Source organism: Odontesthes bonariensis, chromosome 17 (genome assembly GCF_027942865.1).
Source record: "Odontesthes bonariensis isolate fOdoBon6 chromosome 17, fOdoBon6.hap1, whole genome shotgun sequence".
Taxonomy (NCBI): Eukaryota; Metazoa; Chordata; class Actinopteri; order Atheriniformes; family Atherinopsidae; genus Odontesthes; species Odontesthes bonariensis.
In genome coordinates, this window is record NC_134522.1 from 36,475,079 (window position 1) to 36,619,257 (window position 144,179).

At 47.1% G+C, this 144,179-nt stretch overlaps 5 protein-coding genes across 5 annotated transcripts; 4 read left to right on the plus strand and 1 right to left on the minus strand.

The window, feature by feature from the left end:
* The first annotated feature begins 17,843 nt into the window (after positions 1–17,843).
* On the plus strand, positions 17,844–35,335 carry srp54 (signal recognition particle 54). The gene is made up of 17 exons (XM_075448517.1): positions 17,844–17,951; positions 24,677–24,766; positions 24,941–25,037; positions 27,444–27,535; positions 27,633–27,717; positions 27,805–27,909; positions 28,389–28,455; positions 28,541–28,598; positions 28,673–28,823; positions 29,001–29,149; positions 29,227–29,327; positions 32,715–32,801; positions 32,874–32,947; positions 33,390–33,498; positions 33,747–33,917; positions 34,045–34,140; positions 34,832–35,335. Exons 3-17 carry the CDS (start codon positions 24,960–24,962, stop codon positions 34,921–34,923), a joined length of 1,515 nt encoding a protein of 504 aa, XP_075304632.1. The 5' UTR covers positions 17,844–17,951; positions 24,677–24,766; positions 24,941–24,959; the 3' UTR covers positions 34,924–35,335.
* Positions 35,336–37,117: 1,782 nt separating this feature from the next.
* On the plus strand, positions 37,118–101,503 carry sec23a (Sec23 homolog A, coat complex II component). Its single transcript, XM_075448522.1, has 20 exons — positions 37,118–37,194; positions 38,073–38,345; positions 53,414–53,471; positions 70,513–70,599; positions 70,679–70,915; positions 72,168–72,244; positions 72,323–72,467; positions 72,560–72,718; positions 73,299–73,414; positions 75,957–76,080; positions 76,154–76,234; positions 80,279–80,368; positions 91,127–91,233; positions 93,385–93,538; positions 93,621–93,698; positions 93,798–93,959; positions 97,956–98,042; positions 98,389–98,544; positions 100,123–100,188; positions 100,273–101,503. Exons 2-20 carry the CDS (start codon positions 38,125–38,127, stop codon positions 100,360–100,362), a joined length of 2,295 nt encoding a protein of 764 aa, XP_075304637.1. The 5' UTR covers positions 37,118–37,194; positions 38,073–38,124; the 3' UTR covers positions 100,363–101,503.
* Positions 85,473–89,067, minus strand: LOC142366594 (beta-2 adrenergic receptor). Its single transcript, XM_075448539.1, has 3 exons — positions 88,371–89,067; positions 86,000–86,153; positions 85,473–85,506 (listed from the first exon to the last, which is right to left on the minus strand). Exons 1-3 carry the CDS (start codon positions 89,065–89,067, stop codon positions 85,473–85,475), a joined length of 885 nt encoding a protein of 294 aa, XP_075304654.1.
* Positions 101,504–107,242: 5,739 nt separating the features above from the next.
* On the plus strand, positions 107,243–113,981 carry clec14a (C-type lectin domain containing 14A). Its single transcript, XM_075447623.1, has 2 exons — positions 107,243–107,555; positions 112,110–113,981. Exon 2 carries the CDS (start codon positions 112,147–112,149, stop codon positions 113,308–113,310), a length of 1,164 nt encoding a protein of 387 aa, XP_075303738.1. The 5' UTR covers positions 107,243–107,555; positions 112,110–112,146; the 3' UTR covers positions 113,311–113,981.
* Positions 113,982–129,005: 15,024 nt separating this feature from the next.
* Positions 129,006–135,393, plus strand: foxa1 (forkhead box A1). The gene is made up of 2 exons (XM_075447696.1): positions 129,006–129,304; positions 131,406–135,393. Exons 1-2 carry the CDS (start codon positions 129,239–129,241, stop codon positions 132,573–132,575), a joined length of 1,236 nt encoding a protein of 411 aa, XP_075303811.1. The 5' UTR covers positions 129,006–129,238; the 3' UTR covers positions 132,576–135,393.
* Positions 135,394–144,179: the final 8,786 nt, after the last annotated feature.

A 144,179-nucleotide genomic window follows, 5' to 3' on the forward strand; every position in this document is an offset into this window, starting at 1 on the left:
CTGTAGTATAAATCATAATCTGTTGAGGGTGTATCCCACCTGTCACCCAGTGACAGCCCCCCGCAACTCAGAACTGGATTAAGCAGGTTTAAAAAATGGATAAATCGTTATTGTACATATGTTATTTTTACAGGTAGATAACAAATGACAAAAAATAGAAATCAATTGACAAACATTTAGAGAGCTGAAATGAAGCGGACATCTGATGACATGGTGACTTCATTGAGTTGTTTCTGTAGCTTAGCAACAGCTCAGCTGATGATGTCACACACAGCGTCAGCAGGTAACTCAGGTGAACTCTCTCATCAGACAACATGGACAGAAGCTCTCAGCCAGCAGTTCAACATCTGGGGTGCAGAGACGCTCCTTCTCAGTGACATGTCCAGGATTACAGCATCTGTTGTTAACCAGCTCTGTGATCCTCCTTTCCTGTTAGCGCTCTGTCTGCAGTCTCTGTCTGCCTGGATAGTCTTAAAGCTGAGCAGAGAGCTGTTAGAGCTGTTCCTGCAGCCAGGTCCAGGATTACAGCATCTGTTGTTAACCAGCTCTGTGATCCCTCCCTTAAAAACTGCCATCCTGATATTATCTGCATCCTCATCAGGGCTTCAAGCGTATCCTTTTGATCTGCTACTGAGTTCACCCTTCCAATGATGATCAAGGAAACAAACATCCTAGATTTCAACTCCTCTGGATTTGGGGTCCTTTTCCTGGCATTTCTTGGGTTTAACTTGGTCAGCTGCTCCCACATGTAAACTACTGTCCCAGTGAAATGGTTGCACAGCAACTGCAAAAGATTCAAGATTCTTTGTCATTGAACAAAATCCATACAATGAAACTTCGGAGCACTTTAGAACGGGTCTCAATTCATAAAAAGTTGGACAGTTATTAAGTGTCTGTCAGCCCTTACACACACCTGTTTTGTACCTGCTACTTTGTGTGAGTACTGGATAAAAAATATTCTTATTGCATTCTTATTGCCTCAGATTCAGAAAAGACTTTAACCTACAGACAGAGGAGCAAATATTTTAGTGGACTAACTGTATTTCATTGTTAATATTAAGTGAAGTATACATAATCTGGATTATCTGAGGTGGGGGCTGTCCCAGGTGTCACTGGGCGAGAGGCAGGGCACACCCTGGAGGGGTCACCAGTCCATCACAGGGCCACACAGAGACAAACCAGACAACCATCCATCCTCACTCCTATTGAGTTTAGAATCCTGGATTAACCTAATAAGCATGTTTTTGGACGGTGGGAGGAAGCCGGAGAGAACATTCCCCAGAAAGGAGCCTCTTGCTGTGAGGCCAACCACCACACCGCTGTGCAACCCTGGTTCATCCCATAATATCAATTTTTATCATCTGAAATTACACATTTCATTTCATAACAAAACAATCACAAAGGCAATTTTATTTCCCGAAAAGGTTTTATCTTTTATTTAGCAGTGCAAACACCAGGACTGTGAAGCTGACAGAAAATATATTTTACAAAGAATCATTCTTGAATAACTATAGAAAGTAAAGGACTGTGATACTTTTTCTCCACAGAATGCTTCACCACAGCACTATAATACGTGGCTCATAATGCTTCTGGGTCTTGTTGTATTTTGTGGTATTTTCTCCAAAGTTGATTTCGACATGTACCTGTGACCCGTCTGCTGATGGTGGGAACTGAAGCCCAGCTCTGTATGCGCTGCTGCTGCCACTCTGCACATCAGGAAGAAACCCGAGCTCCAGCAGGAGTAGATTATCTTATTAAAGCCCTGTGTGCTGACTGGCTACTACCGCGCTTTTACAACTGTGGTGACACCAGTGTTTAAATTGGCTTTTGTAAAGTGGGGGAGCCCTTCACTCGCAGTGGTCAATGTCGCGAAACATTTCTACTATGTGAATACACTGCTACTAACACACCGTTAATTCACATTATGTGTTCTTTATTAGTTATTTATCTCATATGCTCATATCACAACAATAACATAACTTTAAAGGTGCACCGTGTAATATTTTTAGCAGTTTCTTTCCAGAATTCATGCTGCCCTTTCACAATTTTTACCTTTTTCACAAATACTTACCACCACCACCAGGGCTGTAGTGGTCAAATTAGAGGTGGGTAAACTATGAATTTTTTGATCAGACAGACCGTGACGCGACGCAACGCAATGTGACGCGACACAGCACAAAGCAACGCAAGGTGTCGCGAATCTGTATGGCTGTCCTGGCCATATTCCATGACGTTGTAAGTTAAAGTCATATTAAATCAATGGCAGTCAACAAATGTGTTTGTAGTTTATTAAATTTCAAATTTCAACAGTAAAGAAAAGTATGTGTAGAGTAAGAACTATCTACAGTAGATATGGTGTGTGTGTGTGTGTGTGTGTGTGTGTGTGTGTGTTAGTATGCATGGTTTTTATAGTAGTGCCCAGAGGGCCTCCTTGTCCGCTACGTCAGGTTCTGCCTTGCAGGGGCGTGTTCTGGGGTCCATGGCTCCCCTGTGCTTCACCAGCCAGGACTTCATTTCCAGGACACCAAATTTATTTTGGATTACAGTGAACCCTCGTTTTTCGCGGGGGTTACGTTCCAAAAAGAACCCGTGATAGGCGAAATCCGTGAAGTAGAAACCTTTTTTTTTTTTTACAATTATTATACAATGAAATAATGCATTGAAACCAAAGAACAAAGCCTTTTTACAGGCCCAAGCATTTGTTTAACAAATAAAAGTACTGTATAAACGTTTTTTTTTTTTTTTTTACAAATAACTACTGTAGCCTACTGTAAAATAATCATTTTCATCATCAATACGAACTGAAGGCTTCAAATTGCGGAGATCAGCACTGCCCCACCGCGACCCGAGTCATTGGATTAGAACGGGAGAAAATGAAAAATGATTATGAAAAAGAATACAAAGTACAGTAGGACAAATAGTGACTCACGTGTATTTCACTGCTCTTCTGACTGAGCCGCTGCATCCTGACTCCGCTCTGTAGCGTTTTTTTCTTCTAAAGCCCGCGGTGCAGGTGTGTTTTTTCGAGAGAAGAACATAGTTATCGGTAGTTGTTGTCGCTCTTTTTTTCTTCTGGGCAAAAAGATTGTTATATACCGACATGCCACCATCGATTATGTTTGAGAACTGTAATGAACGTGTACGTGTACATATTAAACCACAACGTTATTGACACACAGGTAGAGAAGAAGCGGAGAGACTGTTTAGCCAATCAGAATGCAGAACACAATGCACGATGCAAATCCGTGAAGCAGCGAGACCGTGAAAGGTGAACCGCGTTATAGCGAGGGTTCACTGTATTCCAACGGCAGATCACAAGGCGCAGGGAACTTTGACGTGCGTAATTGCCATTAGGAGCTGCGTAAACGCTATTTAGAGGTGGGTAAACGCTATTTAGAGGTGGGTAAACGCTATTTCCTAAATTCCAGAGGTGCGTAAACGGCGTTTACGTGCGTTTACCCTCCACTACAGCCCTGACCACCACCATCAGATTCTAAGTATTTATTATGACTGGGAAAATTGCACTTTTCATACATGAAAAAAATTAATCTTCTCCATGTCTACCATTTTGAATTTCTACAAATAGACATTTTTAGCAGTTGGGCCTGCACTTACTCCTTTGCTGCTCCTGACAGTGGTAATGTTAAATGCATACAATATGATGGTTACCAATTCTAAACACAGGTTTTAGGAATTTATAATCCAATGTATTAAATATGGCTGGGTTTTGTTTTTTTTTGCCAAAATGACCTCAACATACCCCACTGAAAAAGTCCCTCAGTGTCCGCTTCATTGTCAGAGTTAAGGCTGAGTTATACTTCTTTTAACTGCCCTTGCGCTTGCGTCTTGCGCTTGTGTTAATGGCTCGAGACGTTTATGCTTCATTTAGCTTTGCCGGCAGTTGCGTGTGCTGCGTGGCGATTTACCGCCAGGACAGTAGGTGGAGTAGCGGGTTTTTTCAATGACAAGCCTACTACGATGAAAGGAAATTCACCGCCAGGACCTCTTCGGCAAGTCTCTCTTCGACTGGATTCATGCTTCTTCTTCTTGTAAATAGCTGGTATTTTGTCAGATTTTCAACACCTTGGGGGTCTAAACGACTACTTTCTCGCCTGAAAATGTTTCAAATGTTGCTAAAGTTATATATTTACAGAGTTTAGAGCTTAAGGGAAATCAGCTTTTCAGGCTGGTTGATTTCGGCTCGGGCAGGAGTGAAGTGCACTGTGTGTAAACGCTCTGCATACTGTCAGATCGATGAGTATGCCGTTTTCAAGTAGTAGGCGGTTTCGACCACAGCCAGTGGCTTGCGCTTGCGTCTTGCGTAAAGTTTAGAAAATTGAGGTGACACACGCAAGCACGCAAGGGGGGGCTTGCAACCGCGCAAGGGCTTGCGTTGCGTCTTGCGTTGCGTCTTGCGTTACCGACTATAAACCAGGCTTTACAGTGTCTGAACAGAAAAAAATACCAATGTATGTGGGGGTGGTCCACTATGCACTGGCTCACAAACTGGAATGTAGTTAAAATCAACATGAGCTACAGTATAGAATGAAAAAGAATTGAGCTACCTAAAGACATTGTGGCACTGAATCCATCTGATGTTATTAACAAGCGAAGCAAAAAAAACCATCTTTCAAAAGCCTACCCTACCAACACTGCCATTTACCCCTTTACCATGTGTGCTGAAGTAGGCTACCACTCATCCTTTCCAGTAGAATAACTCATTTGTAACGAATAACGAAGTTTAGCGACCTCATAACTTTGGCCAAACTCATAGGATTGGGAGTCTGGCACGCTATCCAGGCTGGTGGTTGTCTCACTAGCAAGAGAGAAGTTTGCTAGTTTCCTTACGCAAAGCTACGTTGCAGCAGGCATTCGTTCAATCAGTCAGCCAACTCTTTTTTCAAACATTCTGATGTGATATTTAACTAGCACGAACAGCACAGACAGCTACCAACTGCAAACTCGTTTCACTCAGAATGACACGACTTGATGAGAAAATCTCGGACGTGCATGTTGCACTGCCTGCCTGGCTGGATTGAATAATGCTAACTGTGATGTCATGGCTCTGCGCATGTGCACAGTGCTGTAATTCACCTAAACTTGCTTTTATTTTCAGCGTAATTATTGACTAACCTTCCCGACAATTGTAATATTTTTTAGAAGACTTGAAAAATGAATTTAATCACATTAAAAAAATATATATATTTTTTTAACTTCGTCTTGTGTTAGGGTCGGCACCGACCCGGTTTTAGGTTTTAAATGCATAAAATAACCATATAAATTTGTTTATTGCATCAAAGCTTTATGACTTTGTCAGGAACCTCTATTTCAACAAAATAAAACAAAAAAAATTGTTTTCACTAAATTATAAAATGCTCCAGTTGAAATTAAGACCTTTGTGTTGTTAGGGTCGGTTTCGACCCAGTTATAAAAATAAGATTATAAAGCAATAATTAGAGCCAAAACTGAAATCACAAGTTCACTGTCAGCCAACACACTGCTTTTCATTTTGTGTTTGTACTAAAGTTCTATTGCTGAAAAAAGAGACTTTTTTTGCCTTTTTCTTGAAGTAAATATGGGTCGAAACTGACCCGTAACACCATAGATGTTACTATATTTAATAATATTAAAATGAAAAAAAAAAATAAAACTAATTTATTTAAGAGATGTGTTCTAAATCCCCTCAGTAATAGTCAGGTGACATAAAAACCTTTTATTTATTGATTCTCTTGAGGTTCATTTGACTTTTTTTTATTTTATTGAAATCGAGGAGTATACTGACAAAAACAAGGCCCAGGGGCCCACACCAAAAATATTAAAACCAATATTTTTATGGATAAAGAAGCCTAATAAGGTAACCAAGAGATGAGAAAACAAATTGGATGATAGATGATTGTTTTTAGTGTATTTTACAACTAAATTAAAACACGGGTCAAAACCGACCCGTTAACATAAGAGATGGTAACAGGGAACCAACACAAGACGAAGGTTAAATATGAACACTGGAACAGGCAGAGCGGAGCTCCGTTTGCCGGTCCGTCCGAAGTGAGCAGGTGGAGCTGCGCTCCGGAGCGCTCCGCCCCAATTTAAACCCTGGGTGACACTAAAGTAACTTTCCATCAGCCGAGTCCTTTATTTCCACTTTGGAGACTCTGAACACAGCAAACATTTGAATGAAATCCCTGTGGAACCCTGGGTCATGTACACACTGGAGATGCATTAACTGTGCCACTCTGCCCGATCTATCAGGGTTTTTTTTCATGGGGGCACAGAACAAAACAAAAAGAGGGCCATATTTAATTGTTTGATATATGAAGTGAATTTATTTGGAGCTCAAACTAAATGAATTGAACATTTAACGAATAAAACATACAAATTAATCTCAAACAAAATATTTCACATACTGTACATCTGCACAATAAACCTTTAAACAAATTTTTGTATGCAAGATATTTTTCTTTTCATGTATGAATGCATTTATTTTGTTTGTTATACAGCAAAAAAAACTGCTGTACAGTCACGCTTTCTGTCCTGTAGAATCTCATCCTCATGGCAACTGTATCCGATGGCTTTTGAATCACACCACTCTTTATTCTTCTCTCCAAGTGTGTTGAACTGCAGTTCATCAATGTTGGCATCATAAAGATGACCAAATTCAAATAAAGTGGTGTCCTTCCATCACTCTTCAGCTCACAGTTGGACTTGAAGTCAATGACAGGATAAGAAAACCTTTCTTTATCACGATCTGGCTCCCTCTGACCAGCAGAGAGTATGTGGTCCTCACGGAGTCTGGAGCCTGTCTTCCTTTGTCGCTTTGCCACCGATTGTGAGGGAGCATCACATTGCTCACAAATGTTCAGGACTTCATCCCACAAGTTATTTAAAAAAAGACTCCTGTCTCAAATCTGTCAAAGTTTGAACTAAACCTTCCACTGAATCAGCAGCTCTTGAGCAGCATCATCTTCCACATACTGCAGCATCATCATTGATGACAGATGACGCGGAAACCCTGTGAAAACCTTAACCCTGTAGGGACTGGATGGAGCGCATATTAAAACAATGAAGCATTGTAGTGAACAACAGTAACACGCGACAATGTGCCAAACACTCACCATACAAAACTGAATGTATTGCTCAACTCTGTCTCTTTACCTCTTTTCGCTTGAGTCAACTTGCATTCTTCTTTCTCCTTTTTTACTCTTCTGCTTCTGAAACCCGTCGGATAACCAGCTCCAGCCATAGATATATAAAGTTGACATATGTCATATAAAGTTGAAATATTATTTCAACCTGGAGAGACTCACACGGAGAGATAGGGAGACAATTGCAAGGTTTATTGTCAATATTTCTTTGGCGCTCGGGCCCCGGCGGAGGACATGCAAGCTGAACCGCTGTGAGCTTGCAAGTCCGGCATAGGGAGATAGATGCTGAATATCTTCCCCCCCAAAAACTGAGCCGGGGCCGAGCTGATGAGGGACTGGCTGCAAGGTGAGGAAGGAGCCTGTGAGAAGGGTTGCCCACCCTCCAAAAAAGAAGAGAGCCCGCCTGGGCTGCCTGAGGAGAGAGAACGGGAGAGTGAGCCCGCCTGGGCTGCAGCAGATTGAGCCCGCCTGGGCTGCAGCAGATTGAGCCCGCCTGGGCTGCAGCAGATTGAGCCCGCCTGGGCTGCCTGAGGAGAGAGAGAATGTGAGAGTGAGCCTGCCTGGCTGCCGTGGATTGAGCCCGCCTGGGCTGCCTGCGGAGAGAGAGAACGGGAGAGTGAGCCCGCCAGGCTGCTGTGGATAGAACCCGTCTGGGCTGCCTGCGGAGAGAGAGAGAGAAAGGGAGAGTGAGCCCACCTGGGCTCCCTGCGGGAGAGAGAGAACGTGAGAGTGAGCCCGCCTGGCTGCCGTGGATTGAGCCCACCTGGGCTGCCTGCGAAGAGAGAGAACGGGAGAGTGAGCCCGCCTGGCTGCAATGGATTAAGCCCGCCTGGGCTGCCTGCAGAGAGAGAGAGAGAGAGAAAGGGAGAGTGAGCCTGCCTGGGCTGCCTGCGGACAGAGAGAAAGAGAGAGTGAGCCCTCCTGGGCTGCAGGGGAGTGAGCCCGCCTGGGCTGCAGCAGGAACAGTGAGAGAACGGGGAGAGTGAGCTCACTTGATTTGCCATAGAGATCGAAAGCCCCCTTTTTCTGCCAAAGAGATAGTGCTGCCAGAGAGAGAGAGAAGCGACAATTAGAGCTGAAGGACTCCACCACCAGTAGTTGCGAGAGCTTACCTATAAGCTGAGCGAGCGCTGAGCAGCGAGCACGGATTGAAGGTCTGGACGGATGTAGGAGGAGTAGGCTGCCGAAGACCAGCGACCGAGCTGTTGGAGAGATGCCTCAGGAACACCCTGGACGGCTGCGGAGGTAGCTGCCCCAATCCGAAACTAATGTCCGGAGTATTGGAGAGGGGAAAGGCCAGCTAGAGCCAGGGATTTCCTAAGGAAGCTGAAGAACCATGCTGCAGTCATGGAGGAGCCGTCGGGAGTGAGAAACGAGGGGCCAATGAAGGGGCGGAGCTTATGGCGTTTGTCAGCAAATTAAATCATGGCTAGGAAGTGACAAAACGGGCCGCCGAGACAGGCTATGGAGATGTCGGCAGGGCCTTTGCCCTTGGAATGTTTGAGGTGGAGGTCAAAATGATCGGGAACAAAACCAAGTCGTCGGGCATCAGATCTACTGACGGGTTGAAGACGCCCTGAGATGTGAACTCGCCTACCCGAAGGAGTCCGTAGAAAGCCAAGAGAAAACGCTTGACAGGAGTGCTTTAAGGTACGAAGAAAAGGGGGACGACCTCTGGGTTAAAAGAAGGCTCTTAAGAAAAGTGATGGATTTTCTGCCATCGAGCTGGGGAGGAGAGTGCTTAGCCATGCCCTTCAGGAGGGGCTTAATGGCATGGTTAGAGAACAGACTCGGGCATGAGCCCAGATGATAGAGTTTTGCATGGAAGTTAAAGCCAGCTTGGAGGGATCGAATATAACGGAGCTTGAAACGTCGCTGGTCAAAGCAATGCAGGAGAGCCTAAATAAACTATTAAATGTAAAACGTGTTTTCGTCCTTTACAAAAGGGGAAAATTCAAAGCAAAGGTTAGCAACCCTGCAACCATTGACATGGATGCAAAACACGAGCCGCTGAAAGACAAAGTAGAGCCAGCAGATCAGCTGCTACACGAAAGCACCCATTTACTTATTCAAGTATTAACAGCTCCGAGTGGCTAAAATCTTTTAAAAACAATATTTCATTGATCCGGGACGAAAGTAGCTGTGTGAGGTGCGCCCAGACACAATGAGAGATGACTGCTGTCACACTGCCTTGGGAGCGGCTGATTGAGAATACGGTGGCGTCGGTTTAAAAACAACTAATAACAAAATCTATCATGCGGCACGATACTCTGCAAATGTCCCGCAGATCAGTGTGGCCTTGTGCAAGAGGCAGAAGCGTCACAACATTCGAGCAGCTGCCAGCAGTAAAGATTAAAGCCCTGTCTAACGGGGCAGCAGCAGGGCGTGAGGCAGTGCCAAGGAGCATAGCTGAGCAGAGCAGGGCACTGCAGAGCACTGCAGAGCAGGGCACACAGCGCAGAACCGGGCACAGCAGAGCAGGGCACGGGAGAACAGAGCAGGGCCGGCTACAGCAGGGCACTGCAGGGTACAGCAGGGCACTGCAGAGCAGAACCGGGCACAGCAGAGCAGGGCACGGGAGAACAGAGCAGGGCCGGCTACAGCAGGGCACTGCAGAGCAGAACCGGGCACAGCAGAGCAGGGCACGGGAGAACAGAGCAGAGCCGGGCACAGCAGAGCAGAACCGGGCAGAGCAGGGTAGAGCAGAGCACAGCAGGGCAGGGCATAGCAGAGCATAGCATGGCAGGGCTCAGCAGAGCAGGGCTCAGCATAGCAGAGCACAGCAGGGCTCAGCAGAGCAGAGAACAGCAGGGTACAGCAAAGCACGGGAGAGCACAGCAGGGTACAGCAGAGCACAGCAGAGCAGGGCACAGCAGAGCAGGGCACAGCAGAGCATAGCAGGGCAGAGCATAGCAGTGCACTGGAGACCAAAGCAGAGCAGAGCACAGCAGAGCAGGGCAGGTATGTGAGCGCAGTCACTCGCTGTGATGGCTATTGCTGTGGTTATGTCCAGCTGTAACAGTTTATGCTGCTCCAGAACACGGCAGCTTTAATGCTGCATTGCAGCAGCCGTCGCTTTGCATCGAGCTGTTGCATGTCATGAACACTAAAACAAATGTGCTGCAGCCATGATCCTAACAACGCCAACAGCAGCCCCAGTGACAGCCATTTCATCTCAAGGCTGCACTCACAATCGCAGCTAGCTGTTTGAGGAGCTCCTCTATACATTTGAATGCAGTGGTGTAGCTGTGTACATCTCGCCACGCTGAAGGACTCTTTATGTGGTCTGCAACATATCCGCATACCAAACGTATTGTGTCACAGCACAGCCCTGACTTCCCTTGTGGGAAATGCAATGTGAAGACCGTTTAAGGTAATGAGAACATTTCCTCCAATTGTAAAGTTCTGCCTTCCAGACAGCAAGAGAAAAATACGCCTGCATTTCTCACTTAATACACACACGACTGTTTTCACATCAGTCAACATCATAGTCAGTTCCATCGTTATCGATATTCCGGTCATCTTTTCTCTTCCTGGTCTGATTTAGTCAATATCATTACAAGTTAATACTCTATCATAGTTGAGCTGCAACACTTATGAAACATGGTGTCACCAACATCTTTACATGCTGATCATGTGTTAACAACGCCTTACCCAACAGTTTGGTCAGTTCTTGGCTGCAACATCATTTCGTTAGACTAAGAAATAAATGGTCCTTGTTAGCAAGACATCATTTTTTGAGATCATTCAAAGAGGCACCACTGAGGATGCTGTGATGTACCCAGGCTCCGCCCTCGCAGTGACGCAACACCTTTGGCTCTGCTACACTTACTCAGGCAAACTGCTCATTCAGGTGGATTGAGCAGCAACTTTGAGCAGCGGCAACGGCCCAGGGTAGAGGCGTGTTCAAGGTAGTGACGTGGTTGAACTGCCACTCAACCCATGGATTGTACACGGAAGCGCTTCATTCAATATCAAGATGGAGCAGCGTCAAGCTTTTGACACTGCTGTAGATGCTGTAATGAAAGTGTTCGACGGGAGATTCAAGTTAAAAAATCGAGCAAAGAACAGCCCTTGAATCATTTCTTGACAGGAAAGACGTTTTCGCCTTGCTCCCTACTGGCTTTGGTAAGAGTTTAATCTACCAGTTAGCCCCGCTGGTAGCTAAATCATACGTCAGAGGAAAGAGTGGTGTGATTGGCTTAAGCTTAGGCACAGCCTTTTCTGGCCACAACCAGTAGCAACCCGAGGGAGGCGGGTTGACCAGGCCATTTCGAATCGTATTCGTTATGGTCTTGGTCAGACCAGAATCTCGAAGAGATTTGAAAGTCTATGTTAATCAGGCTAGCTGTGATGGTGGTAACAGAGCTGAACTTTGACTTAAGTGCAAACATCTGTTGATTATACTGCTAGCGGCTAGCTGCTGCGGCAGGCAGGAGGTGTATGGAGAGAGCTGCGATGGATTGTTGCAATATATCCATGGAGGAGATTAGAGCTGCCGTGAGCTGCTGGGCGTCCAGGGGAGGCAGAGCTGAAGACAGATCGGGAAGCGAGGAGGGGGGGGGGAGGGCAGAAGTCGAAGCCAGCGGAGAACCAACCGGGCGGAATAATCCGAGCGGCTCGCGGCTGAGGTGGGCCCCGAAGCTGGAGCGGAGGAACCGCAGGGCGGGGACGGCCTCGGCTTCGCTTAGCCGGAGGCGGGGATCGCTTCTTGGACCTTACCAGCTGTGGGTGGGGAAGGAGTGGATGAATCGCCGGTTTGGAGAAGCTCTGCCAAAGAAGCGAGCTGATCGGAGCCGAGGCCATCGGCTGGGCGGATGCTCTTGGACCGGAGAACAGATGCTGAAGAGCCGGCAGCAGAGAGAGGAGCGAGCTGGGCGCTCCGACGAAAGGGAGCGGGTAAAGCAGGTTTGGAAATGCCAGAATGATGGATCGGAGGCCTCTGAGCGGCGTCAGAATCCGAGTCAGACATGATAATCCTGTGGGGTTGACCAACAAGCGAGAGCTAATGCATGCAGCTTGCCGATGAACCGGTAAAGCCCCAGGCAGGAGCGCCTTATATGTGGATCTGGATGGTTGATGAGCGAATGCCAACACCTGGAGGTTGATGAGCGATTGCCAACACCTGTTGAGTCTGCCATGTTGAATTTGCGGCTAGCCTTCATATGTCATATAAAGTTGACATATTATGTCATATAAAGTAGACATAGATATATAAAGTTGACATAGATATATAAAGTTGACATATTATATCTCATATAAATTGACATATATATAAAGTTGACATATTATATCTCATATAAAGTTGACATATTATGTCATATAAAGTAGACATAGATTTATAAAGTTGACATAGATATATAAAGTTGACATATTATGTCATATAAAGTTGACATAGATATATAAAGTAGACATATTATATCTCATATAAAGTTGACATATTATGTCATATAAAGTTGACATAGATATATAATATCCGGGACGGTGATGAGTCTGCATACAGACGGGAGGTTGAACGGCTGGTCTGCTGGTGTGGTCAGAACAATCTGGAGCTGAACACGCTAAAAACAGTGGAGATGACTGGATTTTAGGAGAAGTCCCCCCACTCTGCCACCCATCACCATCACCAACAACGCAGTGTCTGCTGTGAAATCCTTCAGGTTTCTGGGCTCCACAATCTCTCAGGACCTGAAGTGGGAACGAACACAGTCACCATCATCAAAAAGGCACAGCAGAGGTTGTACTTCCTGCGGCAGCTCAGGAAGCTCAACCTACCCAAGGAGCTGCTGATCCAGTTTTACACCGCCATTGTTCAGTCTGTTCTCTGTTCATCCATCACCGTTTGGTTCGGATCAACCACCAAACAGGAAAAGAACAGACTGCAACGGACAATAAGGTCTGCAGAGAAGATTATTGGTGTCAGCCTGCCCTCCATCCAGGACCTGTACCTGTCCAGAGTCAGGAAACGGGCAGGTAACATCTCTGCAGACCCATCACACCCTGAACACAAACTGTTTAAACTCCTCCCTTCTGCAAGGCGCTACAGAACTCTGTACTCCAAAACAACAAGACACAGGAACAGTTTCTTCCCTCAGGCTGTCTCAGCGTTAAACAGCTAAAACCGGACTTCAGTGTATCATCCTTGCACCATGCACCAATTTGCACTTCTGATTTAATCTTGTTCTATGTCTATTTTTTGTCTATTTTTGCACTTGTTGCACTAAAGAGAGCGAGGTGTAACCAGAGTCAAATTCCTCGTGTGTGTCCACATACATATAAAGTTGACATATTATGTCATGTAAAGTTGACATAGATATATAAAATAGACATAGATATATAAAGTAGATATAGATATATAAAGTAGACATATTATATGTCATATAAAGTTGACATAGATATATAAAGTAGACATAGATATATAAAGTAGATATATTATATGTCCATGGCTCCAGCCAAAAGGGTGAGCGTGCTGCGCTCTAAAGAGTCCGCGTGGAACTCTGCGGTGTGACAGGTCTCCGGTTTCCGTGCTGGCGCGTATCGCCATAAGAAATTATTTAATTTTTACCTCTTCAGCCCACGGGCCATAACGGGGGCTAGGTCCGGGTCTACAGGGGCCCTACTCTCACTGCTGCGTGTGCAGCGCGCCATGCACGGACACGGCGCGTGCGTTCTGCTGCGCCTGTTGCACATCAACTACGTCAGGCACTTTTCCAACGTAAGCCTGTGTAGAACCCAGCATGACAACTTACTTCAGCTTGTATTTGAATGAAAGCGATAACTATACTGTGTCCCGTTAGTGTTATTGTTACACTATCCCTGACAGCTGGTTAAAACTGCGGCACGTGCCCCAGTGAAACAGGTGAAAAACGGCTGCTACAAACATATTTGCTCCGGTTTAATAGCAAACCTGTCTATAATGGCATCAAAACTGTTCGACAACCTGATGGGACAGAGGATTTCCGGAACTAAAGTTGTCATATAAGCACTCTAGAGCACATGTGCTCTAGAATGTCGTTGATGTTGCTTTATCTGATCATTTCTGTGTTTTCTTCGACCTGTCTGTTATACCCAAACCAGCAGCTGGGTCTGCAGTTGTTCGGGGAAGACTCATAAATGACAGAACAGGGACACAGTTTATGGAAATGATTAGGTTTGAGAACACCCCGTGTTCTGATGCTGATGATCTGTTGAACTCTTACACATCAAGTCTCTTAAATGTTTTGTATACCATTGCTCCTGTCAAGGTTAGAATGGTTAAAAGTAGGCAAAGGGCGCCATGGAGGAAAGAAGAGTCGGTCAGGGCACAGAAAAGGGAGTGCCGGAGAGCCGAGTCAAAGCTCCAGGTTCATTATGAGACTTACAAAGAAAAGCTATGTGTGTTCAACCAGACTTTGCGTAGAACAAGGGAGAGTTATTTTTCTGAAATCATCAAAAACTGCAGTAACAACTCTCGTGTCTTGTTTGCTACAGTAAACAGATTAACAAACCCTCCAGTTTCACTGCCTTTAGAACTCATTTCTACATCCAAGTGTAATGAGTTTGCAACATTCTTTAATGACAAAGTTCAAGGCATTAAAAATGCAATAATTTCCACAACACAAATAACTACTCTGCAGCCAGCTAGACACCTAGAGCTGACACATTTCACACCTGTTACTGACAAAACAGTCGAAGAGATCATCTGCAGTCTGAGTTCATCAACGTGCTGCCTTGATGAGTTGCCCACTAGATTCCTAAAGTCTGTGCTGTTCAGTTTGTTACCACAACTCGCTCATCTAGTCAACATCTCACTCCAGACTGGAACATTTCCAAAGGCCTTAAAAACTGCTGTCATTAAGCCTCTTCTAAAGAAGAGCAATCTTGATGCCACAGTACTGAAAAACTACCGGCCCATATCAAACCTGCCATTCTTAGGCAAAGTCCTAGAAAAAGTTGTATACCAACAGTTTAGTGACTTTCTCCTGTCTAACAATGCTTTTGATACTTTCCAATCAGGCTTTAGGCCCCACCACAGCACTGAGACAGCTCTGATCAAGGTGACAAATGACATCCGCCTGAACACAGATGCAAGTAGAGTCACAGTCTTAGTTCTGCTGGACCTGAGTGCTGCCTTTGACACAGTTGACCATGCGACCTTATTACAGAGGTTAGAAGACTGGGTGGGAATCTCTGGTCGTGCTTTAAATCTGGATGACAGGAAATATTTTGTTGAAATTGGTAACTGTGTCTCAGACCAAATGGCTATGACCTGTGGGGTTCCCCAGGGGTCAATCCTGGGACCCCCATTGTTCAATCTGTACATGCTTCCATTAGGCCAGCTAATACGCAGCTATAATGTGTCCTACCACAATTATGCAGATGACACTCAGATCTACGTGTCACTGACGGCAGGAGAACACGGGCCTGTAGATACACTGTGTCGCTGCATCGAACAGATCAGTGTGTGGATGCAAAACAATTTCCTCCAGCTAAACTCAGACAAAACTGAAATCATTGTCTGTGGCCCACAGAAACAAAGAGAAAGTGTTATCAGTCACCTTGAGACTCTCTCTCTAAAACCTAACTATCAAGTTAGAAATCTCTGGGTAATATTGGACTCAGACCTGAACTTTAACAGCCACATTAAATCAGTAACATCAGCAGCTTTTTACCATCTAAAAAACATTGCCAGAATCAAAGGAATAGTGTCTAAACCAGACTTAGAGAGACTGATCCATGCGTTTATCTCCAGCAGGTTAGACTACTGTAACGGCCTGCTCACTGGGCTCTAAACGGGCTGTAAGACAGCTGCAGTACATCCAGAACGCTGCTGCTCGAGTCCTGACTAGAACCAGGAAATACCACCATATTAGTCCAGTGCTCAGGTCTCTGCACTGGCTTCCTGTCGCTCAGAGAATAGACTTTAAAACAGCTCTGTTTGTGTACAAGTCTCTTCATGGTCAAGCGCCAAAGTACATCTCTGACATGTTAGAGCCATATGAACCAACTCGGTCTCTGAGAACCTCAGGGAGGGGTCTCCTGCCTCAGGGAGGGGTCTACTGCTGGTGCCCAGAGTCAGGACTAAACAAGGTGAGGCTGCGTTTCAGTTTATGCTGCTAAAGTCTGGAACAGTCTTCCAGAAGATGTGAGACAGGCCTCAACTCTGACAATGTTTAAATCCAGGCTGAAAACAGTTCTGTTTAGCTGTGCATATGACACCTGAAAGTGTTTTATCTGCACTCTTCGCTTTTAAATCAATTAATTAATGATTATTTTTTATGTTTTTTTTAATGATTTTATTGCCTTCTTGTGATTTTATGTAGCTGTAAAGCACTTTGAATTACCGTGTGTACGAATTGTGCTCTATAAATAAAATTGCCTTGCCTACTACACTTCCCGCTCCCATCTCTGAGCTTTAGCTTGAGTAAGAGGCAGAGAACCATTTTTACAAATATATGAACCATTCATAAGAACTTTTATGGGACTTAGCTGATGATGGGGAATGCATTTCATTTCCACAAAGAAACCTGAGTCCCGTTAACCCAGTTTGCCCTCAGGTAGCTGGCCTCGGTCAGCTGGCTGCAGGTACTTTCTCCCACAGTTTGACATGCGGCTCATTTATGGTACTCCGTGATTAAACAAATCTGATTGGTCAGTCAAACTGAACGTCACTACTAGTTGTTCAGTTTGAATATGTGTCGCAAATGTTCTGTAGGACACACACAGAACTGGCTTGTGTTTACACACTTTGAATTTTAACCTTGTTTTTTAATTTTTATTTTTTTTTATTTAAACATGTCACATTGACAGAACAATGACATACTCAAAAGTAAACAGTTCTTTTTGTTTTAACTTCACATATTCACACCTCATATATTACAAATAGAAAGAAAATAAATTATTGTGGTGTGGGCTATATCTTATAGAAAAATAAACATTGAAAGTTCTTAGATGCACAAGATAAAAAAAAGGGATAATAAATAATAAAAAAAGGAGAAAAGAAAAGGTAAGTCCATTCTAAACAGTGGGGATTATATGTTTCAGACATTTTTTTAACAAGATGGATTTATCATTTTTTAATGCAAGCCATGAAGGTGGGGATTTGGCATATCGACACTTGTGAATATAATATTTAGTGATGATGATGAGGTTATTTACCAAGAACTCTGTTTTTTTTTTTTTTAATCTTTGAGGATTACACCTACTTGGATGTTTTGAAAATACCAGAAATCAGTGTTTATGGAACTGGACGATAATAAGTAATGTAGAGATTTCCACAAATTTTGGACAGTCTCACATTCATAAAATAGGTGTTCTGTTATTTCCAGATTTGTTTTGCAATTATAACAGTTTTCTACAACAAATTTAAATCTTCTTTTTAAAAATTAATTTGAGGGATAAATGTTGTTTATATTTTTTAAATGAACTTCTTTACATTTTGGGGTAACTGGAAATTTTAAGTATTTTGTCCGAATAGTTGAAGAATTTGAACCTTGTGTGCAGAAGTTTCTCTTATTTAGCTCCACACTCCAATCCACAAGGGGGCGTCCTATTGGCTAACCTAATGTTAAGAAGAAGAGCTGTCATTGGATCGGAGACTGGGATTTAGTGGGAACTCATTTGTGATTGGTCGTTATGGTTAATTTACGTTCGGGGATTGGTTGTTGGGGTTCACTTGACTGGGCCTGGAGCTACAGCGGATACAATTTAGCACCAAGTGTAGAGTTTTTGTTTGTGTCCGGTTTGGAGTACGCCCTGTTTCCGGTTGAGTCCAGATTAGATGACGTTTCTCTGGCGGAGCTGAGGTTGTGTAGAAGTCTCCTACTCTCGGTAAGATTACACGGTTTATCTCGGACTGTCCGCCACCGACATTTCCCTCCAAGCCTCCGTAAAGCGGCTCTTTCTGTGGGGTCGAGCCGTTGAGAGCCTCCGTGTGAGGACTCCAGCTCGCTGTGTGTCAGTCCGAGCAGCTAGCTGCTAACTGTTAGCGCTGCCAACAGCTGGCGTGTTGATGAAGCAGGAGTCCGGTAAACGGACAAAAAGACAACCTATTACCGGTGCTGTGCCAAAAAGTGACCGTCTGCCATTAACCGATCAAACGGCTGCGGGAGCGCGCACAGCTGGTTGAAGCCGTTTCGCTGTGTTTCCCTCGGTGTCTGGTCTGCTGTTCCTCCCAGCAACACACCGACATAACAAGCACACACACGTGACACACGCCTGTGTTGTTGTGAAACGCTTTAAACTTTAAATCAGGCTGAAAGTAGAACGCTGGTGGCAGTGATCATGTAGTAGAAACACTACTTTTTAGATTCTGCTGCATCTTTGACAGCATTAGGCTAACAATGGTTTCATTCTTAATAAACGATTCTGAGCAGTAGTTCCATAATTCACATTATGGAAATGAGTTTATTTAATAACTCACCAACACACAACAAACACTTCATGCTTCCTTAATAAATCCGTCCAAACACAAGGCTTTAATGGGCCGTGCGCGCTCCCGCAGCAGTTTAATCAGCATAACTGTGACCAGTTGTGTGTGGATGTCATCAGATAGACTGAGATTTGATGGTTTTTCAGTTTTTTGTAGTTTCATTACGTGGAAGTCGAACAGAAATGTGCTTTTTGTAATCTGCCCTGATGAAAAGTGTCCACAAGTGGCCTCCGGAGGCTTGGACGTATCACCCGGGTTGTAGGGACAGAAGACCACCGGTACTTCCCGGATCCAGAACACGAGCCACAGCTTATTGACTGGCTGTGAGGGAGGCAGCGAGCGGTCCCCCGGTTTGGGACAGTAGCACAGGGAAGCAGGACATATGGCACAGTATGTGAGCTCAGTATCAAAGAGTCCAGGGTCACTGCAGGTGGTTCACACATCTGTGCTCTCAGGTGGCATAGGGGCCGCCAGTCAAGTCAAAATCTCAGTGGTGGATTCCATCCCCTCCACCCTTTAAGAATACAGAGGAATGGATAAGTCTCCCTCTTGGCCTTACTCCATTTTAGTGCTGCACATGGAGTACGGGGTCTCTCTTCTTTTAGGTTAGGAGAGCAGTGGTCATCTAGCCCCCCAAATGACTACTCCATGATTCTGAAAGGTAGAGCCCCATCTCAGGCCACCTGTCAGAATGCTATGCAGAAGTCTGTGTACGGTTATGAGTGGAATGATCCAGGTAACACTCTCTGGTGTGTTCCCAGTGGACAGACTGGAGCTGCAGGTAGTATGTGAGTACGTGTAAGTTCAGGATGTATAGAGACATTTAAAGGCAAAGCACCGAACATTTGAGCATTGATACACGTGGAAGCAACCTGACCCATGTTCTGTGCTCTTTGTTCCTTGATGTTTTCATCAAACCTCCTTCAGCCTAACTAAGCTTTTCATGGTTGAGTGGTTTCTGACTCTGACTGTTACCAACGACTTTCCATGAAAAGTTTCTCCTCACATGGCTTACAGAGACAAACAGCCACACATTTACACACTTAAGCCCAATTCGCACGGGATAAGTATTACCTATGGATCACTGGTAATTCGCAACTACCCCCGCACCTCTGTAATTTTTTGTGGCGCATTCGGACGGGACAAGCAAAAGTCTGTAATTTACTGAAATCACAGACATCATGAGCGGATATTCCGTAATTGTCGTAACTTCCTGTTTTGCCCCGTTGTACCTGGTTGTGCACATAGGTTGAACACACAGGTGTGCGTTCAGACGGGACTTAAATTACCACAGGATGTCTGTGTTTCGCTGAAATACAGTAGGTAATTCGCGGCGGAATTATTACCCCACAAATCACGGACATGGCGCATTCGCACAGGACTAAGAACTCAGACATTCTCCGCAATTATTCCGAATTACGGGGGGTCCATAAATCAAAATCAAATCAAATTTATTTGTATAGCACATTTCATGTACAAACAGTTCAAAGTGCTTTACATAAAATAAAAGCATTGCAGCAGGGAGTGCAAGAAGCATTAAAAATACATAAAAGAATATAAAGAGAAACAAATAAAATAATTTAAATGAATTTAAAATCAGGCAACAGTCTAGATAAGTTAAAAGATATCATACAGATTTCATGCATAGACACATGAGAAAAGAAATGTTTTTAAGCTGGATTTAAAAATGTCTACATTCGGTGAAAGTTTAATCTCCACTGGCAGTTTGTTCCACTTGTTTGCAGCATAACAGCTAAATGCTGCTTCTCCATGTTTAGTCTGGACTCTGGACTGGACCAGCTGACCTGAGTCCTTGGATCTAAGAGCTCTGCTGGCTTTATATTCTCTGAACATATCACAGATGTATTTTGGGCCTAAACCGTTCTGGGATTTGTAAACCATCAGCAGGCTGTTAAAATCTATTCTATGACTGACTAGAAGCCAGAGTAAAGATTTTAAAACTGCTGTGATGTGTTCAGATCTCTTAGTCCGGGTTAAAACTCTAGCAGCAGCGTTCTGGATGAGCTGCAGATGTTTAATGCTCTTTTTGGAAAGTCCAGTTAAAAGAGCATTACAGTAATCGAGTCTACTGGAGATGAATGCATGGATGAGTTTCTCCTGGTCTTTTTGGGAGAGGAAACCTTTAATTCTGTTGATGTTTCTGAGGTGGTAAAAAGCTGCCTTGGTGACAGCTTTGATGTGGCTGCTGAAAGTCAGATCTGAGTCGATCAACACTCCGAGGTTACCAACTTGGTCAGTGATTTTAAGGTCCCGAGTCTCAAGATATTTACCAACGCTGACCCTCTTCTCTTTGCTCCAAAACAGAATGATCTCAGTTTTGTCTTCATTTAATTGTAGAAAATTCTCTCTCATCCAGGTGTTTACTTCCTCCAGACACTGACACAGAACGTCAGCTGGGCTGCAGTCGTCTGGTGACAGAGACACATAAAGTTGTGTATCGTCTGCATAACTGTGATAATTGATGTTAAAGTTCTGCAATATCTGACCCAAAGGGAGCATACACAAGTTAAACAGAAGAGGTCCAAGAATTGACCCCTGGGGGACTCCACAAGTCATGGCCACTCGCTCAGATTCATAGCTGCCAATAGTAACAAAATAACTCCGGCCTTCTAAGTAGGACCTGAACCAGTTAAGGACCGCTCCAGAAAGTCCAACCCAGTTTTCCAGCCTGTGCAACAGGATTCTGTGATCTACAGCATCAAACGCAGCGCTGAGGTCCAACAGAACCAGGACTGAAACGTTACCAGAATCAGTATTCAACCTGATGTCGTTTAACACTTTGACCAGAGCTGTTTCAGTGCTGTGATGACGTCTGAAGCCTGATTGAAACTTATCAAGACTTCCACTTTCATTCAGAAAGTCGTTGAGCTGGTTAAATACAACTTTCTCAATAATCTTAGATATAAAAGAGAGATTAGAGACAGGTCTGTAGTTGTTCATCATAGAGGCGTCTAGAGTTCTCTTCTTTAGGAGTGGCTTAATGGCAGCTGTCTTTAGTGACTTGGGAAAAATGCCTGATGCCAGTGAGCTGTTAACTACTCGTAGGAGATCACTTTCTACTGAGGTAAAAACAGTTTTTAAAAAGTCGGATGGTATTATGTCCAGAGAACAAGTTGTTGATTTCAGATGCCGAACTGTTTCTTCTAGGATTTTTAAATCAACATTATTAAATTGTGACATAACGTCAGAGTTATTTCTAGGTTTTAGACACAGATTAGTTTTCTTGTTTGTCTGTGTTGCGTTAATGTTTTGTCTAATTGTTTTGATTTTTTTTGGCTAAAAAAGTGGGCAAATTCATTGCATTTCTCTGTAGAGAGGAGGTCTGGGTTTGACTGTTTAGGAGGATTTGTGAGTTTTTCAACCATAGCAAACAGAGTTCGAGAATTGTTGACATTCTTATTAATCATTTCAGATAAATGCAGCTGTCTGGCCTTGCACAGCTCATTGTTATAACTACGCAGGCTTTCTTTGTACAGCTCATAGTAAATCTGAAGCTTTGTTTTCCTCCATTTACGTTCAGCTTTCCTGCATTCTCTTTTCAGGTTTTTGACCGTAGTGGTGTTTCTCCATGGGGTTTTCTGTTTGATCAAGGTGCTCTTGATTCTTATCGGTGCAACAGCTTCCATTACATTAAAAATTTTCAAGTTAAAATGATCCAGCATTCCTTCAACCGACTCTGCGCTCATTGTTGGTAACATAGCTATGGTCCCTAAACTGAGCACTTGTTTTCTCATTGATGTACCTCTTCTGAGAAGCTGGTTGTTTGAACATTCTGAGTAATATGTAAATCAAATAAAATACAAAAATGGTCAGACAAGGCCAAATCAGTAAGAACAACAGAAGAAACATCAACACCTTTAGAAATGGTAATAGGTAATACTTATCCCGTGCGAATTGGGCTTTAGGGTCAATTTAAAATCCACAGCTACCCCAGCCCTGCACTTTGTGTGCATGTGCAGACAGCTGCAGTGTGTCTGACGTGACATGAAATGTGCCCTCACATTGGGCCTCATGCAAGAAAATTTTCGTATTTTTATTCTAAATTTCTCTCACTTTTTTCGTAAGGTCTCGTACGAACACGCCACGTCAGACTCAACAAACGCTCTTAACTTTGGAAAAAGTGTGTAAACGACCTGCGTAAATGATGAATCCCACCTGTGCGTATCTAAGTGCACGTGCACGAGGATAGTAGATTTGCATACTCCACGCCCAAAATGATACCATATAAGGCTGTGCTTCCTCTCTGCTGTGCCAGGAAGTGTTGAGTCATGAGAACGGCATCAAGGTGCAGAAAGAACAACTTTAGGGGCTCTGAGACTGAAGTTCTGCTTTCAGAGATCCAGAAAGGAAAATCTGTCATTTTTAGCAGTGTCAGCAGTGGAATTACGGGACCTGCTAAAGCCAAGAAATGGGAAGTTATTAGGAGTGCTGTTAATACCATGTCAGCGAAATAAAAAAATAAATGGTTTGATATGAAAATGGCTTAAAAAAAAAGTCTCGCCATGGCCAGGCGCTCGATGACTGCAACTAAAGCCGTGCAATCAGTTGTTGCCTCACCACGATGGCTCTTTGATGGGGTGGTCCATGAGGGGGGTCTTCTGGCACCACACCTTCTGGTCTGCCTGGGCTGGTTCAGGTGGAGACCCTCGTTCATGGCAATATTGCGCCATGAACGAGGTATCGAGACACCCCCACCTGGCCTTCAGCTCAGTGCGCTCCACAACAGGGGCACGGGTGTTTTGATGCGTTTATGTCTCGTGCTCCAATTATGTTTGGCAGTCCAGCCACGGCATGAAAGTCCCTCTTAATTTGTACTTGTTGGACAGCGGTGTATGGGAATCTGATGTACCACGGGTGATAAGCTGATGAGAGCTTTGATGACCAAGGGGAGCGCACGACTCACAGAGGACTGGGACACCCCCGATCTGTCTCCAATCTCCCTCTGAAAGGTTCCAGTGGCCAAAAATCCAAGGGTGGTGAGGACCTGGACGTGTGGTGGAACTGGGTTTGATCGGCGTGTTTCTCTCTGGAGTCGTGGCTCTAGGAAGCTGCATATTTGTAGCAGCACAGTCCTTGGGAATCTTAATCGCGATGTCAGCCATTCGTCTGTCTCCACACGGTCTCTTCCAAGAGCCTGACGCACTAAGGCATCCAAAAGTAGCAAGACAGCCGCTGCGCTTCCCGTTACAGATTCAAATGAACCTTCAATAGTGCACAATTTAAGTCAAACAGAATAATGTCAGCATAATTATGAGGTATAATGTATATTTATTTATGTTTTCTTCAAAGTAATTAAATATACAATCCATTAGTCAAACAAACTTGATTGGAATAACAGCGGACTATTTTACGAAACTCCTACGACAGGTCTGGATCACTGTAAATTCTGTTCGTACCTGAAAGAAAACGTAAAATACGAAAAGATTGGTGAATGCGCAAATTCTCTGAAATCACTCGTACGCACGACTTTAGAACAAATCTGTGCGTACGAACGGTTCTTGCATGAGGCCCAATGTGTTTAAAGCCAGTCACCTTGGCTGCTCTGCCCACCTCAGAGGTGGGAGGGGGGGCTAAGGAGCAAATGTGTGTGCATATAGGCTATGCTACATGAATAAATTGGACTCACTTTCCCGAGTCTCAACAGATTTTTATCTGCAGCAGCATCCAGGACTGCTCCATGACCTCATCACACTGAGGCTTTCTTTGTGTTTTCTGATAGACGAACAGCAGAAATTATGTCATGTGCGGCTAACGTTGAACTGATCAGCAGATACTGATATCATTAAAATGATGTCTAATATAAATAGTATGTACAGTGTGTGAAAATGAAACTTGTTATTGGTCTTTATGTTTTAGTTCTTTTTATTGTCAGTATTTAACCCAAATGGAACCCAACCCTCTGATCTTCAGACTGGAGGCTGTGCTGCCTCTGCTGGCTCCCCCTGACCAAGCCGGGGGGGCGGAGCCACGTCTCAGTGTGTGTTTCCCGGTGGTGGGGTGTTCCATACACACAGATGTGGATTCTGCCCCCCACTCTGAGTGAAATGAACTCCAGTGGACCGCCCTGGACCCACAGCTGATCATTTTTCTCCTCTCCATGCAGGAAGTGTGTGGTTGCAGCCTACATCAGTCATCTAATTCTCTGAGCGTGCCCAGCTGGGGGGCTTCCCTCCACTCACCACCCTTACAGACAGTAAGTGGGACATTTTTCTCCCATACACACAGGTTCTGTGCTGAAGCAGCAGCATGACCTGAGGTCAGGAACAGCCAATGGGCAGTCAAACGGGATGTGTGCTGAAACTGGCTCAGTTAACTAACTGATGCTTGTTAGTTTCCCTTTAATTACTCTTTTCTTTTCCCCTTTAAGAGTACTTCAGGCTGCCATCATGGTGCTCGCGGACTTGGGGAGGAAGATCACCTCGGCACTGAGGTCACTCAGCAATGCCACTATCATCAATGAAGAGGTAACACATACACAGGGCTGACCTCAAACCACTACCAAAGCCCACTGAGGAGCCTCCTAGGGTCTCCTCTCCTATACAGTGAACCCTCGTTTTTTGCGGGGGTTACGTTCCAAAAAGAACCCGTGATAGGCTAAATCCGTGAAGTAGTAACCTTTATTTTTTTTACAATTATTATACAATGAAATACTCCATAATACATTGAAACCAAAGAACAAAACCTTTTTACAGGCCCAAGCATTTGTTTAACAAATAAAACTACTGTATAAACGTTTTTTTTTTTTTTTTTTTTTACAAATAACTACTGTACTGTAAAATAATCATTTTAATCATCAATACGAACTGAAGGCTTCAAATTGCGGAGATCAGCACCGCCCCACCGCGACCCGAGTCATTGGATTAGAACGGGAGAAAAGGAAAAATGATTTTGAAAAAAAATACAAAGTACAGTGGGACAAATAGTGACTCACGTGTATTTCACTGCTCTTCTGACTGAGCCGCTGCATCCTGACTCCGCTCTGTAGCGTTTTTTTCTTCTAAAGCCCGCGGTGCAGGTGTGTTTTTTCGAGAGAAGAACATAGTTATCGGTAGTTGTTGTCGCTCTTTTTTTCTTCTGGGCAAAAAGATTGTTATATACCGACATGCCACCATCGATTATGTTTGAGAACTGTAATGAACGTCTACGTGTACATATTAAACCACAACATTATTGACACACAGGTAGAGAAGAAGCGGAGAGACTGTTTAGCCAATCAGAATGCAGAACACAATGCACGATGCAAATCCGTGAAGCAGCGAGACCGTGAAAGGTGAACCGCGTTATAGCGAGGGTTCACTGTATAACATATAGGTCCACCACAGGAGTGACTCACTGATTTCACATGCAAGTAGTCATCTGATAACATCAGGCCGCAGAGAGCTGCACCTTCACTGGACATGCATCATATTCATACCAAAAGGCATCAATTTTATTCATATAGCTCCAAATGACAACAAATGTCATCTAAAGGCACTTCAAAGACACGATCCGATTCAAGCCAATTAGAATGCAATTCAATGTACAGTCATGATCCACTCCAAGGAAGGTAGTAGAGGGGGCAACAAAGACCGTATGTTTTTATTAAACATTACTGCAGCTGCTAAAAGATGCTAATTCAACCTGTCCCTTTGCCACTCGCAGAGTGTTTACTGTCTCTGCCCTCAGGGGACAACTTAAAGGGGAACTCCGGGGCATTTGAAGCGCATTTCCATTGCTAGAGGTTGTCAAATACTGATAGTAGGACACAGACAGGTGCAAATCTGCGCTCCCTGTGTGGAGATAGCGCTGTTTGCGCAGCCTGTCATGCGAGGCTAATACGTGGTGGCTAGGGGCAAGCGCTAACCCTTCCACGTAAAACAACAACTTGCACACTGCAGAAACGTCACACCACTTTAGAAACCATCCGACAATAAAGTCACAAGCCTTACCATCAAAACCATATGCATGGTTCTCACATTACTGGCATGGGGACGTTACAAAACAACTTTATAAACAGCATGTCACTCACCGGCTGGTTGTAGGCTCGCGCATGTGAAAGCCCAAAAGAGTCGATGGACGATAATCCCATATACAAAACAATTATCTTCTCTAGAAAAACTGCGTTCAAGTATTTAAAACATTACAACAATATTACTGGGCATGTGTTGTTGTAATGTTTTAAATACTTGAACGCAGTTTTTCTAGAGAATATAATTGTTTTGTATATGTGATTATCGTCCATCGACTCTTTTGGGCTTTCACATGCGCGAGCGTACAACTAACCGGTGAGTTACATGCTGTTTATAAAGTTGTTTTGTAACGTCCCCATGCCAGTAATGTGAGAACCATGCATATGGTTTTGATGGTAAGGCTTGTGACTTTATTGTCGGATGGTTTCTAAAGTGGTGTGACGTTTCTGCAGTGTGCAAGTTGTTGTTTTACGTGGAAGGGTTAGCTCTTGCCCCTTAGCCACCACGTATTAGCCTCGCATGACAGGCTGCGCAAACAGCGCGATCTCCAAACAGGGAGCGCAGATTTGCACCTGTCTGTGTCCTACTATCAGTATTTGACAACCTCTAGCAATGGAAATGCGCTTCAAATGCCCCGGAGTTCCCCTTTAACAGGAGAGGACTTGCATGTTTTCTGCTGACACTCTTACACAGTTTGTCTGATAAGTTACATGCTAAGCTGGCTGCTGTTCATAAAACAAAGTTGCTAAGTGGGCAACAATGAGGGGAGGTTGTATGCAACTCAGATGGACAGAAAGGTGGGGAGGAGACACAGGATGTCAGCACAGGTCATGGGGGGCAGATGGGAGGAGGGCACCTTTGACACCGGCTGTACCTGCTGAAATGTTTCTCTGGTTTTACTCACACTCGGTGTGTTTTCAGGTGCTAAATGCCATGCTGAAGGAGGTGTGCGCTGCTCTGCTGGAGGCTGACGTCAACATCAAACTGGTCAAACAGCTGAGAGAGAATGTCAAGTGAGTTCAAGCCCGTCCTGATCCCTGGATGTGAAGCCGGTCCATGTGTGTTCAGCCCAGCAGCTGGTGGACATTCTGATGGTTTTTGTCCCCGCAGATCTGCCATAGACCTCGAGGAGATGGCTTCAGGTCTGAACAAGAGGAGGATGATCCAACACGCCGTCTTCAAGGAGCTGGTCAAAGTGAGCTGAGCGAGATGCTGCTGGGAATGTGCATGATGTCAGTGAGCTGTGTGGGTGTGAGGCTCATATGTAGGACTTGTGTTTCAGCTGGTGGACCCAGGTGTGAAGGCCTGGACTCCCACCAAAGGGAAGAACAACGTCATCATGTTTGTTGGTCTGCAGGGCAGCGGCAAAACTACAACCTGCTCCAAGGTGACCTCACACGCCTGAGATAGGAGTCCACAGTTCATTTGATCTGTTTGTGGAATGATTCTTCTACTTTATAGAACTCTGTTGCCCTCAGAATACACACTGTCAGCATGAGGGGAGCCTTTTGTAACGGAACTGTGTGGTGGGTGGTTAAAGACATTAGTTCAGCACCCAGACCCCACCATGTGTGGACAAAAAGTGGTTAGCCTCTGAACAGCTAAACCAAACACACAGGAAGGCCGTGGTCTATTGAATGTGTATCTAACATGAGTTAGGCTTGTCTGCCACCTGCTGTCTGGCTCAGACGTCCCCTCAGAGTCTTTGAGCTGTGAATGGAACCTGTAGAAAAGCCCTCCATGACAGTTATCATTCCCTTCAGAGCTCCCTGAACCATCATAAAGCGGGCCTTCTGCTGCCCTCAGCACACAGAGGCTGGCTGTTTGTTTGCTCTCCCTTTGAAAGCTGTGTTGCTGTTCTTGCAGTTGGCCTATTATTACCAGAGAAAAGGCTGGAAGACGTGCCTGATCTGTGCAGACACCTTCAGAGCAGGTACACAACACTGCAGCTGCTTATTATTTCTACCAGAAACATTTAGTTTCTGTCAGAGTGAAACTGGTTCTGTCTTCTCCCTCAGGTGCCTTTGATCAGCTGAAACAAAACGCCACCAAAGCCAGGATCCCCTTCTACGGCAGGTGGGTGACTCCCCAGCTGTTGGCCTGATGTGCTCCTTCCTGACTACTAACCCTGTGTGTTGTGTTATGTGCAGCTACACAGAAATGGATCCTGTGGTGATTGCCTCTGAGGGCGTGGAGAAATTTAAAGCCGAGAACTTTGAGATTATCATCGTGGACACGAGTGGACGACACAAGCAGGAAGACTCGCTGTTTGAGGAGATGCTGCAAGTGTCCAACGCTGTGGTTAGTACCTGAAAGCACCGCCCTGACCCTGTGCATGGAACCTGAACTGATGGAAAGCAAATAAAGTGTTCCAACTAATGATGGGGGAGGTTGTATCAGACCTACACGATGCATTCAGGTACCTGTTCCTGGTGTGTTTGAGCTCCTCCAGATGTTTTCCTTCTCCTCTCTCCCTAGCAACCGGACAACATTGTATATGTGATGGATGCCTCCATTGGTCAGGCCTGTGAGTCCCAGGCTAAAGCCTTTAAAGACAAAGTGGACGTGGCGTCAGTGATTGTCACCAAACTGGATGGTCATGCTAAAGGAGGAGGAGCTCTGAGCGCGTAAGACCACCCCCTCTGCAGCAGGATCCCACCATAAAGCTGTTTGTTTACCCTGTTCTTGTGCTGTTTCCTGTCAGTGTGGCAGCCACCAGGAGTCCCATCATCTTCATCGGAACAGGCGAACACATCGATGACTTTGAGCCCTTTAAGACTCAGCCTTTCATCAGCAAACTGCTCGGTAATAACCTCCTGTTTGTGCTATCATATATATGTGTGTGTGTGTGTGTGTGTGTGTGTGTGTGTGTGTGTGTATATATGTATATATATATATATACACACAGGTCCTTCTCAAAAAAATAGAATATTGTGATAAATTTAATTATTTTCCATAATGTAATGATAAAAATTGAACTTTCATATATTTTAGATTCATTGCACACCAACTGAAATATTTCAGGTCTTTTATTGTTTTAATACTGATGATTTTGGCATACAGCTCATGAAAACTCAAAATCCCCATCTCAAAAAATTAGCATATTTCATCCGACCAATAAAAGAAAAGTGTTTTTAATACAAAAAAAGTCAACCTTCAAATAATTGTGTTCAGTTATGCACTCAATACTTGGTCGGGAATCCTTTTGCAGAAATGACTGCTTCAATGCGGCGTGGCATGGAGGCAATCAGCCTGTGGCACTGCTGAGGTGTTATGGAGGCCCAGGATGCTTCGATAGCGGCCTTAAGCTCATCCACAGTGTTGGGTCTGGTGTGTCTCAACTTCCTCTTCACAATATTCCACAGATTCTCTATGGGGCTCAGGTCAGGAGAGTTGGCAGGCCAATTGAGCACAGTAATACCATGGTCAGTAAACCATTTACCAGTGGTTTTGGCACTGTGAGCAGGTGCCAGGTCGTGCTGAAAAAGGAAATCTTCATCTCCATAAAGCTTTTCAGCAGATGGAAGCATGAAGTGCTCCAAAATCTCCTGATAGCTAGCTGCATTGATCCTGCCCTTGATAAAACACAGTGGACCAACACCAGCAGCTGACATGGCACCCCAGACCATCACTGACTGTGGGTACTTGACACTGGACTTCAGACATTTTGGCATTTCCTTCTCCCCAGTCTTCCTCCAGACTCTGGCACCTTGATTTCCGAATGACATGCAAAATTTGCTTTCATCCGACAAAAGTACTTTGGACCACTGAGCAGCAGTCCAGTGCTGCTTCTCTGTAGCCCAGGTCAGGCGCTTCTGCCGCTGTTTCTGCTTCAAAAGTGGCTTGACCTGGGGAATGCGGCACCTGTAGCCCATTTCCTGCACACGTCTGTGCACGATGGCTCTGGATGTTTCTACTCCAGACTCAGTCCACTGCTTCCGCAGGTCCCCCAAGGTCTGGAATCGGCCCTTCTCCACAATCCTCCTCAGGGTCCGGTCCCCTCTTCTGGTTGTGCAGCGTTTTCTGCCACACTTTTTCCTTCCCACAGACTTCCCACTGAGGTGCCTTGATACAGCACTCTGGGAACAGCCTATTCGCTCAGAAATTTCTTTCTGTCTTACCCTCTTGCTTGAGGGTGTCAATGATGGCTTTCTGGACAGCAGTCAGGTCGGCAGTCTTACCCATGATTGCGGTTTTGAGTAATAAACCAGGCTGGGAGTTTTTAAAAGCTTCAGGAATCTTTTGCAGGTGTTTAGAGTTAATTCGTTGATTCAGATGATTAGGTTAATAGCTTGTTTAGAGTACCTTTTCATGATATGCAAATTTTTTGAGATAGGAATTTTGAGTTTTCATGAGCGTATGCCACAATCATCAGTATTAAAACAATAAAAGACCTGAAATATTTCAGTTGGTGTGCAATGAATCTAAAATATATGAAAGTTCACTTTTTATCATTAAATTATGGAAAATAATGAACTTTATCACAATATGCTAATTTTTTTTAGAAGGACCTGTATATGCTGTGATATCTGGTGGACTCTGTTCCAGGCAGCAGCTCTTACATGCTCTGATCCTGATCTCTGAGCTGATGGAAAGGTAGGGCTTTCAGTTTGAGAACAGCTGATCAGAGTGGGTTCAGTCAACTCTGAGTGTGCTCACTGTGAGTTTCAGTACGTTCTGAAAGTACAAAAACACCCCAAAGTGTTGACCTTCTGCAGCCCAGTTCTGGTTAAAATCAATAATTTTGACATGCAATACTGCCAAGAAATGCAACAAAAGAGCCCATATAGAGTTCAGGGTTCCAGGCATGAACTCCTCCCAACATCAGCTGCTGCTTTGGTCCCAGTTCCACAGACTGTACACCAGCTGGCTGCCTGGCTCGGCCGCTGTGTGACCTTCACAGCGTCTGTGTGACCTTCACAGTCTCTGTGTGACCTTAACAGCCTCTGTGTGACCTTAACAGCCTCTGTGTGACCTTCACAACGTCTGTGTGACCTTCACAGCCTCTGTGTGACCTTCACAGCGTCTGTGTGACCTTCACAGCGTCTGTGTGACCTTCACAGCGTCTGTGTGACCTTCACAGTCTCTGTGTGACCTTAACAGCCTCTGTGTGACCTTCACAGCCTCTGTGTGACCTTCACAGCCTCTGTGGGACCTTAACAGCCTCTGTGTGACCTTCACAGCCTCTGTGGGACCTTCACAGCCTCTGTGGGACCTTCACAGCCTCTGTGGGACCTTCACAGCCTCTGTGGGACCTTCACAGCCTCTGTGTGACCTTCACAGCGTCTGTGTGACCTTAACAGCCTCTGTGTGACCTTCACAGCCTCTGTGTGACCTTCACAGCCTCTGTGTGACCTTCACAGCCTCTGTGTGACCTTAACAGCCTCTGTGTGACCTTAACAGCCTCTGTGTGACCTTAACAGCCTCTGTGTGACCTTCACAGCCTCTGTGGGACCTTCACAGCCTCTGTGTGACCTTAACAGCCTCTGTGTGACCTTCACAGCGTCTGTGTGACCTTCACAGCGTCTGTGTGACCTTCACAGCCGCTGTGTGACCTTAACAGCCTCTGTGTGACCTTCACAGCCTCTGTGTGACCTTCACAGCCTCTGTGTGACCTTCACAGCGTCTGTGTGACCTTCACAGCCTCTGTGGGACCTTCACAGCCTCTGTGTGACCTTCACAGCCTCTGTGTGACCTTCACAGCCTCTGTGTGACCTTAACAGCGTCTGTGTGACCTTAACAGCGTCTGTGTGACCTTCACAGCGTCTGTGTGACCTTCACAGCCTCTGTGTGACCTTAACAGTTTCTGTGGGACCTTCACAGCCTCTGTGTGACCTTCACACAGCGGCGGTGATGGGCAGAAGATGAGCCTACCTGATGGGAGAAGAGAGGAGGAAGCAGCAGCTGCTGCCAGTTCTCTCACAGTCTTCTGAAACCTCAGGACAGAAAAGGCCACTGGAGTTCTGTATGTCATAGACCGTCCAAAGTGTAGAAAGATGTAGAAGGATTCATCCACCGCTGTGTTTCACACAGGCACTGAGCTGACCTGCTGTATAAGAAGTGTCTCTGACAGCCTGTCAGTGACTGAAGGCTTTCACACATGAAGACATTCATGCAGCTCATGTCTGAAAGTTGTTAAACAGCTCGGTATGTGCAGTATTTCCTGTGTAACTTCAATCCTTTTGCTCTCAGGAATGGGGGACATCGAAGGATTGATTGACAGAGTGAACGAGCTGAAGCTGGACGACAACGAGGAGCTGATTGACAAACTGAAACACGGTAAGAAAGCCGAGAGGAAGGTGCAGAATGTGCAGCGGGCGTGACCTCTGACCTGTGACCTCTGACCTACAGGACAGTTCACCCTCAGAGACATGTACGAGCAGTTCCAGAACATCATGAAGATGGGACCCTTTGGACAGATCATGGTAAACACCGCGTGGCATGGCCTGCTGTTACAGAGCTGGACTGTGAAGGAAATATAATGAGTTTAGTTCACATTAACTTAGTTAAGGTCCTTTTCTTTTTGACATGAGATTAAAACATGGATATATCTTACTCTACAATATAACTGGTGATGATTGGAAGTGCAGCCTGGGCTGTCTGCTTCAGTAGGTGCATCTTTCGGGCTTTCACCCAGGCCCAGGAACCGGGCTGAAAGGTTTTCACCACAGGATGTTTGGCCACTGTGCTGACTGTGTGTCTGTGTTGTGTTCAGGGGCCACTGTGCTGACTGTGTGTCTGTGTTGTGTTCAGGGGCCACTGTGCTGACTGTGTGTCTGTGTTGTGTTCAGGGGCCACTGTGCTGACTGTGTGTCTGTGTTGTGTTCAGGGGCCACTGTGCTGACTGTGTGTCTGTGTTGTGTTCAGGGTATGATTCCAGGCTTCGGGACAGATTTTATGAGTAAAGGAAATGAACAGGAATCCATGGCCAGACTGAAGAAACTGATGACCATCATGGACAGCATGAACGACCAGGGTAAGACACTCACTCTGACTCTGACTCTCCGGATCTGGTTGTGTTGTAGGCCGCTTGGGGAGCTCTGAATTCAGTCCAGAAAGGGGTCCAAGTTGGGTCTGGATCACAGTTTAACACCAACTGTAGAGTAAAAGATTGGATCCTACACCATTAAACTAAGCTTTTCCTCCTGACTGGTGCAGAAGGAAAGGGTCAGGTGTGACCTCTATAGATCTCCATTAGTGTCTCTTACCGGTTTCACTCTACAGAACTGGACAGCAAAGATGGAGCGAAGCTGTTCAGTAAGCAGCCTAACAGGATTCAGAGGGTGGCCAGGGGCTCAGGGGTTGCCACCAGAGATGTTCAGGAACTGCTGACTCAGTACACCAAGTTTGCTCAAATGGTCAAGAAGATGGGAGGCATCAAAGGACTCTTTAAAGGTAACCGGAGTCAGTGAGCTATCCCTTTAAGCCTTCTGGGACTCAGAGACTCAGTGGGAAGGTCTGAGTCCAGCATGTGGAGCCTGTGCCTTGGTGCTGACATGTTTGTGGGGTTTGCTTCTTTCAGGAGGAGATATGTCAAAGAATGTCAACCCATCTCAAATGGCTAAACTGAACCAACAGATGGCCAAAATGATGGATCCTAGAGTCCTGCACCACATGGGTAAGACCAGCAACACATTAAACACCCTAACCACATGGCTTTAAGACCCCTCCATTACACAGCAGTCTACAGACCCTGTTAGACCTACACCGCTCCATTCATTGGTTAACTATGGAACATATCAGTCTAAATGACCCTGTTGGTGCTTTTCTGGAACATTTTGAGGTTGCACTCTGAGAAGGTGGGATATGCCAACATTCCTTATCACTTTCTACACTGTGTGAACTGCTGCAGTCACATCAGCAGAAAAACAGCCAAGCAATCTGGCAGCTTAAACTGTCCTCATCCCTGTTTTACCTCCAGTAATCAATAATTAATGAGAGAAAACAGCTTCACAGGAGCTTCAACTGTTGCTGTAGTTTAGTTCAACCTGACAGTGTTGGCTTCTTCCATCTGACGTCACTGTTGTACGCAGTGAGTGTTTCCTGTGGAGATATCTAATGATATCATATTGTTCTAATATATATCATATAAAAAAAAAAAATGTTGAGCTACTTGACTAATTTTGAATTTCCCCCACTGGGGGATGAATAAAGTATTTTCCTTTCTAAGCGTGAGGACCACCAACATGCACACTGTGTGATCTGTGACTGCACGCTGGTGCTTTAACAGGCGGATGGAGACATTGGTTTCACAGATGTGAAAGGGCTCATCAGCCGCTGTGACAGCATTGTTGTGTCTGTGTTTTCAGGGGGCATGGCGGGTCTTCAGTCAATGATGCGTCAGTTTCAGCAGGGAGCTGCTGGCAACATGAAAGGCATGATGGGATTTAACAACATGTGACTGCCCACCAACCAGCTGCCTTAATGAAAAGAAGAAGTGCCCCGCCTCCTGGCAGGTGGAGGAGGTGGGGCAACCTGCTCTCTGCTGCTTTGCACCAACAAACAAAATAAGATTTCTTCTGGTTAGAAAAACACCCGAGACAAATTGAGGATTTAAAGGAAGAGCCCAACTTTGTAGACCATTTGTTTTTGTCAGGGAAACTGCTGAAATAATCCCTGAAAGAAGGGAGGAAGATGAGCTGGTTGTTTTCAAGACTTATTCATTTTATTGTGTAAAAGATGTCTCAGTGTAAGATTTAAAGGTAGAGTCGGTCCTGATCTGGGAAGGTGATGCCGTGATGATGATGATAAAGACAAAGGGGATGGACAGTATTTTTGTCATGTAATAAACATTTTTATTGCTCCATTTTAAACCTCTTTATTTTTGTATATTGATTTAAGTTTTAAATTGAAATCTAAATCAAAGTAAATGAAGCTCTGGACATTAGGTTTAATATCATTGGCTGCCTTGCCTCATTTTCATAGACTCCATGGACAATGGGATTGAAATGTGTACACTGGTACTGCAGCTAAGTTATGATTCCCACGTGCACACTGAGCCCCACACATGCTGTAGCCATCATCAGATGGACGGGTACATGTGTGTGATGCAGAGACAGCACTGTGGAACACAGCGGATACTAAGACATGCTATGTGAGTGGCTGTAAAAGTGCTTTAAAGTGAAAAGAGCTATAAAAGTACAGTCCATTTACAGTGAATTGTGTTCAATAAATCCAGATGATCTGGTTTAACAAACAGAATGGAGTTCGCACACCCCTGATTACCCACGCAGGGCAAATGAGCCTGAGAGTTCTGGGTCAGTTCTGCAGGTGGAGCCTAAAACTGCACTCATGTACAAGCTCCAAAACTATTGTGATGATGACCAAAGCAGTCTGTCGGGGGCAACATGACCAGTGCAGGGAGCAATATGTCCAGTTTCCCAACAGATGCAGCTTCTGGTTCCAGCACAGGCCTGTGAGTGGGCCTGATTACTTGTTCAGGCAGTTATTAGGTGTGCTGTGCTATGCTGTAGGGTTAGACTGAAACTAAGTTTTAATGAGTCCTCAGAAGTTGTTCTTCATTTAAACTACATTCAAGACGAGTTTTTATGCTTCAACAAAGAGCTCAGCATGAAGAGGAATTTAAATGTACAGTTTACAGCTGGTAGGTGTGAACTGTGTGAAGAGATTATCATCAAACCCATTGACTAGGATTCTGATCCAGAACTAATCAACCTTCCCTATATGACAGAAAGACTGAGTTTGATTCATGAACAGTGAAAACACAGGGTTATTTCATCTGCCCTACAGTCATTGCTAACCACAGAATTCACCAACTCGTTGAGCAGAAATACAGTCTCAGTGAGAGTCACCACCTCTAAGGCCATGGGGTGCAGCCTGGACACAAGCACTGGACTGCAGTTTGCTGAGGACTGTGTAAAAAAGTGAACATATAAGGTAAAAGTCTAACTTTAAATAAGAAATGTGTTTTTCGGAGGCAAAGCTTTGCATTCCAGCAGAAGAATCTCATGCCATTTGAAATGTGGTGGAAATATCATGATTTGGGTGAGATATGGACCAGAATGCTATGCCACCATTAGGAGAAGGATGAAATCTGGATTATATCACTGAATTCTGAAAAAAGATTGCGCACAACTTGTTAAATGGTTAAAAAAGATTAAAGTTTTAGAGAAGCCAGTCAATGTTCTGACCTTAGTTCAAGGTTGAGATGCTGAGATGGATTTCTCATTGGAGTAAAATGGAGAAGCAGATAAGGTGGCACACCTTAGATGAACTGTGTGTTTCCCTGCTTCTCCAACCACCTCACACACGTGTTGTGTTCTGACTTGTCTCAGACTGGAAGGACCATGCCTAATTTAGCTTTCCAACCCTGTTGCATAATGATGAATAAAGATATAATCTTAAACTAGATTTTTTTTTAAATGTTTTTTTGTGTACAGAAAGTCACTTCAGTCCAGTATCTCGTGCGTGAGCATGGTCCCTGGATGTAAACATGCAGTTCACGCACACAGAGCGTGCCACAGATCCTCTAAATGCCCTGTCTCGTGCTTCTCCTGTCTCTGGGAGTTGCGTGGGAACGTGGCTACTGCTTCCCGCTCAGAGTGAGACCTCTTGTTTTCACGCGCTCTCCGTGTCTTGACGTGGCGTCGGCCGGCCGCCATATTGCTTTGCTACGTAGTCAGCTGAGAGGAGCTGCGGCGGCGGAGCAGCGGTAAGTCCCTGTTTTCCTCACCTGGACTCCGCCAGGCCCCCTTTCTGTGCCCCCTATCTGTGCCCCCTATCTGTGCCCCCTGTCTGTGCCCCCTGTAGCTGCCGTTCTCTAACCGTGTGGAGGCTACCTGAGCTCACGGTGGTAGAAACGGTCCTGTTTGTGTTTTAGCTTGTTTGGGTCCAGCTGTACCTGACGGTGTCACTCAGTCGGCTGACGGCAGCTTGTGTTACTGTCGCAGCCTCTGTGGTTCCTGCCTGCTCATGTCCTGCAGCTTCACGCGTTTGTAAATCGGTGAGAAGAAGGGAGAGTTTAGCTGTGACGGAGCCACGCAGGGACTCAGGCCTCCTACCGACCTGTGCTCTATAAAAACTTTGTTTTCACGCCTAGTTCCTGGGGGAGCCTTCTGGGAATGTTCTCCTGTTCTGCTCAACACTCCACCAAGTTTCTTACTTTGCTTTGTGTGCATGTGGTCCGCACGGAAGTGAAAGATCAGCGCTTCTGGTGGTCTTTCTGTGTCTCCAGCTTCAAACAACACACTTGATTAAATTGTAAAATGAAGCTCATCAGCAGGACAGCACAGCAGAGCATCACTGCCCTGCAGACTGATGTGAACATACTCTCACTTCCTGTTCCAGCTGATGACCTGCTGAGATAAAGCATGTCACACATCACTTTGTGTGCCGTGTCCAGTTGTTTTTATAAAAATTCAACGTGAACCTCATGGATATCAGCTCCTGTTAGTCTGTGTGTCAATATCATCTGAGCAGACATGTCGGTCCAAAACGGATGAACAAACTTAAAACTGAATTAAAGCTTTATCTTTCATGGGTGATCTGGTAGATACTCAGGTTTCAGGTCTGTCCCTGCTATCCCCCCAGCTTTTCTCTTAAAGTTTGACGCCTCTGCCTCGCCTTGCCTCGCTGTGCTGCCATGGCAACCTTCTCAGAGTATATCGCTCAGAATGAGGAGCGTGATGGCATTCGCTTCAGCTGGAACGTGTGGCCGTCCAGCCGGTTGGAGGCGACCCGGATGGTGGTGCCGGTGGCGTCTCTGTTCACACCCCTGAGGGAGAGAAGCGACCTCCCTCCTATTCAGTACGAACCGGTCCTCTGCAGCCGGGCAACCTGCCGCGCGGTCCTCAACCCACTGTGGTAGGTACCACCTGATGCCCACCTGTGTGTTCTGTTCTGACCCACCTGTGTGTTCTGACCCACCTGCCTGTTCTGACCCATCTGTGTGTTCTGACCCACCTGTGTGTTCTGACCCACGTGTCTGTTCTGACCCACCTGTCTGTTCTGACCCACCTGTCTGTTCTGACCCACCTGTGTGTTCTGACCCACCTGTCTGTTCTGTTCTGACCCACCTGTGTGATCTGACCCACCTGTCTGTTCTGACCCACCTGCCTGTTCTGACCCACCTGTGTGTTCTGACCCACCTGTCTGTTCTGACCCACCTGTGTGTGTGTTCTGACCCACCTGTCTGTTCTGACCCACCTGTGTGTCTGTTCTGACCCACCTACGTGTTCTGACCCACCTGCGTGTTCTGACCCACCTGTCTGTTCTGACCCACCTGCGTGTTCTGACCCACCTGCGTGTTCTGACCCACCTGTCTGTTCTGACCCACCTGTGTGTTCTGACCCACCTGCCTGTTCTGACCCACCTGTCTGATCTGACCCACCTGTCTGTTCTGACCCACCTGTCTGATCTGACCCACCTGTCTGATCTGACCCACCTGTCTGTTCTGACCCAACTGTCTGTTCTGACCCACCTGTCTGTTCTGACCCACCTGTCTGTTCTGACCCAACTGTGTGTTCTGACCCACCTGTCTGTTCTGACCCACCTGTGTGTGTGTTCTGACCCACCTGTCTGTTCTGACCCACCTGCTTGTTCTGACCCACCTGCGTGTTCTGACCCACCTGCGTGTTCTGACCCACCTGTCTGTTCTGACCCACCTGTGTCTTCTGACCCACCTGTCTGTTCTGACCCACCTGTGTGATCTGACCCACCTGTCTGTTCTGACCCACCTGCGTGTTCTGACCCACCTGTGTATTCTGACCCACCTGTGTATTCTGACCCACCTGTCTGTTCTGACCCACGTGTCTGTTCTGACCCACCTGCGTGTTCTGACCCACCTGTTTGTTCTGACCCACCTGCGTGTTCTGACCCACCTGTGTGATCTGACCCACCTGCGTGTTCTGACCCACCTGTGTGTTCTGACCCACCTGTCTGTTCTGACCCACCTGCGTGTTCTGACCCACCTGTGTGTTCTGACCCACCTGTCTGTTCTGACCCACCTGTGTGTTCTGACCCACGTGTCTGTTCTGACCCACCTGCGTGTTCTGACCCACCTGTTTGTTCTGACCCACCTGCGTGTTCTGACCCACCTGTCTGTTCTGACCCACCTGTCTGTTCTGACCCACCTGCGTGTTCTGACCCACCTGTGTGTTCTGACCCACGTGTCTGTTCTGACCCACCTGCGTGTTCTGACCCACCTGTCTGTTCTGACCCACCTGTTTGTTCTGACCCACCTGTGTGTTCTGACCCACCTGTCTTTTCTGACCCACCTGTGTGTTCTGACCCACCTGCGTGTTCTGACCCACCTGTCTGTTCTGACCCACCTGTCTGTTCTGACCCACCTGCGTGTTCTGACCCACCTGCGTGTTCTGACCCACCTGTTTGTTCTGACCCACCTGCGTGTTCTGACCCACCTGTGTGATCTGACCCACCTGCGTGTTCTGACCCACCTGTGTGATCTGACCCACCTGCGTGTTCTGACCCACCTGTCTGTTCTGACCCACCTGTGTGTGTGTTCTGACCCACCTGCGTGTTCTGACCCACCTGTCTGTTCTGACCCACCTGTCTGTTCTGACCCACCTGTGTGTGTGTTCTGACCCACCTGTGTGTTCTGACCCACCTGCGTGTTCTGACCCACCTGTCTGTTCTGACCCACCTGTGTGTGTGTTCTGACCCACCTGTGTCTTCTGACCCAACTGTGTGTTCTGACCCACCTGTCTGTTCTGACCCACCTGTGTCTTCTGACCCACCTGTGTGTGTGTTCTGACCCACCTGCTTGTTCTGACCCACCTGCGTGTTCTGACCCACCTGCGTGTTCTGACCCACCTGTCTGTTCTGACCCACCTGTGTCTTCTGACCCACCTGTCTGTTCTGACCCACCTGTGTGATCTGACCCACCTGTGTGATCTGACCCACCTGTCTGTTCTGACCCACCTGTCTGTTCTGACCCACCTGCGTGTTCTGACCCACCTGTCTGTTCTGACCCACCTGTGTGATCTGACCCACCTGTCTGTTCTGACCCACCTGCGTGTTCTGACCCACCTGCGTGTTCTGACCCACCTGTGTATTCTGACCCACCTGTCTGTTCTGACCCACCTGTGTGTGTGTTCTGACCCACCTGTCTGTTCTGACCCACCTGTCTCTTCTGACCCACCTGTGTGATCTGACCCACGTGTCTGTTCTGACCCACCTGCGTGTTCTGACCCACCTGTTTGTTCTGACCCACCTGCGTGTTCTGACCCACCTGTGTGATCTGACCCACCTGCGTGTTCTGACCCACCTGTCTGTTCTGACCCACCTGTCTGTTCTGACCCACCTGTGTGTTCTGACCCACCTGTTTGTTTTGACCCACCTGTGTGTCTGTTCTGACCCACCTGCGTGTTCTGACCCACCTGTGTGTTCTGACCCACCTGCGTGTTCTGACCCACCTGTCTGTTCTGACCTACCTGCGTGTTCTGACCCACCTGCGTGATCTGACCCACCTGTGTGATCTGACCCACCTGTGTGTTCTGACCCACCTGTCTGTTCTGACCCACCTGTGTGTTCTGACCCACCTGCGTGTTCTGACCCACCTGTGTGATCTGACCCACCTGTCTGTTCTGACCCACCTGTGTGTGTGTTCTGACCCACCTGCGTGTTCTGACCCACCTGTCTGATCTGACCCACCTTTGTGTTCTGACCCACCTGTCTGTTCTGACCCACCTGTGTGTGTGTTCTGACCCACCTGCGTGTTCTGACCCACCTGTCTGTTCTGACCCACCTGTGTGTGTGTTCTGACCCACCTGTCTGTTCTGACCCACCTGCGTGTTCTGACCCACCTGTCTGATCTGACCCACCTGTCTGTTCTGACCCACCTGTCTGTTCTGACCCACCTGTGTGTTCTGACCCACCTGCCTGTTCTGACCCACCTGTCTGATCTGACCCACCTGTCTGTTCTGACCCACCTGTCTGATCTGACCCACCTGTCTGATCTGACCCACCTGTCTGTTCTGACCCACCTGTCTGTTCTGACCCACCTGTCTGTTCTGACCCAACTGTGTGTTCTGACCCACCTGTCTGTTCTGACCCACCTGTGTGTGTGTTCTGACCCACCTGTCTGTTCTGACCCTCCTGCTTGTTCTGACCCACCTGCGTGTTCTGACCCACCTGCGTGTTCTGACCCACCTGTCTGTTCTGACCCACCTGTGTCTTCTGACCCACCTGTCTGTTCTGACCCACCTGTGTGATCTGACCCACCTGTCTGTTCTGACCCACCTGCGTGTTCTGACCCACCTGTGTATTCTGACCCACCTGTGTATTCTGACCCACCTGTCTGTTCTGACCCACCTGCGTGTTCTGACCCACCTGTTTGTTCTGACCCACCTGCGTGTTCTGACCCACCTGTGTGATCTGACCCACCTGCGTGTTCTGACCCACCTGTGTGTTCTGACCCACCTGTCTGTTCTGACCCACCTGCGTGTTCTGACCCACCTGTGTGTTCTGACCCACCTGTCTGTTCTGACCCACCTGTGTGTTCTGACCCACGTGTCTGTTCTGACCCACCTGCGTGTTCTGACCCACCTGTTTGTTCTGACCCACCTGCGTGTTCTGACCCACCTGTCTGTTCTGACCCACCTGTCTGTTCTGACCCACCTGCGTGTTCTGACCCACCTGTGTGTTCTGACCCACGTGTCTGTTCTGACCCACCTGCGTGTTCTGACCCACCTGTCTGTTCTGACCCACCTGTTTGTTCTGACCCACCTGTGTGTTCTGACCCACCTGTCTTTTCTGACCCACCTGTGTGTTCTGACCCACCTGCGTGTTCTGACCCACCTGTCTGTTCTGACCCACCTGTCTGTTCTGACCCACCTGTGTGTTCTGACCCACCTGTTTGTTCTGACCCACCTGCGTGTTCTGACCCACCTGCGTGTTCTGACCCACCTGCGTGATCTGACCCACCTGCGTGTTCTGACCCACCTGTGTGATCTGACCCACCTGCGTGTTCTGACCCACCTGTCTGTTCTGACCCACCTGTGTGTGTGTTCTGACCCACCTGCGTGTTCTGACCCACCTGTCTGTTCTGACCCACCTGTGTGTGTGTTCTGACCCACCTGTGTGTTCTGACCCACCTGCGTGTTCTGACCCACCTGTCTGTTCTGACCCACCTGTGTGTGTGTTCTGACCCACCTGTGTGTTCTGACCCACCTGTCTGATCTGACCCACCTGTCTGTTCTGACCCACCTGTGTCTTCTGACCCAACTGTGTGTTCTGACCCACCTGTCTGTTCTGACCCACCTGTGTCTTCTGACCCACCTGTGTGTGTGTTCTGACCCACCTGCTTGTTCTGACCCACCTGCGTGTTCTGACCCACCTGCGTGTTCTGACCCACCTGTCTGTTCTGACCCACCTGTGTCTTCTGACCCACCTGTCTGTTCTGACCCACCTGTGTGATCTGACCCACCTGTGTGATCTGACCCACCTGTCTGTTCTGACCCACCTGCGTGTTCTGACCCACCTGTGTCTTCTGACCCACCTTTGTGTTCTGACCCACCTGCGTGTTCTGACCCACCTGTCTGTTCTGACCCACCTGTGTGATCTGACCCACCTGTCTGTTCTGACCCACCTGCGTGTTCTGACCCACCTGCGTGTTCTGACCCACCTGTGTATTCTGACCCACCTGTCTGTTCTGACCCACCTGTGTGTGTGTTCTGACCCACCTGTCTGTTCTGACCCACCTGTCTCTTCTGACCCACCTGTGTGATCTGACCCACGTGTCTGTTCTGACCCACCTGCGTGTTCTGACCCACCTGTTTGTTCTGACCCACCTGCGTGTTCTGACCCACCTGTGTGATCTGACCCACCTGCGTGTTCTGACCCACCTGTCTGTTCTGACCCACCTGTCTGTTCTGACCCACCTGTGTGTTCTGACCCACGTGTCTGTTCTGACCCACCTGTTTGTTTTGACCCACCTGTGTGTCTGTTCTGACCCACCTGCGTGTTCTGACCCACCTGTGTGTTCTGACCCACCTGCGTGTTCTGACCCACCTGTCTGTTCTGACCTACCTGCGTGTTCTGACCCACCTGCGTGATCTGACCCACCTGTGTGATCTGACCCACCTGTGTGTTCTGACCCACCTGTCTGTTCTGACCCACCTGCGTGTTCTGACCCACCTGCGTGTTCTGACCCACCTGTGTGATCTGACCCACCTGTCTGTTCTGACCCACCTGTGTGTGTGTTCTGACCCACCTGCGTGTTCTGACCCACCTGTCTGATCTGACCCACCTTTGTGTTCTGACCCACCTGTCTGTTCTGACCCACCTGTGTGTGTGTTCTGACCCACCTGCGTGTTCTGACCCACCTGTCTGATCTGACCCACCTTTGTGTTCTGACCCACCTGTCTGTTCTGACCCACCTGTGTGTGTGTTCTGACCCACCTGCGTGTTCTGACCCACCTGTCTGATCTGACCCACCTTTGTGTTCTGACCCACCTGTCTGTTCTGACCCACCTGTGTGTGTGTTCTGACCCACCTGTGTGTTCTGACCCACCTGCGTGTTCTGACCCACCTGTCTGTTCTGACCCACCTGTGTGTGTGTTCTGACCCACCTGTCTGTTCTGACCCACCTGCGTGTTCTGACCCACCTGTCTGATCTGACCCACCTGTCTGTTCTGACCCACCTGTGTCTTCTGACCCAACTGTGTGTTCTGACCCACCTGTCTGTTCTGACCCACCTGTGTCTTCTGACCCACCTGTGTGTGTGTTCTGACCCACCTGTGTGTTCTGACCCACCTGCGTGTTCTGACCCACCTGCGTGTTCTGACCCACCTGTCTGTTCTGACCCACCTGTGTGATCTGACCCACCTGTGTGATCTGACCCACCTGTCTGTTCTGACCCATCTGCGTGTTCTGACCCACCTGCGTGTTCTGACCCACCTGTCTGTTCTGACCCACCTGTGTGTTCTGACCCACCTGCGTGTTCTGACCCACCTGTCTGATCTGACCCACCTTTGTGTTCTGACCCACCTGTCTGTTCTGACACACCTGTGTGTGTGTTCTGACCCACCTGTGTGTGTGTTCTGACCCACCTGTGTGTGTGTTCTGACCCACCTGTGTGTTCTGACCCACCTGCGTGTTCTGACCCACCTGTCTGTTTTGACCCACCTGTGTGTCTGTTCTGACCCACCTGCGTGTTCTGACCCACCTGCGTGATCTGACCCACCTGTCTGATCTGACCCACCTGTCTGTTCTGACCCAACTGTGTGTTCTGACCCACCTGTCTGTTCTGACCCACCTGTCTGTTCTGACCCACCTGTGTGTTCTGACCCACCTGTGTCTTCTGACCCACCTGTGTGTGTGTTCTGACCCACCTGTGTGTGTGTTCTGACCCACCTGTCTGTTCTGACCCACCTGTCTGATCTGACCCACCTGTCTGTTCTGACCCACCTGTCTGTTCTGACCCACCTGTGTCTTCTGACCCAACTGTGTGTTCTGACCCACCTGTCTGTTCTGACCCACCTGTGTCTTCTGACCCACCTGTGTGTGTGTTCTGACCCACCTGTGTGTTCTGACCCACCTGTCTGTTCTGACCCACCTGTGTGATCTGACCCACCTGTGTGATCTGACCCACCTGTCTGTTCTGACCCACCTGTCTGTTCTGACCCACCTGCGTGTTCTGACCCACCTGCGTGTTCTGACCCACCTGCGTGTTCTGACCCACCTGTGTATTCTGACCCACCTGTCTGTTCTGACCCACCTGTGTGTGTGTTCTGACCCACCTGTCTGTTCTGACCCACCTGTCTCTTCTGACCCACCTGTGTGATCTGACCCACCTGTCTGTTCTGACCCACCTGTGTGTTCTGACCCACGTGTCTGTTCTGACCCACCTGCGTGTTCTGACCCACCTGTTTGTTCTGACCCACCTGCGTGTTCTGACCCACCTGTGTGATCTGACCCACCTGCGTGTTCTGACCCACCTGTCTGTTCTGACCCACCTGTCTGTTCTGACCCACCTGTGTGTTCTGACCCACGTGTCTGTTCTGACCCACCTGTTTGTTCTGACCCACCTGTGTGTTCTGACCCACGTGTCTGTTCTGACCCACCTGTTTGTTCTGACCCACCTGTCTGTTCTGACCCACCTGTGTGTTCTGACCCACGTGTCTGTTCTGACCCACCTGTCTGTTCTGACCCACCTGTCTGTTTTGACCCACCTGTGTGTTCTGACCCACGTGTCTGTTCTGACCCACCTGTTTGTTCTGACCCACCTGCGTGTTCTGACCCACCTGTGTGATCTGACCCACCTGCGTGTTCTGACCCACCTGCGTGTTCTGACCCACCTGTCTGTTCTGACCCACCTGTCTTTTCTGACCCACCTGTCTTTTCTGACCCACCTGTATGTTCTGACCCACCTGTGTGTTCTGACCCACCTGTCTGTTCTGACCCACGTGTCTGTTCTGACCCACCTGCGTGTTCTGACCCACCTGTTTGTTCTGACCCACCTGCGTGTTCTGACCCACCTGTGTGTTCTGACCCACCTGTTTGTTCTGACCCACCTGCGTGTTCTGACCCACCTGGGTGTTCTGACCCACCTGTGTGATCTGACCCACCTGTGTGTTCTGACCCACCTGTCTGTTCTGACCCACCTGTGTGTGTGTTCTGACCCACCTGTGTGTTCTGACCCACCTGTCTGATCTGACCCACCTGTTTGTGTGTTCTAACCCACCTGTGTGTTCTGACCCACCTGTCTGTTCTGACCCACCTGTGTGTGTGTTCTAACCCACCTGTGTGTTCTGACCCACCTGTGTGTTCTGACCCACCTGCGTGTTCTGACCCACCTGTCTGTTCTGACCCACCTGTGTGTTCTGACCCACCTGTCTGTTTTGACCCACCTGTGTGTTCTGACCCACCTGTGTATTCTGACCCACCTGTCTGTTCTGACCCACCTGTGTGTTCTGACCCACCTGCGTGTTCTGTTCTTTTCTGACCCACCTGTCTGTTCTGACCCACCTGTCTGTTCTGACCCACGTGTCTGTTCTGACCCACCTGCGTGTTCTGACCCACCTGTTTGTTCTGACCCACCTGCGTGTTCTGACCCACCTGTTTGTTCTGACCCACCTGTCTGTTCTGACCCACCTGCGTGTTCTGACCCACCTGCGTGTTCTGACCCACCTGTGTGATCTGACCCACCTGCGTGTTCTGACCCACCTGTTTGTTCTGACCCACCTGCGTGTTCTGACCCACCTGTTTGTTCTGACCCACCTGTCTGTTCTGACCCACCTGCGTGTTCTGACCCACCTGTCTGTTCTGACCCACCTGCGTGTTCTGACCCACCTGTGTGTGTGTTCTGACCCACCTGCGTGTTCTGACCCACCTGTGTGATCTGACCCACCTGCGTGTTCTGACCCACCTGTGTGTTCTGACCCACCTGTGTGATCTGACCCACCTGCGTGTTCTGACCCACCTGTGTGTTCTGACCCACCTGTCTGTTTTGACCCACCTGTGTGTGTGTTCTGACCCACGTGTCTGTTCTGACCCACCTGCGTGTTCTGACCCACCTGTTTGTTCTGACCCACCTGCGTGTTCTGACCCACCTGTCTGTTCTGACCCGCCTGTCTGTTCTGACCCACCTGTGTGATCTGACCCACCTGCGTGTTCTGACCCACCTGTGTGTTCTGACCCACCTGCGTGTTCTGACCCACCTGTCTGTTTTGACCCACCTGTGTGTGTGTTCTGACCCACGTGTCTGTTCTGACCCACCTGCGTGTTCTGACCCACCTGTCTGTTCTGACCCACCTGCGTGTTCTGACCCACCTGTCTGATCTGACCCACCTGTGTGTTCTGACCCACCTGTGTGTTCTGACCCACGTGTCTGATCTGACCCACCTGTCTGTTCTGACCCACCTGTCTGTTCTGACCCACCTGTCTGTTCTGACCCACCTGTCTGTTCTGACCCACCTGTGTGTTCTGACCCACCTGCGTGTTCTGACCCACCTGTCTTTTCTGACCCACCTGTGTGTGTGTTCTGACCCACCTGTGTGTTCTGACCCACCTGTCTTTTCTGACCCACCTGTGTGTGTGTTCTGACCCACCTGTGTGTTCTGACCCACCTGTGTGTGTGTTCTGACCCACCTGTTTGTTCTGACCCACCTGCGTGTTCTGACCCACCTGTGTGTTCTGACCCACCTGTTTGTTCTGACCCACCTGCGTGTTCTGACCCACCTGCGTGTTCTGACCCACCTGCGTGTTCTGACCCACCTGTGTGTTCTGACCCACCTGTCTTTTCTGACCCACCTGTGTTTTCTGACCCACCTGTGTTTTCTGACCCACCTGTGTGTTCTGACCAACCTGCCTGTTCTGACCCACCTGCGTGTTCTGACCCACCTGCGTGTTCTGACCCACCTGTTTGTTCTGACCCACCTGCGTGTTCTGACCCACCTGTCTGTTCTGACCCACCTGCGTGTTCTGACCCGCCTGTCTGTTCTGACCCACCTGTGTGATCTGACCCACCTGCGTGTTCTGACCCACCTGCGTGTTCTGACCCACCTGTGTGTTCTGACCCACCTGCGTGTTCTGACCCACCTGCGTGTTCTGACCCACCTGTCTGTTTTGACCCACCTGTGTGTGTGTTCTGACCCACGTGTCTGTTCTGACCCACCTGCGTGTTCTGACCCACCTGTCTGTTCTGACCCACCTGCGTGTTCTGACCCACCTGTCTGATCTGACCCACCTGTGTGTTCTGACCCACCTGTGTGTTCTGACCCACGTGTCTGTTCTGACCCACCTGCGTGTTCTGACCCACCTGTCTGTTCTGACCCACCTGCGTGTTCTGACCCACCTGTCTGATCTGATCCACCTGTCTGTTCTGACCCACCTGTCTGTTCTGACCCACCTGTGTGTTCTGACCCACCTGCGTGTTCTGACCCACTTGTCTTTTCTGACCCACCTGTGTGTGTGTTCTGACCCACCTGTTTGTTCTGACCCACCTGTGTGTTCTGACCCACCTGTCTTTTCTGACCCACCTGTGTGTGTGTTCTGACCCACCTGTGTGTTCTGACCCACCTGTCTTTTCTGACCCACCTGTGTGTGTGTTCTGACCCACCTGTGTGTTCTGACCCACCTGTGTGTGTGTTCTGACCCACCTGTGTGTTCTGACCCACCTGTCTTTTCTGACCCCCCTGTGTGTGTGTTCTGACCCACCTGTCTTTTCTGACCCACCTGTGTGTGTGTTCTGACCCACCTGTCTTTTCTGACCCACCTGTGTGTGTGTTCTGACCCACCTGTGTGTGTGTTCTGACCCACCTGTTTGTTCTGACCCACCTGCGTGTTCTGACCCACCTGCGTGTTCTGACCCACCTGCGTGTTCTGACCCACCTGTCTTTTCTGACCCACCTGTGTTTTCTGACCCACCTGTGTTTTCTGACCCACCTGTGTGTTCTGACCAACCTGCCTGTTCTGACCCACCTGCGTGTTCTGACCCACCTGCGTGTTCTGACCCACCTGTTTGTTCTGACCCACCTGCGTGTTCTGACCCACCTGTCTGTTCTGACCCACCTGCGTGTTCTGACCCGCCTGTCTGTTCTGACCCACCTGTGTGATCTGACCCACCTGCGTGTTCTGACCCACCTGCGTGTTCTGACCCACCTGTGTGTTCTGACCCACCTGCGTGTTCTGACCCACCTGCGTGTTCTGACCCACCTGTCTGTTTTGACCCACCTGTGTGTGTGTTCTGACCCACGTGTCTGTTCTGACCCACCTGCGTGTTCTGACCCACCTGTCTGTTCTGACCCACCTGCGTGTTCTGACCCACCTGTCTGATCTGACCCACCTGTGTGTTCTGACCCACCTGTGTGTTCTGACCCACGTGTCTGTTCTGACCCACCTGCGTGTTCTGACCCACCTGTCTGTTCTGACCCACCTGCGTGTTCTGACCCACCTGTCTGATCTGATCCACCTGTCTGTTCTGACCCACCTGTCTGTTCTGACCCACCTGTGTGTTCTGACCCACCTGCGTGTTCTGACCCACTTGTCTTTTCTGACCCACCTGTGTGTGTGTTCTGACCCACCTGTTTGTTCTGACCCACCTGTGTGTTCTGACCCACCTGTCTTTTCTGACCCACCTGTGTGTGTGTTCTGACCCACCTGTGTGTTCTGACCCACCTGTCTTTTCTGACCCACCTGTGTGTGTGTTCTGACCCACCTGTGTGTTCTGACCCACCTGTGTGTGTGTTCTGACCCACCTGTGTGTTCTGACCCACCTGTCTTTTCTGACCCCCCTGTGTGTGTGTTCTGACCCACCTGTCTTTTCTGACCCACCTGTGTGTGTGTTCTGACCCACCTGTCTTTTCTGACCCACATGTGTGTGTGTTCTGACCCACCTGTGTGTGTGTTCTGACCCACCTGTTTGTTCTGACCCACCTGCGTGTTCTGACCCACCTGTGTGTTCTGACCCACCTGTTTGTTCTGACCCACCTGCGTGTTCTGACCCACCTGTGTGTTCTGACCCACCTGTGTGTTCTGACCCACCTGTCTTTTCTGACCCACCTGTGTTTTCTGACCCACCTGTGTTTTCTGACCCACCTGTGTGTTCTGACCAACCTGCCTGTTCTGACCCACCTGCGTGTTCTGACCCACCTGCGTGTTCTGACCCACCTGTCTGTTCTGACCCACATGTGTGTTCTGACCCACCTGTCTGTTCTGACCCACATGTGTGTTCTGACCCACCTGCCTTTTCTGACCCTCCTGTCTTTTCTGACCCACCTGTGTGTTCTGACCCACCTGTCTGTTTTGACCCACCTGTGTGTGTGTTCTGACCCACGTGTCTGTTCTGACCCACCAGTTTGTTTTGACTCACCTGTTTGTTCTGACCCACCTGTCTGTTCTGACCCACCTGTCTGTTCTGACCCACCTGTGTGTTCTGACCCACCTGTGTGTTCTGACCCACCTGTCTGTTCTGACCCACCTGTGTGTGTGTTCTGACCCACCTGCGTGTTCTGACCCACCTGTCTGTTCTGACCCACCTGTGTGTTCTGACCCACCTGTTTGTTCTGACCCACCTGCGTGTTCTGACCACCTGTTTGTTCTGACCCACCTGCGTGTTCTGACCCACCTGTGTGATCTGACCCACCTGTGTGATCTGACCCACCTGTCTGTTCTGACCCACCTGTGTTTATGTTCTGACCCACCTGCGTGTTCTGACCCACCTGTCTGTTTTGACCCACCTGTGTGTGTGTTCTGACCCACGTGTCTGTTCTGACCCACCTGTGTGTTCTGACCCACCTGCGTGTTCTGACCCACCTGTCTTTTCTGACCCACCTGTCTTTTCTGACCCACCTGTCTGTTCTGACCCACCTGTGTTTTCTGACCCACCTGTGTGTTCTGACCCACCTGTGTGTTCTGACCCACCTGTGTGTGTGTTCTGACCCACCTGTGTGATCTGACCCACCTGTCTGTTTTGACCCACCTGTGTGTTCTGACCCACCTGTGTGATCTGACCCACCTGTCTGTTTTGACCCACCTGTGTTTGTGTTCTGACCCACCTGCGTGTTCTGACCCACCTGTCTGTTCTGACCCACCTGTCTGTTCTGACCCACCTGTGTGTTCTGACCCACCTGTGTGTTCTGACCCACCTGCTTGTTCTCACCCACCTGCGTGTTCTCACCCACCTGTCTTTTCTGACCCACCTGTGTGTTCTGACCCACCTGTGTGTTCTGACCCACCTGTCTTTTTTGACCCACCTGTGTGTGTGTTCTGACCCACCTGCGTGTTCTGACCCACTTGTCTGTTTTGACCTACCTGTGTTTGTGTTCTGACCCACCTGTGTGTTCTGACCCACCTCTCTGTTCTGACCCACCTGTGTGTTCTGACCCACCTGTGTGTTCTGACCCACCTGTCTTTTTTGACCCACCTGTGTGTGTGTTCTGACCCACCTGCGTGTTCTGACCCACTTGTCTGTTTTGACCTACCTGTGTTTGTGTTCTGACCCACGTGTCTTTTCTGACCCACCTGTGTGTTCTGACCCACCTGCGTGTTCTGACCCACCTGTCTTTTCTGACCCACCTTTGTGTGTGTTCTGACCCACCTGTTTGTTCTGACCCACCTGTCTGTTCTGAACCACCTGTCTGTTCTGACCCACCTGTTTGTTCTGACCCACCTGTGTGTTCTGACCCACCTGTCTGTTCTGAACCACCTGCGTGTTCTGACCCACCTGTTTGTTCTGACCCACCTGCGTGTTCTGACCCACCTGCGTGTTCTGACCCACCTGTCTGTTCTGACCCACCTGTGTGTTCTGACCCACCTGTCTGTTTTGACCCATCTCTGTGTTCTGACCCACCTGTCTGTTCTGACCCACCTGCGTGTTCTGACCCACCTGCCTGTTCTGACCCACCTGTCTTTTCTGACCCACCTGTGTGTTCTGACCCACCTGTGTGTTCTGACCCACCTGTCTTTTTTGACCCACCTGTGTGTGTGTTCTGACCCACCTGCGTGTTCTGACCCACCTGTGTGATCTGACCCACCTGTTTGTTCTGACCCACCTGTCTGTTCTGACCCACCTGTCTGTTCTGACCCACCTGTCTGTTCTGACCCACCTGTGTGTTCTGACCCACGTGTCTGTTCTGACCCACCTGCGTGTTCTGACCCACCTGCGTGTTCTGACCCACCTGTTTGTTCTGACCCACCTGCGTGTTCTGACCCACCTGTGTGATCTGACCCACCTGCGTGTTCTGACCCACCTGCGTGTTCTGACCCACCTGTCTGTTCTGACCCACCTGTTTGTTCTGACCCACCTGTCTGTTCTGACCTACCTGCGTGTTCTGACCCACCTGCGTGTTCTGACCCACCTGTGTGATCTGACCCACCTGCGTGTTTTGACCCACCTGCATGTTCTGACCCACCTGTTTGTTCTGACCCACCTGCGTGTTCTGACCCACCTGTGTGATATGACCCACCTGCGTGTTCTGACCCACCTGTCTGTTCTGACCCACCTGTGTGTGTGTTCTGACCCACCTGCGTGTTCTGACCCACCTGTCTGATCTGACCCACCTTTGTGTTCTGACCCACCTGTCTTTTTTGACCCACCTGTGTGTGTGTTCTGACCCACCTGCGTGTTCTGACCCACCTGTCTGTTCTGACCCACCTGTCTGTTCTGACCCACCTGTCTGTTCTGACCCACCTGTTTGTTCTGACCCACCTGCGTGTTCTGACCCACCTGCGTGTTCTGACCCACCTGTCTGTTTTGACCCATCTCTGTGTTCTGACCCACCTCTCTGTTCTGACCCACCTGCGTTTTCTGACCCACCTGCCTGTTCTGACCCGCCTGTCTTTTCTGACCCACCTGTGTGTTCTGACCCACCTGTGTGTTCTGACCTACCTTTGTGTTCTGACCCACCTGTCTTTTTTGACCCACCTGTGTGTGTGTTCTGACCCACCTGCGTGTTCTGACCCACCTGTCTGTTTTGACCCACCTGTGTTTGTGTTCTGACCCACGTGTCTGTTCTGACCCATCTGCGTGTTCTGACCCACCTGTCTGTTCTGACCCACCTGTGTGATCTGACCCACCTGTCTGTTCTGACCCACCTGTCTGTTCTGACCCACCTGTGTGATCTGACCCACCTCTCTGTTCTGACCCACCTGCGTGTTCTTACCCACCTGTGTGTTCTCACCCACCTGTGTGTTCTGACCCACCTGCGTGTTCTGACCCACCTGTCTGTTCTGACCCACCTGCGTGTTCTGACCCACCTGTCTGTTCTGACCCACCTGTGTGTTCTGACCCACCTGTCTGTTCTGACCCACCTGTCTGTTCTGACCCACCTGTGTGATCTGACCCACCTCTCTGTTCTGACCCACCTGCGTGTTCTTACCCACCTGTGTGTTCTCACCCACCTGTGTGTTCTGACCCACCTGCGTGTTCTGACCCACCTGTCTGTTCTGACCCACCTGTCCATATGTTTCAGTCAGGTGGACTACAGAGCCAAGCTGTGGGCGTGTAACTTCTGCTACCAGAGGAACCAGGTGAGGGTCCTGCAGCTGTCATACGGACATATCTGACAGATGGACATGTCTGACAGACGGACATGTCTGCAGAGACGCTGACACAGAGCATGACAGATGGAAATAGCTGCAGAGACGCTGACACAGAGCGTGACAGATGGACATGTCTGCAGAGACGCTGACACAGACCGTGACAGATGGACATGTCTGACAGATGGACATATCTGACAGACGGACATGTCTGACAGATGGAAATGTCTGACAGACGGACATGTCTGACAGATGGACATGTCTGCAGAGACGCTGACACAGAGCGTGACAGATGGACATGTCTGACAGACGGACATGTCTGACAGACTGACATGTCTGACAGACGGACATGTCTGACAGATGGACATGTCTGCAGAGACGCTGACACAGCGTGACAGACGGACATGTCTGACAGACGGACGGACATGTCTGACAGATGGACATGTCTGACAGATGGACATGTCTGACAGACTGACATGTCTGACAGGCGGACATGTCTGCAGAGACGCTGACACAGAGCGTGACAGATGGACATGTCTGATTGACGGACATGTCTGACAGATGGACATGTCTGCAGAGACGCTGACACAGAGCGTGACAGATGGACATGTCTGACAGACGGACATGTCTGAAATACGGACGAACATGTCTGACAGACGGACATGTCTGACATACGGACGGACATGTCTGACAGACGGACATGTCTGACAGATGGACATTTCTAACAGACGGACATGTCTGACAGATGGACATGTCTGCAGAGACGCTGACACAGTGTGACAGACGGACATGTCTGACAGATGGACATGTCTGCAGAGACGCTGACAAAGAGCGTGACAGATGGACATGTCTGACAGACGGACATGTCTGACAGATGGACATGTCTGACAGATGGACATGTCTGCAGAGACGCTGACACAGTGTGACAGACGGACATGTCTGACAGATGGACATTTCTAACAGACGGACATGTCTGACAGATGGACATGTCTGCAGAGACGCTGACACAGTGTGACAGATGGACATGTCTGACAGACGGACATGTCTGACAGACGGACATGTCTGACAGACGGACATGTCTGATAGACGGACATGTGTGATAGATGGAAATGTCTGCAGAGACGCTGACACAGAGCGTGACAGATGGATATGTCTGACAGACGGACATGTCTGACAGATGGACATGTCTGCAGAGACGCTGACACAGAGCGTGACAGATGGACATGTCTGACAGACGGACATGTCTGACAGATGGACATGTCTTTAGAGACGCTGACACAGAGCGTGACAGACGCACATGTCTGACAGACGGACATGTCTGACAGATGGACATGTCTGCAGTGACGCTGACACAGTGTGACAGATGGACATGTCTGACAGATGGACATGTCTGATAGACGGACATGTCTGATAGATGGAAATGTCTGCAGAGACGCTGACACAGAGCGTGACAGATGGACATGTCTGACAGACGGACATGTCTGATAGACGGACATGTCTGATAGATGGAAATGTCTGCAGAGACGCTGACACAGAGCGTGACAGATGGACATGTCTGACAGACGGACATGTCTGACATACGGACGGACATGTCTGACAAATGGACATTTCTAACAGACGGACATGTCTGACATACGGACGGACATGTCTGACATACGGACGGACATGTCTGACATACGGACGGACATGTCTGACATACGGACGGACATGTCTGACAGACGGACATTTCTAACAGACGGACATGTCTGACAGATGGACATGTCTGCAGAGACCCTGACACAGAGCGTGACAGATGGACATGTCTGACAGACTAGACTGACATGTCTGACAGACGGACATGTCTGACAGATGGACATGTCTTTAGAGACGCTGACACAGAGCGTGACAGACGGACATGTCTGACAGATGGACATGTCTAACAGATGGACATGTCTGCAGAGACGCTGACACAAAGCGTGACAGACGGACATTTCTGACCGATGGACATGTCTTACAGATGAACATGTCTGACAGACGGACATGTCTGACAGACAGACATGTCTGCAGAGACGCTGACACAGAGCGTGACAGATGGACATGTCTGACAGACGGACGGACATGTGTGAAAGATGGACATATCTGACAGATGGACATGTCTGACAGACGGACATGTCTTACAGATGGACATATCTGACAGCTGGACATGTCTGCAGAGACTCTGACACAGAGCGTGACAGACGGACATGTCTGACAGATGGACATGTCTGCAGAGACGCTGACACAGAGCGTGACAGACGGACATGTCTGACAGATGGACATGTCTGACAGATGGACATGTCTGACAGATGGACATGTCTTTAGAGACGCTGACACAGAGCTTGACAGACGGACATGTCTCACAGATGGACATGTCTGACAGATGGACATGTCTGCAGAGACTCTGACACAGAGTCTGACAGACGGACATGTCTTCAGAGACGCTGACACAGAGCGTGACAGATGGACATATCTGACAGACGGACATGTCTGACAGATGGACATGTCTTTAGAGACGCTGACACAGAGCGTGACAGACGGACATGTATGACAGATGGACATGTCTGACAGATGGACATGTCTGACAGACGGACATGTCTGACAGATGGACATGTCTAACAGATGGACATGTCTGCAGAGACGCTGACACAAAGCGTGACAGATGGACATGTCTGACAGACGGACATTTTTGACCGATGGACATGTCTTACAGATGAACATGTCTGACAGATGGACATGTCTGACAGATGGACATGTCTGCAGAGACGCTGACACAGAGTGTGACAGATGGACATGTCTGACAGACGGACATGTCTGACAGACGGACATGTCTTCAGAGACGCTGACACAGAGCGTGACAAATGGACATGTCTGACAGACGGACGGACATGTCTGAAAGATGGACATGTCTTACAGATGGACATGTCTTTAGAGACGCTGACACAGAGCTTGACAGACGGACATGTCTGACAGATGGACATGTCTGACAGACGGACATGTCTGACAGACGGACATGTCTGACAGATGGACATGTCTGCAGAGACGCTGACACAGAGTGTGACAGACGGACATGTCTGACAGATGGACATGTCTGCAGAGACTCTGACACAGAGCGTGACAGATGGACATATCTGACAGACGGACATGTCTGACAGATGGACATGTCTTTAGAGACGCTGACACAGAGCGTGACAGACGGACATGTATGACAGATGGACATGTCTGACAGATGGACATGTCTGACAGACGGACATGTCTGACAGATGGACATGTCTAACAGATGGACATGTCTGCAGAGACGCTGACACAAAGCGTGACAGATGGACATGTCTGACAGACGGACATTTCTGACCGATGGACATGTCTTACAGATGAACATGTCTGACAGACGGACATGTCTGACAGATGGACATGTCTGCAGAGACGCTGACACAGAGTGTGACAGATGGACATGTCTGACAGACGGACATGTCTGACAGACGGACATGTCTTCAGAGACTCTGACACAGAGCGTGACAGATGGACATGTCTGATAGACGGACGGACATGTCTGAAAGATGGACATATCTGACAGATGGACATTTCTGACAGACGGACATGTCTTACAGATGGACATGTCTGACAGCTGGACATGTCTGCAGAGACTCTGACACAGAGTCTGACAGATGGACATGTCTGCAGAGACGCTGACACAGAGCGTGACAGACGGATATGTCTGACAGACGGATGGACATGTCTGACAGATGGACCTGTCTGACAGACGGACATATCTGACAGATGGACATGTCTCACAGATGGACATGTCTCACAGATGGACATGTCTGACAGACGGACATGTCTGACAGATGGACATGTCTGACAGATGGACATGTCTGCAGAGACTCTGACACAGAGTCTGACAGATGGACATGTCTGACAGATGGACATGTCTGCAGAGACTCTGACACAGAGTCTGACAGATGGACATGTCTGCAGAGACGCTGACACAGAGCGTGACAGATGGACATGTCTGACAGATGGACGGACATGTCTGACAGATGGACATGTCTGACAGATGGACATGTCTGACAGACGGACATGTCTGCAGAGACGCTGACACAGAGCGTGACAGATGGACATGTCTGACAGATGGACATGTCTGCAGAGACGCTGACACAGAGCGTGACAGATGGACATGTCTGACAGACGGACGGACATGTGTGAAAGATGGACATATCTGACAGATGGACATGTCTGACAGACGGACATGTCTTACAGATGGACATGTCTGACAGCTGGACATGTCTGCAGAGACTCTGACACAGAGCGTGACAGACGGACATGTCTGACAGACGGACATGTCTGACAGATGGACATGTCTGCAGAGACGCTGACACAGAGCGTGACAGACGGACATGTCTGACAGATGGACATGTCTGACAGATGGACATGTCTTTAGAGACGCTGACACAGAGCTTGACAGACGGACATGTCTGACAGATGGACATGTCTGACAGATGGACATGTCTGCAGAGACTCTGACACAGAGTCTGACAGACGGACATGTCTTCAGAGACGCTGACACAGAGCGTGACAGATGGACATATCTGACAGACGGACACGTCTGACAGATGGACATGTCTTTAGAGACGCTGACACAGAGCGTGACAGACGGACATGTATGACAGATGGACATGTCTGACAGATGGACATGTCTGACAGACGGACATGTCTGACAGACGGACATGTCTGACAGATGGACATGTCTAACAGATGGACATGTCTGCAGAGACGCTGACACAAAGCGTGACAGATGGACATGTCTGACAGACGGACATTTTTGACCGATGGACATGTCTTACAGATGAACATGTCTGACAGACGGACATGTCTGACAGATGGACATGTCTGCAGAGACGCTGACACAGAGTGTGACAGATGGACATGTCTGACAGACGGACATGTCTGACAGACGGACATGTCTTCAGAGACGCTGACACAGAGCGTGACAAATGGACATGTCTGACAGACGGACGGACATGTCTGAAAGATGGACATGTCTTACAGATGGACATGTCTTTAGAGACGCTGACACAGAGCTTGACAGACGGACATGTCTGACAGATGGACATGTCTGACAGATGGACATGTCTGACAGACGGACATGTCTGACAGATGGACATGTCTGAACGATGGACATGTCTGCAGAGACGCTGACACAGAGTGTGACAGACGGACATGTCTGACAGATGGACATGTCTGCAGAGACTCTGACACAGAGCGTGACAGATGGACATATCTGACAGACGGACATGTCTGACAGATGGACATGTCTTTAGAGACGCTGACACAGAGCGTGACAGACGGACATGTATGACAGATGGACATGTCTGACAGATGGACATGTCTGACAGACGGACATGTCTGACAGATGGACATGTCTAACAGATGGACATGTCTGCAGAGACGCTGACACAAAGCGTGACAGATGGACATGTCTGACAGACGGACATTTCTGACCGATGGACATGTCTTACAGATGAACATGTCTGACAGACGGACATGTCTGACAGATGGACATGTCTGCAGAGACGCTGACACAGAGTGTGACAGATGGACATGTCTGACAGACGGACATGTCTTCAGAGACGCTGACACAGAGCGTGACAGATGGACATGTCTGACAGACGGACATACATGTCTGAAAGATGGACATATCTGACAGATGGACATGTCTGACAGACGGACATGTCTTACAGATGGACATGTCTGACAGCTGGACATGTCTGCAGAGACTCTGACACAGAGTCTGACAGATGGACATGTCTGCAGAGACGCTGACACAGAGCGTGACAGACGGATATGTCTGACAGACGGACGGACATGTCTGACAGATGGACCTGTCTGACAGACGGACATATCTGACAGATGGACATGTCTGCAGAGACGCTGACACAGAGTGTGACAGACGGACATGTCTGACAGATGGACATGTCTGCAGAGACTCTGACACAGAGCGTGACAGATGGACATATCTGACAGACGGACATGTCTGACAGATGGACATGTCTTTAGAGACGCTGACACAGAGCGTGACAGACGGACATGTATGACAGATGGACATGTCTGACAGATGGACATGTCTGACAGACGGACATGTCTGACAGATGGACATGTCTAACAGATGGACATGTCTGCAGAGACGCTGACACAAAGCGTGACAGATGGACATGTCTGACAGACGGACATTTCTGACCGATGGACATGTCTTACAGATGAACATGTCTGACAGACGGACATGTCTGACAGATGGACATGTCTGCAGAGACGCTGACACAGAGTGTGACAGATGGACATGTCTGACAGACGGACATGTCTGACAGACGGACATGTCTTCAGAGACGCTGACACAGAGCGTGACAGATGGACATGTCTGACAGACGGACATACATGTCTGAAAGATGGACATATCTGACAGATGGACATGTCTGACAGACGGACATGTCTTACAGATGGACATGTCTGACAGCTGGACATGTCTGCAGAGACTCTGACACAGAGTCTGACAGATGGACATGTCTGCAGAGACGCTGACACAGAGCGTGACAGATGGACATGTCTGACAGACGGACATACATGTCTGAAAGATGGACATATCTGACAGATGGACATGTCTGACAGACGGACATGTCTTACAGATGGACATGTCTGACAGCTGGACATGTCTGCAGAGACTCTGACACAGAGTCTGACAGATGGACATGTCTGCAGAGACGCTGACACAGAGCGTGACAGACGGATATGTCTGACAGACGGACGGACATGTCTGACAGATGGACCTGTCTGACAGACGGACATATCTGACAGATGGACATGTCTGACAGACGGACATGTCTCACAGATGGACATGTCTGACAGATGGACATGTCTGCAGAGACGCTGACACAGAGCGTGAGAGACGGACATGTCTGACAGACGGACGGACATGTCTGACAGACGGACATGTCTGACAGATGGACATGTCTGACAGATGGACATGTCTGCAGAGACTCTGACACAGAGTCTGACAGATGGACATGTCTGACAGATGGACATGTCTGCAGAGACTCTGACACAGAGTCTGACAGATGGACATGTCTGACAGACAGACATGTCTGACAGACGGACATGTCTTCAGAGACGCTGACACAGAGCGTGACAGATGGACATGTCTGACAGACGGACATTTCTGACCGATGGACATGTCTTACAGATGAACATGTCTGACAGACGGACATGTCTAACAGATGGACATGTCTGCAGAGACGCTGACACAGAGTGTGACAGATGGACATGTCTGACAGACGGACATGTCTGACAGACGGACATGTCTTCAGAGACGCTGACACAGAGCGTGACAGATGGACATGTCTGACAGACGGACATACATGTCTGAAAGATGGACATATCTGACAGATGGACATGTCTGACAGACGGACATGTCTTACAGATGGACATGTCTGACAGCTGGACATGTCTGCAGAGACTCTGACACAGAGTCTGACAGATGGACATGTCTGCAGAGACGCTGACACAGAGCGTGACAGACGGATATGTCTGACAGACGGACGGACATGTCTGACAGATGGACCTGTCTGACAGACGGACATATCTGACAGATGGACATGTCTGCAGAGACGCTGACACAGAGTGTGACAGACGGACATGTCTGACAGATGGACATGTCTGCAGAGACTCTGACACAGAGCGTGACAGATGGACATATCTGACAGACGGACATGTCTGACAGATGGACATGTCTTTAGAGACGCTGACACAGAGCGTGACAGACGGACATGTATGACAGATGGACATGTCTGACAGATGGACATGTCTGACAGACGGACATTTCTGACAGATGGACATGTCTAACAGATGGACATGTCTGCAGAGACGCTGACACAAAGCGTGACAGATGGACATGTCTGACAGACGGACATTTCTGACCGATGGACATGTCTGACAGACGGACATGTCTGATAGACGGACATGTCTGATAGATGGAAATGTCTGCAGAGACGCTGACACAGAGCGTGACAGATGGACATGTCTGACAGACGGACATGTCTGACATACGGACGGACATGTCTGACAAATGGACATTTCTAACAGACGGACATGTCTGACATACGGACGGACATGTCTGACATACGGACGGACATGTCTGACATACGGACGGACATGTCTGACAGACGGACATTTCTAACAGACGGACATGTCTGACAGATGGACATGTCTGCAGAGACCCTGACACAGAGCGTGACAGATGGACATGTCTGACAGACTAGACTGACATGTCTGACAGACGGACATGTCTGACAGATGGACATGTCTTTAGAGACGCTGACACAGAGCGTGACAGACGGACATGTCTGACAGATGGACATGTCTAACAGATGGACATGTCTGCAGAGACGCTGACACAAAGCGTGACAGACGGACATTTCTGACTGATGGACATGTCTTACAGATGAACATGTCTGACAGACGGACATGTCTGACAGACAGACATGTCTGCAGAGACGCTGACACAGAGCGTGACAGATGGACATGTCTGACAGACGGACGGACATGTGTGAAAGATGGACATATCTGACAGATGGACATGTCTGACAGACGGACATGTCTTACAGATGGACATATCTGACAGCTGGACATGTCTGCAGAGACTCTGACACAGAGCGTGACAGACGGACATGTCTGACAGATGGACATGTCTGCAGAGACGCTGACACAGAGCGTGACAGACGGACATGTCTGACAGATGGACATGTCTGACAGATGGACATGTCTTTAGAGACGCTGACACAGAGCTTGACAGACGGACATGTCTCACAGATGGACATGTCTGACAGATGGACATGTCTGCAGAGACTCTGACACAGAGTCTGACAGACGGACATGTCTTCAGAGACGCTGACACAGAGCGTGACAGATGGACATATCTGACAGACGGACATGTCTGACAGATGGACATGTCTTTAGAGACGCTGACACAGAGCGTGACAGACGGACATGTATGACAGATGGACATGTCTGACAGATGGACATGTCTGACAGACGGACATGTCTGACAGATGGACATGTCTAACAGATGGACATGTCTGCAGAGACGCTGACACAAAGCGTGACAGATGGACATGTCTGACAGACGGACATTTTTGACCGATGGACATGTCTTACAGATGAACATGTCTGACAGATGGACATGTCTGACAGATGGACATGTCTGCAGAGACGCTGACACAGAGTGTGACAGATGGACATGTCTGACAGACGGACATGTCTGACAGACGGACATGTCTTCAGAGACGCTGACACAGAGCGTGACAAATGGACATGTCTGACAGACGGACGGACATGTCTGAAAGATGGACATGTCTTACAGATGGACATGTCTTTAGAGACGCTGACACAGAGCTTGACAGACGGACATGTCTGACAGATGGACATGTCTGACAGACGGACATGTCTGACAGACGGACATGTCTGACAGATGGACATGTCTGCAGAGACGCTGACACAGAGTGTGACAGACGGACATGTCTGACAGATGGACATGTCTGCAGAGACTCTGACACAGAGCGTGACAGATGGACATATCTGACAGACGGACATGTCTGACAGATGGACATGTCTTTAGAGACGCTGACACAGAGCGTGACAGACGGACATGTATGACAGATGGACATGTCTGACAGATGGACATGTCTGACAGACGGACATGTCTGACAGATGGACATGTCTAACAGATGGACATGTCTGCAGAGACGCTGACACAAAGCGTGACAGATGGACATGTCTGACAGACGGACATTTCTGACCGATGGACATGTCTTACAGATGAACATGTCTGACAGACGGACATGTCTGACAGATGGACATGTCTGCAGAGACGCTGACACAGAGTGTGACAGATGGACATGTCTGACAGACGGACATGTCTGACAGACGGACATGTCTTCAGAGACTCTGACACAGAGCGTGACAGATGGACATGTCTGATAGACGGACGGACATGTCTGAAAGATGGACATATCTGACAGATGGACATTTCTGACAGACGGACATGTCTTACAGATGGACATGTCTGACAGCTGGACATGTCTGCAGAGACTCTGACACAGAGTCTGACAGATGGACATGTCTGCAGAGACGCTGACACAGAGCGTGACAGACGGATATGTCTGACAGACGGATGGACATGTCTGACAGATGGACCTGTCTGACAGACGGACATATCTGACAGATGGACATGTCTCACAGATGGACATGTCTCACAGATGGACATGTCTGACAGACGGACATGTCTGACAGATGGACATGTCTGACAGATGGACATGTCTGCAGAGACTCTGACACAGAGTCTGACAGATGGACATGTCTGACAGATGGACATGTCTGCAGAGACTCTGACACAGAGTCTGACAGATGGACATGTCTGCAGAGACGCTGACACAGAGCGTGACAGATGGACATGTCTGACAGATGGACGGACATGTCTGACAGATGGACATGTCTGACAGATGGACATGTCTGACAGACGGACATGTCTGCAGAGACGCTGACACAGAGCGTGACAGATGGACATGTCTGACAGATGGACATGTCTGCAGAGACGCTGACACAGAGCGTGACAGATGGACATGTCTGACAGACGGACGGACATGTGTGAAAGATGGACATATCTGACAGATGGACATGTCTGACAGACGGACATGTCTTACAGATGGACATGTCTGACAGCTGGACATGTCTGCAGAGACTCTGACACAGAGCGTGACAGACGGACATGTCTGACAGACGGACATGTCTGACAGATGGACATGTCTGCAGAGACGCTGACACAGAGCGTGACAGACGGACATGTCTGACAGATGGACATGTCTGACAGATGGACATGTCTTTAGAGACGCTGACACAGAGCTTGACAGACGGACATGTCTGACAGATGGACATGTCTGACAGATGGACATGTCTGCAGAGACTCTGACACAGAGCGTGACAGATGGACATATCTGACAGACGGACACGTCTGACAGATGGACATGTCTTTAGAGACGCTGACACAGAGCGTGACAGACGGACATGTATGACAGATGGACATGTCTGACAGATGGACATGTCTGACAGACGGACATGTCTGACAGACGGACATGTCTGACAGATGGACATGTCTAACAGATGGACATGTCTGCAGAGACGCTGACACAAAGCGTGACAGATGGACATGTCTGACAGACGGACATTTTTGACCGATGGACATGTCTTACAGATGAACATGTCTGACAGACGGACATGTCTGACAGATGGACATGTCTGCAGAGACGCTGACACAGAGTGTGACAGATGGACATGTCTGACAGACGGACATGTCTGACAGACGGACATGTCTTCAGAGACGCTGACACAGAGCGTGACAAATGGACATGTCTGACAGACGGACGGACATGTCTGAAAGATGGACATGTCTTACAGATGGACATGTCTTTAGAGACGCTGACACAGAGCTTGACAGACGGACATGTCTGACAGATGGACATGTCTGACAGATGGACATGTCTGACAGACGGACATGTCTGACAGATGGACATGTCTGAACGATGGACATGTCTGCAGAGACGCTGACACAGAGTGTGACAGACGGACATGTCTGACAGATGGACATGTCTGCAGAGACTCTGACACAGAGCGTGACAGATGGACATATCTGACAGACGGACATGTCTGACAGATGGACATGTCTTTAGAGACGCTGACACAGAGCGTGACAGACGGACATGTATGACAGATGGACATGTCTGACAGATGGACATGTCTGACAGACGGACATGTCTGACAGATGGACATGTCTAACAGATGGACATGTCTGCAGAGACGCTGACACAAAGCGTGACAGATGGACATGTCTGACAGACGGACATTTCTGACCGATGGACATGTCTTACAGATGAACATGTCTGACAGACGGACATGTCTGACAGATGGACATGTCTGCAGAGACGCTGACACAGAGTGTGACAGATGGACATGTCTGACAGACGGACATGTCTTCAGAGACGCTGACACAGAGCGTGACAGATGGACATGTCTGACAGACGGACATACATGTCTGAAAGATGGACATATCTGACAGATGGACATGTCTGACAGACGGACATGTCTTACAGATGGACATGTCTGACAGCTGGACATGTCTGCAGAGACTCTGACACAGAGTCTGACAGATGGACATGTCTGCAGAGACGCTGACACAGAGCGTGACAGACGGATATGTCTGACAGACGGACGGACATGTCTGACAGATGGACCTGTCTGACAGACGGACATATCTGACAGATGGACATGTCTGCAGAGACGCTGACACAGAGTGTGACAGACGGACATGTCTGACAGATGGACATGTCTGCAGAGACTCTGACACAGAGCGTGACAGATGGACATATCTGACAGACGGACATGTCTGACAGATGGACATGTCTTTAGAGACGCTGACACAGAGCGTGACAGACGGACATGTATGACAGATGGACATGTCTGACAGATGGACATGTCTGACAGACGGACATGTCTGACAGATGGACATGTCTAACAGATGGACATGTCTGCAGAGACGCTGACACAAAGCGTGACAGATGGACATGTCTGACAGACGGACATTTCTGACCGATGGACATGTCTTACAGATGAACATGTCTGACAGACGGACATGTCTGACAGATGGACATGTCTGCAGAGACGCTGACACAGAGTGTGACAGATGGACATGTCTGACAGACGGACATGTCTGACAGACGGACATGTCTTCAGAGACGCTGACACAGAGCGTGACAGATGGACATGTCTGACAGACGGACATACATGTCTGAAAGATGGACATATCTGACAGATGGACATGTCTGACAGACGGACATGTCTTACAGATGGACATGTCTGACAGCTGGACATGTCTGCAGAGACTCTGACACAGAGTCTGACAGATGGACATGTCTGCAGAGACGCTGACACAGAGCGTGACAGATGGACATGTCTGACAGACGGACATACATGTCTGAAAGATGGACATATCTGACAGATGGACATGTCTGACAGACGGACATGTCTTACAGATGGACATGTCTGACAGCTGGACATGTCTGCAGAGACTCTGACACAGAGTCTGACAGATGGACATGTCTGCAGAGACGCTGACACAGAGCGTGACAGACGGATATGTCTGACAGACGGACGGACATGTCTGACAGATGGACCTGTCTGACAGACGGACATATCTGACAGATGGACATGTCTGACAGACGGACATGTCTCACAGATGGACATGTCTGACAGATGGACATGTCTGCAGAGACGCTGACACAGAGCGTGAGAGACGGACATGTCTGACAGACGGACGGACATGTCTGACAGACGGACATGTCTGACAGATGGACATGTCTGACAGATGGACATGTCTGCAGAGACTCTGACACAGAGTCTGACAGATGGACATGTCTGACAGATGGACATGTCTGCAGAGACTCTGACACAGAGTCTGACAGATGGACATGTCTGACAGACAGACATGTCTGACAGACGGACATGTCTTCAGAGACGCTGACACAGAGCGTGACAGATGGACATGTCTGACAGACGGACATTTCTGACCGATGGACATGTCTTACAGATGAACATGTCTGACAGACGGACATGTCTGACAGATGGACATGTCTGCAGAGACGCTGACACAGAGTGTGACAGATGGACATGTCTGACAGACGGACATGTCTGACAGACGGACATGTCTTCAGAGACGCTGACACAGAGCGTGACAGATGGACATGTCTGACAGACGGACATACATGTCTGAAAGATGGACATATCTGACAGATGGACATGTCTGACAGACGGACATGTCTTACAGATGGACATGTCTGACAGCTGGACATGTCTGCAGAGACTCTGACACAGAGTCTGACAGATGGACATGTCTGCAGAGACGCTGACACAGAGCGTGACAGACGGATATGTCTGACAGACGGACGGACATGTCTGACAGATGGACCTGTCTGACAGACGGACATATCTGACAGATGGACATGTCTGCAGAGACGCTGACACAGAGTGTGACAGACGGACATGTCTGACAGATGGACATGTCTGCAGAGACTCTGACACAGAGCGTGACAGATGGACATATCTGACAGACGGACATGTCTGACAGATGGACATGTCTTTAGAGACGCTGACACAGAGCGTGACAGACGGACATGTATGACAGATGGACATGTCTGACAGATGGACATGTCTGACAGACGGACATTTCTGACAGATGGACATATCTAACAGATGGACATGTCTGCAGAGACGCTGACACAAAGCGTGACAGATGGACATGTCTGACAGACGGACATTTCTGACCGATGGACATGTCTGACAGATGGACATGTCTGCAGAGACGCTGACACAGAGTGTGACAGATGGACATGTCTGACAGACGGACATGTCTGACAGACGGACATGTCTTCAGAGACGCTGACACAGAGCGTGACAGATGGACATGTCTGACAGACGGACATACATGTCTGAAAGATGGACATATCTGACAGATGGACATGTCTGACAGACGGACATGTCTTACAGATGGACATGTCTGACAGCTGGACATGTCTGCAGAGACTCTGACACAGAGTCTGACAGATGGACATGTCTGCAGAGACGCTGACACAGAGCGTGACAGATGGACATGTCTGACAGACGGACATACATGTCTGAAAGATGGACATATCTGACAGATGGACATGTCTGACAGACGGACATGTCTTACAGATGGACATGTCTGACAGCTGGACATGTCTGCAGAGACTCTGACACAGAGTCTGACAGATGGACATGTCTGCAGAGACGCTGACACAGAGCGTGACAGACGGATATGTCTGACAGACGGACGGACATGTCTGACAGATGGACCTGTCTGACAGACGGACATATCTGACAGATGGACATGTCTGACAGACGGACATGTCTCACAGATGGACATGTCTGACAGATGGACATGTCTGCAGAGACGCTGACACAGAGCGTGACAGACGGACATGTCTGACAGACGGACGGACATGTCTGACAGACGGACATGTCTGACAGATGGACATGTCTGACAGATGGACATGTCTGCAGAGACTCTGACACAGAGTCTGACAGATGGACATGTCTGACAGATGGACATGTCTGCAGAGACTCTGACACAGAGTCTGACAGATGGACATGTCTGACAGATGGACATGTCTGCAGAGACTCTGACACAGAGTCTGACAGATGGACATGTCTGCAGAGACGCTGACACAGAGCGTGACAGACGGACATGTCTGACAGATGGACGGACATGTCTGACAGATGGACATGTCTGACAGATGGACATGTCTGACAGACGGACATGTCTGACAGACGGACATGTCTGCAGAGACGCTGACACAGAGCGTGACAGATGGACATGTCTGACAGATGGACGGACATGTCTGACAGATGGACATGTCTGCAGAGACGCTGACACAAAGCGTGACAGATTCAATTCAATTCAATTCATTTTTATTTATATAGCGCCAAATACAACAAATGTCATCTCAAGGCACTTAGATAGTAAGTCCAATTCAAGCCAATTGGAATTCAATTAATTAATAATAATCATAATTCATAAAATAATCCAATTCGTTCATATAGAGCCAATTCAAAAACAATTTCCTAGCTAAGAAAACCAACAGATTGCACTGAAAACTTTTTGTTTTTCGGTCCAATCTCCCGGCCTGAGCGTGCCAGAGGCGACTGTGGAGAGAAACGACTCCCTTTTAACAGGAAGAAACCTCTGGCAGAACCAGAACCAGGAAGGGTGGCCATCTGCCTCCACCAGCTGGGGTTTGAGAAGACAGAAAGGGGGGGGGGGGGCAGGGGGCCACCGCGGCGGCGGCACTGTAACACCATTCAAAGGATATCTGTTGGAACAGGGAAACACGAGTTAATGACCACAATAATATCACATATACATAAAGAGAGTAAAGTGAGGAAAGGTGTGACAGATGAACTTCCCCAGCAGTCTGGGCCTATAGCAGCTTAACTATGGGATGTTTCAGGATCACCTGAGCCATCCCTAACTATAAGCTTTATCAAAAAGGAAAGTTTTAAGCCTGGTCTTAAAAGTGGAAAGGGTGTCTGCTTCCCGGACATTTACTGGCAGCTTATTCCACAAGAGAGGGGCCTGATAACTGAAGGCTCTGCCTCCCATTCTACTTTTAGAAACTCTGGGAACCTCAAGTAAACCTGCAGTTTGGGAACGAAGTGCTCTGTTAGGAAAATATCTTACCTTATCTTAGATGGACATGTCGGACAGACGGACATGTCGGACAGATGGACATGTCTGCAGAGACGCTGACACAGAGCGTGACAGACGGACATGTCTGACAGACGGACATGTCTGACTGATGGACATGTCTGCAGAGACGCTGACACAGAGTGTGACAGACGGACATGTCTGACAGATGGACATGTCTGCAGAGACTCTGACACAGAGTCTGACAGACGGACATGTCTGCAGAGACGCTGACACAGAGCGTGACAGATGGACATATCTGACAGACGGACATGTCTGACAGATGGACATGTCTGCAGACGGACATGTCTGACAGACGGACATGTCTGACAGACGGACATGTCTGATAGACGGACATGTCTGCAGAGACTCTGACACAGAGTCTGACAGACGGACATGTCTGCAGAGACGCTGACACAGAGCGTGACAGACGGACATATCTGACAGACGGACATGTCTGACAGATGGACATGTCTGCAGAGACGCTGACACAGAGTGTGACAGACGGACATGTCTGACAGATGGACATGTCTGCAGAGACGCTGACACAGAGTGTGACAGACGGACATGTCTGACACACGGACATGTCTGACACACGGACATGTCTGACAGATGGACATGTCTGCAGAGACGCTGACACAGAGTGCTTCTCTTCTGTTTCAGTTTCCTCCGTCTTATGCCGGGATCTCTGAGGTTAACCAGCCTGCAGAGCTGCTGCCTCATTTCTCCACCATCGAGTATGTGGTGCAGGTGAGACAGGACACAGGGACACAGGTGACAGACACGCCGCGTCATTGGATGTTTGACCCACTCTGATCTCTGTCATCAGCGGGGCCCTCAGATGCCACTGGTCTTCCTCTATGTGGTGGACACCTGCATGGAGGACGAGGACCTGCAGGCTTTGAAGGAGTCTCTACAGATGTCCCTGTCCCTGCTGCCCCCCACTGCTCTGGTGGGACTCATCACCTTTGGACGCATGGTTCAGGTTCATGAGCTGGGCTGTGAGGGAATCTCCAAGAGCTACGTCTTCAGGGGGACCAAGGACCTGAGTGCCAAACAGCTGCAGGTAGATCAGCTTTAGAGCTCTTAAAGAGGTCCAGTTATAGAAAATGTCCTCAAGCAAAGCTCTCTGCTGCTGCACTCATATACTCCTTGACAAGCCCTCCATCAGTAAATGGCTTTTTGTGTTGACCCAAAATCATTCATTAGCACGTTGTTGGGCAGTGAATGAATGGCTCAGGATCCGGGTTGATTGCTCATATTGGGATGTGAGGAAGCTAATTTTCTGTGACCTCATTTCAGACCTGAGTGGGTACGTCTGATGAAAAACTTTGTGTTTTGTCTCATAGTGACGTTTCACATTGGCACGTTTAATGAGCGCCACGGTCTCTGAACAGATGAGACACACAGGTTTTGTGCTCCCAGTGGGAAGAATGAACATGAAAGAATCTGTCCATTCCGGCTTCAAAGCTCTATTTTCACTATCCATTACTTTTCCCTGTCTCCCGCTGTCTCTCCGGGTCCTCTCCCTGTCTATAGCTAACTTCCCTTTCCACCTGTCACTCGCCTCTCATCTCTCTCATCTCTGTATTCAGTCACGCTGCTGTTTAAACAGATGTTATTGGCTGAGCAGCATCATGTGGGATGGCTTAACTCGCATGCAATTGGTCTGCAAGGTCTGCTAAACTAATGCCGTAAAGACTGGGAAAGCTGTGCTGGTTAAAATAGAAGTGCCCCGTTCAAATGTAGAGTCCCTCATCGCCGCATAGGACGGCGTCTGGACCCGGACCGCAGTCCGCCTGTTAGTGACCTCTGGTCTAGTCCTTCACAAATGGTCCTCCAGACGGTACCTGATGCCTTTTCTGTAAAGACGGCCAGGACCAGCTGAGGGTTTAAGTCTTGCATCAGCTAACCATGTTAAAGGATAAGACCGTTTTTTTGACATTGGGCCCTTGATTTCACATTATAACATGATGTTCTACTCACCCCTGCTTGTTGTTGGTCATTTGGAGCTGGTCCGAAGATATTCGAGAGGCGTCTGGCTGCTCTCTTGAGATACTCGGCCATGAAACGGTTTCCTATGGGCAATGTTATACAGGCACAAACTATGCTGTTTATAATTGATTAATTACTGTACACTAGCACTGATAACGTGGAGGTGCGTCGCTTACTTAAAAAAATCCGGGTTACTGTAATTTTGAATTTTTGTCGTAAAGTGGGTGTTACTGACGTCATCATCGTGCTACTACCACAGACAGCCCACAGAACCACTTTACCACCTCCACGTCTTGTCCTTTAACCGTTAATGTTTCTTCCAGGAGATGCTGGGTCTCACCAAATCTTCAACTGCTCAGGGACGAGGACCTCAGACTGCCCAGCAGCCTCTGTCCAACAGGTAGATCCATGTAGAACTATGTTTCTGCCAGCGGTGCTCTTCTAGTGTCAGTGTTACTCAACGGAAGTTCTACTCCAGGTTCCTGCAGACGGTGCAGAAGATCGACATGAACCTGACTGACCTTTTGGGTGAGCTTCAACGAGACCCCTGGCCGGTCACCCAGGGGAAGAGGCCGCTGCGCTCGCTGGGTGTTGCCATGTCCATTGCTGTGGGACTTCTGGAGGTAAGGACGGGTCGGGGAAGGTGAGAATGTAGGCATCCAAGTTAGCGTCATGTGACTGTCAAACACAATTTGTCTGCCGCTTTTACCAACAGTGCACCTTCCCCAACACCGGTGCCCGGATCATGACATTTATCGGGGGCCCGGCTACACAGGGGCCGGGCATGGTTGTGGGGGACGAGCTGAAGACACCCATCAGGTCCTGGCATGACATTGAAAAGGACAATGCCAAGTTCATGAAGAAAGCCACCAAAGTGAGTGTGAGCTTCACCCAGACTGAAGCAGATGTTTCTAAAGACTTATTATCTTATTATCAAACTGTAATTGTCAGATTTAGTTTGCATTGATTTTTCGTAACTTTTTTAATAAATCAGTAGTGGCAGGAGGGCTTAGGTATGTTTATGTTGTTGATGCTTTCTTCCACTTACACTCATCCCAGGGAGGCAGGTAGCGTAAGGGGGTCTTGTCTAAGGCCCCCTACTGGAGGTAGTACCTTTAATGCAGGGGGGTCAGAATTTGAACCCCAGTCACCCACATGAAAGGCAGCAATATGACTTTTAAAGTGCATTAGGGTTAGTTTGTCCAAAAGCATCCAAAATCAAACCTCTTAAAGCTGGATTAACACACATACGATGCAGTTGGATCATGAAAATGTATGCTGAGTATATTGCAAGCATATGCTGGAAACTGCATGAGCTTGATTCCTCTCCTGTGCACGTGTGCTGGTAAGGGTACATTAGTTTGCCTGGTCAAACTCTGAACAGTTGTGTGACTCAGCTCTGCATTTAAATGCACTGACTACGTATTTAATGTGTGTGTGTTGTGTTCTTGCAGCACTTTGAGTCTCTAGCCACCAGAGCATCCACAAATGGTCACATCATCGACCTCTACGCCTGCGCTCTCGACCAGACGGGTCTGCTGGAGATGAAATGTTGCCCCAACTACACAGGGTACGCACATGTTCACACCCCTGCCCTGATGAGAACCCGATGAGAAATGTGATATAATGACAGCTATTAACTCTTTTAATCTCACACAATGTGTTGCTGGCCTTATAGAAGAAAAGGGGGTATACATAAGATCTTGTGTTGTCTCATGGGTCAAATGTAAAGGAAACTTCTGACATGTTTTTTGCACCACTGGCCTGATTTCGAATTTTAATGAGATTTTAGAGAAGTTTCAGTCTTGTTTTAAATTATAAACGGCTTATTCTGTCCTGGAGCCTTTGACTAGAGCCTGGCTCGGGCCGGATTTTTCTGTCCGAGCCCGGCCCTCAACCGACAGAAAAGTTCTCAATATTTGTAATTAAAATATTTGTGTCCGAGCCCGCCGGAAGCCCGAGACCAGTGACCAACGCAAGACGGCGCCCCCTAATCAGTAAATACACATTGGTGACAGCGCACCATTATCCACCATAATCCATTATAGCTTAAAGCGTTTCCACACAGTGGATTTCCCCCTCTCATTTTCCACGACTTTCAGTTCTCCAGAAGCTATTTTTCTTTTAATGTCCTCCATAGCGCTTCCAGCCAACTGAGCCCGGCTGCACTGATCGCACGTGTTTAATGTAAAGTTGTTCGAATGTTCGATATGCGTGCGTGCGCACCGAGCATGCACAGACCACAGATGCATGCTGCACGGCATGAGGCACGAATAGCCTACCAACATTTTCATTTATGCATATTCAATTATTTATGTTTATCACAAAAACTGACGTTTGGAATGAACTGAAACCTGTCCTCTGGCTGTTTATCATTTTCACGATGTCTGCTTGCTTTCGAGCCCGACCCGAGTCCGACAAGACATTCTAATTTTTTGTCCGAGTCCGGCCCGGCCCGTCGGGTTCCGACCAGGCCCGTCGGGCTTCGGTCGGGTTGCCATACTCTACCTTTGACACAATTGACCACCAGATTCTCCTAGCACGTCCAGACTAGTATGTAGGCATCAGAGGAATGGTTTTAAACTGGCATTTGTCAGATAAGACCTTTTGTGTTCATCATTACCAGTACGCCTCAGCAGCAGCTGCACATGGTTGTGGGGTCCCACAAGGCTCCATCTGAAGTCCACTTTATATGTTACTTCTGGGAATTTTATAGTAAAAAGCATGTATTTCCTACCATTGTTGATAGCAAAGGTCTGTTTCCATTGTACTTCTTTGAGCTACTAAACCAATATGCTCCAGTTAGATCAGGGAAGTCATCGACCCAGCCCCTCCAAAATGTTCCATATTCCAGGTTCTAAACCGGGCGTGCCTTTTCATTAGCCCCTTTCACACTGCGACCCGCTACCTTAGCGGGTCCAAATTGCACCTTCGACCCGCGTCGAGCAATGTGAACGCTTGGCGTGTTGGTGACCCGTGTCGCCTGAAGCCGAGTTCAGGGGGCGTTGCCTAGTAGCAGAGCGTCACACGAAACACATAAAATGCTGGGCGTGTACAATGACGTAGGCACAAGCCATGCTTCGGAGGTAGGGTTAAATACACCTTGAGGACTCGTTTTTGCAATGCAGTTCATGGAGATGTTATTTTACGGGGTGTGGATGGTTACAACGTGGGATGCCGCCGAAGAACATATGCGGAGAATACAAGAGCACTAATAGTCCCCGAAATGTGGCGGCAAATCCTCTGCTCGGAGGCTGAGGAGCTCGCGGACCTCCTTGTCTCCCCAGTTGGCCATATTAAAAAATGTCTCGAACTTGATGTAGGCTAAAACAGAGTAAAACTTGTCCTCACCTGTCGCTGTTGTTCTGAATCAGCTGTCCTGTCTTTTAAACTCCTCACGTCACGCCCACGCCCACGTCCGACCCGCGTCGATTGCGTTCACATCGAAAGGCGAGTCGAGTTGACGCGGCAGCCCGGGTCGGCAGTGTGAACGCTACAGCGGACACGCTAAATTCGCGGATTAAACGCGGGTTATTCCTCAGTGTGAAAGGGGCTATTGATTGCTTCTAAAGTGTGGAACAGCCAGACTCTTCCCATCAGAGCTGCTCAGACACTCTGGGTTTCAGTGGGAACTTAAAACCCATTTTTCTCATTTATTTTGTATTTTTAGTGGATGCTGTTGTTTTCAGATTTTACTTTGGGAAAATTGAGGATCTGTCACTTTTTCTTTCTGAGTTAACCTTTTCTTTAAAATTAACATTAGTTTTGTTTTAAGGACATTGAACAGAGTGCCCAATGGAACCCTGTCTGTAGCAGCAGGATGGACCAGCGAAAACAGCCAAAATGGATAGAAATGAGCTATTGTTGTGAAAATGGTCTCCTCATTTCTTATTCTTGATAAACAAGCTGGAACTGGGACTCAAGGTCTTAAATAGTGAACTGTTCCTTTAAGTTCAGTAAAAGAATAAAAGTTTGGTGAAGCCATCCTCACGTTAGCCTACTTAACTGTTGACTGTTGTAAAAGCCTTTCATAATAGTATAATTTGTGTCTGCAGGGTGTGACACTGTGTTGTAATGGTGTGTGTGTGTGTGTGTGTGTGTCTGTTTGGCAGGGGATACATGGTCATGGCTGATTCCTTCAATACATCTCTGTTCAAACAAACTTTCCAGAGAGTTTTTACCAAAGATGTACAGGGATCCTTCAAGATGGCCTTTGCTGCCACACTGGAGGTCAAGGTAATAAGGAGCAGACCGAACGCAGGGACTCCAATCTGTTTCTCAGGTTTAAGCCTGTTTTTTTCTGTTGCAGACCTCCAGAGAGATCAAAGTGTCTGGAGCCATCGGCCCCTGCGTGTCTCTGAACGCCAAAGGACCCTGTGTCTCTGAGAATGTACGTGACCTCCAAACGTAGTCCCTACACCACTTCACTGCACCATGTTGCTCTCTACAGGCTGAGACGGGGACTACAGAAACATTGCTCTCTACAGGCTGAGACAGGGGTTACAGAAACATTGCCCTCTACAAGCTGAGACAGGGGTTACAGAAACATTGCTCTCTACAGGCTGAGACAGGGACTACAGAAACATTGCCCTCTACAGGCTGAGACAGGGACTGCAGAAACATTGCCCTCTACAAGCTGAGACAGGGGTTACAGAAACATTGCCCTCTACAGGCTGAGACAGGGACTACAGAAACATTGCTCTCTACAGGCTGAGACAGGGACTACAGAAACATTGCCCTCTACAGGCTGAGACAGGGACTACAGAAACAATAGCCGCTTTCGGACAGACAGTTCTAAGAAAGTAGTTATCAGAACTACCCTCCTCGAATTTCGTTCTGATAACTATCCTTCCCCAGCGGAACTGTTTCAGTCTGCATTCGCACATGAGTCGGGACCTGATAGGGACTGATGCGCCGCGCGCAGCCGTCTGCTTCAGTGACGTGTTAGCCGTTAGCCGTTTAGCGCTACATTCAAACACAAAACAAAACGGTAAAAGTAAGGAGAGTAGAAAAAACACCACCAAGAAGCTAATATGGAGAGCGGGGAGGCCACTGTGTTTATGGTCTGCATGATGGTGATATTAATCATGGACAATCACATCAGGCGTCAAATATCGAGGCTGGAAGAGCTCACAGAGAGAGTCAGGAGACAATACTTTTTTATTTCATGAAGGAAGAAAGGAGAGCAGAGCGCTGCAGACAAATGAGACCAGTGTAAGTTAACTTATTAAACACCCGCTGGTTGTGTCTGTGTCATATGAGGAGACATTTCAGCCGTGATAGCATGACATGGGGCGTAGCTACCAACCACCACACACCTCCGTTAGATTAGTTCTATAGAACTATGAAAAGACCCGACCTCGGAGAAGGAGCTAAATAGTTATAGGAACTAAGGGAGAAAGCCCCGAGTTGCTGTATGTCCGAACACGGGAGAAAACGGCCCCGCGGATTCATTGGTTATTAGAACTGCCAAAGGTTCCTACAGTCCGAAAGCGGCAATTGCCCTCTACAGGCTGAGGCAGGGACTACAGAAACATTGCCCTCTACAGGCTGAGACAGGGACTACAGAAACATTGCTCTCTACAGGCTGAGACAGGGACTACAGAAACATTGCCCTCTACAAGCTGAGACAGGGACTACAGAAACATTGCCCTCTACAGGCTGAGACAGGGACTACAGAAACATTGCCCTCTACAGGCTGAGACAGGGACTACAGAAACATTGCCCTCTACAGGCTGAGACAGGGACTACAGAAACATTGCCCTCTACAGGCTGAGACAGGGACTACAGAAACATTGCCCTCTACAGGCTGAGACAGGGACTACAGAAACATTGCCCTCTACAGGCTGAGACAGGGACTACAGAAACATTGCCCTCTACAGGCTGAGACAGGGACTACAGAAACATTGCCCTCTACAGGCTGAGACAGGGACTACAGAAACATTGCCCTCTAAAGGCTGAGACAGGGACTATACATATATATATATATATATATATATATATATATATATATATATAAAAAAAAAAAAGCAACTCTAAGTCACTTTTCTCCCCAGGACTATCTCCCCCCTCACCTCTACACAACCTCATTCTGCAATGCCATCATGTCATTTTTCACAGAAAAAATCAAGAACATCCACCAGAACCTCGGATCAATACCTCACCTCAGCACCCCAGTCGACCTTCCCCCACCTCCACACTCCCTCTCCTCCTTCCATCTCCCCACTCTCTCAGAAATCACAGAGCTCATCCAGAAATCCAAACCATCCACCTGTCAATTAGACCTCCTCCCAACCCAACTTGTCAAAACCTGCCTCCCATCTCTGGTCCCTCTCATCTTCGCAATCATCCACACCTCCCTCACCACTGAAACTGTCCCTACACCTTTTAAAACTGCAGCCATTACCCCAATTGTAAAAAAAACCTGGTGCTGACCCCTCCAACTTCAACAACCTCCGTCCTATCTCCAATCTACCCTTCATTTCCAAAATCCTCGAAAAAACAGTTGCCTCCCAGCTCCATTCTCACCTATCCCACAACAATCTGTATGAACAGTTCCAGTCCGATTTCCGCACACTCCATAGCACTGAAACAGCACTCATCAAAATCACCAATGACCTCCTCATGGCATCTGACTCTGGACTACTCACCATCCTCATCCTCCTCGACCTAAGTGCAGCCTTTGACACCATCTGCCACACCACCCTCCTCAGCAGGCTATCTTCCATTGGCATCACCCACACTCCCCTGGACTGGTTTACCTCCTACTTCTCTGGCTGCACTCAATTCATTCAACTCAAGACCCTCAAATCAACTCTCTCCCCCGTCACCTCAGGTGTGCCCCAGGGCTCTGTCCTGGGGCCCCTCCTCTTCATCATCTACCTCCTTCCCCTTGGCAATATCTTCCGCAAATTCAACATCCACTTCCACTGCTATGCTGATGACACCCAGCTCTACCTCACCACTAAACCTTCGTCCTCTCTCCCGCCCACCTCCCTCACTAATTGCATATCTGAAATAAAAGCCTGGTTCACCCAAAACTTCCTCAAATTAAACAGTAGCAAAACGGAGGTTCTCCTCATTGGCACAAAATCCACTCTATCCAAAACCAACAGCTTCCCACTCACTATTGACAACTCCTCCGTCTCACCCCTCCCCAGGTTAAGAGTCTGGGCGTCATCCTGGACAGTACACTATCCTTTCAATCCCATATCAATAACATTACCCGGTCAGCCTACTTCCACTTACGAAGCATCAACCGCCTCCGCCCCTCCCTTACCCCTCACACTGCTGCCATCCTTGTCCACAGCCTCGTCACCTCCCGCCTGGACTGCTGTAACTCTCTCCTCTTTGGCCTCCCTCAAAAATCACTCCATAAACTTCAACTGGTCCAGAACTCAGCTGCCCGCATTATTACAAGAACCCCCCTCTATCCACCACATCACCCCTGTCCTCAAACAGCTCCACTGGCTCCCTGTTCAGTTCCGTATCCAATACAAAGTTCTCCTAGTAACATTCAAGGCCCTTCACAATCTCGCCCCCCTATATCTGTCAGATCTCCTCCATGTTTCCACCCCCTCCCGCTCTCTCAGATCCTCTTCTTCCACACACCTGTCTATCCCCTCCGCCCGTCTCACCACCATGGGCAGCAGAGCATTCAGCCGCTCTGCCCCCCGCCTCTGGAACTCTCTTACCACCCCTGCTCAGAAACACAGACACACTCCCCCATTTCAAATCACAACTCAAAACTCATCTGTTTAAAACTGCCTATTCCATCTGATACAATTCCCTGCCCCCTTTTTTGTTGTAAATGATTTTCTGTGTTTTATTCATTTTATTGATTTCTGGTGTTTTACTTCTTTTAATATTGATGTGATTTATTTTGATGTTTTTTATCCACTTTGTAAGGTGACCTTGAGTGTCCAGAAAGGCGCCTCTTTAAAAATAAAATTTATTATTTTTTTTATATATATATATATATATATATATATATATATATATATATATATAGAGTGTAGGGGGCCTGGGCACTCACCCATTTTGACATGCTTGTAGTCCAGCCGTGGTTTTAGTGCTTTGACTTCTTCTTTTAGCTCACAGATTACTTTGACAGAGTGAAGTTATCACAGCCTGCAGCAACACAAAGAAACAATGCAGCAACTCCACAAAATGCCCATGCACACTATTTGTTGATGGTTTATAGGAGATCTGCTGGTTTTCCAAGCCTTAAGCCCAAAGCTATTTTTAAAACCTTTTGGAATCCAACTTGAAACATTACACTTTTTTCCTGCTAGCTGCTGGCATCACTGCTACATTATATGCTTGTAAAAGCTACAGTGAGAGTACTATGTATCACTCAGGTTTAACTTGTGTGAAGTCACTGTATTTTGGGTTCAGCACACAGAAAAACCCAAGGTATGATTGTGTTTTTCAGGAGATTGGCACAGGAGGAACCTGCCAGTGGAAGATCTGTGGTTTGGATCCCAGCACCACGCTGGCTCTTTACTTCGAGGTTGTCAACCAGGTATGAGCACCTGAGCGCTGACAGCAGAGCATTAGAATGGCACTGCTAAATGATTAATGTTGACCAGTAAGAACAACACCCATTTAACATATCAGATAATGAATGAAGACAGGAAGCGGGGGTAATTTAAAAGTGTAGATTTACAGACGTCATCGGAAGCATCCACAGAGATGTCATGTATTTGGTATGATGATGAAGGCAGACCCACTGTCAACAAAAACCCTTTACACACTTGATATATTCAACGTTGTTGTCTTCATTTGTCTGTTGGTGTGACTGCAGCATTTCACACTTGTGTTAGAAATGTATAATGCTACTCGGTCTGACTAGGCTGGTTTGCCTCTGCACATTTTTCATGAAAAGCAGCAGAGAGCTCATTCAGACATGGAACTGAGTTGTTCAGCTGCTATCAGATTAATGGAAAGCTGTGCAGCTCTGACAGGGGCTTTAGTGAAAACTAAATAATCAGGGCAAGAAAATGGAGCTGGTTCATGTCCCATACATTTCAGGGACTGTTGGTTTTACTTTATAAATACGAGGGTAGTGTCAGCCATACCCAGCTAATAGGAGCAGAAATCTGATGGGACATTTCACTGGTCTATTAACTGTTGAGCAAACAAATGATGAAAGACAACAAAGAATGAAATCTAGACTGTTGGTATATCTGTTAGCTGAGTTTATTATTATTTTATCACTCTTTTTATTAGAAGTTTACTCAATATTTCTGAAATTTATTTGGCTTAAACATTGTTGTTTCATCTCACTGGTCACTGCCGTGTAGCTGGATTACAATGGGCCTCATGCAAGAACATCTTTTTTTTTTGTACGAAGGTCTCGTACGAACACGCCACGTCAGATTCAACAAACGCTCTTGGGAAAAAGTGTGTAAACGACCTGCGTAATTTAAGTGCACGTGTACGAGGATAGTAGATTTGCATACTCCACGCCCAAAACAATACCATATAAAGCTGTGCTTCCTCTCTCCTGTGCCAGGAAGTGTTGAGTCATGAGAATGGCATCAAGGCGCAAAAAGAACAACTTTAGGGGCTCTGAGACGGAAGTTCTGCTTTCAGAGATCCAGAAAAAAACGTGCAATCAGTTGTTGCCTCATCATGATGGCTCTTTGATGGGGCGGTCCATGAGGGGGGTCTTGTGGCACCACACCTTCTGGTCTGCCTGGGCTGGTTCAGGTGGAGACCCTCGTTCATGGCAATATATATATTTTTTCTTTATTATTTTTGGGGGCTTTTATGCCTTTAGGAAAGTTCATAGAGTCTTTATCTCGCTCTCGGTGGAAAAGGTCGCATTTTCTCTCTGCTCCTCCCTCCCTTTTTTTGCCCTGCTTCAGCGTGTCTGTGTCTTTGGAGCATCTTTTTACATATCAGACGAATTCAAGTATGATGGATCTGGTCAGCTGGTCTCTCAACGCTATTGATCAAATTTTCTGTAATGCAAAGTTGGGGAAAGGAGAACCCTCATGCCCCGACGGGACATTCTTTGCTGGATACTCAATGGACGCCTGGGGGAAGTGGCGGATCGTGTGTTTGGCGATGCTGTCAGTCGAGGACGTCGAAGACGTGTACATATTCGGATTTATGATACTCGGGTTCCTGCTGTTTGGAGTTGGAGGATACCTGGTATTTCACGAAATTAAGAGAACGTGGACAGCGTTCGATGGGGTCACGAGAGCAATCAACGCTCAGACTGAGATGCTACGTGAGCAGAATCGGAAGCTGGATGCGATCCTTACACAGGTTCGCAGGCTGGCTGAGATTCCTGGACTCAGAAGAGAAATGGAATAACCTGGGAGAAAGGTTGATTGATCACTTGGACCGGGCGGAAAGGGTCCACATCCCACAAATTCGGCTGAATTCGGGACTTCGCCATGAGACAACCAGCAGAGACACGAAGACAGGCAGCACAATCAGTTGTCTGTCTGACCTAATTAAATTGTTATTCCAATCCGGCGCCCCACACTGGCCTTGTAGCCAGCTGCAAAATCGTTCTCCACGTTTGTTATGAAAACATGTGCTCTTCCCCATGTGCCCCCCCTCCCCTTCCGGAGACTCCTGTGAGAACTGTTGAACTGGCTGACATATTCCAACTCTGTCAAGGACAGTCGCCTGATAAATACACTCTGCGCAGACTTATTGAACACACACACATGCTCATTGATAACACACGCAATTCCTCACCTCTTCACTGGTCCCATTGCTTAATGATGTTGTGTGTATGTGTTGCTTTTTGTGCTGAGTTTTTTTTGCGATCTCAAACTGTATCCTGATAAATGGTAAAGTGTGAAGTATGATTTTTTTTTTCTCCTCCTCTCACCTAATGTGGGTCCTTTCTTTTTCTTATTAAAGAGCGGCTGCGCTCTTCAATGAGCTGCGTGCCCTCTTTCTCCTGGCAGCGCACCGCAAGGAGCGCATGGCCATGGTCACCTGTCTCCCCTGTCTGTTTTTCATGTTTGTCTGTCCGGATGGGTGTACTGGAACTGTAATTTCGTTATGCTGTAAGGTGTAATGACAATAAATGCTATTCATTTATTCATAGAGACAGGAAGCAGGGGGCAGAGAGAGGGGGAACGACATGCAGCACATGGCTGTCCGATGCGAGACTCGAACCGGGGCCAGCTGCATCGAGGACTATAGCCTCTGTACATGGGGCGCCTGCTCAACCCACTACGCCACGGACCACCCCAGTTCATGGCAATATTGTGCAAAACGCAGCATGCCAGAATAAATTGGCATGCCTTCTCTGGGCTATAGAGCAGATTGCCCCCCGCTGTATGGAGACACATCCACCTGGCCTTCAGCTCGCCAATAGTGCGCTCCACAACGAGGAAAGACAAAAGAGACCAAGACCAAAGAGCTGGTGGTGGACTTCAGGAGATCTAAAACCCCATACCAGTCAGTCTGCATTGATGGAGGGGAGATAGAGACTTTTCAGACCTGCAGATACCTGGTGGTGGTGCTGGATAATAAACTGGAGTGGTCTGCCAACATAGACGCAGTGTACAGGAGGGGCCAGAGCCGTCTCTTTTTCCTGAGACGGCTCAGGTCCTTGAATGTCTGCAGTGATATGATGTGCATGTTTTATCACACTATCATTGAGAGTGCACTGTTCTATGCTGCTGTCTGCTGGGGGAGTTGCACTACAGACAAAAACTGTAGGCGCCTGGACAAACTGGTGAAAAAGGCTGGTTCTGTTGTAGGCAGAAGGCTGGACCCTCTCACTGCTGTGGTGGAGAAACGGATGAGGAGGAAATTATATTCTGTTTTGCAGAATAATGAACATCCTCTCCACAGCATCCTGGCAGGACAGAGGACAACATCTCACTTCAGACTGGAACATTTCCAAAGGCCTTAAAAACTGCTGTCATTAAGCCTCTTCTTAAGAAGAGCAGTCTTGATGCCACTACTGAACAACTACCGGCCCATATCAAACTTGACATTCTTAGGCAAAGTCCTAGAAAAAGTTGTATACCAACAGCTTAGTGACTTTCTCCTGTCTAACAATGCTTTTGATACTTTTCAATCAGGCTTTAGGCCCCACCACAGCACTGAGACAGCTCTGATCAAGGTGACAAATGACATCCGCCTGAACACAGACGCAGGCAAAGTCTCAGTCTTAGTTCTGCTGGACCTGAGTGCTGCCTTTGACACAGTTGACCATGTGATCTTATTACAGAGGTTAGAAGACTGGGTGTGAATCTCTGGTCGTGCTTTAAACTGGTTCAAGTCCTATCTGGAGGACAGAAAATATTTTGTTGAAATTGGTAACTGTGTCTCAGACCAAATGGCTATAACCTGTGGGGTTCCCCAGGGGTCAATCCTGGGACCCCTATTGTTCAATGGTTGGTTGTTTTGAGAGGGAGGGAGCGGGGCCAAAAGACAAAGATTTCAATTTACTGGTCCATCCTTGTTCCCACCCTCACCCATGATCACAAATTTGGAAATTGACCAAAAAGTGAGATTGCAGATAGTGGCTGAAATTTTCTATACCCACTTTATCCAATTCTGAGTTTCAGGGGGGTTGCAGCCTGTCCTAGCTCCCATCAGATGAGAGGCAGGGACCCTAGACAGGTTCCCAGTCCATTAGTGAGATGTAAAATGCACAAAATAGTACCACAATATTTAGTGATAGTCCCCTGATATGACAAGCCACACCAGCTTTTCATGTTAGGAGTCGTTGACAAAGGTACCAAAAGGATCATTGAAGATGTGACAAGAACACAGCTGCAGGTTTTTAGGCAGCCGTGTTTGCCATGTCCGTTATCTTTGAAAGCTGTGAAGACTTGCTTCACCTCCTTTGTGCCTTTTGAAATGAAAACAACCAAATAGGGTCTATCTGGCTCTAAAATGTTACCTTCACTGCTGACAAGTAAATGCATTAACATTTTTGAAACTGCGACTGTTGAGCTTGGGCATTTGGACACCATCAACCTAAAATATATTTTGCATGTAAAGTAATAGCAGTCACTATATTTCAAAGTGTGTGATGAACTTTTGAGAATTTCTAAAATGATATTTTACTCGTACATGGTAATAAGAACATATTAAAGTCTATAAGAGTCAGGGTTTCCTTTTCTTGCCTGTTACTAACGGTTGCTAAATATAAGTATATTTACAGGGTTTAGGATTTATCTGATCAGCTATTTTGCTGTGTTTCTACTAAGAGCCCACTCGGAGTAGATGTAAGTGGCGTTTGTGAACATTATTATAATATTACAGTATGAAAGGTGGCTTCAGTAACTGTCTGTACTGACACACTGTACCCATGTACTCGATTTTCTTCCTGATAATATGGTGACGCTGTTGATCTATAAAAGTTGAAAGACTTGATACATTATCTTGACTGATGGAGCTCCAGTGTAAAACTATGATGTGTGTATGTGAGTGATATATGGAGATGTAACCATTTGTCAGAAATGACACACTTTCCGATTGGTGCCAGTGAATCAATCAAATGATTAATCAGTCAAAACCTAAGCGTGTTCAATTTGCCATCTCGCACACACACTCCATTCAAAATTTTAGGACATTTCACTCCATACAACCCAAAACTTGTGAAGCACCATTTCACAGTGGTATTGTCAGATCGGTTAGAACTTGCTCATGATGTGCTGACTGTCCACACTGGAAGACAGTGAAAAGCAGGTTTTCAGAGCATATGAACTGAAATAGGATGGACTGCGTTTCCCAGAGTTCCCTTTGAGGGTCACAGGTCAAACGGAGGGCTGTTTGACTCTTTAGATGCAACATGTGTTTGTCTTTAGCCCGAAGATGATGAAGACTGGATCACAGAGGTGTTGGTGCTTCCGGTGATGATGGAGGACGGGCATCCATTGTGCTGGTTGTTGTGCTGATTCGATTGGCTGTGTTCAGGTGGATGGCAGAGCTCTGGGGGCGCGACTCCAGTGACGTCCCTGAACATCTCAGAATAAGCCTGCCGAAACTCCTGTGCACTGCTGCTCTGTACCTGCTGGAGTCAGAGAGGGGGGCAGGGGGACAGAAGTCGTGGTTCCATCCAATTACTGCTTCTAATGAACTCATGAACTAATCTTACACTTAAGGAATGGGAGTAATCTACAGAATCATCACTCAAGATGGACTTTGAAGTCTTACTCACGTCTGCGTCATGCAGGTGATCCAGGGGTTTAGGGCGGCGCTGGTCAGAACCAGCCAGGTGGACAGGGCCGAGGCCACAGCTGGACTCGGCTCCCCGCTGAACGTCTCATACAGACACACTGAAATGTATGGCAGCCAGCACACCAGCAAACACCCTGCAGCCGGAGAGGAAACGGTTTTTACAGGATCATGGCAGCTGCGGACACATGCTGGCTGCCCACAGACAGGCTGCTGCCCACAGACGGGCTGCTGTCCACAGACAGGCTGCTGCCCACAGACGGGCTGCTGCCCACAGACGGGCTGCTGCCCACAGACAGGCTGCTGCCCACAGACGGGCTGCTGCCCACAGACGGGCTGCTGTCCACAGACGGGCTGCTGCCCACAGACGGGCTGCTGCCCACAGACGGGCTGCTGCCCACAGACGGGCTGCCCACAGACAGGCTGCTGCCCACAGACAGGCTGCTGCCCACAGACGGGCTGCCCACAGACAGGCTGCTGCCCACAGACAGGCTGCTGCCCACAGACGGGCTGCCCACAGACAGGCTGCTGCCCACAGACGGGCTGCCCACAGACGGGCTGCCCACAGACAGGCTGCTGCCCACAGACAGGCTGCTGCCCACAGACGGGCTGCCCACAGACAGGCTGCTGCCCACAGACGGGCTGCCCACAGACAGGCTGCTGCCCACAGACAGGCTGCTGCCCACAGACAGGCTGCTGCCCACAGACGGGCTGCCCACAGACAGGCTGCTGCCCACAGACGGGCTGCCCACAGACGGGCTGCCCACAGACAGGCTGCTGCCCACAGACAGGCTGCTGCCCACAGACAGGCTGCTGCCCGCGGACGGGCTGCTGCCCACAGACGGGCTGCCCACAGACAGGCTGCTGCCCACAGACAGGCTGCTGCCCGCGGACGGGCTGCTGCCCACAGACGGCTGCTGCCCACGGACAGGCTGCTGCCCACAGACAGGCCAGCTGTTAAAGTTGGGAGGCTAGTTCAAAGACTGCACATCTGGGGGCCAGAAGAAGCAACTTTCACTACAAACCCTGTCACTGATGATCAGGGTGACTGAACCTGGAGCTGGTAGAAACACATTTCACTGGAACAAAGTCATAGCAGCTTAAAATGGTGGTCAGAACAGAATCTTTTTGGATAGGTGAAGACCTTTGACCCTCTCTGGGTTTGATTGTAAGAAGGATAATAACAGTGAATTCTGATCCTCAGTCACCACAGTTACATGCACAGATGAGTCAGTTAGTTACAGCTCCACCTGGCCCTCTAACTGGAGCAGCAGCAGAATCCAGTTACAGACTAAAGTCTGATGCTGTGACACTTTCTCTGTAGGAGATCATGTGAGCACAGCTGAATCTGCTGCACAGATCTTGTCTTTGAGTTACTTAAATGGGGATTCTGTCAGGTGAGGCTGCGGTTCTGAAATCAGGATTTTATTAGAGCAGAGCGACAGTCTGGAAATGCTTTGTGACCTCCTCTCATGTTCAGCTACTTGACAAAAGAAAAACATGTGAATAAGTATTAATATACATTTACACCTTACTGTGTGTACCTGCTCTTTTAGTAAAGACCCATTTAAGTCTAGTTGAGCATGAACATGTGGGTGCGATTCAATCCCTCCAACATTATCTGGATGCATTAGTCTGGTTTTGAGAGGCTCAATTTCTGTTAAGCTGTTGAGCCCAATCAGCCTGTATGAGGGCTGAATGACATGCATCATCACCTACTGTAAAATAATAATAAAACATGACAATGGTGTTTATTTTCATAAAGTTCCCGAGACACCAAAAAGATGCGTTTGAACCTTATTATGACGGAGTAATTCTTGTCTAGTTGAGTCTTTTTTGCAGATTGTGTGTTATCCTGGACACCACTACTTCACCTCTGCTGTTTGTGTGCTGTCCATACATGAAGCTTCTGTTCCATGATGTTTGCTGGCTTGCTCTTACACACTTTAACACAAGCTGTTGTCCAAGCTGAGGCCTGTAAAATATTTTCTTTAAAGATTTTCAATGCATTTTCATTTAACAGCAACAACTGCTTTTAAAGTCAGCATCAGACTCTAGTGATGTTGGTTATTGAAGAGTCTCGTGTTGCCTGGAGTTAGTTTGAGTGGAAAGTGACTTCATCCTGCTGGAAAACACTGAGTACTAATTGTTGATATCTGAAAACTGTATTTCCGTATTTTCCTCTGAACGTCACTCTATAACAAGTGTTTTGGATGTCTGCTAAGAATCTTGATAAAGGTCTGAAGGCTGTAGCTAAAGTTGTGGCTTTAGCTGTAACCAACAGAATGAGTTTGTAAGGATGTGAGGGCAGCTGAGCTGCACCACTGACCAATCAGGGCACAAGGCGGACTCACCTGAGGTTGTGACCATCACTATAGAGCTCCTCAGGTAATTGTTGGCAGGAACATGGAAGCAGTGCAGCTCATTACACATGAACGTTCCTCTTCTGGCCTGCTTCCTGGCAACGTAGACTATATATCCATACAGAGAGCACATGGTGAGGATGGGCGCCACAATGCTCACCACCATCCACAGCACCACAAAGCACTGGCTGTCAGGACTGAAGTCTGGGCAGCACAGGAACCGGGACTCATTGTAGACGTAACTGCCGAAACCCAACAACGGTAAGGAGGCATTCACCAGGCAGAACAGCCAGACGGAGACCACCACCACCCGGCTCCTCCTCTTGGTCCAGATGCTGCAGTAGCTCAGGGCAAAGCACATCTCTGTGAACCTGTCCACAGTGGCCCAAGTTAGCGACTGGATGGAGGCGGTCTGCAGGAGCAGGAAGAGGAAAGCACTGCCCTGACACAAGCCACCCTCACTGGGGTATCCGGCAGGCCAGGACAGGGTGTTGTGGACTCCGAAGGGGAGGGTGGAGAGTCCCAGGGCCAGGTCGCTGAGGCTGAAGCTCAGGGTGAGGCCCAGCGTGTCAGACTGGAGTTCCTTGTTGAGGAGCAGCACCAGCAGGAGCAGAAGGTTCCCACTCACTGAGGCCACACTGGACAGCACCATCAGAGCAGCATACAGGGTTCTCAGAGCAGCCTCCATCTTTACACCGACTCTGAGGACATGATATATGTCACTGATTCTATCACTGATCAGACTCTTTTACACCCGCTGTCCTCTGAATGCTGTTTCAGAGGACAGACTGAGCATCACTGACCATCACTGAGCATCACTGACCATCAGAGTGCTGGCTGAGGAAGGCCATGACGTGTTACCTCCTGAGATCATGGAGCCCACCTGAGCCTCAGCCTCCTGCTCTTCCAAAGGCGGATGTTTGGGTTGAGTAGTTTTAGTGTTGCATTGTCTTTTGCTCTGTAAGCACTGAGTTACACTTGTGTTCAGATTGAGAGTAGCTTATGGTCACATCATTTATCTCCAACAGGTATCCAGAACTGGTTGTTATTGTATCAGTGTAAACAGAAGAAGAGAAACTTCTGAGAAACTGAAACGGTTTTCATTCTTTTCTGCTGGACTCGCAGCATCCTCCGTGATGTTCCACAGCCCAGAGGCTGAGCCCTGGATGGTTGTTTCTCACCACAGAGATGGGATCAGCAGGGTTCACCTCAGCTGTGATGAGCCACAACAGGGAGCCACCTGTCAGGGAAAATAAGAGATGCTGAGACAACCATCAGCTTGGCTTCTTTGGACTGAACCTTTCCACAGATTTCCCTGTTCAGGAGTCTGGATCAGTTCCCAGCTCCTGAAAGTCCTCCTGACCCGGGACGCTGTGCAGACAGATCCTGGATCCTCCCGATAACACAGAGAGCTGACAGATCCTTGTGTTGGTCAAAGACGCACAGCTGAAAGTGTTGTCAAAAACTGTTCCTTTTTCAGCTGTTGCAGCTCCACCTGGAAGTGAGAAGGTTCAGCTTAGACAGATGAAGACAACAAGCAGGAGTCCAGTCAAAGTTCCATGTTGTCCATCAGAAAGCTGCTCTCTGTCTGATTTGCTGTGTGTGTGAACAGGTGAGCAAAGACTGCAGGGGGTGTGTCCACAGGGAGGGTTGCCATGGCACACCTGTCAATCACATACTGAGATGATGAGGACGATGACGGAGACACACACACACACACACACACACACACACACACACACACAGTTTATCTGCTGACAGTAAAGTCAATATTACCTGAACATCTAATATCCTGTGTGGGTTAGTGTGGACAAAGAGAGGTTTAAACCACCTTAGTGAGGACATTCTGCTTTGCAGAGACATTTTATCCATGTGCTGCCCTTAAACATCCTTTTAAAGACCTAAATGTAACTTTAGGACAACATCACAACAAGCAGATGTTCCAGAACAGACTTTCCAGAGCATATAAGGACAGGTTGAGGTGACACTGGTTCAGATGCAGCCCCCTGGCCTGTGGCTGCAGTATGTCCTCACAGAGATGGGACATGCAGGGCAGTGTTTGTGTGTGCCTGACTCAGGTAATAACAGGTGCACAGGTGTGCAGTCATTATGGTGGAGGTGCACCTCAGATCCCTGAGGGTTCAGAACGTGGTGCTGCTGGAAGGCTGCACTCTGAGCTGCTGCACTTTAGTGACTCCAGGAGCTCAGAACCATGCTGCTGCTGTGCAGAATCCCCGTGACTCACAAGTTCATCCCACAACGAATAACATACAGACAACTGTAAACCTGTCAAGAACAAAGGAACCACTGAGAACCAGACAGAACATTTCCGTCAGTATTTGTTTTTATTCGGTTGGAGTTTGGCTGTCAGAGTTTTCCCATCAGATGAAAGAATCTTTGAAAGGTGTTTTTCTTTCCACCGCTGCCTTGTGCTCGTTCAGGACGGGACATTAGCCATTTGTATGGGCCCTGTTCTACAGACTCTGTTACATTGGACCGATTGGGAATTGAATGCATTTGATTGGATTGGATTCTAATTGGCTAGAATTAGCCTGTATCTTTGAAGTGCCCTGAGGTTACATTTGCTGTGATAAAACTGAATTTAATTGATTCCTTTCTTTCATTTTTAAGCAAGCGCTATCAACTGGGGCACACTTCTTCCAGCAGTGAACTTCCACCGGGTGGCAGTAGCACACAGCTGCTGTGATCATTACCCTGTTGACTGTTGGTCTGCCCTGTTGTTGCAGCACAACGCTCCGATCCCTCAGGGCGGCCGTGGGGCCATCCAGTTTGTCACCCAGTACCAGCACTCATCAGGGCAGAGGCGTATCCGGGTCAGCACCACTGCCAGGAAGTACGACAGCACATCTGCACCCACACACCTGCACCCACACACCTGCACCCACACACCTGCACCAACACATCTGCACTCACACATCTGCACTCACACATCTGCACTCAAACATCTGCACTCAAACATCTGCACAAACACATATGCACCCACACATCTGTACTCACACATCTGCACAAACACATATGCACAAACACATATGCACCCACACATCTGCACTCACACATCTGCACAAACACATATGCACAAACACATATGCACCCACACATCTGCACCCACACACCTGCACCCACACACCTGCACCAACACATCTGCACTCACACATCTGCACTCACACATCTGCACTCAAACATCTGCACTCAAACATCTGCACAAACACATATGCACCCACACATCTGTACTCACACATCTGCACAAACACATATGCACCCACACATCTGTACTCACACATCTGCACAAACACATATGCACAAACACATATGCACCCACACATCTGCACCCACACACCTGCACCCACACACCTGCACCCACACACCTGCACCAACACATCTGCACTCACACATCTGCACTCACACATCTGCACTCAAACATCTGCACTCAAACATCTGCACAAACACATATGCACCCACACATCTGTACTCACACATCTGCACAAACACATATGCACAAACACATATGCACCCACACATCTGCACTCACACATCTGCACTCAAACATCTGCACTCAAACATCTGCACTCACACATCTGCACCAACACATCTGCACCAACACATCTGCACCAACACATCTGCACCAACACATCTGCACCCACACATCTGCACCCACACACCTACACCCACACATCTGCACCCACACATCTGCACTCACACATCTGCACCCACACATCTGCACCAACACACCTGCACCCACACATCTGCACCAACACATCTGCACCCACACACCTGCACCCACACACCTGCACCAACACATCTGCACCCACACACCTGCACCAACACATCTGCACCCACACACCTGCACCCACACACCTGCACCAACACATCTGCACTCAAACATCTGCACAAACACATATGCACCCACACATCTGTACTCACACATCTGCACAAACACATCTGCACCCACACATCTGCACTCAAACATCTGCACTCACACATCTGCACCAACACATCTGCACCAACACATCTGCACTCACACATCTGCACTCACACATCTGCACCCACACATCTGCACCCACACATCTGCACCCACACACCTGCACTCACACATCTGCACTTACACACCTGCACCAACACATCTGCACCCACACATCTGCACTCACACATCTGCAGAAACACATCTGCACAAACACATATGCACCCACACATCTGCACTCACACATCTGCACAAACACATCTGCACTCACACATCTGCACTCACACATCTGCACTCACACATCTGCACTTAAACATCTGCACTCAAACATCTGCACTCACACATCTGCACCAACACACCTGCACCAACACACCTGCACCAACACATCTGCACTCACACATCTGCACCAACACACCTGCACCCACACATCTGCACTCACACATCTGCACTTACACACTTGCACCAACACATCTGCACCCACACATCTGCACCCACACACCTGCACCCACACATCTGCACCCACACACATCTGCACCCGCACATCTGCACTCACACATCTGCACCCACACATCTGCACTCACACATCTGCACCCACACACCTGCACCCACACATCTGCACCCACACACATCTGCACCCGCACATCTGCACCCGCACATCTGCACCCGCACATCTGCACTCACACATCTGCACCCACACATCTATACTCACACACCTGCACCCACACACCTGCACCCACACATCTGCACTCACACATCTATACTCACACACCTGCACCCACACATCTACATTCACACACATCTGCACCCGCACATCTGCACTCGCACACCTGCACCCGCACATCTGCACCAACACATCTGCACTCACACATCTGGCACAACCAAAGAAAAGATGAATCCTGTCTGACAGTAATTATTATGTGCAGCCCCACCTTATGCTCATTTCATGTGTGTGCAAATAAGGTCCATTTGTATATATTGTGTATCATAGTTCAATGTAACAGTGGTTCCTGCCCCCCCTCCCCTCAGCTGGGCTGATGCTCAGACTCAGATTCAGAGCATCGCAGCATCCTTTGATCAGGAGGCGGCAGCTGTCTTGATGGCGAGGTTGGCAGTGTACCGGGCGGAGACGGAGGAGGGGCCTGACGTCCTCAGATGGCTGGACAGGCAGCTGATCCGACTGGTACAAAGACGGCGCTGAACATTTAAAAGCATGGACAGCATGGACTCTTATTTCAAGTCCTTCTTCTTCTTCTTGTGTGCAGTGTCAGAAGTTTGGAGATTACCACAAAGATGACCCCAACTCCTTCAGATTCTCTGAGACCTTTTCCCTCTATCCTCAGGTGATCTGCATCCCATGATGCTTTGCACACACCTGCTGCGTCTCAGTGATCTTTTTTCAGGTGAAGACTGACTAACCGTGTGTGTGTTCTGGTTCCCAGTTCATGTTCCACCTGCGCCGCTCTCCATTCCTGCAGGTGTTCAACAACAGTCCTGATGAGAGCTCGTATTACAGGCATCATTTCAACCGGCAGGACCTGACGCAGGCGCTCATCATGATCCAGCCTGTGCTGTACGCTTACTCTTTCAACGGACCCCCTGAGGTGTGGACACAGCTGCACACACACGTCTCCTTACCTGGGCAAAGGGAAGCTTGGTGCTCATGTCAGCCCCCTGCTCGCCTCCTTTCACTGGTTCCTTGTTAAATTTTGCTGCTCACCTTCACAGCCTAAAATGAGCCCAGATACATTTCAGTCTTCACCACTTAGCACCACCCACTGTGCTTTGTATGTTTGTACCGAGGGCAAGAATGTCCAGATGTGTTTGGTATAGAGAGGTTTCTGATGGTTCCTTCTGTTTGTCAACTGTCTCAGTACATCAAACATGGAGCCCCTGCAGTCACATCTTTAAACTTTACTCCAGCAGGACTTGACTCTCTTGTTGACAGCACTATAGTTTCAATGCGTACAGCACTAAACAATGTTGCCCCTCTGAAAAGGAAGGTAATCAGCCAGAAGAGGTTGGCTCCTTGGTATAATTCACAGCTGCGTGCTTTAAAGCAGACTGCAAGAAAGCTGGAGAGACAGTGGCGTTCCTCTAATTTAGAAGAGTTTCAGTTAGTCTGGAAAGATAGTTTAATAACGTATAAGAAAGCCCTTCGTAAAGCTAGAACTGCTTATTATTCATCATTGATAGAAGAGAATAAGAATAATCCCAGGTTTCTTTTCAGCACTGTAGCCAGTCTGACTAAGAGTCCGAGCTCTGCTGAGCCAGTTATTCCTTTAACTCTCAGCAGTGATGATTTCCTGAGCTTTTTTATTAATAAAATTGTTTCTATCAGAGAGAAGATTGATGGAGTCCTTCCCACTATTATCAGTGATGTATCATCAAGTACAGCAGCTTTAGAAGTATCTTCAGAACCTGATTTGTATTTAGACGGCTTCTGCCCAGTTGATCTCTCTGAGCTAACAACAGCAATAGTCTCTTCTAAACCATCAACTTGTGTTTTAGACCCAATCCCAACCAGACTGTTCAAGGAGGTTTTCCCATTAATTGACACTTCCATATTGGATTTGATCAATCTGTCTTTGTTGACAGGATATGTACCTCAGACTTTTAAGGTTGCTGTAATTAAACCTTTACTTAAAAAACGTACTCTTGATTCAGAAGTGTTGGCTCATTATAGACCTATATCCAATCTCCCTTTTATGTCTAAAGTTCTTGAAAAAATAGTTGCAGCTCAGCTTTGTGATCATTTACACAGAAATAATCTGTTTGAAGAGTTTCAGTCAGGATTCAGAGTGCATCATAGCACAGAAACTGCACTGCTGAAAGTTACCAATGATCTCCTCTTAGCCTCTGATAGCGGACTTGTGTCTGTGCTTGTCCTGTTGGATTTCAGTGCTGCATTTGATACGGTCGATCACAGTATCTTATTACACAGACTTGAACATGTTATTGGGATTAAAGGAACTGCATTAGGCTGGTTTAAGTCATATTTATCTGATAGATTTCAGTTTGTTCTTGTAAATGAAGAATCTTCCTCACACACCAGAGTAAGTCATGGAGTTCCTCAGGGTTCTGTGCTTGGACCGATTCTTTTTACTTTATACATGCTTCCATTAGGTAACATTATTAGACAGCATGGCATAAATTCCCATTGCTATGCTGATGATACTCAGCTGTACTTATCTATAAAACCAGATGAACCCAATAGGTTGGTCAGACTACAAGCATGTCTTAAAGACATAAAGACCTGGATGACTCAGAACTGTCTGCTTCTAAATTCAGACAAAACTGAAGTCGTTATCTTTGGACCTGAGCGTTTCAGGGAGAAATTGTCTAGCTATATAGTTACTCTAGATGGTATTTCCTTGGCTTCTAGTTCTACAGTGAGGAACCTTGGAGTTATTTTTGACCAGAACTTATCATTTGACTCGCATATAAAACAGGTTTCTAGGACTGCCTTCTTTCACCTTCGTAATATTGTTAAAATCAGGAACATCTTGTCTCAGAGTGATGCAGAAAAACTAGTCCATGCATTTGTTACTTCAGGATTGGACTACTGTAATTCTTTATTATTGGGCTGTCCCACATATTCTCTGAAAAGCCTTCAGTTGATCCAAAATGCTGCAGCCAGAGTTCTGATGAGAACTAACAGGAGAGATCATATTTCTCCAGTTTTAGCTTCTCTTCATTGGCTCCCTGTTAAATTCAGAATAGAATTTAAGATTCTTCTCCTTACATATAAAGCTCTTAATGACCGAGCTCCATCATATCTTAAAGATCTCATTTTAAGATATTTTCCTAACAGAGCACTTCGTTCCCAAACTGCAGGTTTACTTGAGGTTCCCAGAGTTTCTAAAAGTAGAATGGGAGGCAGAGCCTTCAGTTATCAGGCCCCTCTCTTGTGGAATAAGCTGCCAGTAAATGTCCGGGAAGCAGACACCCTTTCCACTTTTAAAGCTATGGTAGGTAATCCTAGAGAGCTAGCAAGAGAGCTAGCAAGATTCGAAAGTGTCCCCTCCTCTAAGCTCCACCCCCCCCTCCCCATTCCGTCAGTGCTTCATCCAAAGCCGGTAGAACCGCATGCGCACATGGAGCAGGGAGCCGGCAGAGGGGGGCGTAGGCAGAAAGCAGAGGCATCTGATTGGTTTTTTGTAGGCGACCAATCCGAGATCAGCGGGACGCTGATCTCGGATTGGTCAGCTTTTTCTCAGTCCTGCAGCTGCCACAGAGGTCTGATTATTTTCGTCCCTTTTTCTAAATACATCTTGTATAGATTTCTCTCAGGATAGACGGACCATTTCACCCAGTATTACAAAATGTGTTTCTGAACAGGATTACCAACCATGTCTTTAAGACCAGGCTTAAAACTTTCCTTTTTTATAAAGCTTACAGTTAGGTCTGTTGAATCTGATAGTGTATCTGCTAGTGTGTCTTGTCCTGCCTCCACCTCTGGCACCCTCTATACTTTCATTACCCCCTACCCGAACCAGGGTTTGAATCCCATTCCCGCTTATCTTACCTCTTTTATTTCTCCCCCTACCCGAACCAGGGTTTGAATCCCCACCCCGCTGTGACTGGTGTGCAGTTGGTGAGAGGCTGAGGTAGCTTGTGGCTGTAAAAAGATGGTTGTTGTGGTGTGAGGAGCAGATCTATGTAGGGAGTATAGGGAATTACTCACTGAGTCTGGTCCTTTATTTTATTATTTATTTTTTCGTTAGCACAAGTTTCTTGTGTTTACCTTGAATAGGGATGGCTCATGTGATCCTGAAACATCCCATAGTTAAGCTGCTATAGGCCTAGACTGCTGGGGGGTCTCATCTGTCACACCTTTCCTCACTTTACTCTCTTTATGTATATGTGATATTATTGTGGTCATTAACTCGTGTTTCCCTGTTCCAACAGATATCCTTTGAATGGTGTTACAGTGCCGCTGCGGCCCTCCCCCTCTTTCTGTCTTCTCAAACCCCAGCTGGTCGAGGCGGATGGCCACCCTTCCTGAGTCTGGTTCTGCCAGAGGTTTCTTCCTGTTAAAAGGGAGTCGTTTCTCTCCACAGTCGCCTCAGGCACGCTCAGGACGGGAGATTGGACCGAAAAACAAAAAGTTTTCAGTGCAATCTGTTGGTTTTCTTAGCTAGGAAATTGTTTTTGAATTGGCTCTATATGAACGAATTGGATTATTTTATGAATTATGATTATTATTAATTAATTGAATTCCAATTGGCTTGAATTGGACTTACTATCTAAGTGCCTTGAGATGACATTTGTTGTATTTGGCGCTATATAAATAAAAATGAATTGAATTGAATTAAAGCGTTCACACACAGTGACCAATAATGGATCTCAGATCTGGGCCAATTGGGCTCAGAAGCTGTAAAAGTTTGACTGAACCTTCCTATTTCTTCATGAAACTTTTCTCTAAGTGTAGAGAGGAATTTCCTCCCTTTTTGCCGTCTGATATCAGCGTTTTTTTGTTCTGGTGTGCATGTCTGTATCTGATTTGATCCCCCTCTCTGTATGGCCTGGCTTCAGAGGCTGAACTGTCGGATGTTACCTGTGTTCAAAGTGTTGTGTGACCAGTGTGTCTGTTGCAGCCGGTGCTCCTGGACAGCAGCAGCATCCTGCCTGACCGGATTCTGCTGATGGACACCTTCTTCCAGATCCTCATCTACCATGGAGAGGTACAGTGTGTTTGCCATCGCTGCCGGTCTGGAGCCAATCAGCTGTGAGCACCAGCTGAACAGACAGAAGTAGATCTCTCACAGCCCGACATTCAAACATGAGCAGTCAGACAAACACTTGTAATCCGCTGGTCATATTCTGAGATCACTAGACATTGATATCTCATTACTTTTATTAGTCTCCTATTAAAATAGTTGGATGGATTTCCTCACAGCGCATTATGGGATGAAAGAAGGAGAAGAGAAACCAATGCTTCAACATTCCTGCACTGTTGAAGATTAGATGAGGAGAAGCCCCTGAAGTGTGTCTGAAAGCATCTGTTTTGATCTTGTGTCTCTGCTTCAGACTGTAGCTCAGTGGAGGAAGGCCGGTTATCAGGAGATGCCAGAGTACGACAACTTCAAACACCTCCTCCAGGCCCCTGTGGACGATGCTCAGGAGCTGCTGCACAATCGCTTCCCCATGCCCAGATACATCGACACAGAGCATGGAGGCAGCCAGGTGGGGGCGCCATCACACACACTGATGTATACCCTGCACATCTGTATTCTTTCTCACTTAAGAAGCAAAAGGAGAACACATTCTTAAAGTCGGACAGATTCTGCCCTGGTTCCACCAGCTGACACTTTCTGGGATGGGAATAAAATATCTGTAACAGGCTTTGACTCAGACGCTGAACAGCAGCTCCTCCTCCTTCATCCACTCCTCTGTTCGAGCGGATCACTTTAGAGAATGGAGTGAGCCACTCCACCCTCCTCTTCCTCAGTCTGCTTCCTCAGATCAGATCTGTAGTGTTTAATCACCCTTGGAGCATGTGATTACAGTAAATAAGCTCAGAGCTCAGAGCACTCACCAAACACAAAAATCTCACATTGTTCCATTTCCGTCATCTTCAGTTGGACAGATGGGAGCCACTGATTGCTCTTTCAGACTCAAAGTTGTTTAAACACGCTGCAGAACAGCTGCTGGGCAGTCGATCACACCTCTGAGAATTCGCCACAATTCCTCTGTCACATAAAGGCTCCATTAACTGTGGACTTCACTGTCGCTCCATGTGTTTTAATGGCTGACATTAAGAACTGCTACTTATGCACCAGATGAGCCCGTTCTGCACTGATCCCAAAGAAAAGTCAAAGAATGCCCATTAGAAGTCCAATTTCATATTCAGTGAGTTATCCAAAGTACTGATGTAGCATTATTAGGTCATTTATTTCTTCATTTAAGTGAACTATATAATCAGTGATGAGATTTGATCTGAATATCAAAGCTAATGGGGGGGTGGGTGCAGAGAGCGGGGGGTGGGTAGCTTCAGATATCCTCTTCAAACACGACACACTGTAACACCAAACCTGCTTCTCTACTGCAGGCCAAACAGGTCATTGAAATGGTTCATTCCACATCAATGTATATGTACATAAATATGTAGAGAAAGGTATTTTCTATTTTAAAATGTGGAATCATTTTATGGCCTTTTCACACATTATCTTCAGTCTGACTCTGTACTGACGTGCCTTCGCTGCTCCTGGCTGCTCCTGGCTGCCCCTGGCTGCCCCTGGCTGCCCGTGGCTGCCCGTGGCTGCCCCTGGCTGCCCGTGGCTGCTGCCCGTGGCTGCCCCTGGCTGCCCGTGGCTGCTGCCCGTGGCTGCCCGTGGCTGCTGCCCGTGGCTGCCCGTGGCTGCTGCCCGTGGCTGCTGCCCGTGGCTGATCCGGCATGGAGGTGCTAAAAGAGGTTAAAGGGTCCCTCTGTTCAAAGACACTGTCTGATGGGGCTGATTTTCCTCAATCTTCCATGTTTGAATGACCAAAAAGAACAACGGTGGGGTAACAAGCACATCTTTTTATTGCACTCATAAAAGGAACTGATATAAGGGCTTTAGAGTCCTGAAGCTGTTTAAGAGACAAAGTAAAAGATGTTATTTACAGAAAAGATAAATAAATCTGACTCCAGATGTGTTATTTCATAGCTTTTACTGACGTTCTACGATGTAGAAAACAATGAAAACAAAGAGAAAGCTGTGAATTAGAAAATGTGTCCCAGCTTGTGTTCTTTATTCAGATGTGATCCTCTAATGTTTTCAGGCGCGCTTCCTTCTCTCCAAAGTCAACCCGTCTCAGACCCACAACAACATGTATGCCTGGGGGCAGGTAAGACCCTCCCTCTGAACCTTAAATGCTCTTTACACCTGGATCAGTCAGATGCAGTGTTGACATGAATCCTCCCTTCTGCAGGAGTCTGGAGCGCCCATCCTGACAGATGACGTCAGCCTGCAGGTGTTCATGGATCACCTGAAGAAACTCGCCGTCTCCAGCGCCGCCTAACACCACCTTCTCCAACTTGTCCCCCACCCCTGCTCGTTTGTGTTCCGTTCGTTATATTTGAATTCACTGCCTGAGATGGTGGAAACCAACCAAGAAGCACTCTTTCTGCTGTGTCCTGTCACTTTGTCAGCACCGGGTTAGGGACAGCCACAGCAAATAGTTTGGTACACACAGCTGCTCTGACAGCGTCCTCCTGTGACCTGAATGTGTAAAGTTATTTATGTGAGACGGTGCCTGGGAGGAGAGCATCCAGTTATCTGTTCAGGATTAAATTATTGGAGGAACATCCACCTGTTATTAGCCTGGGGAACAAAGACCGAAAGAAAGTTAACCCAGCAATGCATCTGAGGTGGCTTCATGTTGAGGTTCAGCAACACTATGTGCCCCATAATATCAGGTCAGCTGACACGCTGAATCACCAGGTTTCCGATCAACAGATTTCTGTTTCCCCCATGGCTCAAACTGTGAAAGAGTGGTTCAGGGAGTAGGAGAAATCATTTTCTCACATGGAGTCCAGATCTAACCCCCCCCTCAAGAATCTTTGAAATGTGCTGGAAGGACTTTACACAGCGAAGCAACTCTCCATCGTCTATACCAGAAGAGAAAGGAAAGTTCTGACATTGCAAAATACTGATTGAATGGGGGCCATAATCTAAGAAAGGGATTTTCTGAGGCTATTTGTTCTCTTTGTTTAATCTAGCTTTTTCATTCATTTCAAAAGTCTTAATAATATCAGCTGGAAAAAGCTCCTCATCACTGGCAACAAGGAAAAAGATAATTGTGGTCCAGGCAGATTATGTCTGCAGTCCAAAGATCCACAGCAAAGAAAAACTGCCTAAAAGCTGTGAATCTTTGCAGGAAAACAGTTTGTGTTCTGATCTGAGTTCCAGAAACCTTCAGCAGCTGCCTGATGCCATTTCAGTATCAAACTGACAGAAAGACTCCTGTTGGTTTTCTATCTGCACTACAATGTTGTTGTTTATCCTCATCATTGGCTGAGATTCGCCCATTTCCTTTATCTTCCTTCTTTTTGTTTTTAGGCATCCATTTCTCTTCAGACATATCAAACACTAAAAGCCCTGCGACATTGACCTTTTATTCTGTCTTTATTCTCCTGTTTGCAATAAAAATGTGCTGTGGAGAGAGTTTCTGTGTCTTTCTACAACACAAAACAAGTCTCCCAAACTGGCAGCGTGTTCCACAAGAGAGGGGCCTGATAACTGAAGGCTCTGCCTCCCAAACTGGCAGCGTGTTCCACAAGAGAGGGGCCTGATAACTGAAGGCTCTGCCTCCCAAACTGGCAGCTGGTTCCACAAGAGAGGGGCCTGATAACTGAAGGCTCTGCCTCCCAAACTGGCAGCGTGTTCCACAAGAGAGGGGCCTGATAACTGAAGGCTCTGCCTCCCAAACTGGCAGCGTGTTCCACAAGAGAGGGGCCTGATAACTGAAGGCTCTGCCTCCCAAACTGGCAGCTGGTTCCACAGAGAGGGGCCTGATAACTGAAGGCTCTGCCTCCCAAACTGGCAGCTGGTTCCACAAGAGAGGGGCCTGATAACTGAAGGCTCTGCCTCCCAAACTGGCAGCTGGTTCCACAGAGAGGGGCCTGATAACTGAAGGCTCTGCCTCCCAAACTGGCAGCTGGTTCCACAGAGAGGGGCCTGATAACTGAAGGCTCTGCCTCCCATTCTACTTTTAGAAACTCTGGGAACCTCAAGTAAACCTGCAGTCTGAGAGCAAAGTGCTCAACTGTGAGATCTGCATTTCAAAAACATTAATGTTGACAGTATCTTTGCACCAAGCTTGGCACGGTGAGGGTGCATGATGCCTCCATGGCCAAAGAGATTAAGATCAGATTTATTGTTGTGCACATATATACACATACACAGAATTTTAACCCATCCAGGTTGGCACCTGTTGGACACGCACAGGGTCACACACTCATAGAGACAGATGCTGTACACTGGAGCGGTGGGCAGCCATTCACAGCACCCAGGGAGCATGGGGGTATGGCCATTTTTGAGTGGCAAGAGCAGGAATCGAACCGCCATCTTCCGGTTACTGGGCGACCCACTAACCACTGAGCCACACCTTTTTGATGCCTTTCCCATTAGTCCAGGCATCTCACCACCTGTCACCGGGATGTAGCCGATCAGCTCCGCCTTCACAGATGAGCCATGATCAATGCCCTTCTTGCTTTTTTTTCTGTATCCAGAGGAGAGACGTGGAGTTTTAGCAGGTGGCGATGGCTCCTGGTCATCGTTGCCACTGCTGCTGTCTGCCACAGTGACTTTGCGTGCCTCAGCCAAGACGAGTTCTGAAAAAGTTTAATAAAGCCACATTTAGTTCTAATCATGACAATAATATACACTGAGATGATGGTAAAATCAATAAACAAATGAGTCATTTTGTTTTGGAACGTGTTCTATCATGTTATATTCATGTGTATACCAACCTATGGTCATCTCCTTCACCTCAGTCCTGACTTGATCTGGCCCTTGGACGTCTTGCTCCAGCCAAAAGAGGCAGAATGATGGATCTAGCAATGCAGACATCGAGTAGATAGTATCTCCAAATGGAAGATCCACTGCCAGTTCACTGGAATCCTCCATTCTCACATTCACAAACATCCCCTCAAAGCGGCTCTGGAGGGACTTCTGTAGTGCTTTCACTGAACCCAACAGGTGGCGTGATGCATTCAGCATCCTGAGGAGGTGGCTGTTCAGTGAGAGAACAGAAGGGTCAGCACTTTCTCCCCTTCAGTAAGGTCAGTGGCTTGATGAAATGAAGCCAAAAGCTCTTTCAGCTGAGCCCATTCTCTGGCTGACAGGCACAGGCCTTTATGACCTTGGACATCCAGGAGTGCGTTTAGACGTTGGAGATCCAAGTCAGTGACTCCACAAGGCGAAGAGTGTTCCATCACATTGATGCAGCTGAGGGAATGCTACAGCTGGCTCCATACTCTGTTCAGAACTTTGGTCTCTTTCGGTCCATCTCACACAACAAGCTGCAGTGAATGAGCACAGCACTGCATTGGTTGGATGCAACTGGATGGATTCCATGTCATCCTGGTACTCTTCCCTTTGGGCCTCCCAAAGATTGCTGTTTTCTAGGACTTCGTCATCATCTTCACTACTTGTGGCAGAGGGAAAACAAACTGAAGGCTTTCTTCATGCATTGGCACAGATGATATAATCTAATCTGTGCTTGATGTTAGAGTCGTCACATATTTCTTCAAATGTTTCACTAATTCTCTGGCCAGTGTGTGACCCTGTGAATCTTTCACAACTCAACAGAACTCACCAGAGTCTTGGGCCTCTTCGGTCCAGCTCCATGAAGTGGGCTGTTACCCCTCAAAAGCCACGCATGGTCCTGTCAGTCCAAGTGTCCACTAGATACAGTGTCTGTTTTTTTAGTTTTGGTTTGATACAGGCCTGTTTCTCTGCTGCTAGATCACTGAGACCTCTTGTAATTGTGCTTCTACTTACTGGACTTTATCTTTCCTCTACCACAGACAAAAACTTCCTGAAGTTGGAGTTCTCAATCAAAGACAGAGGCAAATTGCATGCAATGACAAGGTCATCGACTATTGAGTCAGTGATGATCTTCTGTCTGGGATGGCCCTGGTGGTATGGCACACCTCTCACTTGAACCAAGAAAGACTCAATCTGCTTCGTCCCTCCTTCACCACTGGCCACTTTCTTTGCTTTGCTGTGGTCTGCAAACCTGTAGATGCACATGGAAATTATTTTATTGGTTTACCATAATTTATGGATGATAAAGCTAACATTTTCAATAATAAAACTTATGTGGGAGTGCCTTTCAAAAACACAATATTTTTTTTAAACCATATAACATATTACATGCAGTAATATTACAGTAGGCTAATCATTTCTAGCAGTAATACTGCAGTGCACTATTATTTTTTGTGATGGATGTTCCTGAAAAGAAACTGTAACCTATATTACGTTTTAAATAAACACATGGACAGCTAAACCTGGATGAGAACTAGTCAATGAACAATGAAGCTATAATCTGCATATAGTTTACAACACCGTTTACTTTGATTAGTTTGCTCGCGGTACCTGTCGATAAGTTTCTCTTTCTCATTACAAAGAGACTGACCTATAGGTGTTTAGGTGCCAGATAGATAGATAAATCATTTTAAATAATTTTGATAATTTTTCCCAAAGACTTTTTTTTACCTTAAAGCTGCAGTCTGCAACTCTTTTTCAAGCATAATGCCTGGAACTGTCCGGGGATTCTGAAAGTAGTACATTAAATACCCCAATACAAAAAAAAAGAGTTCTCTAGGTCCCCTATATGTCCTGCTAGGTCCCTCCAAAGCCAGCAGGTTTGTTTACAAAATTGCAGACCGGACCGGTAAAAGGTAACCAATCAGGTTACGAGCTGGGCTCTGCTGCCTGTCAATCACCGATTGTGCACGCGCGATACAAGGTAGGCTCGTCCCCACGCTTATTTATCTGGACTATTGAACTTCATTACGGGCTAGTCTACTTACTGTGTCTTCCATGATCGCAAATGACAGGTGAGTTGATGAATGAGGAGTCGTGTACGCGCATCTGGCGTGCACGTAGACGTGCACGAGTTCTCATGTGTTTTGATGGGGCGGGACAGGAAGTTGAATAACTTTTTATTTTTCGGTTAAAAAATAAGCATTTCTTGCATTTTGCGACTACGGAGGTCACCGTTTTCAACTTCAAGCGTTCTGATAGATCATGTAAACTCTTAAAATGCCAAACATTAGGACTTTACATATGACAACAACAAATCCTGCAGACTGCAGCTTTAAATGAGACCCCCATCTCTTCTTTTGTTTATGCCTTCCCATTCCACATACCCTCACCTTACAGGACCCCGAGCCCTAACCATAAGATCCCCCTCCATGTCACAATTTAAAAAATTAATTTTGAGAACTTTCTACGGCCCTCGCCTCATCCTTTAACTTCTCTCCCTCCCTTCTTTCTCTCACCCCCCTTGCAGCACATAACATACACCTATAAGGACCCTGTGTCTATCGCACCCACTTTTCAACACGTCTCAAACCCCACAAAGTTTCCCACGGCCTCCTGAGTTACTTCTAAAGAGCTAATACACGCAGCATGACCAGCCAGATCCTGAATCGAGCGTGCACCCCCTGGTCTCTACACCAAACTCCACGGCAGCTGTCGAGCGGCGGTGAGAGACCACTGAGTAAATACTCCAAACCTACCCTTACCCGATTCTAGCCTAACATTGGACACTGGACTAACCCTGGGTTGATCATCCAAGGGGCCCCCACAAGTGAGAGCGTATGGTGATAAACAGCCGAAACGCTCGCAGACCTTGTGGTACACCACTGATGAATTAGTCCTGAAATTGTTTAAGAAAAACTAGCTTAGCTACCTGATAGTGTGGAAATACAACTGGCATCTCCAGACTAACAGCGTTAAAAAACCTCAACAAAAGACCACAATTAGCAAGAGGGATAAATGGCCTTATCAGTTTGCATGGTTATAATGTCCTTAATGTTACTGGTTGCTTTGTTCTATATCTTTATGGTACAGGATGACTCCACAGAAACACCTTCAACTCCCTGTTCTTCCACAGTATTATGTGAATAAAGGTTCCTCTGAATCTGTTTGACTGAATTAGAAAATGTGTTTGAAGTGGAAGAATTAAGCTGATTAAAATCACTATGGGGCTGCACGGTGGTTAGCACCGTCGCCTCACAGCGAGAGGGTTCCAGGTTCAACTCCCGGCTAGGGCCTTTCTGTGGGGAGTTTGCATGTTGTTGCATTTTTCACAGGGGGTGAGTATTGGTATACTACTTTTCCATTGTTCATTTTCCCTGACATCAGGATTTAAAGAATTGGTCTTACATCAGGGTCTTTTTCTCTATACCTTCCCCTTCCACTTGGCCCTAACCTTCAGGTCACAGGACCAGGGCCCTAACCCTAAGTCAGCCCCTCAATGCCACGATTTGAAAAATGAATTACACGCGCACGCACACACACACTACTGTTGTTACCATGACAACAGCACCCTATTAGCAACGTCCGACCTCCACAACCTCGTACTTCCTGTCATTCTTCTATCAGTTCGTTCAGGAAACAGGAAACATCTGAATCACCACAACAACCATAGCAGCGTGTGTGTGTATTTCCACTGTTTGTTTAGACACAATTAAGCTGTGCATGTGTGTACAGCTGATTGGAGATTGGACTGCATGAATGCAGAGCATGGTGCTCTTACACTGACTGTTGAAAAGGCTGTGGATATCCTCAAAGCCATCTTTGACTCCTTCAGAAGAGTCTGCGAGTCACTGAACTGTTCCAGAGTTCTATGAGGGAGTTCCTGGGGATGCAGGAGCCTCACAATGGGTTACAATGAAGCATATGAAAGACCTGATTGAGTTAATCAAACTTACCCATATATGAATATGAACTACTTTACTCATTGGTGATCATCCACTAATCAGAAGACAGGTTGTTTGATTCCGACCCTGGCCCCATGGGTCAAAGTGTCCTGGTGGAAGCCCTGATTTGCATGTGTATGTGCTTATGTTTATGATAGAGAAAAGGTGCTGGGATTATGTCAATGAGGAATGTTCATATTTAATGCATTTTATAGATTTCACAGATAAGCTGTCCAAAAATCTCAAAGTACTCTGGATCTGCTCTTGTATTTCCAGTTCGTTATGTGGGATCAATAAAGATACATGAATAATCTTTAAAAAATATTCAGTTACAAACTGAGGTTACAGTATCAACATCTCAGAGGTTTTTTAATCTTGTGAGCTGGCAATGTTTCTCTGGAGGAAACCAGTTTGCTGTATCAAGATCTAACACATTTCCTGCCCTGTAGGAGGAAGACAGGCGGGGGCTATGGAGTGTGAGGGGTGAGGCCGACATTCTGTGGGTAGAACTACTGTGGAGGAGAAACCGGCCCAGGGAAATGATGAAAAAATATATAGAAAGAAAGGGAGACTAATCTGAAGGAGAAAGAAGAGGACCATTTAAATTCAGGTGGACATAATAATAAAAAAGTGGAAGACGCGTCACAGCAGAGACGAGGAGAAACGAAAATAAAGCTAAAAAGAGACACCAGAAGGTACTCAAGAAAGAGGTGGTGAGGATAAAGGGGAACGTATTTTCAGAGACTTGTTCAAGAGAAAACAGGAACGGTTTGAAACGGTAAGAAAACAAAGTCATTAGATTCATATAAAAAACATCATTTTAACCTAATGCCATTTGTCAGTTTGATATAGTGACATTACACTGAATGCATTTTCTGTGACATTCTATCAATGTGATAAACTACCACCAAGACAAAAACTGACATGATTGCTGTCAGCGTGTTATGACATTGCCTTAACAACTTATCCTTATTTTCAGTCATACTGTAACTTTTTCTTTCCATTGTCTGATTCTCTACACTAGTGGTCTCAGGGCACTTTATATGGAAAATATAATAAAACTGAACAATAATCTAGTTAAAAGAAACCATTGGAATCGAGATAGTCAAATGGATGATTGGGTAAATATGTTATGGATATAAAATACATAAATATAACAGTAACAGAGAAACAGCAAAAAGCTAAAACGTCATGAATTAGTCACCTTCATGGACAAACACGGTCCCCCAGGAGTCAGGGGCCTGAACAATCAGGGGTCCCACTAACCTGATATTACAAAAACAACAAAAAAACAGGAAGAAATGCAAACATTTAAGAGAAAAAAAGAGGAGAAATGATCACACAGTTTGACAGGATGTTTTATTCTTTCAGTTTGGGTCTTTCTCTTCTGCAAAATGAATCCAAGGGCTTTGACATACCTCTGCTCTGGGGCCATAATCTATCCATGGTTAGAGTAAGGGTTTGCCCTTTTTTCACCAGCTCAAACTACTTCCTGAGGTCCTAATGGAATATCTGTGACATCAGAAATGGAGCTGATGATGTGTCCATCAGCTTCATTTCAGCTGTGAATTGACACCTCATTGGCCCGTTTGTAAAGCATACCCTTGATAGCCTGAGAGTTCACATTGCTGCGCACATCAAACTATGAGGCTAGCAGTGCCTAACCACGCTGAAGACAATCCAGACTCTGTTCATGGGTCGTTCCACGATGGTAGCTGCCAAGCGCTACCAGAACAGTGGCGTCCCTGAATATCTTCCGGAAACTCTTGCAGACCCAGCTCTTCAGAGAGCCTCTCCTATTCTGCACTGACCCTGTACCTCCCTACCCCCTCTACTGCACTTTATCTTTCTGTACTTCCCTCTGTTTCTGAACCCTATCTCTACACTGTCCCCGTCACCTCTGACAGAGTCTGTCTGACTGGTGGTTTCCTTCTATGTAGCTTATTGTTAGCTTTGATGTTAGCTGTAATGTTATATCCTCATTTGTAAGTCGCTTTGGATAAAAGCGTCTGCTAAATGCAGAAACAGAAACAGACTACCACACAACTGACAGAAAAATTTATATTGATCATGATTGTATTACGGGAATAGGATTGTAATTGGCTTGAATTAGATTGTTTTGAAGGGCCTTGAGATGACATTTGCTGTGATTTGGTGCTATATAAATAAATTAGTGATGGGCATAGATTAATTTTTTTAATCTAGATTAATCTCACTGAAATCTTGAAATTAATCTAGATTAATCTAGATTAAAATGTCTCATTCAGAATATGCGTGCTACCCAAGTGATGACTAAAAATCAGTCTTTGAGATTGGGTTTCTTAATACAGGGGGTGCATTAAACCAGGTGCTCATTTCCTGTTTCCAAAACCCATCACTGATTGGGGGGGGGCCATTCAGAGAATTTTGTCCGGTGAAATTTCGGGGAAACGGCCGCTTTTAGCGGGTGAATTTCTTTCTTAAAGCTGCAGTCGGCAAGTTTTCAAAATTGCGAGTCTAAAGTCGGAAAATTCGAACTGACACAACTTTCATGTCCCTCCCCCAACCTCTAACGAGCTCCGAATCGCCCCCCAAACCCCTCCCCCTCTGTGGACGAGGTTGTGCACGTGAGTTCACACCAGTGTGAGCGCACACAAGCTGGGGCAGACTCACGCTCAGCAGCGTGTGCACAAGCTGTGATTGACAGGTAGGATTCCTCCACCCTAAAGGCTGATTCATACTCGGCGCAAACGCGCAACTGTTCTGGCTCGAGAACCATTAATGACGTCATCGAAAGCGCCAGCCCCTTCACAGTTCCTTCTGCTCATAAGCGCAGTTTGCGCCGAGAATGCGTCACATTTGCAGTTCTCTCCAGACCAGCGAGCGTCACTGTTGAGGAAACAAGCTGAAAAGCACACGAAGAAAGCATACACAATGCCACCTGTGGTGTCACGTCAGCAGAGGCTGGCACATCTGATGCGGAATGAATTTACTCTGGGTGTAGAACTGTATATGTATCTCAGAGCTAAGCGGCTGCGGCAAAAACAGAAGAGAAGGTGGAATGTTCGTCCTTTGCAACAAGACGAACTTTGTCAAACGTTGTCCCAGTGTAACTTCATAGACGTGCCGTACAGATGTTTGTAGAGGCGCATCCTCTCGGTCACCGCAGTCTCTGCAGTGTTCATGTTTTCTTTTTCTTGGCCAGCTGTTTCCGGTTGAGCGCGCGCGAAGTCAGAAAAAAAGTTGTGTGCGCGCCCTTGCACCGCGCGAGGATTTTCTAGCTTGCGACGGGGGGCGTGGCGGAATTTTGGGACACGTGACCGTTTGCGCCATTTGCGACCAGCTAGTATGAGCGAGGTCGCGCCGAGTAAGAATCAGCCTTAACTTGATTGGTTAAAAACAGCCGGGAGCGCTCGGTTTTTGCAAGCATGATTACAGGCTTCAGAGGGAGCTACAGATTTCGTTATTTTTCCTAAACAGCCTATTTAATATTCTACTTCCAGAATCCCATGACAGTTCAAGCTAATATGACTAAAAAAAAGTTGCAAACTGCCGCTTTAACGTGATACTGAGATGCGCAATATGGCACTTTAGGCTTGCCATTGCGTTGTGTGCAGTGCATCTCTGTTGCGCCTCATGCGCTTGATCATCTCGAGGGTGGAATTCCACCGTGTTGGAACATCTTGCACGAGCGGCTCCTGAACTTGCCCAAGGGAGGTTTGCTGGACTTTCAGCTCGTCTGCGTTGGCCGGACTGTGTTTGAAATGTCCCACCATTTTACGACACTTGGCAAGTGCAGCATCAAACCCCCTTCTCGCAGTGACATTACAATCGCTCTCTGTACAACATGTGCAACACACGGCAGATGCTCGAAGGGCAGTATCCTCCCTGCGGCCACCATATTAGGAGCGCTGTCTGTTCCAACAGAGCAGATTTTGTCAACTATCCCCCACAGATTAGCGACCTCCATAAACTGCCTAGCACAGGCTTCTGCAAAGTGGCGTTCTTCTGTTTTCATCACACCTAACGGCAGACAAAGTACATCAGCCCACACCCGAGCTAAAATATCAAGGTAAAAGTCATCACAGTTTGCTTACCTATTTTGACCCAGTTCCCAACCCAACTTTGAGAATAGATTAACGGCGATATTTTTTATATCGCCCGATAACACTCTCAAATTTTAAATTTTAAATTTTAAGTACCGTAAATTCCAGACTATAGAGCGCACCTGAATATAAGCTGCACACTGTAATTTTAAAAAGAAAATCCATTTTGTACTTGTACCGGATTAAACTGCGGGTGTAATATGAGATATTTACACAGAAAGATGTTACACGAGAGGATTTTTAAATTTTTAATTAAATGCGTATGGATAACATAAACAAATACATACTGTTAAATGCTTTTTTCCCCCGAACAGTGCCTGTAACACCGATGGTTTAACTTAAAGGGATAGTTCGCCTCTTTTGACATGAAGCTGTATGACATCCATATCAGCAACATCATTTCTGAACATCTTCTTACCCCCTGCTGCGTCCTGTGAGCAGAGTTCCAGCCTCGTTTTGGTGTTGATGAAGGTAGTCCGGCTAGTTGGCTGGGGTTTAAAAAATAAAGCGTTTTGCTTCTCAGAACAATATGCGTTCAACAGAGTAATACATTTGCATCACAAAATGGTTCTCCAGGAAAAAGTCAGACCTCACAATCTCCTTGTAACATTTACGAGGCAAAATGTTTTTTGGCGGCATTAAAAAAAAAGAAAAAAACATACATGTATTATCCGCACCGTATTATAAGCCGCGGTGCTCAAAGCCCGGGAAAAAACTAGCGGCTTATAGTCCGGAATTTACGGTAAATATTTAACAGGCAATTTTCATTCTCAAATACTTCTATTTCCCTCATCTGAAGTCTAACAACAAACATTTGTACCAATCCCACTGAAAGAGTCTTTTTGTGAGTCATGTGCTGAGCTGGCCCATGTTAGTAAAACATCCCAGAGCTGATGGCCAGCTGGCAGGTTTATACTCCCACATCATTCCATAAATCTCAGGCTTCACTGTTGCTACATCCCTCTATATTTTCTTTAGATTTAAGAGGCTTACTTAAAGAACTGTTGCTTATATGGACAATGTTACAGGTTTATTTTTGTCCTGTATAATGTGCATCAGTGACAAATGGAAATCCAGAAGTTAATTGAACTGATGAGAATTTGCTGTTAATAACAAAGCAAAAATGTGCATGTGGCATAATTTAAAAAGTATTTTCAAACCAAAGCTCCAGTGTTTTTTAATAATATGTCTTCTTTAAAGCTCATCTGTGACAGCAACTAACAAGACTTTTGTCTTTATTTTGACAGAGTCACATCATCATCTGAGGGGGTGGAGCAAGAAGAAATGGGGTTTCGACTCTGCTGCCATTGGACGTCCCTATGGATGGTCATCGTCTTGCTGGGAAATGTCAGAGCTGAGCCATTTTCACAGACACAATACACCCTCAGCCAAGACATAACCACCTTCAGTGAGGCCATGAAAATCTGCTCCCCTGGCGTCCTTACCACCATCACCACTGAGCACGAACTCCAACAAATCCTTGAACTCATCAACAATTCTGTGTCATCTCAGGAAGAATTCACTGTCTGGGTCGGGTTGAAGAGGGACAGGAACGAGTGTGTTGACCAGTCACTGCCACTGAGAGGATATAAGTGGACAGAAAACAGCAGCCAGGAGACGAAGGTAAGCGTGTGGTTGGAGGAGCCGAAGCGCACCTGCACAGACCTGAGATGTGCAGCACTGAAGCGGCGCTTCGCTCAGGCAGACCTTCAGCTGGGTCTGATCCCTGTTGCCTGTAAAAGTAAATACAAGTTCATCTGCAAACTGAACGCTGGACTAACAGAGAAGTCACATGACAGCAGACAGACCACCATGACACCTGCTGCAACAGAGCCAGAAATGGACCCAACCACACCTGAAACTGCAACACTGGGACCTAACCCAGTGACACCACAACCTAACCAACCAACCCCAGAACCAGATAATGACCCCGGCGCTGGCTCTGGACCAGCACTGGACTTGTGTCAGATTCCCAGCAGCCCCGACACTCGCTCCCTCATTTTGGACCCCAGTAACAGCAGCAGGATTCAGGTGGAGTGCTGGTCCAGCATCCAGCTGGATCTGCTCTGCTCTGGACAACCTGCCACGTGGAGAATGCTGGATGGCTCGCCGGCCAACTTCAGCAGCATCTGTTGGCAGTGTGACGTCGGCTTTCAGAAAAATGCTTCTGGTTACTGTGTAGACATCGATGAGTGTAGTGACGGAAACCCCTGCCGGTACAGCTGCCTGAACACGGAGGGTTCCTACACCTGTGTCTGTGCTGACCACCATGATAACGAGACATGCCAGGATGGAGTGATAAAGCAGGGCTCTGGCCCACTGACACGCATCCTGATCCCAGTTGTGGTTGCTGTTGTGGCGCTGATGGTACTGCTGGTGATCGTAGGAGTGATAGTAAAATGCTGCTTGATGAGACGGTCGAAAAAGCGTGCCAGACTGGAGGCTTAGATGAAGATGAGGTTTTAAAAATGTCGTTGGAATGTGCAGGCATTGAGAAGAAAACAACATCAGAGAGCAGAGCCGGACCGTTGGGTTCAGGGACAATGTCAGAGTGCATTTACGTCTTGCTGTTGGTTAAAATATATTAAAAAAAATATTTTAAATGGAAAGATTTTGTGAAAATGAGTGAAACAGCCGGAGTGAAGTGCAGATAAAATGAATTCTTGAGAACTGAGCAAGTTGAGTTAAAACAGCCAGCGCTGTTTTGTGTTTGGTTAGCTTTAGGCAGCACCTGACTCGGGAAGGAAAGCTTGTTACATTACATGGCACCTCATTGTAACTCCTCATCATCCTCCAGACACTGTGGTGATAAGAGGTTGTGTTAGTTCACATATTTCTATCTTCTTGTCATTGTTACCTGCTGGTGTCTCTAGTTTGAGAGAAATCAGTCCCTGAGCTCCGTCAGAAAGGCAGCCCTTAACAACATGCTGCTGTAGTCATTCAAGACACAATTTACTTATAATTATCGAGTCCACTCCTCTACAACATGTTTATATGTTGATTTTTGCTGGTTCATGTTGGCTCTTTATAAACTAATCAAAGATACTGATCCACTGATGTTTTGTAAATGATTATTCTTTTGATGATTGACCCAATAAATTGTCCAACCATCACTGATGTACCGCCTGGGTTGTCTGGGATTTGGAATTCAATTCACAACTTCACAGCTCTTATCATTTTTACTTGTGACTGGTTAGAAATAACAGAAGGCAAGACAAGTTTATTTGTAGAGCACAATTCATACACAAAGTGCTTCAAAGCTACATAAAATCACAAGAATGCAAATGAAATCATTCCAAAAAAACATAAAAAATAAACATTAATTCATTAATTTAAAAGTGAAGAGTGCAGATAAAACACTTTCAGGTGTCATATGCACAGCTAAACAGAACTGTTTTCAGCCTGGATTTAAACATTGTCAGAGTTGAGGCCTGTCTCACATCTTCTGGAAGACTGTTCCAGATTTTAGGAGCATAAACTGAAACGCAGCCTCACCTTGTCTAGTCCTGACTCTGGGCACCAGCAGGAGACCCCTCCCTGAGGCAGGAGACCCCTCCCTGAGGTTCTCAGAGCCCGAGTTGGTTCATATGGCTCTAACATGTTAGAGATGTACTTTGGTGCTTGACCATGAAGAGACTTGTACACAAACAGAGCTGTTTTAAAGTCTATTCTCTGAGCGACAGGAAGCCAGTGCAGAGTTTCACGTAGCAGGTTCAACAAACTCTGAGTCTATTCCTGACCTCTGAGTTGATCTACTCTGAGATAGAAAACTCTGAGTTTTCTGTTCCAGAAACGCTGATTTGAGTGAGTTTAATCAGCTCTGAGTAGGTTCACCTTGAGTTTAGCGCGTGCACCACGTGCACCATCAATGGAGCCCCGATTCGACGAATCACCATGGCAACGGGGAAGAGGAGGGGCTACGTTTTTCACCAACCTCGAATTGGAAATCTTAATGCGCTCATACGGCGAGTTTCAATACGTTTTTAGAAATAAGTGCAACACTGCTGCAGCAGCAAAAGCGTAAGTTTAAATGTAGTCCTTTGCAATCACAATAATATTACTGGGGAAACTGTTTGGATGGTAACCCATTCTTTTATTTCATTTAGGTGCAATCCCGCGGGGGAGAAGCTCACTGGGCAGCAGTTTAAGATGAAATATAAAAACATTGTTCAAACAGGTGAGACCTCGGCATGGAGGTACCTCATTTTGATCATGTTTTACTCTGTAAAGTAAATATTAAGTGGCTATTTGACTGTGCAGTTATTTTATTCCCAACATAATGCTGTTCTCACACAGATAAATGTCTTCTCATCTATATCATGTTCTGTTAAATAATTAAGCCTATTAAACTAACACAGACTTCTACTGAGCCAACAGAAAGAAGGCAGATGCCCGTAAAACCGGTGCTGCCCAGCACCGCCACCTCTAACAGAAGGCCAGTGGCTGAGGGAGTCCACCCCCAAGACACGAGTGTCTTTATAAAATATAATAGGCCTATATATATATCTCTTTTTTAAGCCTATTCATACAAATACTTATTTGTCTTTTATGTCTTTTTTTTCTTTTGTCCCAACAAAAAGATAATTGTCTGTAAATACAAAAATCTATGCGGTCTGATAAACATCTCCCAACGAATATTTAATTCTCTGCGCAGTAATGCTGCACCTTCATCCACGGGATCGTTGTCAAAAGGACATGTTGGTGAAAAAAGTCGCCTCCTGCTGTGCCTCATGGACTTCTGGAAGTAGAAGAACTCGCTCTGCTGACTGAATGAATGAGGAAATCAAATGGCTGAAAGAGGGCGGAGACAGAGAGAAACTCCAGGTTCATTGAGTAAAACCTGGTCCCGAACTGTCTGAAATACTCATGCTACTAAACCTGTATTTTTGCAGGAAAAGTAGAGAAAATACACGTGAGATATGGTCTGTTGGTAGGCAGGTTCCGGTCTGAGCTTGGGACCCCCGAGCAGATGGACCACACCCAGTGCTCACCTTGCGACACACTCCCTCTGCTGACGAACTTAGGCAATTACAACTGCAAACCAAAACTCAAAATCAGTGCATTATTAACAGATATGGGAACTTCCTCATGAAAATTCAAACAAAACTACAATTGTGATCCTACATTTTTGTGTGTCACACACTCCCCTCTAAGAAGAAAATGGCTCCTAACATTTGACCTTTCAACCTGTAGCTCAGGAGGAAGAGCAGTTGCCTACCAATCAGAAGGTTGGTGGTTCGACTCTGTCTCTGCTGGCCACATGTTGAAGCTTCCTTGGGCAAATCACTGAACCCCAAGTTGCCTACCGCTGCATCCATCGGTGTGTGAATGTAGTTGGAAGCACTGTGTAGCTTTATGGTTTAAGACGTGCTGTGTGAGTGAATGGGTGAATGTGGCATGTAGAGTTAAAGCGCTATGAGTGGTCAGCTGGACTAAAAAAGTACTATACAAGTACAGTCCATTTACCATTTAACCTCAAATATGCAAAATGTGTAAGACACTGGAAGCAACATACTTTGTCTTCAGTCATTAATATGTGTGCATTGGCTAGTTGTTAATGTATAGGTAGAGTGTAAGTAAGTAAGTAGGGTAATTCATTATGATGAATGACTGGAGTGAGGTATGACGAAAAGGGGTTTGGCTTTAGATTGAAAAATACCGGATCTGGTGACACAAGTATCTCCGATGTGAATCCGATGCAAGGTGTATCTTTTCTGGGAGAGGCAACTCATTACCATTCCCATCAAAAGGCACTCCTGTAACCTCACTGTCCCCCACTCCTTCATGTCTATCTTCATTATCATTGCTCGTTTTTTTTGGTTTTGGTGTTCAGGTTATCCAATTTCTTTTTCCCTAGTTTCCTCTGTCTGCTCTCTCCCAAACAGTTGTCCCCTCTCCATTGTGGGTCATCCATAGCTCACCATCTGGTTTAACTCTGCAGGGGCTGGATTTTTTGAGAGACCGCAGGTAAGTTCAGGGGTCGACCATTGTCTCTGATTCCACTTCTCAAGTCATACCTTAGCTCATAGAAGGTAGACCTTCCTTCCTCATCAGAGCAAGATTCACCATTTGGTTCGTACTCTCTTACTCTCTGAGTTGTTATTTTCTTCCTCGCAGATGATGACTTATCTCCCCTGCCGGCTTGATAAGATACAGCAGGTTACGATGAAGAACTCTTGACTTATTTTATTATTGAACTGACTTATTAACTTTCCAGAACCACCCCTTTCAGTCAATTTCCTTACCAGTACTCGATCTCCTGGCTGCAGTATTACTACCCTCAAGTGTTGGTCATAATGGTTTTTACCACGAGCACTTTTTGCTGTTCTCTGATGCGATCCTATAGGCCTCAGTCATCCGATCCACCCATTTCTCCTCTTAGCTTCTTGTTGTCTGTGGCTCATCACATGAAGCCATCCTGAATAACATATCCACAGGCAATCATGGGTGTCTGCTGAAAAGCAAAAAGAAGGGAGGGTACCCCCGTCGCCTCATGACGGGTACATGAATCTTTTCCTTTTCTCCTCCCAGAGTGCTCAGCATCTACAAAGCTGTGTAGTTGAGGTGCTCAGCAGGGTTACCCTGAGGGTGATAAGGGGTTGTACATGAGTGTCCTGAAGAATTCCTTCTCAAATTCATGCCCTTGATCGTGGTGTAGCCACAAGGAGTACCCCTGAGGTGGGAAATTAAATCACTGAAAATTCGTTCTGCTGTGGTTTTGACACTATTGTTGGATAAGCCTGTGCATACCTAGTAAAGTGGTCTACCACCATTGGAACGTATTGGCATCCTCCTCTACTCAGCTCTAAATGCAGGTAATTGATGGAAACGAGTTCCATTCCAGCTGGTGGTTATACTTGACCTAGGAGCTCTGATGTGCCTCACAGGCTTCTTTTGTTTGACGTGTGACTTCAATGTCTCGACTGATATGGGGAAAATAAAATCTTTATCTGGCAAGACCAAGAACTCTTTCAACCCCAACATGGCCAATGTCATCATGCAAGTGCTTTAGGACTAGCGATTTGAAGCTGCTTCATAAGGCTAGCTGGCATTTTTCTGCTGTCTTACGGTATAAAACCACACCTTCAACATACAACTTTGTTGTCCATTTGTGTATATTTTCTTTGCAGTGCCTTACATGCTTCTTTTTATATCCTCTGTGAGTTTCGCTTTGACTCATTCATTTTCAGGATGTCACCAATTACGGTATCTGTTCTTTGAGCTCTCTGTAGTTCAGCCGGATCAATAGATGCTGCAGCACAGCTACTCAGTTCAAGCAGCTGTGCTAAAGTCAGTGCAGCAACCTTTTTAACATCACTACTCTTGCCTGCTCCACAGCCTTCCCATGCAGCCATGGCAGTTTCTCTGGAGTGCTCCTTTGTATACACAGCAACATATTTGTCAGTATCAAGGGGGTGTCTTGACAGTGTGTCTGCATAGACAGAGACTGGATAGTGTAGTGTTAAGCTTGCCACCTTTAGTGTAGGTGACCTGAGTTCAGTTCAATTTCAATTCAATTCATTTTTATTTATATAGCGCCAAATACAACAAATGTCATCTCAAGGCACTTAGATAATAAAGTCCAATTCAAGCCAATTGGAATTCAATTATTTGTAATCATAATTATTTATAAAATAATCCAATTCGTTCATCCATCCATCCATTATCTATACCGCTGAATCCGTCGATTGGGTCGCGGGGGGCTGGAGCCTATCCCAGCGGTCTCCAATTCGTTCATATAGAGCCAATTCAAAAACAATTTCCTAGTTAAGGAAACCAACAGATTGCACTGAAACTTTTTTTTTTTCTTTTCGGTCCAATCTCCCGTCCTGAGCGTGCCTGAGGCGACTGTGGAGAGAAACGACTCCCTTTTAACAGGAAGAAACCTCTGACAGAACCAGACTCAGGAAGGGTGGCCATCCGCCTCGACCAGCTGGGGTTTGAGAAGACAGAAAGAGAGGGGGGGGGGGGTTGGCGGCACTGTAACACCATTCAAAGGATATCTGTTGGAACAGGGAAACACGAGTTAATGACCACAATAATGTCACATATACATAAAGAGAGTAAAGTGAGGAAAGGTGTGACAGATGAGGCCCCCCAGCAGTCTAGGCCTATAGCAGCTTAACTATGGGATGTTTCACGATCACCTGAGCCATCCCTAACTATAAGCTTAATCAAAAAGGAAAGTTTTAAGCCTGGTCTTAAAAGTGGAAAGGGTGTCTGCTTCCCGGACATTTACTGGCAGCTTATTCCACAAGAGAGGGGCCTGATAACTGAAGGCTCTGCCTCCCATTCTACTTTTAGAAACTCTGGGAACCTCAAGTAAACCTGCAGTTTGGGAACGAAGTGCTCTGTTAGGAAAATATCTTACAATGAGATCTTTAAGATATGATGGAGCTCGGTCATTAAGAATTCATATACATACAAATACATTCAAATCCCCTGCATGAAAGGTACTACCTCCAGTAGGGGTCCTTAGGGAAGACCCCCTTACCCTACCTGTGAGTCGCTTTGGATAAAAGCATCTGCCAAATCCATAAACATTAAACATTTACTTTACCGGGCATATGTCGAACCTGAAATGTGACAGTTCTCCCACCCACCTGTAGGCGACTTAAAGCAATACTATGTGACATTTCTACCTTAAAATAACAGCTTGAAAAAATTTGTGTGGCTAGAATGAGTTTTAATATTACGATTGGCCTGTCTCCTATTCCCTTCGGGGGTCTGAGTTGGAATAACTGCGCTATGTAACTTTGCTGGAGCGGCCCGGGAGCTGAGCGGAAGTACTTCGACTTGCTTTCTGGCACACCTACCGCAAAAACAAATAGACCCCTCTCACGCTCCCAGGTACATTTGATTACTCTTACCTTCTGACTCCTCGCCGGTTCGTCAACAAACGTGAAAGCGAAAGGGTGTTGTATTTACGTCAGTGTAACCGTACATTACCTCCAAGCCTGTAGGGGGAGCTCCATAGTGGGCTTTTTGAGAAGTTACATTGTATTGCTTTAACTTAGCAGTACTCCTAACATAAATTAGTAGGTTATTGTCTGTGCAGACGGTAAAATGTGGGGCATAAAACAAGTAATCCATGAATTTCTCACAGATAGCCGACTTGAGGGCGAGAAACTTTAACTTGCCTAAGCGGAGTCGATAATTCCTTTCGGCTTAGGTGAGAGTCCTCGAGCCATAGCCAATCACTCTGAGCTTCCCATTTTGTCTCTATTAAAGGTCCTTTATCTGAAGCGTCTGCATGAAGCACAGATAGGAGTTCAATATTGGGGAGAATGGGAGGTGTTCGCCGGCATATCGATCAGCTTACACAGGGCCTCCTGGGGCTTTTCAGTCATCAGTTTCATAGGTGTTTTGGATGGTAATTATGCCCCTTTTCCCTCTTTATCGATCAGGATTATTTTAAGATGGCTGATTTTTGGTTTTCTTGGGTTGTAAGAGCTCATAAATGGATTTTGGTATCCTCGAAAAGAAGCCATCAATTTTCCTCACATCACCGACAGTAGCAGGTGTTTCACTTTTATGGCATACACTGCCTTCTTTCTTTCTTTTCTTTTTTATATATAGCGCTAAATACAACAAATGTCATCTCAAGGCACTTAGATAATAAAGTCCAATTCAAGCCAATTGGAATTCAATTATTTGTAATCATAATTATTCATAAAATAATCCAATTCGTTCATATAGAGCCAATTCAAAAATAATTTCCTAGCTAAGGAAACCAACAGATTGCACTGAAACTTTTTTTTTTTTTTCCTCGGTCCAATCTCCCGTCCTGAGCGTGCCTGAGGCGACTGTGGAGAGAAACGACTCCCTTTTAACAGGAAGAAACCTCTGGCAGAACCAGACTCAGGAAGGGTGGCCATCCGCCTCGACCAGCTGGGGTTTGAGAAGACAGAAAGAGAGGGGGGGGGGGGGTTGGCGGCACTGTAACACCATTCAAAGGATATCTGTTGGAACAGGGAAACACGAGTTAATGACCACAATAATGTCTCTGGGAACCTCAAGTAAACCTGCAGTCTGAGAGCAAAGTGCTCTGTTAGGAAAATATCTTATAATGAGATCTTTAAGATATGATGGAGCTCGGTCATTAAGAGCTTTATATGTAAGGAGAAGAATCTTAAATTCTGTTCTGAATTTAACAGGGAGCCAATGAAGAGAAGCTAAAACTGGAGAAATATGATCTCTCCTGTTAGTTCTCATCAAAACTCTGGCTGCAGCATTTTGGATCAGCTGGAGGCTTTTCAGAGAATATGTGGGACAGCCCAATAATAAAGAATTACAGCAGTCTTGCCTTGAGGTCTTTTGGGTCAATGTGTATCCCTTTAGCTGAGACTAAGCGATCCACACATCTCACCTCTCGCTTCAACAAGTCACATTTGGTGGGGTGAAGTTTAACTCCATGACTCTGCAGGGCTCTTAAGACCTTTCTCAGTCCTTCCACATGGCCCTCAAATGTCCAAGTGTAACATAAAGTGTAATCTAAGTATGGAATATAACACTCATCTCAGAAGGGCACTAGCATTTCTTCCATACTGTGTTGAATTGAGGATGGTGCCTTGGTCAGCCAGAATGGGATTTGCACCCATTTGTACAGACCTGTATTCTGGGAAAGGGGTGACGGTCTGGGACTGTGCGCTGGTAAGACTAGAATAGAATAGAAAAATACTTTATTCAAAGTAGGAAGATGATAATCAATGCACAGTCAAAGAGACCTGTCTTTCTTTCATACACAGACTATGGGAGCAGAGTAAGGGGATGGCGACTTCAGAATTCATCCTCTCGCCAGAAGGTCCTAATTGTATTCCTTGACATCTTTATAGAGGGGTTTAGGAATGGCAGTAAATCTTTGGATTGGGGAATTGTCTCTGAGTGTTATTGTCATCTCCAAGCTCGGAATGCACCCCATGTCATTTTCTGCTCATGGAGATGATTCTTCCTTCAACATTTTTTTAAACAATCTTTTGCCTCAGTCAGGTGATTAACATCAACTGGAGGTTCCCATTCTTGAATCAATGTCTTGTCACTGTCCAGCTGTGCACCTGATAACTAATTTGTCTTCTGGGGGCTTGGTGCGTCAGTCTGTATGACTCCTAAGATTGGTTCGATGGTACCAAGAGTGGTTTTGTAGGTGAGGGTCACATCATATTTGTTATGATTGGCAATGGGGACTTGGACATGTGGGACTTTTGCATCACAGACTGCCAGAAAACTACTTCCAACATCTAGCTGATGCAGGGTGGGGTTGCTGTCATTTGGTTCAAAGAGCACCATTTGGTTGGGGATGTCTGCAGAGGGCACTTTGCATTTGTCTGATCTGGCCAGCTGGAATTACCACCTCATTTCGTCCGAATTTCAGCAGTCTTCATTTCCAATGATGAGTTTTTCCTGGATGAAACTAACCAGTTCTGTGAATTGGAAACTTGTGCTACAAAATAAAATGGACCCAGTTAATAATTCCCTTAATTCAACAGTTAATCTTCTAAAACTGGCTCAGTACCTAATAAAGAACCTCCTGATCCCTATACTCCCTACATAGATCGATGAGCAGTGCTGACCAACATGTCATTGGGGTCATCAGGTGGGAACCTCCTTTCATCAGTGTTTCGTCTAATTGGGCCCACAACACCTCCAGGAGGCTAGAGAGTGATCACTGGCGTCCCAGAGTCACTCCCCTAATGCCAGCCATCACTGCTCCTCACACCACAACAACCATCTTTTCTTCCACAACCACAAACTACACCAGCCTCTAACCAACTGCACACCAGTCACAGCGGGGTGGGGATACAAACCCTGGTTCGGGTAGGGGGTAATGAAAGTATAGAGGGTGCCAGAGGTGGAGGCAGGACGAGACACACTAGCAGATTCAGCAGGCAAACTTATCTAAACAGTCCTACAATCACTAAAACTGCCAGCAAAAACAAGGCCACACAGGCCAACTCACCTAAAATGGCCGCCTGGTTTCAAAAGGCTCACATGGGCCACACCCTCCACTGTTGAATGGCACACCCTGGATGTTCATTGCACTGCGGATTGCACTATGAATGGAAAGGTGAAAAACATCACAGGTGTGTTTTGAAAGGAAATCACATAAGGTCATGTGACCAGGACATAGATTGGCTGACCAATAGGGAAGGGGAGAGTGATGAGGGAATACCAAACAGCCTTTTGTTTTGCAAACACCCAACCAAGTGACACACAAACAAAACAATATTGTAAAGACCATAAAGCGAGCAAAAAAATATAAATAAAACACAAAATAAACATTGCTAAATGGTCTTGCCAATGGACACACCAAGAATTTTTTCCTATGGGATTAGCTCACTGGTGGACTATCTAAGTCCACCAGTGAGCTAATCCTAATATGCTAACATGTATGAAGATAACTTCATACATATTAGATTGTATTACTGGTGACACTGAGCTTTTCATAGCATAGTATATATAATTTAATTATTACAGTTTCACATGTAAGAAATTCACATTCATTCAAACTTAAAGTTTGATGACTGATGACTTAAAGTTTCACATGTATTCAAACTTAAACCAAGTAACTTGTCTGAAACCCGCTGATCTTTAAAATGGACATTAGTGAGGCTGTCCATGTGCACCTGATAAATCATTTGTCTTCTGGGGGCTTGGTGTGTCAGTCTGTATGACTCCTAAGATTGGTTTGATGGTACCCAGATTGGTTTTGTAGGTGTAGGTTTTGTATTATTTGTAATAATAAGACTCTTTCATTTGAGTTGTGGAAGTTGAAGCAGGAATACATGCAGGGCAGTGGCCTCTGAGGACCGGAGCTGAGGAATGCTGACATAAATGCATTATACCCCTGTGCATGTGCATGTGTATGTTCAACAGGTGCCAAATCAAAGTTCAAATGTGGAGAGTAATTTTGTGTGAGGCACCTGGCTAACATGACAATAAAGTAATCTTAGTCTAATCGTAAGATTCTGTACTGGCACCAAATAGATAAAACTTAATTAAACTGACAATTGAATTAAATAGTAATCATTAGTTCACTTGAACATTCATGTCATTATTGGAAAACTGAACCATTTTGAAGGTTTTTGAGTTACACAAAGAATTAACACTCTTGACGAAATGCATCAGGGTTTGGATCTGTCGCCATCTAGTGGCAGTAGTTGATATACATAATTTGAGCCCCCTATTGGATTGTGGGTAATGTTGTTTTCTTTTGAACTGCTGTAAAAGCACTCTGACCTGCCGCCAAAGGAGGACAATGAAATCTTATGTAAGGACCACTTGGTGTCCTCTTTCCTAATCATGTTCCTGCCAGCTGTCAAAACCAGCATCTATTTGCAGGTGTTGGATTCATAAAATTGGACCAAAAGTGGAGCTGCTCCACACTGTTCATAGAACAACACTCGCTGTATCACTGCTCCATTCTGGTTGTTTGAAATCCGTGACAAATAATGTCATTCCATTTTCCACCTGGTACACGAAGACAGGACGGGGTTGTAGTGTCTAGTTGGCTGACAGCATTTATATAACAAAGAATATAACCTAGAAATGTCCTATTTACAGTTCGTGTTGAATAATAACTTGTTATTTCCAACTGTAAGTAAACACAGAACTCTGTCATTTCCTCTGACACAGTGTGAACATTGTTCAAATAACATATGGAGCTGTGGTGTAATTCAGTCAGCTCAGTCACTTCATACTGTTAAAAGAAGCTATGACAAGAATATTTACCTGAAGGATGCATGAACAGAAACAGAAAAACAGAAAATAGATCAAAGCGATAATATTACGCAGTAAATATGAAGGCCGAACTGTGCTGGGTGATGAGAGAGGTTTCTTTTGGTGTTCATGTAAAGCATCCACAACATGCCACCAACAGAGACAGCTGACAAAGCAGATGGAAGATAGACTCGTTTGCTTCATGCATGTGTCACAGAAGCTCATCAGCACAAAGTCAACAGCTGACTGAAGCCACAAGGAATAATAAGTAAGAATAATAAGTAAGAATAACGTCCCAAAGAGAAACAAAGCAGCGCAGTCATTCATATGTGTGTGTGTGTGTGTGTGAGTGTGTGTGTGTGTGTGTGAGTGTGTGTGTGTGTGAGAGTGTGTGTGTGTATGTGTGTGTGTGTGTGTATGTATGTGTGTGTGTGTGTGTGTGTGTGTGTGTCTGTGTGCGTGTGTGTGTGCGTATGTGAGAGAGAGATGGTTGGACCGATGTAGCAGAGTTAAAAAGTTCAATGCAGAAACAAAGCCATTAATGTGACTTTAATAACAGGGTTTACAGGACACATACGCAGGTAAATATTTCCCAGCTTCCCTGACTTTAAAGAACAGTGAAGCGAGTTCATCTGAAGGTCAAACAGCCGAAGAGTAGCTCCCATGAACTTAATGTGACCTCTGACGTCAAGTTTCACCTGAACCTGAACTGACTACACACACACACACGCACTCTCTCACACACACACACACACACACACACACACACACACACACACACACACACACACACACACACACACACACACACTTTATTTTCTGTCTTTCTAACCTTACCCTAACCATCCCAGCTGAATGCCTTTTAGGCTACCTTTACAAGGAAACAATATGTAACCAAAACGCAAAAGTGGCATTTCGTTTTCACTTTTAAATCTGCATTTAGACGAGCGTTTTAGGGTGAAAATCTGCGTCCATACGGAAACGCAAAAGTGTGTGACGTTTCATATTTATCGATGCAGTAAACACGCCAGATGGCGAGGTGGCAACACTACCAAGATGCTTGTCACGTCATTTCTATGTGACGAGAAACGCAGTTTTGCGTTTTTCATCCTTTACACGGTGGCGCGACAGTGGAGCGTTTTCAAGAATTCCACTCTGGAGGACGGTTTCACTTTTTTGCGTTTTCATGCCCCCAAAATGCCGTTACCATCTAAACAATATAGTGCATCCGCAAAAAGGTTTTGGGTTTTTAACCCGTTTTCGTTTCCGTGTAAAGTGCCCCTAAACCTAACCCTGAACATAAAACCATGCTCTAAACTTTTTGGACCTTGTACATGTAGAGCAACACATACACAGTATCTGGTGTTGGAGCCTGGTAGTCAGTGAGCAGGCCTTAGACCTGGGACAGGTGAGTCAGCCTCTGTGGTAACATGATAATTACCACTTCCATATGACAGCTGCAGGATTTACAGTGCTGTGAGTCACACTGAAAGCCTGAACTTCCTTTGCTCGGGACCAGGACCCACCTCCACAATGCACAGTGATGTCACCGCTGCAGGTGGAAACACAACTTTAAAATGGGTCACATGATTCATTGACAGTTCAGACCAGACTAGCTTTGTTCAGGAAGTCCTCCAATAGGGTGACTGATCAAACTGTTCCAGCCAGTCCAAGTGGGTCCAGAACTCTGCAGTGAGGCCCATGTTGGCCACATCCAGATCATTGTGAAAGGGGGAGTCCTATGGGAGCCCAGCAGGAGCAAGCAGCTGGGCTGGGACAGGGCAGACACATGATGACACAGCCCTGTCACAGTCTGAATGTGACCCTTCTGATCTGAGCATGCTGCTGCTAACTTTGCCACAGAAAGAGCTTCCCTTTTATGTTCTGGCTGCTGACAGAACCAGGAACACAGTCTTTCTGCAGCTGTGTCTCTGGACCCAAACCTGGAGAATGACATCCCAACACATTCCAAGCCCATTCTTAGTCCAACTGCCTTAGACCAGGGGTGTAAAACTGATCCGTCAAAGGGCCGGTGCTGCTGCAGGTTTCTGTTCCAACCCTGCAGCAGCACCGCTGACTGGTTTCATTCAATCAACTGAACTGTAACCAGTTCAGTTGATTGAATGATTAGACTGTCCAAGAGGCCCACAACCTTACAGAGCAGACTACATTTCCTCAGTGAGTCAAAGTCTAATGTTGGTCTCAGGTTTAAAAGATGCAGGATTGTTGAGTGAGGCTCTGATCCTGGGCAGAAATGTCTTTAGCTTTGCAATTAGGACATTGACCTGGTTCTGGTTCTGGTATCCTGAAAATCCTCCAAAGCCAGGACTAAACTGTGACAAAGTTTTGATTTTTTTTTAATGGTCCTGCTTCTTTTTTATCTTTAAGAGCTGCTTCATCTGCTTCCATGTCAGCTGAGATACTTCCAACAGAGACAGGCCCTCACTGCTGTTTTTAACGCTGGTTTAAAAACACCGCGTGGGACCAGTTTTCTGTCATTAATTTTCTATGTTCTCTTTTATTCAAAACTTTTATAGTTCCTCAATGATTCAATTTAATCTAATTTATTTTTAATCTTATTTTGATATTCTATCTGACTTTTATCTGCATCTGAATTCCTGCTCTTCAGAACATGTTTATTGTGCAGCGTTGGCCGGCTGTTTTCAGAAGGCTTCAGGAAGAAAGCGGTCGCTAGCTTTCATGTTGTGCAGCATGTCAGACAAATGAGATCTGAGTCTGAAGCCATCCTGTAGAACTGGACTGGAGCTCTCTTTCCAAAGAAGTCAACTCTGATCTGAAGTGTGTGTGTGTGTGTGTGTGTGTGTGTGTTTGTGTGTGTCTGCTAATTTGAAGAGCTGCTAAATTGGACAGGTTCTAGTGGACCCACCAGACCAACAGCTGTTCTGACAAAAGCTGAAGACCTGAAGTCCTTCCTCCCTGCTTCTGTCCTCCTCCTCATCCCCCCCGCCTTTGTCTCTTCTCTCTGTATTGGTGTAAGTGTCCTGTGAGCCAGCAGCTCATCCAGTTAATCCACTCAGATCCTGGTGAACAGTGGGCCGTTGTTCTACTCTGTTACTTGCTTATTAACAGCTTTACATCTTCAGACTGCAGTCATTTAGCCAGAGGAAAATCTGAAAGATGACCCAGAAGCAGCAAAGAAACTGTTCAGAGGAATAGATTCAAAGCGTTTCCATCCCAATGTTTTTTTTTTTCATTTTTAAAGTTTTGGATTTGGGCCTCACAACATGAGATAAATAAATTAATAAATGTGAATAAATGTCAACAGTTTCAGGGCTGAGTGGACAGCACCAGGACACAGCAGATAGATATCCAACACTTCCACTGGTGGCTGATTGGCCAAATATCTGCTGATGCTGCTGGCTGATTCATGTATCTGTGCATGTCACCACTAAAAGAAAAATGAATGATAATAACAAGAAGAAGAAGAATGCAGCAGCGCTCGTATCTGCAGCTCCTCTGGCAGTTTTTCTGTCCATAGGAGCAGATATCCGTCAGAGATCCACCCTGTGAGCTCATCTGTCTGTTTGTTCTTCTCCCTGCTCATAAAAGAGTCTGTCAGACCTGCATTTATTCACTTCTGTGTTCAGAACTGATGAACCCGGAAGAATTCATGCTGAAAGGAAGAAACAGACCTGGGTGCAGTGATTGGGATTCATTACAAAGGGGGCCACCACCGCTCATTTCAGCATGCTGAGCAGGGGACTGGTGGAAGCTGGAGGGAAGCTGGAGGGAAGCTGGAGGCTGTGTGTCGTATTTCAGCACATATTAATGTAGTTTATGCTTCAGATCTGTCTTTTTAGAGGGAACTGAGTAAATCTACAATATAGATGTTTTTGATATTTCTCACATTGATGGCAATAATAAAGAGAATTTTACTAAGTTTTAGTTAGTTTAGAAGTTGAATTTGTCCAAGCCTGTGATAGTGAACTATAGACATATTCTGTAATAAAATCTTTCTGGTTCTGACTTGAGAAAGTTCACATTCTGTGGTTGACCTTGCTTTGAGCTGTAGTTCATTTGGCTCTGCTTTGAACTGATGAAGAACTGTAAAATGTTCTGATCAACACGGGGTAACTGACCTGTTTCATTGATAAAAGAATTCAAATGAATTTCTCTGTTTAGAAGTTTAGTTCCCGTCGTGGCATAAATTCATGGAATGGAATAAAGCTGATCCATCAGCAGCTTCACACCATCAGTTTACTGCTCAGGGGATTCTGTGCTCCGGCCTTTCTCTCACTGCTTTGCTGTGAAAACATGGAACACATTTAGGCAGGCTGGATATTTAGGCGCTGGATATTTAGGCGGGCTGGATATTTAGGCAGGCTGGATATTTAGGCGCGCGGGACCCAAACTTCCCTGGAATGATGAGCTGAGAGGTGGAGGCTCAGTGAAGGAATGAGAAGAGATGGGAGCTGCGGAGGGCTGGACCTTCAGGAGGAGGAGGATCACATCAGTCCGCAGGTCACCATCACCTCCTCCTCCTCTTCCTCACTCTCCGCTTTTCTCCGCTCATACCGGCTGAGCTCGGAGCGCTTCTGCCGACACCAGGACGCAAATTCACGGACCGGGACAAGACCAGGCGTCCAGCTGAACCAGAGGGCGACCCCCAGGATCCGTGTTCCGGCTGCGGGCCCCCGTCATGCTGGGCACGGTGAAGATGGAAGGACATGAAGCTCCGGACTGGAGCGGATACTACAGCGAGGAGGTCGGTCACTGCGCCCGCTTTATACAGGCTGGAGGGTTAGCCCGGTTCAGATGCGCGACACATTTCAGCAAATGACCGGAAATTAGTTTCCAGCTAAAGCAGATCCAGTTCAGACCAGTTCTGTTTATTTCGATGTTCTCTGGAAAAACTATAAATAATTAAGCTCAACGAAACATGCCAGCAGACAGAGAGTCGAATGAAAAGTTAATGTTTCCTTCCTCGGAATTATTCTGGGAAAATAGCTTTTGATTAAAAAAGTCAAACTGGAGGGAAAATCTGATGGAAAAAAAAACAACGAAAACTTTCATCTGATCTGATCAGAAATTTCATTTCTTTTAAAAACGACAGTTCTATTTGTGGACAGTTACAAAAAGAACAAAAAAAAGAATTAAAGAGAACAAAAATAATTAACAAAAATAACAAAAAATATTATAAAAAGAGAACAAAAAATAACAAAAAATAACAAAAAATAACAAAAAATAACAAAAAGAGAACAAAAAGATAAAACAATAATTAACACAAATAATAAAAATATTATAAAAAGAGAACAAAAAATAACAAAAAGAGAACAAAAAGATAAAAAATAATGAACAAAAATAATAAGAATATTATAAAAAGAGAACAAAAAACCCCTAAAGAGAACAAAAAACCCTAAAGAGAACAAAAAAAGAACAGAAAGAGAGCAGAAAGGGAACAGGCCGTTCCGGCTGCGGGACATGTTCACACTTTAGATTCATGTCCACATCATATCCATCAAACACAGAAAAATTCTGCTGAAACGGGACAACAAAATAATCAACTCTGAGTTCAACTGATTTTGGATTTTTTTAAATTCTGAAATGGACCTTCTGACTGCGCGCGGCCTTTTCGGCACATTCTTTGAGCTCCACCGTCAGAGACATTTCTCATGAAGCAGAGACGCACCAGCTGATCTTTTATCAAATAGAAAAGTACTCAGCAAAGATCTGTGGCTCATTTCTCTGAATCCAATCAAATAATGACACCAGAACCGCTGCTGGACGCGGTCACTGACCCAGATGATTCTGGCCTGTTTCCTTCTGTCTGAATGAAACAAAGGGACCAACTCCGGCTGTCTCTCACGTGCATCTTTATCATTAAACTAAAAATACATTTCTCCATAAAAATCACGGTGGGATGAGTTTATCTGAAATATCTGAGACACACCTGAACATTTGAAACGTATCTCAGCAGAATGAAGCTGGAGCTTTAATCAGTCTAACTGAGGTCTGAGCTCCGCGGCGCGAGCTCCTGTCATCAAACTGATTTCACACACAGAGCCGCTGCATCCGGTTTAAATGAAAACAGTTCATCACTATCATCATTATTATTATTATTATTATTAATATCACCGTTATTAACATGACCATTATTATTATTGATAATAATATTACTGTGATTGTTATTATCATTAATAATATTATCATTATTAATATTAATAATAACAATATTACTGTTATTATTGTTATTGTTATGAGTTTTAATGTGACTGTGACAATATTACCGTTATTAATATGACCATTCTTATTATTGATAATAATATTACTGTGATTGTTATTATTATTGTTATTAGTGTTAATATTACTGTGGTGATTATTATTATTATTAATATCAATAATAACAATATTACTGTTATTACTATTATTAGAGTTAATATTACTGTGGTTATTATCATTAATAATAATAACAATATTACTGTGATTATTGTTATTAAATGTTTGTTATTATTTCAATGATTATTTTTGTTATTAATATTATTGTTATTGTTGTTATTATTGGTCTAATAATTGATTAACAATTATAATACACAGAAAAAAGATGATTTTGTTATTCCGCCTGAAAAGTGATTTATTCATTTATTGATCTACTAACTCAGTAGCCCGGCTGGGTCCGGGTTAAGAGAGCCCGGGTCTGATATTAGTGGCTGATAACTGGTTCTAACTGGTTCTGGGATCCGTTCTGACCTTTAAACGCGTGTTTAAATGTGGTGAAAGTGGGTCTGGTTGACTCCAACAGATGGGGGGTCCTTTAGAAGGTTCTGCTCGGGTCCACCTGGCTCTAACTGACTCTGGTCCCTCTGCAGGTCTACTCTCCGATGGCAGCCGGCGGGATGGGTTCTGGGCTCGGGATGGGCTCCATGTCGGGCTACATGTCCAGCAGCGGAACCACGGCGGGCTCCTTCAACATGTCATACAGCGGGACCGGCCTGAGTCCTTCGCCGGTGGGGGGCATGGGGGGCTCCGCTCCGCCGGCCATGTCGGGTCTGGGCGGGGGCGTGGCCTCCATGGGGGGGGCGCTGAGTCCTTCCAGTATGAGCTCGGTGTCGGCCCAGCAGGCCTCCATGGGCCTGAACCCGTACGGCGGCATGAGTCCCACCATGAGCCCCGGCATGGTGTACGGCAGCGGCGGGCTGAACCGAGCGCGCGACAACAAGGCGTTCAGGCGCAGCTACCCGCACGCGAAGCCCCCCTACTCCTACATCTCGCTCATCACCATGGCGATCCAGCAGGCCCCCAGCAAGATGCTGACGCTGAGCGAGATCTACCAGTGGATCATGGACCTGTTCCCGTACTACCGGCAGAACCAGCAGCGCTGGCAGAACTCCATCCGGCACTCGCTGTCCTTCAACGACTGCTTCGTCAAGGTGTCCCGCTCCCCGGACAAGCCGGGGAAGGGGTCCTACTGGACCCTGCATCCGGACTCTGGGAACATGTTTGAAAACGGCTGCTACCTGCGCCGCCAGAAGAGGTTCAAGTGCGAGAAGAAGATGTCAGGGAAGCCCGAGGGCAGGAAGGAGCAGGGGGGGGCCCAGGGGGGGGGGCAGGGGGCATCTCCTGCTGGAGACCCCCTCAAACCCGTTGGACTCCTGGACTCATCTGCACCCTCCTCCAGCCAGGGCGCCTCGCCCCCCGGCCTGGATCTGAGGGGAGGTGTTGGCGGGGTGTCAGACCTGAAGGGGTCCGGCCCCCAGCTCCTGTCTTCTCTGTCACTGCCCCCCCACCCCATGGCCCATGAGTCCACGCTGCACATCAAAGGAGACCCCCACTACTCCTTCAACCACCCGTTCTCCATCAACAACCTGATGTCGTCCTCAGAGCAGCACAAACTGGACCTGAAGGCCTACGAGGCCCTGCAGTACTCCTCGTACAACGCTGGGGGGGCCTCCGGTCTGGGAGGGAGAGGCATGGAGCCCCTGGAGGCCTCGTACTACCAGGGGATGTATCCCCGGCCCCTCCTGAACAGCTCCTCATAGCTGCTGCATGCACTGTGGACCGGGCCTGTGCATGCAGCTGTGCTGGACCTCCAGTCTGACTGGATGATGCTGCACCAGAAGGTTCTGGAGGGTTCTGGAGCAGCAGAACTGTGACCGAACCAGGGGGACCCAAATGAACCCTGAGCCCAGCTCTTTGGTGGGCTTCCACACACTGATTCACACTTTCTTTTCTCACCCTAACCCATCAGAACACTGATGCAGAACCACAGACATGAGAGCCGGGTCAGAATCTGGGTCAGAATCTGTCAGCTCAGGATCTTCATGAAAACTGTTGATGTGGATTTTATTCTGATTCCAGTCAGTTCTGAGTTCTTTGTGTTCTGGACCTGAGAGGCTGCAGGTTTTAAACTCTGAGCAGGAAACAGGTGTGATCCTTAGTGAGGAGGCCGATCAGCTGCTGGTTTGGGTTTGGTTCTGGTTCTGAGGTTTATACAGGCACAGAATCCACTAGTTCTGCAGAAGCAGTGCACAGTAACCTGATCACAGTGTGACAGGTCCCCGTCTGTCTGGGAAGAGCTGGCATCAGCGTGCACGCTCGCACTGAGCGTGCACGCTGATGCTTATTTTCTCTGACCGAGCAGCTGGTGTGGAACCATCAGCCTCAGCGCAGACACGCGCAGGTTCCACAGGTTCCACAGGTTCCACAGGTTCCACAGATAAAAAAGATGATGACTCTGTCAGTGGAGGCTCAGGATCAGACGCTGACATGCAGATTCAGATGCTGATGTGATATTTACATCTGAGAACAGAAACTAAAAGAACCAGACGAGGCCCGGCTGCCCACAACATCACTTCATTTGCTCCACTGCCAGCATGTGAGAGTGCACATGCCTGTGCTGCAGAAGGTCTGACCCCCCCCAAAGGTTCAGCCGGTGAGAGTGTGTGAACAGTGAAGCTTCTGTTTGGGTGGAGGTGAGCTGATCTCCAGCCCACATCTCCAGCACGTGTTAAAACGTCTGGACCAAGTCGACCTGATGGTGTGTGAGTCCAGAATGGGATGATTTCTCAGATTTCACAGTCAGCCCTGTTAAAAAGGACTTTGATCAGATCTGATATCTGGATTTATTTCTGTAGCTTTTGGAGGAGCACTGAGGAACCCCCCCCACTGGGTTTAGATTGTGAAGTGAGAATTTTCTGTTCGGGGTGTCTCAATGAGTAAAAGGTCAGAGGTCTGATGATCACGACGGCGCGGTTGTCACGGCAACGTTTACAGAAATGGCCGCAGATTAATGACCAGAATCCATTTTTCTGATCAGAGCATGATGAGGATTTATTTCTCCCACGACCTCTTCTGCTTCTCTCATGACCTCCCGAGGGGTCACGACCCTCATTTTGAGAAACGCTGCATAGATTCAAAGGCTTTTTATCTAAAGGGTCAGTCCACCTAAATAAGTCCAGTGCTGGCTGTCCTGCCTCACTTAGTCTGGGCTTCAGATGCCTCTCCCACCGTCTCATCTGGCCTGAGCCCTCAGTCAGGAAGCACTGATCACCGATCACTGATTACTGATCACTGATCACCGATCACCGATCACTGATCACCGATCACCGATCACCGATCACTGATTACTGATTACTGATCACTGATCAGTAATCAGTGATGCTGTATCTCAAAGGGAATATTCAGAGCCCAAAATGTTCCTGTGGCTGTTTTACTCCACCAGGTGATTATAGCTGGTGTGTGGCGGCACTCAGCGTGAGGACGAGCGCACCTCTGCTACACTTCCACAAAGTCCTGGAAACGATTCTACATCCGTTTATTTACACCAAAGAATAAGAGTCCACTGTAAATATTTGCTAAAGTTCCTAAAGTTACCAGGTCAACGGACAGCTGTAGAATAAATGTACGGCACCACCTGATGAATTAAATATAATCAAAGTGAGTAGATTGGAAATATCCAAAGTGGAGATGCCTCACATGTCCATGGCTTTTATTTGATGGAAGAGTGGACAGCTGACAGGGAGAAGGGAAGCAAAGCGTGTCGCCTGTTCATGTTCTGCTCAAAGAGAAAATACCAGTGTTCCCCAGTTCTGTAGCATCTCACACTGCAGAGCAGAGACAGCATCCAGCACATCCCTGACCTGTCCTTCAGGGAAATGATGCTCCCACACCAGGAACAAAGGCCGCCTCTGGCCGTTATCTAAAGAGGATTCTGTGTTCCTGATGAGTTCCACACTGTTGTTCTTTAGCAGGATTCAGATTCAGTAAGTAGCAGCCACACAGCCGTGAGCCTATGCTGCCTAATAACACCGGGAACTGTTACACTCACTCAGACATGCAGCTTCAGCTTCATCAGACCTGTTTGGGACTCTGAGCCCGTTTTCCTCTGCGGATCAGACCTCTTAAAGAACCATCTCTTAGGGATGGCCTGATGTGGGCCGTACTCTGAGGGCCATCAGCTGATGCCTGGATGCTGCATCTCTGACCCAGAAACCATCCTGGTTCCCTTCAGACAGCAACCTGCTCTGTCAGGTAAAAGATAAGCGCAGCCACAAATCTTTTTTTATTTCCAAACAGCAAAACCAGCAGCTTCAGGCAGAGATCCACAGATTGGTTATCTGCACAGACCCACCAAGAACTCCTCTAACTCTGAGTCCATGTTCTTTAAAATCTTTGTTTGGTGACTCAGTGTAAAACAGCAAAAACACCCCCCCTCCATCACTTTTATTGATTATTGATTATTACCAGGTGCATGAATGCAGTGTTTTCTTTAAGAGGTGAAGCCCCCCCCCTGTATATGTTCTTTGTTGGCTTTGACTCTGATGCATGTTCTTAACTTATTCTGTCATTTCCAAATAAAACAATTCTGATCAGAATGATTTTTCTTTGTTCAGTTTATTTCATTTGATTCAAGATTTTGAAGATTTTAAGAAGACTGATATGAGGTTATTTTTCATTTTTCTGGAACAGAGCATTTGACTCCTTTCTGCTCTCAGAAACATCTTTCTGCTCTTTCAGATGGATAAATACATTTTTACCATGTAGAAATATAGAAATCCATAAACAGTCAGTCTGTGTCAGATGATGTTGTAGAAAACATTCAAGATCATTTTGGTAGCACGAAGCAACACACACACACACACACACACACACACACACACACACATATAAATATATCTATATATTTATATATATATATATATATATATATATATATATAAATAGATATTTACATATATAAAAAAATATTTTTCGATAGATATATGAGTGTATTTTTTGTATTCATATAAAACACGAACATGAGCTTTAATAAAATCAGTGAAGGGTTGACAATCAGGAGGTAAAACTGTTATTCGGTCAGAAACATAACCTGTTTGATTACTTTCACATACATTTTTTATCATGTTGTGCTGATCTGTTCTGCCTCCTCTCGCGCACCGTCGCGGCGCTCGGCCGGTGGCCCTCGGTGCCGAACACGGCGGACCTGCTGCGGCCTTCAGGCGCCGCCGCTGTCGCTGGATCTGCCGGGTCTTTGTGGGCCGTGACCTGCGCCGCAGCTCTGAACCTGATCACATCCTGACACATTTCTCGGTGATGTGAAGATGTTTGGCCTACTTCAGCTGCACAGCAACAAACTGTCTGGAATGATCCCGTAATTATCCGCAGACATGATGGCCAAAAAGCTGCAACCAGCCGGGTCTGGAGCCGGGACTGGAGCCGGGACTGGAGCCGGGACTAGAGCCGGGACTGGAGCCGTGTCGGCCCCTCGCTCTGACACTCGAACAGTTGATTTACCGGGTGAATTAAAAGGTTACTTTGTCTTATTTCTGCCTTTTATTCCTCACACAACTCTCCCCAAATAAAACGCACCCAGCATGAAGGGTGGAATCTGTTTGCTTTGGCTCTCGGTGTCACGCGGCTGTTCACGGTGAGTTGATCCATAAATGAGTTCCTGCAGCAGGGAGCTGTCTGCAGACTGACCGGAGGAAGAGCATCCAGAAGCCTGCAGGTCAGGTTAAAGGGAGCAGAGTTTAACTCCGAGCACTGGCCCTGCGCGCGCGCACACACACCGTGTTCTAATGCACCACATCACGGATAACACGTTCTTTCAGGCTCTTTGTTGGGTTCTTGTGCTTTTATTTTTGGGAGCTCGGATCATCTGTGAGTTGGTAGAGATGTTGTGCTGTCTGTTTTCCTCTCTTTCTTGAATCCATCCTTTTCATAATGTCTGCACCTGAGAGGAGCTGGCCGTTAGATAACAGGAGCAATAAATCAGATCTCTTAACTCTTGAATTCTTGCAGCCGCTGGCTGCTGTCTGCAGCTTTCATTAAACAGAATATCTCATTGTACGGCTCATTCTCTGCCACCCAGTCTGCTGCTGTAATACGAGCCATATGTTCTCAGCAGGGTGAAGCCGGGCCGCTCAGAACCCTACGTCGGCAGCGATGGCAGCGGTGGTGTCGGCTCCGGGGCCCCCAGTATCATTTCACTAAAGCCCTCGGCCCCTTTTCTCTCTGCTCGCGCCTTATGGAAGAATATGTCAGCCACAATACGGCAGCCTTCGGCCTTTTTCTTCCTCTTGTCTTTCATTCTCCCACTAGAAAGCCACGAACAGGGGCCCCAGGGCCACTAAGGCCTTTTGATGGGGATTGGAATTAATTATCTCCAATAACACAATTGTGCTCGGTCAACGAAAAGAGCAAATAAATCCCCTCCAGAATCAGACAGAGGAGAAGAGAGGGAGCCGCTGCTTTTCCATTAAAATGATACGGAGGAAGTTTATTAGAGCTTTGTGAGCTGCTAATATGGATCAGCCGGGAGGTTGGTGGTCCCGGGATGGGGGCGGGGCGCAGAGGAGTAATTGGCAGAGTTTTCGTGGTCCTTCTGGTCAGAAGCTCAGTGAGCAGCTGCACTTTATTCATCTGAGCAGATATTACTGACTCTGAACACTGACTGATGGGTGGCAGAAACCCTCTGATCCGCTGATGTTCTGCTGCTGATCCGCTGCTGATCCGCTGATGTTCTGCTGCTGATCCGCTGCTGTTCTGCTTCTGATCCGCTGCTGTTCAGCTTCTGATCCACTGATGTTCTGCTGATGTTCCGCTGCTGATCCGCTGCTGTTCTGCTGATGTTCTGCTGCTGATCCGCTGATGTTCTGCTGATGTTCCGCTGATGTTCCGCTGCTGATCCGCTGCTGTTCTGCTTCTGATCCGCTGATGTTCTGCTGATGTTCTGCTGCTGATCCGCTGATGTTCTGCTGATGTTCTGCTGCTGATCCGCTGCTGTTCTGCTGATGTTCTGCTGCTGATCCGCTGCTGTTCTGCTTCTGATCCGCTGATGTTCTGCTGATGTTCTGCTGCTGATCCGCTGCTGTTCTGCTTCTGATCCGCTGATGTTCTGCTGATGTTCTGCTGCTGATCCGCTGCTGTTCTGCTTCTGATCCGCTGATGTTCTGCTGATGTTCTGCTGCTGATCCGCTGCTGTTCTGCTGATGTTCTGCTGCTGATCCGCTGATGTTCTGCTGATGTTCTGCTGCTGATCCGCTGATGTTCTGCTGATGTTCCGCTGCTGATCCACTGCTGTTCTGCTTCTGATCCGCTGATGTTCTGCTGATGTTCTGCTGCTGATCCGCTGCTGTTCTGCTGATGTTCTGCTGCTGATCCGCTGATGTTCTGCTGATGTTCTGCTGCTGATCCGCTGCTGTTCTGCTGATGTTCTGCTGCTGATCCGCTGATGTTCTGCTGATGTTCTGCTGCTGATCCGCTGCTGATCCGCTGCTTTCTGTTTCACATGTTTTAAATGTTTCACAGTTTCTCAGTGACCTGAATAACAACAATATGTTACAGAAAGCACGTTTTACTGATCAGTGAGGCTCAATATGAGACACACAATCTCACATTTAGAAGTGTGAAACCTCAGAAAGAGTGTGTGAAGTCCAGACTGTCTATGAATGAGCTGCCATCCTAACTGACCACATGTTTCCACATGTTTCCACATGTTTCCACATGTTTCCACGTTTCCATACGTTTCCACATGTTTCCACGTTTCCACACGTTCCCACACGTTTTCACATGTTCCCACATGTTCCCACACGTTCCCACATGTTCCCACACGTTCCCACATGTTCGCAAATGTTCCCACATGTTCCCACACGTTTCCACGTTCCCACACAATCCCACATGTTCCCACATGTTCCCACATGTTTCCACGTTCCTACATGTTCCCACATGTTTCCACACGTTCCCACATGTTTCCAAATGTTCCCACATGTTTCCACAAGTTCCCACATTTTTCCACATGTTTCCACATGTTCCCACATGTTCCCACACGTTTCCACACGTTCCCACATGTTCCCACATGTTTCCACGTTTCCACATGTTCCCACATGTTTCCACATGTTCCAAAATGTTCCCACATGTTCCCAAACGTTCCCACACGTTTCCATATGTTCCCACATGTTCCCACATGTTCCCACATGTCCCCACATGTTCCCATATGTTCCCAAATGTTTCCACATATTTGCACGTTTCCACGTTTCCAAACATTCCCACATGTTCCCACGTTTCGACATGTTTCCACGTTCCCACACGTTCCCACATGTTTCCACACGTTCCCACACGTTTCCAAATGTTCCCACATGTTTCCACATGTTCCCACACGTTCCCACATGTTCCCACATGTTCCCACATGTTCCCGCATGTTCCCGTATGATCCCACACGTTCCCGCACGTTTCCACATGTTCCCACATGTTTCCGCATGTTCCCACATGTTTCCACATGTTCCCACTTGTTTCCACGTTCCGACACGTTCCCACATGTTTCCACACGTTCCCACACGTTCCCAGATGTTCCCACATGTTCCCGCATGTTCCCACAAGTTGGCGCATGTTTCTGCATGTTCCCACATGTTCCCACATGTTTTCACATATTTGCACGTTTCCACGTTTCCTAACATTCCCACATGTTCCCACTTGTTCTCACGTTTCCACATGTTTCCACGTTCCCACACGTTCCCACATGTTTCCACATGTTCCAAAATGTTCCCACATGTTCCCAAACGTTCCCACACGTTTCCATATGTTCCCACATGTTCCCACATGTTCCCACATGTTCCCACATGTTTCCACATATTCCCATATGTTTCCACCTTTCCTAACATTCCCACATGTTCCCACATGTTCCCACATGTTCCCACATGTTCCCAAACGTTTCCACACCTTCCCACACGTTCCCACATGTTCCCACATGTCCCCACATGTTCCCATATGTTCCCAAATGTTTCCACATATTTGCACGTTTCCACGTTTCCTAACATTCCCACATGTTCCCACGTTTCGACATGTTTCCACGTTCCCACACGTTCCCACATGTTTCCACACGTTCCCACACGTTTCCAAATGTTCCCACATGTTTCCACATGTTCCCACACGTTCCCACATGTTCCCACATGTTCCCACATGTTCCCGCATGTTCCCGTATGATCCCACACGTTCCCGCACGTTTCCACATGTTCCCACATGTTTCCGCATGTTCCCACATGTTTCCACATGTTCCCACTTGTTTCCACGTTCCGACACATTCCCATATGTTTCCACACGTTCCCACACGTTCCCACATGTTCCCACATGTTCCCGCATGTTCCCACAAGTTGGCGCATGTTTCTGCATGTTCCCACATGTTCCCACATGTTTTCACATATTTGCACGTTTCCACGTTTCCTAACATTCCCACATGTTCCCACTTGTTCTCACGTTTCCACATGTTTCCACGTTCCCACACGTTCCCACATGTTTCCACATGTTCCCACACGTTTCCAAATGTTCCCACATGTTTCCACATGTTCCCACACGTTCCCACATGTTCCCACATGTTCCCGCATGTTCCCGCATGTTCCCGTATGATCCCGTATGTTTCTACATGTTGCCACATGTTTCCGCATGTTCCCACATGTTTCAACGTTCCCACATGTTCCCACATGTTCCCACATGTTCCCACATGTTCCCACATGTTTCCGCATGTTCCCACATGTTTCCACGTTCCCACAAGTTCCCACACGTTCCCACAATTTTCCAAACGTTCCCACACTTTTCCAAATGTTCCCACATGTTCCCACATGTTCCCACATGTTCCCGCATGTTCCGACATGTTCCCAAATGTTTCCACATTCCCACGTTTCCACGTTTCCACATGTTCCCACATGTTCCCACAGATCCACATGTTTCCACATGTTTCCACATGTTTCCACATTTCCACTTGTTCCCACACGTTCCCACACATTTCCACATGTTCCCACATGTTTCCACATGATCCCCGATGTTCCCACATGTTCCCACGTGTTCCCACATGTTCCCACACGTTCCCACACGTTTCCACATGTTCCCACATGTTCCCACATGTTTCCACATGTTCACCGATGTTCCCACATGTTCCCACGTGTTCCCACATGTTCCCAAACGTTCCCACACGTTTCCACGTGTTCCCACATGTTCCCAAACGTTTCCACGTTTCCACATGTCCCCACATGTTCCCACATGTTCCCACATTTTCCCACACGTTTCCACAAGTTCCCACACGTTCCCACATGTCCCCACATGTTCCCACATTTTCCCACATGTTTCAACATATTCCAACATGTTTCCTCGTTTCCACACATTCCCATATGTTCCCACATGTTCTCACATTTCCACATGTTCCCACATGTTTCCGCATGTTCCCACACATTTCCACATTTTCCCACATGTTCCCACATATTTCCACATGTTCCCCGATGTTCCCACATGTTCCCACGTGTTGCCACATGTTCCCACACGTTCCCACACGTTTCCACATGTCCCCACATGTTCCCACATATTCCCACATGTTTCCACATGTTCCCACATGTTCCCACACGTTTCCATTCGTTCCCACACGTTCCCACGTTCCCACTGGTTCCCACATGTTTCCACATATTCGCACATGTTTCCACGTTTCCTAACATTCCAAAATGTTCCCACTTGTTCTCACGTTTCCACATGTTTCCACGTTCCCACACGTTCCCACATGTTTCCACACGTTCCCACATTTTTCGAAATGTTCCCACATGTTTCCACATGTTCCCACACGTTCCCACATGTTCCCACATGTTCCCGCATGTTCCCGCATGTTCCCGTATGATCCCGCATATTTCCGCATGTTCCCACATGTTCCCACATGTTCCCACATGTTCCCACATGTTTCCACGTTCCCAAATGTTCACACACGTTTCCACACGTTCCCACATGTTCCCACACGTTTCCACATGTTCCCACATGTGCCCACATGTTTCCGAATGTTCCCACATGTTTCCACGTTCCCAAACATTCCAACACTTTTCAAAACGTTCCCACACGTTTCCAAATGTTCCCACATGTTTCCACATGTTCCCACACGTTCCCACACATTTCCCACATGTTCCCACATATTCGCACATGTTTCCCGATGTTCCCACATGTTCCCACGTGTTCCCACATGTTCCCAAACGTTCCCACACGTTTCCACATGTTCCCACATGTTCCCACATGTTTCCGCATGTTCCCACATTTTTCCACATGTTCCCACTTGTTTCCACGTTCCGACACGTTCCGACACGTTCCCACATGTTTCCACACGTTCCCACACGTTCCCACACGTTCCCACATGTTCCCGCATGTTCAAACAAGTTGGCGCATGTTTCTGCATGTTCCCACATGTTCCCACATGTTTCCACATATTTGCACGTTTCCACGTTTCCTAACATTCCCACATGTTCCCACTTGTTCTCACGTTTCCACATGTTTCCACGTTCCCACACGTTCCCACATGTTTCCACATGTTCCCACACGTTTCCAAATGTTCCCACATGTTTCCACATGTTCCCACACGTTCCCACATGTTCCCACATGTTCCCGCATGTTCCCGCATGTTCCCGTATGATCCCGCATGTTTCTACATGTTGCCACATGTTTCCGCATGTTTCCGCATGTTCCCACATGTTTCCACGTTCCCACACGTTCCCACATGTTCCCACATGTTCCCACATGTTCCCACATGTTTCCGCATGTTCCCACATGTTTCCACATGTTCCCAAACGTTTCCACATTTCCACATGTCCCCATGTGTTCCCACATGTTCCCACATGTTTCCACATGTTCCCACATGTTCCCACATGTTTCCACATGTTCCCACATGTTCCCACATGTTCCCACATGTTCCCACACGTTTCCACAAGTTCCCACACGTTCCCACATGTCCCCACATGTTCCCACATTTTCCCACATGTTTCCACATATTCCCACATGTCCCCACATGTTCCCACATTTTCCCACATGTTTCAACATATTCCAACATGTTTCCTCGTTTCCACACATTCCCATATGTTCCCACATGTTCTCACATTTCCACATGTTCCCACATGTTTCCGCATGTTCCCACACATTTCCACATGTTCCCACATGTTCCCACATATTTCCACATGTTCCCCGATGTTCCCACATGTTCCCACGTGTTGCCACATGTTCCCACACGTTCCCACACGTTTCCACATGTCCCCACATGTTCCCACATATTCCCACATGTTTCCACATGTTCCCACATGTTCCCACACGTTTCCATACGTTCCCACACGTTCCCACGTTCCCACTGGTTCCCACATGTTTCCACATATTCGCACATGTTTCCACGTTTCCTAACATTCCAAAATGTTCCCACTTGTTCTCACGTTTCCACATGTTTCCACGTTCCCACACGTTCCCACATGTTTCCACACGTTCCCACATTTTTCGAAATGTTCCCACATGTTTCCACATGTTCCCACACGTTCCCACATGTTCCCACATGTTCCCGCATGTTCCCGCATGTTCCCGTATGATCCCGCATATTTCCGCATGTTCCCACATGTTCCCACATGTTCCCACATGTTCCCACATGTTTCCACGTTCCCAAATGTTCACACACGTTTCCACACGTTCCCACATGTTCCCACACGTTTCCACATGTTCCCACATGTGCCCACATGTTTCCGAATGTTCCCACATGTTTCCACGTTCCCAAACATTCCAACACTTTTCAAAACGTTCCCACACGTTTCCAAATGTTCCCACATGTTTCCACATGTTCCCACACGTTCCCACACATTTCCCACATGTTCCCACATATTCGCACATGTTTCCCGATGTTCCCACATGTTCCCACGTGTTCCCACATGTTCCCACACGTTCCCACACGTTTCCACATGTTCCCACATGTTCCCACATGTTTCCGCATGTTCCCACATTTTTCCACATGTTCCCACTTGTTTCCACGTTCCCACACGTTCCCACATGTTCCCGCATGTTCAAACAAGTTGGCGCATGTTTCTGCATGTTCCCACATGTTCCCACATGTTTCCACATATTTGCACGTTTCCACGTTTCCTAACATTCCCACATGTTCCCACTTGTTCTCACGTTTCCACATGTTTCCACGTTCCCACACGTTCCCACATGTTTCCACATGTTCCCACACGTTTCCAAATGTTCCCACATGTTTCCACATGTTCCCACACGTTCCCACATGTTCCCACATGTTCCCGCATGTTCCCGCATGTTCCCGTATGATCCCGCATGTTTCTACATGTTGCCACATGTTTCCGCATGTTTCCGCATGTTCC

Excerpts from the sequence above, each read along its gene's own strand:
- srp54 (XM_075448517.1), top strand. The coding sequence starts at position 24,960 with ATGGTGCTCGCGGACTTGGGGAGGAAGATCACCTCGGCACTGAGGTCA. Across the intron at positions 33,918-34,044 it reads CATCAAAGGACTCTTTAAAG|GAGGAGATATGTCAAAGAAT; the intron begins GTAACCGGAGTC and ends TGCTTCTTTCAG. Across the intron at positions 34,141-34,831 it reads TAGAGTCCTGCACCACATGG|GGGGCATGGCGGGTCTTCAG; the intron begins GTAAGACCAGCA and ends CTGTGTTTTCAG.
- clec14a (XM_075447623.1), top strand. The coding sequence starts at position 112,147 with ATGGGGTTTCGACTCTGCTGCCATTGGACGTCCCTATGGATGGTCATC.
- LOC142366594 (XM_075448539.1), bottom strand. The coding sequence starts at position 89,067 with ATGGAGGCTGCTCTGAGAACCCTGTATGCTGCTCTGATGGTGCTGTCC. Across the intron at positions 86,154-88,370 it reads AGTGATGGTCACAACCTCAG|GGTGTTTGCTGGTGTGCTGG; the intron begins GTGAGTCCGCCT and ends CTCCGGCTGCAG. Across the intron at positions 85,507-85,999 it reads ATCACCTGCATGACGCAGAC|TGTGGACAGTCAGCACATCA; the intron begins GTGAGTAAGACT and ends ACTGTCTTCCAG.
- sec23a (XM_075448522.1), top strand. The coding sequence starts at position 38,125 with ATGGCAACCTTCTCAGAGTATATCGCTCAGAATGAGGAGCGTGATGGC. Across the intron at positions 53,472-70,512 it reads TCTGCTACCAGAGGAACCAG|TTTCCTCCGTCTTATGCCGG; the intron begins GTGAGGGTCCTG and ends CTTCTGTTTCAG. Across the intron at positions 93,960-97,955 it reads CTTTCAACGGACCCCCTGAG|CCGGTGCTCCTGGACAGCAG; the intron begins GTGTGGACACAG and ends TGTCTGTTGCAG.
- foxa1 (XM_075447696.1), top strand. The coding sequence starts at position 129,239 with ATGCTGGGCACGGTGAAGATGGAAGGACATGAAGCTCCGGACTGGAGC. Across the intron at positions 129,305-131,405 it reads GCGGATACTACAGCGAGGAG|GTCTACTCTCCGATGGCAGC; the intron begins GTCGGTCACTGC and ends GTCCCTCTGCAG.